At 51.8% G+C, this 120,655-nt stretch overlaps 1 protein-coding gene across 1 annotated transcript; it reads right to left on the bottom strand.

Moving 5' to 3' along the window:
- Window positions 1-5,304: 5,304 nt before the first annotated feature.
- BMPR1B (bone morphogenetic protein receptor type 1B) lies at window positions 5,305-100,375 on the bottom strand. Its single transcript, XM_061571135.1, has 12 exons — window positions 99,994-100,375; window positions 45,772-46,277; window positions 30,729-30,873; window positions 28,640-28,742; window positions 24,195-24,300; window positions 23,181-23,271; window positions 20,621-20,759; window positions 19,777-19,969; window positions 12,430-12,727; window positions 11,500-11,675; window positions 9,936-10,066; window positions 5,305-8,036 (listed from the first exon to the last, which is right to left on the bottom strand). The coding sequence occupies exons 2-12, from the start codon at window positions 45,842-45,844 to the stop codon at window positions 7,911-7,913; spliced, it is 1,581 nt and encodes a 526-aa protein (XP_061427119.1). The 5' UTR covers window positions 45,845-46,277; window positions 99,994-100,375; the 3' UTR covers window positions 5,305-7,910.
- Between the last annotated feature and the right edge of the window lie 20,280 nt (window positions 100,376-120,655).

Raw genomic sequence — 120,655 nt, 5'->3', positions numbered from 1 at the left:
TCCACTCTGGGATTCCCCTGTGCTACGAAGAAGGGCCATCACCCGAAACGTCACCTATTATATTTACAATTTTAAAGCCATCCAGTGTTATTAACGAATGTGTTGAGTGTTGTGTTGTTGTTTGTACTTTGTGCACCACTGCCAACGCAGAAGCAGCATTAAATCTAAGGTCGGTTAGTGACTGCCCTCTGCTGTCTGCAAGTAGTGTCGGGAGCCGTAGTGCAGTTGGGAGCCGTAGTGCAGTGGGGGAGCCGTAGTGTAGTGATGAGTCGTCGTGTAGTGGGGAGCCGTAGTGTAGTGGTCCGTAGTGTAGTGGTGAGCCGTAGTGCAGTGGGGAGCGCAATGCGCCACGAACACTGTGTTACCAAAGTTTGATTCCCGCTCACGACCAATAACAGACCCTGAACCTCACCTAGGTCGACTCAGCCTCAAATGAGTACCTGGTGCGGTGCGCAAACATTGACACTAGGGCGACAAAGGCAGCCGGGCGTGATGCTGGCCACCCACCCCCTCGTGTGCCGTGTCAGCCTTCACAGGTGCTCCTCGCTAACAGCACTTGCCCCAGCAGTCTGTTAAAGGCTACACGGGGGATCTTTAGCTTTGCTGCCTGCGGTGTAAACGCGCAGCCTCGTATCTGTTAACCCGTGGTGATCACCGCATATATTCGACGAGTCGAGAAGATGCCAGTAAAATAACATTTAAAACCACCCGACTACAAACATCTGTGGACAATGACATGGGCTCAGCACACGTGGAATGGGAATGAAACCGATAAACGTTGTTAAGGGGCAACGCGACTGAATTTGAATGTTTTTTTAAATCCTTTATATTAAGTTCGCTTGCTTGCTTACGACCGTGCAAACCTTTCGGTCGTTTTTTAACCCACTTCCCGTGATCCAATCGAGCTGACATTTTGCACACAGGCTCGTTGTGCGAGACAATTAATGTTCGTGAAATTTTTTTTCCAAAATTTTACACTGTTTAGGGAAAACAAATTAAATATTTAATTACCAATTGTTTAATACTGGCAGACAATCATCTGACCCATAGGTGGCAGCCATCTCAAGCCAGAGGCCGAGAGGACTCTAGCCGCCACGCATATAAAGGATTTAGAGTGAAAAACTTTGTTTTTACGGGTTATACTTATTTTCCGATTGAAACACTCAGACTCTGCCTTCTCGACAGACCTGTTCTCCACCTGAAGACGGCTGCTTGCGTTGTGGCCGAAACGTGAGAATTATTTTATTATGTTTTATTTTTATTATTTTATTATTTTTCTTCTACGTGACTTTACCAAAAGAACCAAGAAGATGAATCCCTGCAGTCACGAAAGCTTTAAATCGAAACTTTAAATCGAAACTCGACGGGGTCTTTACGATGGGAGACCGCATGTCTACGTCACTTCAGGGTCAACCAAGCGTCGGGTCACGTGTTCAGAGAACACGTCTGCACCCGCAGACAACGTAGGCCCTGTTCTCACGTGCATATAATAATAAAAAAACACGAGAAATTCCAGCACTCCCTTTTGCAATACGGTATATTTACACAAAAACGTGTTTTTAATAATATATAGGCACGCAATCTTCTCTGCATTAATACAAAAACAACACGATGCATGTACATTCATTACAGGCGACAGATGTACTATTTTACACAGTGACATATAAACACGTTAACACGTTCAACACAATAATTATAATAATAATGATATCCTGGTAATCTACTGCCCGATCGTATTGTTTATAATACAAGATGACGCGCGTCGGTTAATGATGAATTGGCCCTGTGCAAATGTTTAGTTTACTCTCCACGATGAATGCACATTTACTTCGAGGTGTAATACATCCTTATGAAATAAATTACGACGCAATTGACAAGGTTACCATCCGAAAAGCCAGAAACCCGCGTGGCGTATGCAATTAGTCACCTACAAATGTTTTGACGTTTAAATTCGGAGTGATACAGACCGTTGGCCACATTATTTACGACGCCACCTATCGGCTGATTCTGTGCCGAGTGGCCACCCGGCTTGGAGGTTACAGAGACATCTCGCTCAAACCGAGGTTCGAATCCCAGTTTCGAGTGCTCAAACTGCGATTGAAACGGGTAACATTCCTAAGCCAGCAGCGCTCAGATCCTGAATTCAAATCCTCGTTTCAGGTGCTCAAATTGCGATGTAACCGGCTTCTTAAATGAAGAAAGTCCATCGTCTCAGTCTGTTCACCAGTGGCGACATCTCAACAACCTCGCCTGGTATGCAGGAGGTCGTGGGTTTGATCCCGACGCTGACGCCTGCTGCTGTAAATTTGGAGTTTGCGTGATCTCCCCGTGGTCGCTTGGGTTTTTCCCCTCCACATTTAGAATAAACGCCACGCGTTTAGAGCGTTTGGGCTGTACATTTCCACGCGATAAGCCACTTCGCGTTGAGCTATCATTTGTGATAGCAAAAGAGCTGTAGAGCTCAGTGGGTTTTACCTGGTAAAATAGAAGAAAAAAATGGTTTAGTTTTAGAAAAGTTAAAACTTCATGTTAAATTCGAGGTTTAACTTAATTCAGCCAAACACCAGCTATGAGAATTGTTCAACATTTATAGGTTATACTGCCATGCAGTGCATGTGAGGATGCAATTTCCCTTGTGGTTTTCAACTCGTTCACGGAAGTTCAGCCAGCTTAAAAAAAAAACTGCAATAGGCATTTAATTTGTAACACATGCATCGTAACAACTATACAAACTGAACGTGTAATTGAAAAACATTTTTTATATATAAGCAGCATATAAAAAGGATTTTTTTAAAAGTACATCAGAAGAGGAAAGGAATAAATAATTTAAAAACTAACGGTCAGGGGATATTGGGGAAAACGGTCCTGTTTGGGAGTGACCGTGCCAAAACATGCTTGCAGACTCCAAACGTTGCATACACGTTTGCATAACTGCGCTCTGCATTGTTGTAGATTCACAAAAACATCACCTGAACTGCTTCTTGTGTTCAGTTTGTTGTCCTTCCCCGGCACCTCCGATTAGCACGGTTGGCTACGTACGGTGCGAAAGAAGTTCAACGTACTGCACGTGCAATGGTATGACAAGTGGCATAGCTGTTGAGTGTACAGGTGGTGCAACTGCGTTTGGGCCCAAGGGCCAGAGGTGGTGGTGGGGGGCGGCTGCAAGCTGTGGGCTACAATTAGAGGGGGTGGGGGGGTGGGGGGGGGCCCATACGGACCAAACTACACCACTAGGCTATGCCACTTGGGGGTTCAAGTGTACTTTACTTTCCTTTCCTTCACCAAGCTGAGAACTCAAAGGGGCAGCATCAGCCTGCCAGTAAGGAGACGATCACGACGATGATAATCCCCAACGGATTACATTTCACGGCGTCAATTTCGAATTTGGCAAAGTTTGGTAAAGGAGTGCGTATGGAAAAGATAAAAAAAACCCAAACCCGCTTCGTTCAACGACGATCCTGCATTTGCGTGCCAGGTAAGAAAACAGGAACTAGCCCGACAATTCGGGCAACGGTCCCTTTGAAGGCGTCGTCAACGACTGAACGTGGGCGAGTTCGTCGACTGACGATCATCCGGAGCGTGCGGTGTGTGGGAGAGCGGCGAGGGCTGACCCCGGACAACGTATAACATCACGGATGATGCCGAACGCACGCTCGAAAATAATTCGGCAACGGAACGAGCCGTCTCGCCGCGTGGGAGGAGGGCCACGATGCGGCCAGCTGCCTTGCGCCCAAATCGTTTTCTTCAGCGCGCCGACATCGGCCGACTTGCCCACGTGTTTTGCGTTCCCCGTCGGCATGGAGTTGCTGACCCCCTGGACGAGTGCGGAGCGGCGAACGATACGGAGAGAGAGGGCGCTCATGCGCAGAGATAGTCAACATTCATAATTCTAGATTTGAAGCTTTCGTGACTGCAAGGATTCATATTGTTGGGTTTTTTTGGTAAAGTCACGTAGGTAAAAAAATTAAATTAAAATTAATAAAAGTAAAATAAAATAAAAATCACGACGTTTCGGAGGCAACACAAGCTTCCGTCTTCAGGTGGAACCGTCACAGCACGCTTGCTGTATCAAGTAAATGTTATTTTATTTTACTTGAATGAATTTAAATTAAAACATTTTACCTACGTGACTTTACCGAATAAACCCAAGAATAATAACATTCATAATAGAGTTGTTTTGGGTTAGATCGCGTAAATACATAAAACCTGTCTCCACCCGACACAGCCAACTAGTAAGGTTTGGCACGTGAACAGAGCGTGGCCAATTCGTCACTAGTACAGCACACCGGTGTGTTGGAGAGCCATGCCACAACATTTACAATCCGAGTACGACGTTTCGCCAGCAATTACAACTAGCTTCATCAGGCAACAGCCAGATTTGTGGAGAAATCCTCCCGTTTCATTTTAACGGCACATTTATATATTTAAGCGATCTAACCCCCCCAAAAAAACCCTGCATTATGGATGATATTGGTCGCGACAGCCTTCTACGCGTTAAACTGAAAGTCAACTTTTGGGTTACCTGTAATTGTTATTTTGGTGATTGCATGCCACTGTCAATGCAGTCCTCCCCCTTCCTCCACTTCGTGTCATGATTTACTTGTGGCAGACAGAGAGGGCACTGCTCGTATTTTAGTTACGAGCAGACCACAATTCCTGGGAAGCGTCGGGGTTTCTGCATGGACGTTGGGACCCATTCTCAGCCTAGGCTGGTGGTGTAAGCGATGTGTCGGGACACGAGTGCACCTAGCCTGGCACAGGTGCCGTTGTGACGTCACCGCCACTTAGTGGCGAACGGTTGTTGTTGTTTGTTGTTTGTAGGGATACGTGTACAATCATTACCCGTATGCGCGACGCGTGCATAATCAACTGGCTCATGTACAGGACGCAACACCACGGACAGAGAGAGAGAGAGAGAGGCAGAGAGGGCGCAAGACTCACGACCGTGACAAAATGAGAAAGTAAAACGCGTATGAAGACGTAAAAGTATATAAAAGTAGTTTTTTTTACAAACACTGACGTTGCAAAAATAGTAAAAAAACAAACGGTACTGAAACAACAACAATGACATTATTAATAATAATAAATTGCAACTTAAGGCTACATATTGTGAAATAAATATTGCAACACAAGGTCAAAACATTTTTTTTTCTTTGTGAGCAGTGGCACCACCAACCTCGTAAGGAGGGAGGGGAGCGGGGCGGGGGAGCGGGGGGGGCGGGAGAGGGGGTACAAGCGGGGGGGTGAGCGGGGGAGGTGAGTGGGGGGGTGAGCGGGGGAGGGGGGAGGTGAGCGGGGGGGGGGGGTGAGCGGGGGGTTTAATGCTCCAAGATCCATCGCGCAGCAACACATTTACACTTCTTGTTGAATTTATGTTTTCGTGTGGTGGACGAGAGACGCTCCTCAATGCCCTGGAAGGGAGGAGGAGGACTGGGAGACTGGGGGATTCGTTGTGGTGGGGGTGGTGATCGTTGTGGTGGGGGTGGTGATCGTTGTGGTGGTGGGGGTGGTGATCGCTGCACAACAACAATGACTCTGTCTGGGCTTGGATATGAGACAACAGCTCTCGGTCCAAATCAGCGCAGCTCCCGCTCAGGGGGCGATCGTCGTTGGCAAGCTGAGACGACGGGCCAAAGCAAGTAGCGTCGGCATCAACGAGAGGTTGAGTGGTTGTTGGCACGTGTGGCCTGATTAGCACGGTTGGCCACGTACGGTGTGAAAGAAGTTCAACATGCGCACGTGGGAAGGCAACGCTAAAGAGAAAGGGGGGGGGGGGGGGGGGGAGGACTGCAGGAGATGACGCGGCTGGTGGCGGTGTTACTCCGGAGATGACGATGGGTCAAAGGCGGTGGGGGGAGAGAAGAGCGTGGAGATGGAACCCGACTCGGCGAGGAAACTTGGGAAAAAAGTACAAAATTGTTTGTTTATTTATTTATATATATATTTTTTTTAAAAATAACCATTTCCTAATTGTAGTGCTCCGTGCAGCGTTTTCTCGCTCTCGTAGCGAGAGGGAACGACTCGATATGCGCCAGGAGGACCCGCGGACGAGCGGGAAGGCAGCCACCCTGTTGAGCCGGCGCCAACGACCTGCCAAAGCTCTGCGTTCCTCTGCATATGAAGGTGCTATTGGCCAACTAGCGAGTGTTTGCATTTGAAAGGAAACTCGAGCACCCGGGGAAAACATCGCGCGTGTGCGAAGCGCAAACCCTCGACCCCTGACAGACGGAACAGGTCGGGTCTGCATCTCCCGCACCGCCTTCTCCCGGCAAGTCACGGCGTGCAGCGTGGTGGACGCCCGCGGGAAGGGTGTCTCGCAACAGGTGCGTTATCCACCAAACCCTCCCTGCCTCCACAGGGCCGGGCGACGAGCGTGTGCCGCCGCCGCCACCGCCGGGCTAAATAATTGCTAAAACTATTATTGATTGTTAAACATATTTAGTTGCACAAATCTGGGCAAATCTGATCGTTGAACTCGCGAATGGGTGGCTGGGATGAATCGGAACACTGAGGGTCACGTGAGTGCCCAAGAAGTTGTGTGCTGTGTCGACCAATCGTTGTCCATAGGACGCACTTTTATACAAACTCTGACTCTCCGCTGGCTGGACACAAAGTCCGTCGCTCACTGCCAATGTCGCGCCGAGTTGACGAGAGTTGCTCGGAGCAAAACGAGTCGCTGGTGCCGGCCGCGATTGCCCTCGACGATTGTCCTGGCGCGTTGTCACGGCCACAGACGGACCCCCACGTCCGACTGTAGAGTTGTAACATCACGACAGGTTGTTTTTGGGGGGGGCTCGGCCACGATAACAGGCCAAGTAAATGTTATGCTTTGAAAACCAAAAAAACGGAGGTCAAAAAGTCTTCAAGGGAATTACATTTTTGGGCAAAAAAAAAATCAAGGGAAGATTGCTATAACCGTAACCGAACTGACTTTTGAGATGTATACCAAATGACGTGGAATAACAGTGAGAAAGTCAGAGATGGAGAGAGAGAGAGCTTGGAAGAGTTTGGCTAAAGGAAGCCATCGCTGGGCAAAGGGGGAAGCAGGGAGGTGGATCCTGCGACGGGGCCGTTACTGCAACAGCTTTCGTTACCCACAACCGAGAAATATTCACAACCCTCGCGATCCACCGCAAGCGCTTTACACGAAACATTTCTGCGCACGCGAATGTTGGCGAAAGGCCCCGGCGATGTACAACATCGTGCGTCTTTTGTCCGTGTTGGAAACTTCTCGGCGTGGACTCACTTCACGCGAAAACAAATCCCGCGGCAGACCGAGCGGGCTGCTTCAGCCGCCCGTTTGAGCTTTTTCTTCTTCTTCTCTTCCGCAGTTTTAATCCACCAGGAACTCTCCCACTCGCCACCAACCATCGCTCGTCCCTCCGTGCACCCGCCCCCCCGCAGGCGCAGAGCCACAAAGTTCTACCCCACATCCCCCGCCACCCGCGGCGCACGTGACGACGGCCGCTAGCGCCGGCTCGCTCCGTCTGGAAGCCGCGACCCACCTGCCCCATCCCTCTTGAACGGCGGCATTGGCTTTTCGCGGGGCCGCTCCAAAAACAAAAGAACGGCGGAGCCCAATTGTCAGGGCCCGGATCGCGATGTCACCGGGGACGAGGGGGATTAGGTTCATGGGGGGGGTCGTTCGAGGTCGTCGGGGAGAGGAGGGGGGGGGGGTCGACTGCTATTTTTTTCCAGGTTCGTGGTTCAAAAACACCGAACTCACCCCCCTCCCCTTCTCCTTCCGTCCATCGTCGTTCCGCCGGCGGACTTGCGAGGCCGCGCACCACTCGCTTTGTGAATCGTTCGTTGGTGCCGCGGGGCCTCGTCTGTCTCAGTGGGAGCGGCCGCGGGGGGGGGGGGGGCTTTGTGCCCCCCGCGTCGTCCCACCGCCCTCGGCCGGGCTCCGTTCAGATCTTGATGTCCTGCGACTCGGACATTTTGTAGAGCGTCTTTTTGACGCGCAGCGCGGTGAGACGCGACGCCGGGTTGTGCGCCCAGCACTCGGACATCAGCTTGGCCATTGAGCGCAGGCACTGGAGGGCACGTGCACACAGAGACACACACAGAGACACACACACACACGCGTGCGTGAGCAGGAATGCGTGCGCACGCACACACATGCATCCACACGCGCACACAAGCACTAAGAGGCACGTATCCACGCGTATTCGCAGACACACGAACGTACACACACCACACACGTAACAGGAGTCTGCCGACCCCCCCCCCCCCCCACTGGTTCTAACCCCCCCCCCACCACTGGTTCTAGCCCACCCCCCCCGTGTCTTCCAACCGTAACCACCGACTCGGTTTAATTGGAGGTTCCCGTAATTTGGCCACTCGCTGTGCGCTCTGCACCACATCAGCCGTGCTTGTTTTGGAATGCCATTTGTACATAATTGAGCCGTTTCACAGCGCCCGCTTTAGAAAGGCTCGGGCGATGTCTTGGATCTAGAGTAAACACAAATTTAAAACACTGTTCCAATTGACCAGATAAACACACAGCGGGCAGGCATGTGTGGCACATTTTTTGGTCGGAAGGCTGATCGTGTGTGTGTGGCTGTCTGTGTGTGTGTGCGTATGGCTGTCTGTGTGTGTGTGCGTGTGGCTGTCTGCGTGTGTGCGTGTGGCTGTCTGTGTGCGTGTGGCTGTCTGTGTGCATGTGGCTGTCTGTGTGTGTGCGTGGGGCCGTCTGTGTGTGTGTGCGTGTGGCTGTCTGTGTGTGTGCGTGTGGCCGTCTGTGTGTGTGGCTGTCTGTGTGTGTGCGTGTGGCCGTCTGTGTGTGTGGCTGTCTGTGTGTGTGCGTGGGGCCGTCTGTGTGTGTGCGTGTGGCCGTCTGTGTGCGTGCGTTTGGAGCTGTCTGTGTGTGTGTGCGTGTGGCTGTCTGTGTGTGTGCGTGTGGCCGTCTGTGTGTGTGTGCGTGTGGCCGTCTGTGTGGCTGTCTGTGTGTGTGCGTGGGGCCGTCTGTGTGTGTGCGTTTGGAGCTGTCTGTGTGTGTGCGTGTGGCTGTCTGTGTGTGTGCGTGTGGCCGTCTGTGTGTGTGTGCGTGTGGCTGTCTGTGTGTGTGCGTGTGGCCGTCTGTGTGTGGGTGCGTGTGGCCGTCTGTGTGTGTGCGTGTGGCTGTCTGTGTGTGTGCGTGTGGCTGTCTGTGTGTGTGCGTGGGGCCGTCTGTGTGTGTGGCTGTCTGTGTGTGTGCGTGTGGCCGTCTGTGTGTGTGCGTGTGGCCGTCTGTGTGTGTGCGTGTGGCCGTCTGTGTGTGTGTGTGCGTGTGGATGTCTGTGTGTGTGTGCGTGTGGACGTCTGTGTGTGTGTGTGGCTGTCTGTATGTGTGTGCGTATGGCCGTCTGTGTGCGTGTGGCTGTCTGTGTGTGTGCGTGTGGCTGTCTGTGTGTGTGCGTGTGGCTGTCTGTGTGTGTATGGCTGTCTGTGTGTGTGTGTGTGGCTGTGTGTGTGTGTATGGCTGTCTGTGTGTGTGTGTGGCTGTCTGTGTGTGTGCGTGTGGCCGTCTGTGTGTGTGATTGTCTGTGTGTGTGTGTGTGTGGCTGTCTGTGTGTGTGTGCGTGGGGCCATCTGTGTGTGTGTTTGGAGCTGTGTGTGTGTGTAGAGGAGGGATAGTGTAGCTGTTAATGCGCTGCGCTATGAACCCGGCGACCGAAGTTCGATTCCCGCTCACGGTCAACACCCGTGACAATTATCGGAATCGATCCTGGGCCTCCCCGAGGTTGACTCAGTCTCAAAGGAGTATATGGTGTGATGCGTAAGTGAGCGCATTAACAGCCGGGTAAGCGAGATAACAGGCGGGCGGGCGAGCGAGCGAGCGAGTCGGCGGGCGGGCGAGCGAGTCGACGGGCGAACGAGTCGATGGGCGAGCGAAGTCGACGGGCGAGCGAGTCGACGGGCGAGCGAGTCGGCGGGCGGGCGAGGTTGCTCACCTCGTCGGAGCTCCACCGGTTGGGGAAGGACGGCCGCAGGCGCTTGAGGCAGACGACCTCGCGCATGTCCTCGTACGAGGGGTCTGAGGGCACCGTGTCGTGGTACGGCACCTGGTACTCCTCCACGATGCCTGCGCACGCCGTGGCACCCTGGGCTCGTCAACAACGCGGGCGTAACGCGAGCGTGTTCACACGTGTGTGTGCGTGTGTGTGTGGAGCGATAGTGTAGCGGTTAGCGCGCTGCACTATGAACCTGGCGACCCGGGTTCGATTCCCGCTCATGGCTAACACCAGTGACGATTATCTGAACCGGTGCTGGGCCTCCCCTAGGTCGACTCAGCCTTAAATGAGTACCTGGTGCGGTGTGTAAACATCGCCACTGGGGAGACAAAGGCGGTCGGGCGTGGTGCTGGCCACCTACCCCCTCGTTCGTGTACCGTTCCGGCCTTCATAGGCGCTCGCTAACAGCACTTGCCCCTCCAGTCTGTTAAGGCTATACGGGGGATCTTTATCTTTGTATGTGTGCGTGCATGTGTGTGCGTGCATGAACCCTGGTGTTGGCTCACGGCCAACACCAGTGGCCATTATCTGAACCGGTCATGGGCGTTCCCTAGGTCGACTCAGCCTCAAATGAGTGCCTGGTGCGGTGTGTAAAAACATCGCCACTAGGGAGACAAAGGTGGTCAGGCATGGTGCTGGCCACCCACCCCCTCGTGTACTGTGCCGGCCTTCACAGGTGCTCACTAACAGCACTTGCCCCAACAGTCTATTGATGCTATACAGGGGATTGTTGTTTTTCTTTGTCTTTGTGCATGTACCCTATGCATACATGCATGCGTATGTGTGTGTGTAGAACCTAGCCACTCGAGTTCTATTCCCACTAATGGCCAACACCGGTGATGATTATCTGAAACGATTCTAGGCCTCCCATAGGTCGACTCAGCCTCAAATAAGTACTCGGGAGACAAAGGCGGCTGGGCATGGTGTTGGCCACCTACCCCCTCGTGTGCTGTGCCGGCCTTCGTAGGTGCTGCCCGTTATGAACACTTGCCCCAACAGTCTGTTCAGGCTATGGGGTGTGTGTGTGTACACGCGTGTGTGACGTCACCGCCACTTAGTGGCGAATGGCGGTTGTTGTTGTGTGTCTACATGCGTGTATGTGTACACCTGGGGAGCAGTAGAGTAGTGGTTAGTGCGCAGCGCTACGAACCCGGCAACCGAGTTCGATTCCCGCTCACGGCCAGCACCAGTGACGATCATCTGAACCGGTCCTGGACCTCCCCTAGGTCGACTCAGCCTCAAATGAGTACCCGGTGTGATGTATAAACATCGCCACTGGGGAGACAAAGGCGGTCGAGCGTGGTGCTGGCCACCCACCCCCTCGTGTACCGTTCCGGCCTTCATAGGTGCTCACTAACAGCACTTGCCCCTACAGTCTGTTACAGGCTATACGGGGGAACGTTGTTGTGTGTGTACACGCGTGTGTGTGTGCACGCGTGTGTGTGCAAGCATGTGTGTGTACACGCGCGTGTGTGTGTACACACGTGTGCGCGCTCGTACGCACCCCCCGAGATGCACCGGCGTGCGATCTCCCACAGGATGAGTCCGAAGCTGTACATGTCGGCCATGATGTACGACTGGAAGTGCTTGCGGTTAATGGTCTCGTCCAGGAGCTCGGGCGGCATGTAGCGCTTGGTGCCCACGCGCCCGCTCAGCGGGATGTCCACCTCGTTCGTGTCGCTGCGGGGGACGGACAGAAAGACGCGCCGTTACAGACGCGTGCGTTGGCGCCTCGCGATGCGATGGGGACGCGACGCGAACGGCGCTGGAGCGGAGAGGCCGTGCGGCTGTCGGGCACTCGCCCCGTCCAAACACGGATACGTCGAGCGAAAGGGGGCTTCGCTGAAAGTTTGGTTGGATCTCGTGCCGTACGCGAAGGCCGCTATGCCCCGCGTCGCGTGTGATGTCATCGCATCGTGCGATGACATCACACGCGACGCGACACGGCCAACAACAACAACAGCCGCCGTTCCCTACTAAGTGGCGGTGATGTCACCGCTGCGCTTGTGCCAACACCACACACTTACACGCACCAATCCGCCCCACACACACTGCACACACCACACACACACAGACCACACACATACACACAGGCCCCACACACACACACACTGCACACTCCACTCACACACCACACACACACAACACACACACACACGCCACACACACAGTACGTCCCACACACACACCACACACAACCCACACACAGGCCACACACACACACACACACTGCACACTCCACTCACACACCACACACACGCCACACACACGCCACACACACACACACCCCCCACACAGACCACACACACACACACAGGCCCCACACACACACACGGCCCACACGTACGCACCTCTAGCACACACATACACATGCCCCACATACACACACACCCCATACACGCACACACACACGCCACACACACAGACCCCACACCTGTTGAACTTGACCGCGAGGCCGAGGTCGGCGATGCAGCAGGTGCCGTTGCGCTTGACCAGCACGTTCTTGCTCTTGAGGTCTCGGTGGGCGATCGCCGGCTTGCCCTGCGTGCCGTGGATCTCTGTGTGCAGGTGGCACAGGCCGGCGGCCGCCGAGTAGGCGAGCCGGAGTACGGCGCGCGGGTCCAGCGTGGTGCACTTGAGGTAGTCGTAGAGGGAGCCGTTCTCGTGGTAGTCGGTGATGAGGAACAGCTGCGTCCACGAGCCCGTGCCCTTGATGTCGGCCGCGATGAAGCCTGCGGGAGCGAGACGTCAGCTCCGTCCGCCACGGTGTGCGCGGAGATGAACGCGGAAAACCGTAGTAGAGTTTTTCGCGCGCGCGAGAGGTCGCTTGACCCCCCCCCTCCTTACGCGTTCAGGGGATGTTCGCGAATCGGGCTGCGGTGTTCACGGGGATGCGTGTGCGAAGTGACGCAAAAGGGGAAGACGTAAATCGTTGGGCTCGCTGTGACGGTCGGTAATGAATGCCGATTGAGATTGTGAGCAGATTTCTGAATTATGGATTTATAATCGAAACAATTTTTTGTTTTACCAGGTAATGGCCCACTGACTTACGCAGCTCTTTTTCTGAAGCGACCTGGCCATCGCGAATAAAGGCTCAACAAAGTGGCTCGTGATCACGTGGCAATGTAAAGCAGCCACACACTCTGAACACGTTGATTCTAAACGTGGAGGGAAAATTCCACGCGAACAACGGGAGAGAGACAGAGACACTCCAAATGTACAGCAGGCGTCAACGTGGGCACGGGTGCAAGGAATTCAATGGTTGCCCCCTGTCCGGCCACTCTCCCCCCCCCTCTTAGCCTGGCGCCTGGGGGCCCTCCGTGTCCCTGGGCCCCGGTGCAGTTGCACCGCCTGCACACTCAAGACGGCGCACCGTCGCGGAACGCGGTGGGCCCGCCGATGCGTTTTGCTTTTGGTTACAAACACGCCCGGCGTGAGCCGTCGCACGCGCGCAGGTGCGCGTCACGCCCTCGGGCACGCGCACCGACACACGCGCGGGCAAAGCCAAAGGTCCCCCGAGTAGCCCCTAACGGGCGGTCGGGGCAAGCGCCGTTAAGCCTAGCGGTGACCGTGAGAGCCCCGACCGCGGCGCTCGCACGAGGGGGGTGGATTGGCCGTCGCCACCGTGCCCGGCCGCCTTCGTCTGATGCTCGTTTGAGGCCGAGTCGACCCCGGGAAGGCCCCAAGACCGGCTCAGATAATCGTCAGTGGCGTTGGTGGCTGTGAGCGGCACTCGATCCCGGGTGGCCGGGTTCGTAGCGCAGTGTAGCGCTAACCACTACGCCACCGCTCCCCCATGCACGCGCTTCATTCGCAGGTTATGTTTAATAGGATTGGATTGTGTTGACGGATCCCCTTGAGCTACATTGGAAGGTGGGAGGGGGGGGGGTGGTCCCTCTGTGAGTCTGTGAGTCTCTGTGTGAGTCTATGTGTCTCTCTGTGAGTCTGTGTCTCTGTGTGAGTCTATGTGTCTCTGTGTGAGTCTATGGGTCTCTGCGAGTCTGTGAGTCTCTGTGTGAGTCTATGCGTCTCTCTGTGAGTCTGTGTCTCTGTGTGAGTCTGTGTCTCTGTGTGAGTCTATGTGTGAGTCTGTGTGTCTCTGTGTGAGTCTATGGGTCTCTGTGCGAGTCTGTGAGTCTCTGTGTGAGTCTATGTGTCTCTGTGTGAGTCTGTTGGTCTCTGTGTGAGTCTATGAGTCTCTGTGTGAGTCTATGGGTCTCTGTGTGAGTCTATGGGTCTCTGTGTGAGTCTATGGGTCTCTGTGTGAGTCTATGGGTCTCTGTGTGAGTCTATGGGTCTCTGTGTGAGTCTATGGGTCTCTGTGTGAGTCTATGGGTCTCTGTGTGAGTCTATGGGTCTCTGTGTGAGTCTATGAGTCTTTGCCTTGTGCCCGGCGCAGCCAACTGCCGCGTGCCCCAACGCTCCCTCGGGATGACTGGGCCTGCCTCTCGCGAACTGCAACAACAAAAAACCGTCGCCACCGCCGCCGCCGCCGCCAGCGCCGCCAGCGAACTTGAGCCCGCTCCAAACACCTGCACGCCCCGCAGGCCCCGCGGGCCGCGCTGTCACCGAGTCGCCATCGCTCACTGTGCCACCTCCACTCGCTGCTGCTGCTGCTGCTCGCGGCTCTTTTAATAAAACGCTTCCTCAACACCCCCCCCCCCCCCCCACGCGTGTTCATTCCCATCGTCTCCAGCCCGCACACTCCCAAAGTCTCTCCTACACACACGCACACACGCACCCACGCACAGACACGCACGCACGCACTCCCACGCACACACTCCCACGCACACACGCACGTACACATGCACGCACACACGCGCACGCACGCAGTCGCACGCACGCACGAACTCCCACACACGCACTTCCACGCACGCACGAACTCCCACACACGCACGCACTCCCACACACGCACGCACTCCCACACACGCACACACACGCACACACGCACTCCCACACACGCACGCACTCCCACACGCACGCACTCCCACACACGCACTCCCACGCACGCACGCATTCTCACACACGCACGCACTCCCACGCACGCACGCATTCTCACACACGCACTCCCACACACGCACGCACTCCCACACACTCCCAAAGACTCTCCCACACTCCGACACACACTCCCACACACACACCTGCATACTCCCACAGTCTCTCCCACACACAAATACTTCCACAGTCTCTCCTACACACACACGCACACTCCCACACACACAAAGATCCCCCGTATAGCTTTAACAGACTGTCGGGGCAAGTGCTGTTAGCGAGCACCTGTGAAGGCCGGCACGGCACACGAGGGGGTGGGTGACCAACACTGTGCCCAGCCACCTTTGTCTCCTTAGTGGCCATGTTTGCACGTCGCACCAGATAATTATTTGTGGCTGAGTCGACCTAGGAGAGGCCCAGGACCGCTTCAGATAATCGTCACTGGGTGTTGGTGGCCGTGAGCGAGAATCGAGCTCGCCTCGTCGGGTTGGTAGCGCAGCGTAGCGCGAACCGCTACAATACCGCTCCCCACACACACACACAGACACACACCCCAACACGCGACTCCCCCGCACGTAAACCCATACTAGCGGAGTAAAAACTCCTCGACATCCAAGAAGCGCCGATTTATTCGATTCCCTCTGTTCTCTGTTCCCTTCACAATTGACCTGCGCAAAGTCGTATCATCCGCGCGGGGATGCTTCCTGTCATCCGAGAGCTCGTCGGCGGATAAGAGACACCGCAAGTGATTTCGACGGTGGAGGCACCGGGATTCTCTCTTCCGCGACGAGCGTGGGCCACGCTGAACCGCGCTCGAACACGACACGGCGGATGCGCCGTGCACGTTCCGTCAATGGAAGATCGAAGAATCGCCCGAATTACTCTTTGGTTATTTCAGTAAAGTCACGTATAAAGATAAAATAATAAATTAAATACTAGCATACGACGTTTCGATTGCAACACAAGAAATCATCATCAGGTATAAATGAAATAGAAACACAAATCTAGTATACTTAGAAATGTAATGTAATACAACAGAAAGTCGGATAACATAACAGTCAACACCCTACCTGGTTGATTACGTTCTTCCTGAGAATGCTAAATTTGAGATAGAGATAAAACACAAAACCAGAGACATATAGACAGACATATAAGTAGCATTCTCAGGAAGAACGTAATCAACCAGGTAGGGTGTTGACTGTTATGTTATCCGACTCTCTGTTGTATTACATTACATTTCTAAGTATACTAGATTTGTGTTTCTATTTCATTTATACCTGATGATGATTGCTTGTGTTGCAATCGAAACGTCGTATGCTAGTATTTAATTTATTATTTTCTCTTTATACGTGACTTTACCGAAAGAACCAAAGAGTAATTCCTGCAGTCACGAAAGCTCCAAATTAAGTAATCGCCAGAATGCGACTGTGGAGAAGTACAAAGCATCATCGCCGACGAATGCTCCATCATCCATGCACATCCTGGCGGTATTGCTGAAATCCACACTGCGTCAACCGCCTCGTTGGACTGGATGAGGAACCTTTGCATTCGTTCGTGACGATCGTTAAGAAAAATAAATCTCGATGTAAAGCTTTCGTGACTGCAGGGATTCATCTTCTTGGTTCTTTCGGTAAAGTCACGTAGAAGGGAAATAATAAAGTAATAAAAATAAAACATAATACAAACAAATTTAGTATTTTATTATTTCCCTTCTACGTGACCTTACCGAAAGAACCAAGAAGAAAAATAAATCTGTTGCTTTTCACAATGCCATGCCAAAGAAGAAGAGGAATAAGAAGACGAAGTGATTTCAGCGAGCTGATAAATATTCCTCCCATTGTTCACACTTAGCCGTGGATACAGGGCACCGAAGCGTCATCCCCTCCCGTAAGAGCTCATCACTTTCTCATATTTTATTCCCAACATTTCGTTGCCGATTAGGAGGAGAGTTCCAGAAGTGGCGAAAAATTAATGCACGCATCATCACGCTGATAAAAAAAAGAAAGCAAAAATCTGCTGGGTGAATGCAGATAACAAACGGATTTGCCCTTCCAACTTCTCACAGTCAAATCGGATTTGAGGAATCTTTACCGTAGAACATAATTTCCCTATAAAATTGGGGGAATTTTTACCGTGTAAAATAATAATGTCCTAAATCTGGAAAACAACAATGTTTGCTTTTGAGCCCCACAAAATATACTTATGCTGCATATAGTTTTTATCATTTGAAGTTAATGTTGTCAAAACATTTATAAATCATTATTACTTTCTGCCATAACTAATTATAATTATTACACAAAAACACGTTAACAATAAGCAATTGGTTGCAACAATAAAAAATGTGCTTATTATTCATCGCACTTAATTATATTACCATAACCGCTAATTAATAAATTCGTTCATATTTCCCACGCACAAATACCACGGGCGCTCTGTGTGCCCGGCAGACAGACGCACGTGTTGTGTCCGCACGGCAAAACCCGCGCCAACGCCAACCACAGCCTCCACCGCTAAAAATAATAATAATAAATCCCAAACCGTATCAAAACAAGTGCTGACCTACAACGCGGAACCCACATCACAGCTCACACCTGCACTCCATTAATAAACACGTTCCATTTCTTATTTTCTTCCCACCACCACCCCCACCACCACCGATCCTGCAGACACGCAGTGCTGTCCCCCCACTCCCCACACGCCCGCCACCACCACCACCGCCGTGATGGATGGATTTTTGCCGCACGTGTGCTAAGACACGCACGCACCGCACGCACGCAGAGACAGCATTCCTGCCATGCTTCTCCCTGCCTCAATTCATCACCTGTTGAATTATTCATAATTACGGCCACGCGATTCCGTTCGCTTTATGATCACGCGAAAGCTCCGTACGTCCGTACGCCTGCTGTATGAGAACGCTCATGTGCGGCGTGGCGAAATGTTCATGTACACGGTCCGATGTACGAGCAGGACCGCAAGGGTAACACATTGCGTTACTGTTGCAGACTCTCCCGAAAGAGAAACCCAAAGCGTGACGCACAAACCAGAGCTCAAGGCGGACGATGCTAATTGCAAATGTGAAAATGCGTTTTGCCCCGACAGCTTCCGAACTGCTAATAAAATCCTTCGGAGGGCAAAAACGCGCGTTTAAAAGCGTTACATAATATCCCAGCGCGTGCGTATTTCTTATTTTGTTCATATTTTTGTTGTTGTTGCGGTTGCCATCATCGATCGGAGCTTTCTATTTCATCGCCAGTTCGCTCGCTCACTCGCTCGCTCGTTTATTTACTTTCTCAGCGCAAAAGGATTAAATTGGGCCCTTTGGCTCCTTTAAATGAAAACAAACTGCTCGCGATTTAAACATTTACATGAATTATTCAGGGCGACCTCCGAGAGAATTGAACCGCCCGCGAACGCGCCGCGTGTTTATCGTTATTTATCGCGCGGGGGAAGCCATCGATCATCGCGCGGCGCTTATCATCGAGCCGCGGTGAAGTGTGCTCACATTTCGGCTCTCCGTCTGACGCGGGGGTGGGGGTGGAGGGGGGGCTCGGCAACCGACATAACAAGAAGGGACATTTTTGGTTTCTAATTCGGTAGAAAAAAAGCTCAATATTCCGAGAGCCGCACCGCATGGTGAATACGAGATGGTGGTAAAGGACGTCACGAAGCAGTCCGTAAAAAGCGCCGCGGGTTGCCAACCCCTGCCCATGGTAAAACTGGACTTCCATGGTAAAACTGGACTGCTGTAGTAAAACTGGACTTCCATGGTAAAACTGGACTCCCATGGTAAAACTGGACTCCCATGGTAAAACTGGACTCCCATGGTAAAACTGGACTTCTATGGTAAAACTGGACTTCTATGGTAAAACTGGACTCCCATGGTATAACTGGACTCCCATGGTAAAACTGGACTCCCATGGTAAAACTGGACTTCTATGGTAAAACTGGACTTCCATGGTAAAACTGGACTCCCATGGTAAAACTGGACTTCTATGGTAAAACTGGACTCCCATCGTAAAACTGGACTTCCATGGTAAAACTGGACTTCTATGGTAAAACTGGACTTCCATGGTAAAACTGGACTCCCATCGTAAAACTGGCCTTCCATGGTAAAACTGGACTCCCATGGTAAAACTGGACTCCCATGGTTAAACTGGACTTCTATGGTAAAACTGGACTTCCATGGTAAAACTGGACTCCCATGGTAAAACTGGACTCCCATGGTAAAACTGGACTTCTATGGTAAAACTGGACTTCCATGGTAAAACTGGACTCCCATCGTAAAACTGGACTCCCATGGTATAACTGGACTTCCATGGTAAAACTGAACTTCTGTGGTAAACTGGACTTCTGTGGTAAACTGGACTCCCATGGTAAAACTGGACTCCCATGGCAAATTGGACTTCGTTGGAAAACTGGACTTCAAGAGTAAACTGGACTTACAAGGGGTCAGAGGTGCACCGAGCCTGGCACAACCGAGACTACCAAGTTCGAATCTGTGGCTGTAGCTGTAACTTTCTTACCCGCCCCTGCCGGACATGACGGCCACCGCATCGCGAGCTTTCAAATGCGCTTCCGCGGCCGTCTGGAACGCCCTTCCGTCTGATATTAGGAATCCACTGAAGCTACGCACTTTTTTAAATAATCTAGATCGAAAAAACTAATTTCTGTAGAACAAATTTTTATGTTTATTTTGTTGTCCATGGGGCGCAAGCGACACCAGCGCCTTGCGCCGCGCCCGGCAACGCTTTTCTCAGCCGCCGTCACCACCCCTGCCGTGGCCTCTCACCCAGGATGTTGTCGTGCCGCATGAGCACCGTCTGATAGATCTCCGTCTCGCGGAACCAGCTGGCCTCCTCGGTCGTGAAGAACACCTTGACGGCCACCTTCTCCCCGCGCCAGCGCCCCATCCACACGTCGCCGTAGCGGCCCTTGCCAATCTGCCGCACCATCTGGATCTGCTTTGCGATCGTGCGCTGCACCTGCGGGCGGGGGGGGGGGGGGGTGGCGTACGACAGCGTCGGTACGTGCACGTGCGTAACGTCGCGTGCACTGTGTGTACGTTGGTTTATCTGAATAAATAAGAGTACCGTACACATCTTCACATATCCCGTCTATCCACGTGAAAATGTTGCATTGGAAAAAATACGCAACCAATCAGCCCCGCGGCCTTCTGGGAGTTCTCTGCCCCTGCAGCATTGTTTCAAGACAAGCAAACTGTGGACCAGTTTCGACACGCGGCGTCTCATCAGCAGAGTCAATCTTGCTCCGGCAAGTCCACATCAATTAGGTGCTGGTGTGGCCGTCACCACACCCGGCCTCAACATCTCACGTTTGCACACACATCATTATCAAGGCTCAGTCGACCTACAGGACGGGGGGAGGCCCAGGACCGGCTCAGATCATTGCCACCGATGTTGGCCCGTGGGCGAGAATCGAACTCTGGTTACCAGGTTCGTCCCGCGGCGCGCTAACCGCTACGTTACCGCTCCCCACGTACACACAACACGTACACACACACATACACACGTACACACACACGTACACACACGTACATACACACATACGCGCTTATACACATACACACTTACACACACACACACACGTACACACACACATGCCCACGTACGTACCAGCAGTGGGAGCCCCGAGCCGCTGCCCGAGCTCTGGCACTGATCGAAGAGGTCGCGGAGCGTCTCGCCGGGTGCGATGAACGTCTCGTGCTGCTCGGGGTCGAGCGCGTACGGCCGCAGCTCCGTCTGCTTCCTGTGCCTGCAGCCACGGCGGGGACACGGGGAGAGTGCGAGGTCGAGGGTGAGAGAGCGAGGGTGAGAGAGCGAGGGTGAGAGAGTGAGGTGTGAGAGAGTGAGGTGTGAGAGAGTGCGAGAGAGGGAGAGAGAAAGAAAGAGCGGTGGAGAGAAGCGAAGGCCGTAACTGGGGGGCGTATGGCACAGTTTGTCGCCGTCTATCACAGAGTGCGGTCGTGTCACTACAGTTCTCTGCGGTGAGTACACGGTCTTTAACAACAGCGGCGCGACTATGCCTCTCTAAATAAAATTGACACCGAACCGCTTGGGCACGTACCGAGAATCAGCGGTGAATGGGACACCCGCCCTGTAACTAGCAGATGTCTCGGAATGGCAACGGGTTTAATGAGTGTTGATACACGTGGGAGGAAACCAGAGCATGAGCAAAGGGAAATAGTTCATCCCATAAGTTGAACATCTTTCGCACCGTACGGAGCCAACCGTGCTAACCGGAGGTGCGGAGGAAGGTCAACAAACTAAACACAAACAGCAGTTGTAAACACGTGAGTTGGAATCGCGTGAGTTGTAAACACATGAGTTGTAAACACATGAGTTTTCAATCTAGATTGAAAAGTGCATCGCTCAAGTGGGATTCCTGGCAAGGCAGTTCGTGGGCACATCCACAGCCTTCGTGTGAGGAGGTGCACAACTCGTGTGTGGAGTGGTCCGCCAACCCTCACTGCTGCTGCAATAGTGCTGGATTCCAGGACACGTGCGGAGAGACAGTGCCCACCACTCACCACTCACCACCACCCACCACCCACCACCACCCACCACTTACCGCCCACCACCACTCACCGCCCAACACCCACCGCCCACCACCCACCACCACTCACCACCCACCACCCACCACCACCCACGACTTACCGCCCACCACCACTCACCGCCCACCACCCACCGCCCACCACCCATCACCACTCACCACCCACCACCCACCACCACTCACCACCCACCACCACCACTCACCACCCACCACCACTCACCACCCACCACCACTCACCACCCACCACCACTGACCACCCACCATCACTCACCACTCCCCACCACTCACCACTCGCCACCACCCACTACCCATCACCCACCACCACTCACCACCCACCACCCACCACCCCTGACCACCCACCACTCACCACCACCACCCACTCACCACCACCACCCACCACTCACCACCCACCACCCCTGACCACCCACCACCACCACCACTCACCACCCACCACCCCTCACCACCCACTACTCCTCACCACCCACCCCTCACCACCCACCACCACTCACCCCTCACCACCCACTCATCACCCACCACCACTCACCACCCACCACCCACCACCCCTGACCACCCCCACCACCACCACCACCACTCACCACCACCACCCACCACTCACCTCCCACCACCCACCACTCACCACCCACCACCCCTGACCACCCACCACCACCACCACTCACCACCCACCACCCCTCACCACCCACTACTCCTCACCACCCACCCCTCACCACCCACCACCAATCACCACCCAACCACCACCCACCACTCACCACCACTCACCACCCACCACCACTCACCACCCACCACCACTCACCACCCACTCACCACCCACCCGACTAGGAGATACGTTGGTAAACGGAGGTATATATATATACTTATCCATCACGTCGATTATCCAAACAACCTTTATTCGGCCAAAAATGTGAACTGGAAACCCAATCATGCAGGTCCCCCCCCCGCTCTTCCGTGTGCGCGAGAGGGAGGCCGAATGAATGATGCACACAGACGGATTAGCCAAGAGGCGGCTCATTCAGCGATTTTTAATTTAAGAGTCAGTCAAGCGGCGACAATGTCCACACACAATGACAAGGATCCCTCCGCCCCCGGATAGCCTCAACAGACTTGGGGCAAGTGCTGTTAGCGAGGGGTGCCTGTGACGGCTGGCACGGCACACGAGGGGCTGGGTGGCCAGCCACCACGCTAGGCCGCCTTTGTCTCCCCAATGGCGATGTTTACCGCACGCCGCACCGGGTACTCGTTTACGGCCGAGTCGATCTAGGGGAGGCTCAGGACCGGTTCAGATAGTCGTCACTGGCGCTGGTGACCAGGAGGGGGAATTAAGCTCGGGTCACCGGGTTGGTAAGTGCAGCGTGCTAACCGCTGCACCACCGCTCCCCTAGACATGTACACGCACGCGTGTGTGTGTGTGCGTGTGTGCGTGCACCACACAACAAAACAAAGACCTCCCTCTGAGCGGTACGGATTGGTCGAGCACCGAGGAAGGCCGCTGCACGGTGCACGCCGTGGGGGTGGCCGAGACCCATCGGCAACATTGCCCAGCCACCTTTGTCTCCCCCCCCACCCCACCCCCCCACCGTGCTCCCCCAGCACCCCACCGTCTCTCACCTGAAGTAGAGGAAGAGGAAGAGTGAAAGTAGTCCCAGGACGCAGAGGCAGACGGTGAACAGCATCACCATGTGAGTCATGCTCAGGCCCACTGCAACACCGTGACGCACACACACATAGAGACAAAGATCACCTGTGTAGCCTTAACCAGACCTGTTGGGGCAAGTGATGTGAAGGCCGGCACGGTACACATACCGTGTCAACCCATACGGTTTACCCCGGATTCTCGCGCAGGGAAATTGAGTTTTTCAGGTCTGTACGGCGTGCAGCCGTTTCAATGCGGGCAAGTAAAAATGTCTATTTGTTTTTGTTTCTCCCTTGTGATGGGTCTTTGTAGGATGAACGTTGAGATTTATAATGGCCAATAAGGTCTGAATTGGTCTGTGATAAGGTAGGGCACTGATAAGGGGTTGACAGGTGTGGGTACACAAGGTGGTGGAGTGACCAACACCACACCCGGCCGCCTTTGTCTCCCCAAGTGGCAATGTTTACACACTGCGCTGGGCACTCAGTTGAGGCTGAGTCGACCTAGCGGAGGCCCAGGACCGGTTCAGATAATCGTCACCGATGTTGGTGGTCGTGACCGGGACTTGAACTCGGGTGGCCTGGCTCGTAGCGCTAACTGCTACGCTACCACACACACACGCAACATGCGCACGCGAGCACGCACACCCACACACACACACCACTGTAAGAGAGCGCCTGTGGAGGTCGGCATGCCGGGGGCGAGGGGGTACAGGTCGTTGGGGCCGGTGCAGGACACACACACACACACGTGCTCAGGGACACACACACACGTGCAGGGACACACACACACACACGTGCAGACATACACACACACACACGTGCAGGGACACACACACGTGCAGGGACACACACACACACACGTGCAGGACGCACACACACACACGTGCAGACACACACACATACGTGCAGACACACACACACACGTGCAGACACACACACACACACGTGCAGGGACACACACACGTGCTCAGGGACACACACCCTCACCTGGCTGGGGGGGTGGCGGTGGCAGCGTGGGTACGAGGTCCAGGTTGCAGTAGTTGTAGTCGGAGCAACACTCGATGGCTCGGCGAACTCGAGCCATCTTCGTGTCCTGCAGCGGCAGCGGCCTCACGGGTTAGCGACATGCGCTTGCTCTCGCCGGCGACGTGCGATAATCGAGAGAGAATTTGTACAACGTTCTCGAAGCGAAATTCATAAGATAAGGCGATGGTACATATCTACAGCGAAGTACGGACGGATAAACTCAAACTTACTCTTTGGTTCTTTCGGTAAAGTCACGTAGGTGAAAAGAAAAACTAATTCCTGCTGTGGTTGTCACGCCTGATGATGATTGCTTGTGTTGCAATCGAAACGTCGTGATTTAATTTACTTTTTTTTCTCACCTACGTGACTTTACCGAAAGAACCGAAGAGTATGGATTCTAGCATTCACGAAAACTTCAAATCTAGAATAAATTCAAACTTGACTTGAAGCTTTCGTGACTGCAGGGATTACTCTTTGGTTCTTTCGGTTAACGTCACGTAGAAATAAAATAAAATAAATAATAGAATACGACGTTTCGTTTGCAACCCTTACTAGTGGGCTGTGTCGGGTGGTGGCGGGTTTAAACGACAAATTTATATATTTACGCGATCTAACCCAAAAACCTCTGTGATGAATAAACTCAAACTAAACTCAACTTTTTATTTTCCCAGGTAAGGCCCACTGAGCTACATAGTTCTTTTTCAGAAGCGACCTGGCCACAAATGATACCTCAATGAAGTGGCTTATCGCGTGGAAAATGTATAGCAGCCAAACACTTCAAAATACATGTTGATTCTATAATGTGAAGCGAAAAACCGGAGAACCCTGAGAAAAATCCACGCAAACACAGGGAGAGAGACACGCAAACTCCAAATATACAGCAACAGGCGTCAGGGGTCGGGATTGAACCCACGACCCCCTGTATACCAAGCGAGATAGTTAACATCTCTTAGCCACCGTGATGATGATGATGAGAAAGACACGCAAACTCCAAATATACAGCAGCAGGCGTCAGGGTCTGGTTCGAACCCACGACCTCCTGTATACCAGGCGAGGTAGTTAACATCTCGCCACCGTACTGCCCATATCATCCGTCCCTTTTGCAACGGGACAGAGCGTTACTCCCTGCCACATGTGGGGTTTCTCCCGGTTCTCCCCCTTTTCCGCCCACACGTATGAACTAATCTATTGGCTGAAAACATCTTGATATATGGAGGACTGCAGAGCTCACCGTCTCGCAGCCTTCCAGCTCGTCTACGATCGCTCGGCGATGGTGAGATGCCACTCGCATGAACGACGCCACGTATACATATAAACATAAAACTAAACTAAACAATGAAACGTTTCATCATTTCAGCAACACTAACAGTGCAGCTGTTGATCGAAGGTCACGCGAAATAAAAACGTCACGCGTTTACGTTCGTAAACACGGAAGAGAAAGTCGTGGATGCGCGTGGATTCTGGAAGGCTGTTCCATCGCGCGTTTTGTCCCGGAGAGCGTGAAATTAGCGACGACAACACCACGCGTCGAGCCGGGCGATGAGACGACGTCACGGCAACGTCATAGCGACGTCAGAGTGACGTCACAGCGACGTCACAGGGAGGGGAGAGCTGACGTGAGCGCTGCTTTTCCCGCACCTTCCGATTGGCGCGGCTGGCTACGCAACGGTGCGAAAGACGTTCAATGCAGAGTACGTAACGTCGTCGTACGAGTCCTTTCGGCGCCGGCGTGTGACGTCACCACATTGGCCGAGAAGGCTTTTCTAATCAGCGACGGTATTTTAAATCGCCGAGTTTCGGATCACCCTTCGATAAATTCAGCCGGGTTCATTGTTGGATGAGTCGCGAATTAGCAGTGCAACTTTACACTGAAGAATTCATTTTATATTTTTTTTCGCCAAATTTTGGACGACCCTTCGATAAATCCGGCCGAGTTTATTATGATTATTATAGGGCAAGCCGCCAATTCTAAGTGCAAGTTTACACTTAAGATTTCACTTTACGTCGGATAACCTTTGACGGACAGGGGCCTCGTGCATTATCGGTTTCAACTCTGGCCGGAAAGCATTATATATTTTTCCAAGAAACAACTAAAAACAAAATTTCGATTTAAAGCTTTCGTGACTGCAGGGATTCATCTTCTTGGTTCTTTCGGTAAAGTCACGTAGAAGGGAAATAATACAATAATAAAACATAATACATTTATAAAGTATAAAGAAAATAATATATTTATTTTATTATGTTATTTATTTTTGTATTTTATTATTTCGGTAAAGTCACGTAGAAGGGAAATAATAAAATAATAAAAATAAAACATAAAATAATATAGTATATTTTTTTATTATGTTTTATTTTTATTATTTTATTATTTTGGTAAAGTCACGTAGAAGGGAAATAATAAAATAATAAAAATTCAACGTAATAAAATAAATATATATTATTTTAAAATAATAAACATAAAACATAATAAAATAAATATATTATAATATTTCTTCTTTTATTATGTTTTATTTTTATTATTTTATTATTTCCCTTCTACGTGACTTTACCGAAAGAACCAAGAAGAACTCAAAACAAAGAGCCACGATCCTGCAAGAAGCGCGCCGCGCCAAACGATCGGCAGGACAGCGTGGGTCGGCGTTCGAGTGGACAGGCGGCCGGGCGAGAGCGAGCGGAGCGATTCCACCGTTGGAAGAGTGGCGTCAGCGTCCGCGCGGACAAACGAATCCGATTGACGGCCGCAGGAATTTACGACGACGGCCGCTGACGTCACTTGGCTCGCCCGGTTGCAGAAATCCGGGGGCAAGCATGGAGGAGGAGGAGGGGGGGGGGGGCAAGTGGGGATGGGAGGGGGGGCCCTCCTCGCTTTACAGGTGCTGCGTGACTCTCGCTATCCGGAGCCCATCGCTAATGCAAATGTTTGTGTGGTGGGCTGCTGTGATTAACCACCGTACCCCCCACGACCTCCCCCTCCCCACCCCCCGTGTGTTTGCAGTGAGATTTTTTTTTACAGCAGGCCACGTGCAAATAAACCCCGGTGAACGTACGAAGGGGAGAGTGGGACGACAAACGTAGAAATAAATAAATGCATTCATCACAAGGCGCCATATCTGATATCTCGATTGCCTCTATCCCGAGAAGCAGGTGCGTCTCAGTGAACTGTCGCGATATCCTGTTCGGACAAATGTCAGCGTTGTTATGGTGGCTGCCGAATGATTTTTTTCGTCTTGAAAGTTTTTCCCCCCTGGGTTCTTGAAACTGGCGAAAAGGAGCGGCTTTAGCAGTCAGTTGGGAGGTTCTTAAGTAAACAGCAGTGTGGATTAAAACTAATATAATTATCGACTTGGGAAGTATGAAAGTGGTGGAACAGTTTTTTTATGGCATGGAAACAGTGACGCACCGTGCTTTAAACCAAGCGACCCGAGTTCAATCCCAGGACATGGCTAACATCTGTGGCGAGCGAAACGTGAACCGGCCGTGGGCGGCATTGCCAACTAAAAGTAAACTATAAACTATTTTTATTTTACCAGGCAAGGCCCACTGAGCTAGAAAGCTTTTTGTCAGAAGCCACCTGGCCACAAACGATAGCTCAACGGAAGTGACTCATCACGTTGAAATGTACAGCAGCCAAACACTCTGAACGCGTGATGTCGATTCTAAATGTGGAGGGAAAAACCGGAGGACCCGGAGAAAAATCCACACAACCACCTGGAACAGGCACATGCAAACCTCCTGCATACCAGGTGAGGTAGTTAACATCTTATTCATAGTCAACGTTTTTGGGTTTAGATCGCGTTATTTATAAATGTGTCGTAACCCTCCACCACCCGACACGGTCCAATCAGTAAAAAAGTGTCACGTTGACAAAAGACAAAATAGTTCACTGCTTTAGCCCACCAGTGTGTTGAAGCTTGAAACCACAACATTTACAATTTATGAGTACGACGTTTCGCTGGTAATTGCATCCAGCATCATCGGGCAATTCGCCAGAATGGTGAGGCTCTGCTCTGGCTCCCGGTCTTAAATAGAGCATCTTGCCAACGTGCCGCCCACATCATCGGTCCCTTTTGTCCGGGACAGAGGCGGCAGCAAGCTCGACCAGTGACCGACACAGTTCTGCGACGCGCCTCCTGACGTCCGGCGGCGTCGACGGGGTCGGCACGGACGGCGGGTGAAGCCGTTGCCGAGCGATGTCGCGCGTCTCGAGCTCACGCGTTGACGACGGCCGGCGGGAAACGTTCATCGCCCGCACGCGACGATGTTCTCGACGGGATCATTCAAAGGCTTTGACGTCGCTATATCCGTACGACGGAAGAAGACGGAGGAGGAAGAGGAGGAGGAAGAGAAGCAGGAGGGGAATAGATCGTGGCGAGCGGGCGGCAGTGTGGGTGGGCGGTTGCTCTCACCCGGCACTGGAAGTCGGAGCCTTCCTTCTGCACGCAGCCCGAAGTCACCACCACGTCGCCCGACTCATCCTCCTCGATGATCGTGAAGCACTGCCCGTTGGTCCTGTTTCAGTTTTGTTCCAACGAACGAGAAGAACGAGAAGAACGAGCGGATTTCACTTTCGGGCGCCAAAGTGCTGCCCTCCCATCTGCCCCCTACGGTGTGGAACCGAGTCGACTCCAACGGATCTGGGAGATAGCTCCGTGGTATCCGGATTCCGCGCACCGTTCCCTAACACGACGTCGCCCAGCACTGCTTCCGCGCTGGGCAGCGCACGCAAGGAGACAAATCGGCGGGGGGTCGGGGGGGAAATTATTTTGAGAAAATCCATTGCAGGATTTCCGTGTGATGGACGCCCCTCTATGCAGCAGGGCGTGTGTGGGGTAGCGCTCCGATTGGCACGGTGGTTGGCTACGTACGGTGCGAAAGAAGTTCGACGCACGTGCGCATGTACACTCGCTGCCCCTGGCGGTCCCCCTTGGGAGAGGCGGCAGCGAGGGCATTGGATTGGTGGAGATGCGATGCGATGCGCGTGAAGGCTCCGAGTTGTGATGACGTGCGTGTACGGAACCGGGAGAAAAAGTACAAATAAAAGAACTTCATCGGTACCGAGGCTCACACCAGGGCACGCGGGAGGGCGTGTGGCACAGTTTGGCGCCAGCTACCGTAGGTGTGCGGTGGTCGTGTAGCGACGGTTCTCTGCGGTGAGCGATGTCTTTAAAAACAACGGCGCTACTACGCCTCCCTAAATACAATGAACGCCGAGCCGATTGCCCTTTCCGAGATTCCCCTTCAGTTCTTCGTCTCGCCATGGGATGGACTGCTCGATTGTTTATCGTGCTTAAGCGATTCGGTAAGAGCGATTCCTCAACCGAAGTGCGTTTTTCGCTGAGCGCGGAACTTACTCCCCAGCGACGCACATCCTGCCTCGTCAAACGAGGAACTCCGAACCCCGTAAATTCCCTCCTTGTGACGCGCACGAGTGGTGCGGTCGCTCACAAACGCGGCCTCCTCCGTGCCGTACGGGCGAGCGGGTGGACCAATAGCCGGGCTTTAGGGGCGGGGGTGGGGGGGTGGGGGAGTAACGTAATAAAGTTCACCTTTCGCAATGTTTAGAGCGTGTTGGCAGGTGCTCGCTGTGTGCGCCGATATCGGCCGCTGTGTTTGGCGAGTGCGTGCCGTGGCTGCTGCCTGCGGTTTGTGCTGCGAGGTGTCAGCCAAAGCGTTTGTAAATAGACGCATGTGTGTGCGTGTGTGAGTGCGCGACTGTGTGACTGTGTGTACGCGCGGGGTGAGTGGTGGTGCAGCGGTTAGCACGTTGCACTATGAACCTGGCGGCCCGAGTCTGATTCCTGAACTCGGGTCACCAAGTTAGGTGCTGCTCGCTAACAGCACTTGCCTCACAACAGGCTGTTACAGGATAAACGGGGCATCTTTCTGTTTGCGAGTGTGGTGATGCCGATGGTGGCGTTTGTTTTCCAGGTAGGCATGCGAGTGTGCGGTTTGGGTAGCAGTGGTGGTGGTGGCAGTCCGACGAGTGAGTGTGGGGTGGGGAAGAAGGCGAGCCCGTGGTGAGCGTGGTGAGCACGTGGTGAGCACGTGGTGAGCGCGTGGTGAGCGTGGCGAGCGCGTGGTGAGCGTGGCGAGCGCGTGGTGAGCACGTGGTGAGCACGTGGTGAGCACGTGGTGAGCACGTGGTAAGCGTGGCGAGCACGTGGTGAGCGTGTGGTGAGCACGTGGTGAGCGTGTGGTGAGCACGTGGTGAGCGATGGCGAGCACGTGGTGAGCGTGTGGTGAGCACGTGGTGAGCACGTGGTGAGCACGTGGTAAGCGTGGCGAGCACGTGGTGAGCGATGGTGAGCACGTGGTGAGCGCGTGGTGAGCGTGGCGAGCACGTGGTGAGCGTGGCGAGCGCGTGGTGAGCGTGGCGAGCGCGTGGTGAGCGTGGCGAGCGCGTGGTGAGCGTGGCGAGCGCGTGGTGAGCGTGGCGAGCGCGTGGTGAGCGTGGCGAGCGCGTGGTGAGCGTGTGCCAAGCGAGGCTCTGCGTACCGGCAGGTGCCGTTGACGTTGCTCTCGGGGCAATGGTGCGAGCAGAGGCACCACAGGGAGCCCAGGACGTGGTCCGGCGCTGGCGTGGGGGCGTCCTGCTGTGCCCTCACCGCTCCCCCACGCAGCACTCCGTCCAGGCCCTCGCCTGCTCGCGCAAACACAAACACAAAGATCACCCGCGTAGCCTTCAGCAGGCCGTCGGGGCAAGGGCTGTTCGCGGGCGCCTTGCGAAGGGCGCTACGGTGCACCGATTCGAGGGGGCGGCCGGAAATCGTCTCTGGCCGCCTTCGTTTCCCCGGTGGCGATGTTTACGCATCACAGCCAGGTGCTGTGCTCGCTCGAGGCCGAGTCGACCCAGGGGAGGTCCAGGACCGGTTCGGATATTCGTCACCGGTGTGGGCTGTGAGCGGGACTCGAACTCGGGCGGCTGCACCACGCGGCAATGTTCATTTAGTCGACACGTTCTACTTCGCCCAAGTCTGCCGTGGGGTGACGTGGGGTGAGCTGGCTCAATGTCCTGGCAAGGCAGCTGAAAGAATAGTGCCAATGGTAGTGATGAATGTACTTATGGTGATGGTGGTGGTGATGATGGTGGTAGTGAGTGATAGTGGTGGTGATAGTGGTGGTGGTGGTGATGAAAGTGGTAGTGGTGGTGGTGATGGTGGTGGTGATGATGGTCGTGATTGGTATTGGTGGTCGTGATGATGGTGGTAGTGGTGGGGATGGTGGTGGTGATGACGGTGGTCGTGGTGGACGTTGGTGGTGATGATGGTGAAAGCGGTGGAGCTGATGATGATGGTGGTAGTGAGTGGTATTGGCGGGCAGCAGTGGTATCTCACCCACTCATCGTTATCGCTGAATAAGAGGAGAGACATTTAATTTCCTCACGACGCAATCACAACTTACTAACGATCCATTTCTGCACTTGGACGGCTGCGGGGAACGGAAAAAGACCCCCACCCCACACACACTGGATGAAAGGAATGAGGAAGAGGGAAGCTTTCACAAACACAAAATTACCAACCCCCACTCCCCCACATCCAACTCCCCTCTCACCATAAAAAAAACAAAAACTGGCTGTCCATTCGCCTCGACTTCTGATCAGCGCAAAAACACACAAAGACAATTCTCGTCACGAACGTGGAACGGGTCACAGATGCCGCAGGTCCGCAGGTCCCACGGCAAAACTCCCAAAATACACTGCAGGGCAAGCTGGGCAAACCGGTCACGTAAGCGAGCCTCCTCCTCACTTGAATTCACCAGGGCCAGTAGTAAAAAGTTGTACTTAACGCGTTCGTGTAAAAAGGTTTACTGTGATAAGGTTTTGTGAGCTGCTCCTGTGCGGGTACCGTGTCTTTCACAAGGTCACCGAGAGGAATCTACGTTCTCATATTTGTCCTGTTGTTTTTTTACACCAATCTTTAGCGTTTGTTTATGTGTCTTTTGTTTTGTTAGGGCCTTGGTCGATCCACTGCTGGATGTAGCGCATCACCACGGTAAGAGGGGGCGAGGAACTGGTTCAGAATTGACTAACAAAACGGCCATGATGCACTTCTCAGAGGCAGAGTTTTTATTTTCTGTAAGTTCTTGGAAAGATGCTGAATGTGCCCGAGGTGCCAATAAAGTGATTGAAATGTGATCACACGTGCGGTGAGATGTTAACTACCTCGCCTGTTACGCAGGAATATTTGGAGTTTGCGTGTCCCTCTCCCCGTGGTCGCGTGGATATTTTTTGTTCTTTCCGGGCCCTCCGTTTTTTCCCCGTCCACATTTAGAATCAACATCGCGAGTGTTTGGCTACGACAAACTCCCACGTGATGATGATGACAAGCCACTCCGTGGAGCTATTATTTGTGGCCACGTCGCTTCCGAAAAATATCTCCTACGGCGCCAGTGTGCATTACCTTGTAAAATAAAAACAGTTTAGTTTTTTAGTTTGTTGATTGTGTGGTGGGGAGTGGGGGTGGTGGGAGGTGTGTGGGGGGAGGGAGAGCGCAGAGCTTTGGGGACCGACCCAAGTGACCCGTGACCTCTCCATCCCCTGGGGTGTGAAATATCAGAGCTCCACGTAAATCTGTCTCCCTTTTGTTTGCTCAGGCGGGAGGAGAGGAGGAGGAGGGTGGTTGGTAGTGATGGTGGTAGTGGTGGTGGTAGTGGTGGTGGTGGCCACTAGGAAGAGCACGGAGGAGAATAAAAGCGGTGCAGGGGGTGGCGAGCGGCATAAAGGAACACATCACGGGCAGGACGCGACAAACGCGTGGGGGTTGCGTGGGGGTGGGAGAGCAACGTCGAAGCCGACTCTTGGCAACAATCACGGTGGCGGTTGCCCAGCGTCTCTCTCCCCATCTCTCCGTCTCTCTCTCATCCGTGCGGTGTGTGCCGCTTTGCCCGTCGAACTTCTTTCGCGTCCTACGCAGCCCACCGCGCTAAGCGGGAGGTGCGGACACGGCGTTGTCGAGTCTCACGTGGCCTGGTTGGAGGGTTGACTCAGCCCATCGTTCCGTACGGGGGGGGGGGTCGATAAAATGGGCACCACAATGTGTGGGGACGTGGAGGATGGGGGGGGGGGTGAGTCAACAGCGGGTGTCTTGTGGAGAGACTCGTCCCCGCCATGGCAATGCCGAGTGTCCACCCCTGGTTCAGGGCACTTTCGAGCAGGTCATCGCTTCACGCGACTTTCGCTGCACACTGACGGAATGAACAACTGGCCTGCCTGCCTGCCCTGGAGATCGTGTTTGTGGTCAGCACCTGTCTCTTGTTTAACTTGGGGGTGGGGGTTGGGGGGTTACGATTTGGTTTTCCCCCCTCCTACATTCCCCTCCCCCCTCCCTCCTTTATGTCACCCTCCACCCCACCCCCCTCATCCTCCCCCCCAACCCCCTGAGCTTTTTGTTTTATAACTCATCGCTGTGTGCGCCCTTTGGCCCTGAAGTCACACACACAGTCTGTGGTGGTGAAACACTCACAGTGGTGGTGAAACACTCCCAGTCTGTGGTTGTGAAACACTCACAGTCTGAAGTCACACACTGTGGTGGTGAAACACTCACAGTCTGTGGTTGTGAAACACTCATAGTGGTGGTGAAACACTCACAGTCTGAAGTCACACACTGTGGTGGTGAAACACTCCCAGTCTGTGGTTGTGAAACACTCACAGTGGGTGGTGAAGCACTCACAGTCTGAGGCCACACTCACACACTTTGTGGTGGCCGAAGGAATGCATAACCTGCAGCAAATAAAAAAATGAAGTGTAAACAAATATGTAAACGCCAGTCACGAAGGTGGGGAAGTTTTTGTTTGTTACGTACGCATCTTCACGGGGCGTGCGTGTGCATGCGTGTATGTGCACATGCGTATACACAATCACACGCAGTGCTGTTAGCGAGCGCCTATGAAGGCCGACACGACACTCGAGGTGGTGGGGTGAGTAATTCCACGCCGGGCCGCCTTTGTCTCCCTAATGCTGATGTTTACACACCGCGCCGGGTACTCATTTGAGGCCGAGTCGACCTAGCGGAAGCCCAAGACCGGTGTTGTGTTTTAGTTTTCTTTTAGAGCTATTTCATTTTTTTTACTACAGTACTGGCAAAATCAGCATCACCACCTACCACCACCACAGAATGAATTCCCTTACGAAGGAAAAGAGTCGGGGTCCCCCTTTGTCATGTGCAGGAGGGCGAGAGCCTTGCTCCTGCCCTGGCACGCGGTGAAAAGACGCCGAGATCGAGGGACACACAGAAGGCGGCGAGGGGGGGGCACGAGAGAGGCGGCAGAGGGTTTGAAAACGCTTAATGAAGCGACGTTAATCCCCCGGAGTGTGAGGCCGGAGTGTTCTGACGAAGGGGGTGGTGGTGGTGGTGGTGTGGGGTGCGTGATGAGAAGTTTGGCACAACAGGGGGGAGGGTCACGATGGGTCATGGGGGAGGCGGTAGCAGGGGGTGGCCATGTGGTGGGTGAGGAGGTTTGTCTCCTTCTAACAACCAATCGCACTGTGCCCCTGTAGCCCTCACAGAACCATGAGAATCTTGATTGAGACTGGAGAAATCCGATGATCTGTGGAGCTCTTTTTAACAGACGCCCAGCAGGGGCGGGTCAGAAAGTTACAACAAACGATACAAAAAGAACCATCCATCATCATCATCATCTTCATCGCCATCAGTAACCGGGCCGCCGCCTGTGCCTGTCACCACCACTGAAGCGCTGTTGCTGTGCACACGTGGATGCGTCGAATCCATCTGTGCGGGGAGCTCGTGGCGTGTGATCGCCCTCGTTTAGCGATCGCGATGTACTGCTCTACAGCGCCGCGTGGCGCGGCCCACTTAGCTGAGGGCTCTGGTGGTGTACGAACGTCTGTTGAACTTCTTTCGCACCGTACGTAGCCAACCATTGCTTATCGGAGGTGTGGCGTAAACTCTCGCCATGGTGACCTCCTGCGGACGGCGGCACCGACGATGAAACACGACGGTGCCGAGCTCGCATCGATAGTCGTGGCCGAACATCCCAATGTAGCGTGACCCTCCTGAGAGTCCCGACGTCCATCGAGGCGTCGTAGGCGAGGATAAAGGCGCAGCCCTGCAACGTCTTACCCACGCCCACTGTTGGCGGATCGGCCCCACCAACAGGCGGTGGCTTTAGAGAGTGCCTCTCGAGGAAACTTGGCCTACTCTTCCACGCTGGCCCAGGTGGATAGGGGATTTAATCAACTTGCACCATTGCTTCAAGTGCCGTGCCGGGAGATTGAACCAGTTGACCTCTGGATTGCAGGTCCAGTGTGGTCATTCATTGTGCCACGGCACCACGGACTTACCAATTTCTTGATTTTATTTTATTTTACAAGGTAGGGCCCCCACTGAGCTATGTGGCTCTTTTTCAGAAGCGACCTGGCCACAAATGATAGCTCAACGAAGTGGCTGACCATCGTGTGGAAATTTATAGTGGCCAAATACTTTCAACGCATTTTCTAAATGTGGAGGAAAATACCAGATGACCCGGAAAAAGTGATCACGGGGAGAGACACGCAAACTCCAAATATACCGGCATCATGGCCGGGATCGAACCCACCACCTCCTGTATACCAGGCAAGATAGTTAACATCTCATACCATGGCACCCTTCATGGATAAACCAAAGACAACATGATGATGATCATGATCATCATAACGAAACGTGAAATAAACATTCAGAATGAATTATATTAATATTCCAACTCTTTTGAAAGCGTGGAAAAACAAGCAAAATGTGGTTGGATTTTTAGTTTTTCTTTTATGTTTCTCTCTCCTTCGTGGCCTCTCTCTGTGTTTGTTTGTTTATTTTCATGAAACCGAGGGAGCGCTTTTATCTTTTTTCTGTTTCTGGAGCTACCACCAAACTTTGTAGATGAAGACTGAAGCATCTCGGAGGCCAGGGTGAATTTTTTTTTAAAAAGGGGACAACCCCACCCCCCGCTTTCGAATAGGAGGTCGTGGGTTCGATCCAGACCCTGACGCCTGCTCTGTATTTGGAGTTTGCGGTGTCTCTCTCCCCGCGATTGCATGGATCTTTCTCCGGGTGCTCTGGTTTTCCCCTCCACATTTAGATTCAACATCACGCGTTTTGCGTATTTGGCTGCTCTACATTTCCCCGTGATGATGAAGCCACTTCGTTGAGCTATCATTTGTAACCAGGTCGCTTCTAAAAAAAGATCTATATAGGTCAGTAGGGCCTTACTTGGTAAAATAAAAAGATGAGTTTTAGTTTAGTTTCACAAACCAGGTCGCTTCACAAAGAGAGCGATATATCTAGCTCAGTAGGCCTTACCTGGTCAATTTAAAACAAGTTTAGTTTAAATCGTTTAAAAGTAAACAGACAGACGGAAAAGACAACTCACCGCGAGGGGCAATGGAGCTGACAACGAAAAAAAATTAAAATCACGACGTTTCGGAGGCAACACAAGTCTACTTCTTCAGGTGGGACAGTCACAGCCAGATTTGCCTCACTTGATACAGCAAATCTGGCTGTGACGGTCCCACCTGATGACGGAGACTTGTGTTGCCTCCGAAACGTCGTGATTTTTATTATTTTATTTTTATTAATTTTAATTTAATTTTTTACCTACGTGACTTTACCGAAAAAACTAAGAGTATGAATCCTTGCAGTCACGAAAGCTTCAAATCTAGAACTAAAAAAAACCCACGTGTGGTGCGGACACGAAGCATTACAGGAAATAATAAACGGCCACACCGAGAGCCAGCGGGAATTTGCCGGCAATTAAAGCACTCAAGGCGGAGTTCCACAGCACTCGCTGGGCACCACGGCCGTCACTCCACCGATCCGGCCTGCGGTTTGGTTGAACCCACCATCCTCATCCTCATCCCTGCCTGCCGAGAGAAGCAATTATTTGCAACAATTATCTGCACCAAACAAACTGAATGGAGCGAGGCTCCCCATGTGCATGACAAAGGGCCCCGCTCTCTTTCTTCGCAAGGTAATGAATTATTTGTTGATGCTACTGCTGCTGCTGCTAATTTGGCAGTATAAATGCACGTGTGTTGTACTTCAATCGGAGGTGCCGGTGGAAGAACAAACTTAACACAAAAAGCAGTTCCAAAGAAATTAGTTTTAAATCTCGATTTGAAAGTGCATAGCTCCAGTGTACTGTTCAGTGGAACTCCCCTTACCCCAACGATCATAAAGAACCAGACTAAGCGAGGTGCCCTTCATGATCCTTGCGACAAGTTAAAGGCGCAGCCCTGCAATTACTTCCGTAGGTCACTGCTGCCGGAAAAAAGCCTTCGCTCTAGCGCCAGCGATGGGTGACCTAGCCGAGTTGATGGGCCACAAGAGCGACCCTCCATCGCCTCGGCAGACCGCAAGCTCGACATCGTGCGTGGACACTCATCGTGACCCTCACGCGCCGCCCTTAGAGCGACCTTGGTCATTGCAAGGCCCCACAGGCCACTGGCAGCCCCAGGTGGCCTTTAGTGCGGCCCCTGACACGCGGCTCTCACCAGTACACAAATGTGAGAACACCCCCCCCCCCCCCCCCCCCCCCCATCGTGCTGTCAAACCCCCATCATTTTCAAAGACACCGACGTCTTATCGGCCAAAGTGTCCCCTCTCTCTGTAAATGAGTGAAGACCACAGGGCGAGGTACACCGAGACCAGGCCACCACGAGGAGCGCCACCGGACACACGCGCTGGCCCACCACTACTCGAGAGGAAGCTGCAGAGTTCACTCTAATCAAGAGTCTATCTCATTGGGACGCTGACTTTCCGACAGACTTGTTCTTCACCTGAGGACGGCTGCTTGCGTTGTGGCCGAAACGTCGTGAGAATTGTATTTTATTGTGTTTTATTTTTATTATTTTATTATTTCCCTTCTACGTGACTTTACCGAAAGAACCAAGAAGAAGAGTCTATGCCAATTCTTCCACACCGACTCGAGACGTTTTTTTTTTGGTGTGAAAGGTGACCGGGGTGCATGCGTAACGTTTCCCCTGCATCCACGCGCGTTCCCCCACTTCATCGCTCGATGCGGCATCCGAGAGCCCGCAGGCAGATCTCCACGCTGCTTTGCGCGATTTTACGATTTCGAGTCACGTGATCGTTCTGAGCCGCGTGTGTCGTCACAACTGGGTCAGCCGGCATGCCATGGCAAGCGCCGGGCAGCACTTGAAAACTAAGAAGTTACCAATAGACACTGAGCCCGGGCCACTGTAAACCTGTCTGAGAGTCACTTTAGTTCAGTACGCAGGCGGCATCACACGACGTGCGTGTGTTGAACTTCTTACGCACCGTACGTAGCCAACCGTGCAAATCGGAGGTGCGATTAGCACGGTTGGCCGCTCAGGTTTCTCGGCTCTTTATCAGCCCGCGTGCTTTGATTTTGCGAACTGTGGAGCACGCGGGCGGGGGAAGGCCTTTCTTTATCGTGATCATCGTTATCGCCGTCGTCATCATCACCACCATCACAGGCACGCGTCCGTGTAAGGTGAGAACAAGTGTGAAACAAACCCATCGCTTTATCTATTTTATTTTAAGGCGTGTACGTTGATGGTCCCCTTTCAAGACGTATGGCGAGCGAGGAAAAGTAGGCCAAATACCCCCTTAATGGAGCGCCACGTCCGCCAGCAGTGGTGTGAGCAAGCAATTTCAGGGCTGCACTTTCACATTGATGTGGAGAGGCTTAGCAATAGAGAGTGTTTGCTTGAAGTAATAACCCGAGTTAGGATGGTGCAAAAAAGAAAAGCAAATGCCTTTGTTTGTTAATTAAGTTGCTCATCGACCACGGATCGCGACAATTGCTTGAATTTCCACGAGGAAAAAAAAAACATCGCAAGGGGCTGCCTCACACACGGACCACAAGGACACAAGGCCCACAATGTATTGTGGGACTCGGCAACTGAGCGACTCCGGTTGACTACCGCGCTGGTTAACCCAGAAAGACATCACCGAGTCTCACGGCTTTTTGTCAGAAGGGTCTTGCCAAGTTTTCACAGGAGGGGCGGGGGGGGATGTGTAACGTCATCAGTTTCTCTTCCGATTGCTTACGGAATCCTTATGGAATCGGAAGTAAAAGGCCACGCGGGAGGGCTTGTGGCACACTTTGGCGCCAGCTATTCAAAAAGTGGCGGTCGTGTCGCTATGGTTCTCTGCGACGAGTACAATGTCTTGAAAAACAGCGGCGCTACTACGCCTCTCAAAATGAAAAATAACGCTTAGCCACTAGAGCGCTCCGAGATTGAGCGGTGAACGGGACAACCAAACCCTGCGACCTTGCAGACGCCTCGCAATGGGAAAGAGTGAAGAAACTTTTCAGGAAAGTTCAGAAATTTCGACCCTGACGCCGGCACACAATGGCCCGACTCTTGCGAACGACATCACGGGGATCTTTAACGTCCCTCGTGAATGGATGTTGAACTTCTGCGGGACGTGCTGCGCATCGCATCATTACGATTACCACACCTGCAGTATTAACCAGGGCGGCCACTCGGTTCGAACTGGGCCCAGCGGCGAGGGCACTACCCCGCTCGGCCCTGTCGTCACCCAAGGTGACGATTCCGAAGTAGAGTGAAACCAGTCCGACATACAGAGGCGAAGGTTAGCCTTGCTGTCCATGCCACAAACACATGCCAGTATCCAAGATGTTAACTACTTCGCCTGGTATACAGGAGGTCGTGGGTTCGATCCCGACCCTGACGCCTGCTGCTGTATGTTTGGAGTTTACGTGTCTTTCTCTGCCCATGGTCACGTGGATTTTTCTTTGGGTCCTCCGGTTTTTCTCTCCACATTTAGGATGAACATCACGCGTTTAGAGTATTAGGCTGCTATACATTTCCACGAGATGATGAGCCACTTTGTTGAGCTATCATTTGTGACCAGGTCGCTTCTAAAAAAAGATCTATATAGGTCAGTGGGCCTTACCTGGTAAAATAAAAAGATGAGTTTTAGTTTAGCTTTACAAACCAGAGTTGATATCTCACATAAAAGTTCCCCCGTGAAACAATTTCGCGTTTGGCTTTGATGCTCACAATCCTTTTGTACCCTCTCCGGCGTCTATTGTGTTACGGCACAAAGGCCGAATTTAAATGAAAGTCACGCGTACACTGGGGCAAGCGTCGTGAGCGAGCGCCTATTAGGGCGAGCGCGAGGCATAAAGGAGCGGCGTGGCACGGGAACGTCCCTTAAACACGCCGGCACAATGTCCATACATTTCTGGCCGAGAAAAGGAGGACCCCGCTTGAATGTACCTCGTCACGAGAGGTGATGGGAGACGCGTGGAACCATTGCACTGTTGTTTGGATAACTGTGATGGTAATCCACCCATCGTACATATGTACGTATGTTGAACTCTTTTCACACCGTACATAGTCAACCGTGCTAATCGTAGGTCACGGGAGAAGGACAACAACAAGCAGTTCTAAAGAAATTAGTTTTCAATCTAGATGATTTAAAAGTGCGTAGCTCCTAATGTCAGATGGAAGAGCGTTCCAGACGGCGCGGGAAGCGCTTTTGGAAGCACGTGATGCGGTGACCACCATGAGCATCATCATCAGCCATGATGAAAGCCTCGCCCAAGCTATCGCTGTCTCTCACGATACGACGATGTTAAATAACAACAATAACATTGTAGCAGCGCTACGACGAAAACTAATGTCTTTAGAGCTGCTTTTGTGTTTAGTTTGTTGTCCTTCCCCCGCACCTCCGATTAGCACGGTTGGCTACGTACGGCGCAAAGGAAGTTCAACATGCATAAAAAACAACATACATACAACATACATAATCCTCCGCCTAGCAACCGCACGCAAGATGATTTCATCGCTCCATATCCTCGGTGGACATCGGCGAATCGCAAATGCCCACAGAGGAGTGAACGCGCGACGCGACCGCAGAGTGCGGAGTTCGGCACGGTGCCCGACGGACGATTCGAACCACAATAGCTCGCCGGTCTCGCCATGGAGCACAAAGCATCACGCGAACCTCTGGTCAGCCTCGCAACAGCAGCGGCCGCTGTTGGCTGGCCAACGAACAAAGACGTCAGCGGGATCGCGCTCGTTCAAATGCGCTTCTGCGGCCGTCTGGAACGCTCTTTCCTATCCGATATTAGGAGCTATGCATTTCTCAATCGTCGTCTAGATTGAAAACTCAATTATTTATGAGAACTGCTTTTTGTGTTGAGTTTGTTGTCCTTCCCCCGCACCTCCGGTTGGCACGGTTGGCTACATAATAAATAAGTTCAACATACGTACTTACAGCTCTCCTCTGGAGTTCGTTAACAGGGCATCTGCAGGAGGGCCACTCTAGGAAGATCCCAGCACAGGGAGAGAAAGGTCGGACTTCATGCCAAACATCACAAAACTAAACTCTTTTTATTTTACACCATTGGTACCTCAATTGCCAGTAAAAAGTATGTTAATTGGTTTTTTTACCCTTTTATCTGGCAACAAAACTGACACAGAGTTATGTTTTTTTGTTTGCATTACGACTGCAGGTATTGTGGTCTATGCAAACATGACTCCTCGTAAAAAAGGTGTCAGTTTTGTTGCCAGATAAAAGGGTAAAAAACCAATTATCATATTTTTTACTGGCAAATGAGGTACCAATGGTGTAAATGCTTACCCCGAGCTCTCAAACTCTGATGGTGCATTGTCTTTGCGTTGTGCGCCTTTTGGCGTCGTCTGGTCCAACCCATGTGAGACTAGGCTCTAAGGAAAGCTGTCTCGGGTGTGGACCAATCAACTTCAAGGACAGTGCATACATTATCAGAGTTATGTTTTTTGTTTGCATTATGACTGCAGGTATTGTGGTCTATGCAAACATGACTCCTCGTAAAAAAAAGGTGTCAGTTTTGTTGCCAGATAAAAGGGTAAAAAAACAATTATTTTTTTATTTTACCAGGTAAGGTCCACTGAGCTACGTAGCTCTTTTTCAGAAGTGACCTGGCATCCCAAATGATAGCCCAAGGAGCTGGCTTATCACGTGAACATTTTAAGCAACCAAATCGCTCTAAACGCCTGATGCCGATTCTAAATGTCGAGGAAAAAGCTGGTGGTCCCGGAGAAAAATCCACACGACCACGGGGAGAGAGAGAGAGAGAACACGCAAACTCCAAATACACAATAGGCATCAAGGGTCGGGATCGAAACGACGACCTCCTGTAAACCAGGCGACGGAGTTCACATCTCCTAGCCACCGTGGCGCCCAACACTGCAGCCGTCCAATCCGCCGGCACACGGGAGATTTGCAAACTCGCGCTGCGCCATGCAGAGCCACGACCCCCAAGCCCTCCCCTCTCGTTGACCGCACGTCACCACACTCCATTCCATCGGTGCAATGAAAATTCCCAAACCCCACACCAGCACTCCTCCAAGATGCCCCCCCCCACCACCCACCATCACCACAACCCACCCACCCCCACCTCCTCCACATCGACCCCCCCCCCCCACCACAAACCCCTTCAAGGACAACACCCACACCCCCCTCGACTGCAACCCCCCCCCCTCAAGCTTCACCCTGGCCTGGGCAAGCAGATTCGGAAGTCTTCCGCTCTCCGACAATCCTCCATTCAGGCCTGAGGAGCGGTGGGACAAAAGGGGGCCGTGTGGGGAGTGGGGGAGAGCCTGAAAAAGTCTGCGTCGTTTTACCAGCTCTCTTCGAGACGCCTTGACCCTTTCCGTCTGTCTGTGTGTCTCTGTCTGCCGGTCATTGTCCCCCTGTCTGCCGATGTCTCTTTGTCTCAATCTTTATTTGAAGCTTTTGTGACTGCAGGAATCCATGCTCTGCAGTTCTTTCGGTAAAGTCACGTAAAATGAATAGATCACGACGTTTCGATCGCAACACAAGCGACCGTCTTCAGGCGAGAGAGAGAGAGAGTTGCCGAAACGAGGTCTTACATAGGCCTGCGATGGGTCGCTTGTGTTGTGATCGCAACGTCGTGATCTATTAATTTTCTATCTGCGTTTCTTCGTCTGTCTGCCCGGGGTTTCTCTGCGTTAATGTCTACGGGACCCGTTTTGCCACTATCCAAAATTATGAAACATATAGGAATAGGCTTTAACCCTTCTGGCAGTAAAAAAAACAAAGTGTTAAGATGTTCACACACCAAATGGATGCCTTTTGCAAGGCACACGTGTGGTTATAATGCGGACTTGATGAAAGCTAGGGTTAAGCCTCTTACATTTCTCATCGTTCCTTTGCATCTCTGTGCGTCTATCGGAGTGTTTCTGTCGCTCTAGACATTTCCCCGTCACGGTGTGTGCTATCATTGTCTCTCCGTCCCTCTCCGAATCGCTGATTCTTTTCCCGAGCTTGCCTCGCCGAATGGTCTTGTATCTCTCTCGCGAGTCACCTTGTCTCCATGTCTACCGGACATCAGTGAAAAAGAGCTTCACAGCAGCTCATTGGATTCCTCCAGTACGAGTCAATACTCTCACTCTGTAATTGTCTGCATTGCTCATTCTGTCCCACACATCCAGTCTCTCCGCGTTTCAGAGTCGCCCGTCTCCCTGTGGTTTGGCATTCCCCGTCAAAGTCATTCTGTGACGTTACGTCCACGTGCATTTCCGTGACGCGGACAGCGACAGAGACACTCAGGAAATAGACAGACAGAGAAACTAAGTGTCTTTCTCCGTGTCACTCTTACCGTGTACCGCTAAGCGTCTCTCTCTAGACATCAGGAAGCCACTGCAGCTATGCACTTTTAAATCATCTAGCTTGAACACTCATTTTTCTTTCTAACTGCTCGTTGTGTTTAGTTTGTTGACCTTCCCCCGCACCCTTCAATTATCACTGTTGGCTACGTCCGGTGCGAAAGAACTTCAACGTACAGACACACTCTCTTACGATCTGTGTGTCGATCAATAAAAAAAAGTGTCTCTCTATTGCCCTCATCCTTCAGCGTTACTCTCTCACTGTCTGTTTCACTAACCACCAACCCCCCACTCCCCCCTCTCCCTCCTCTCCCAGTCACTCTCCCGCTGTCTCGGTCGCAAGCCGCTTCTCTCTCCCTGCCGCTTCCATTCTCCGCTCCGCTCTCTCTCCCTTGCGGGGAGACCGAGAGCGCCGAGACACATCGTCGTCGTGCTAATTAAAATCCCCAAGGCCTTCACTCCCCCCCACCCACCCCCATCGCCAGCATTCCTTCTCAGCAACAAAAGCTTCGTGGTGGTGGCGGTGGTTTGTATGTCTGTCTGTCTGTATGCCAGTGTCCTTCACTAATTTTCAGAGGGGGGGGGCAACTTTCGCCGGTAAGACATCGTCATTGAGAGCGAGGGCCGCCACACCATTTGAAACCACTGTTGGCTTTCACAGCAACACGATGATGATGATGGGGGTGGTGTTCTCAACATTTGTGAATTATCAGGGGTCGCACGAAAGGCCACCAAGGGAGCGCCAGCGGCCCGCGAGCCAAGCAACAAAGAACACCGATGTTTGTTGAACTTCTTTCGCACCCTACGTAGCCAAGCGTGCTAAATCGGATGTGCGGGTTGCGAATAATATGGGGGGGGGGCCTCTCTCTGCACCGTGCCCCCCCCCCATCTCCACCCACCACGAGGGCTCCCCCCCCCCCCCCCCACATTGTTGAGACACCTGCAGCATAGACGTCTTTATGTCCGGGAGGAAACTCGGTTTGCCTGATGTAACATTCAACGATCAAACTAAACTATCATTTCATTTTACCAGGCAAGGGGCCCACTGAGCTACATAACTGTCTTTTTCAGAAGCGACCTGGCGATCACACAAGCGGTGGCTCAACGAAGTGGCTTACCACGTGGAAGTGCACAGCGGTCAAACAACTCCCTGTTCACGAGCATGTCCGGTGCTCGAGGTAGGCCGATTCACAATCCGCCACTCGCACCGAGCGACGATGCCCCACGCGTGTCGTGTACACTACAAGCCAACGGACTGTCAGATTAGATGGATTGGAGACCAACTTGCTGTACTGCCTCGACACTGACGCCACCTCTGTACACGACGCCTCCGTTGATTCCATCCATGGGGTTTGATTCTATTTATCTTTAGCGGCTTGTTTACCCTTTCTCTGCTTTGCACTGCTGTCGTGTTTTTGCATCGTTTGTTGAAGAGCTTCACATTCTGCTTCTGCATCTGAAACACAGGTCGCAACCGGGTACCCGATACCCGTACCATACCCGATACCCGGCTACCCATACCCGGCCGGGTACGGGTACCCGTTTGCGACCCTGGTGCAGCCGGGTACGGGTAGACCGTGAGTCACTGGTGAGTAACTGTTTGTCACTCATTTCCCAACGTCTTGTCTCTTCTCACAATTCAAGTTCCTATAATCAACCCACCCGCGCCTGCAACATGGCTTCATCCCAGAGGTCGCAATCGGGAACCAGTACCCGTACCCTACCCGATACACGGCCGGGTACGGGTAGCCGGGTATCGGGTAGGGTACGGGTACCCGTTTGCGACCCTGGTGCGGCCAGGTACGGGTACGGGTACGGAATCAAAACCCGTTTGCGACCTCTGTTCTGAAGCAATCTCACACACACACAAAAATCCCTCTGCGATCCACCAACCACATCCTCCCACCCGTCGCGGCTCACCGTCGGCCTGCGTGGCGACGAGCAGCAGCAGGACCCACAGAGCGAGCCTTCTTGGCCCCTGGAGCTGCCACATGGCACCTGCGGCCCCCACAACCTCCTCCTCCACCTCCTCTTCCACCTCCTCCACGTCAACCGTCCCAGGCTTGACGCTCTTCGCCCTCCGACCTCCTCGCCGCCTTCCCACTCGTCGCACGTGCGCGCGCGCGGTCCTCGTTTTTGCGCGCGCGTCACGTGGCCTCGGAAGTGCACCTAGCCTGGCGCAAGAAGACGCTGCGGCGACGTCGCGGCCACTTGGCGACGTCGCGTGCGTGTCAGGATGGGCCTCCGAGACGAGATTGGCGAGGGTTTCCGCGAGGGTTGTGGGTCATGGGTCGTGGGCAGGAGCGTTAGGCCCGGAGTCGTGGCTGCGACGAGCTCTGTGTGATGGGAGGTCGTGGCTGACCCAGCGAGAGATTTTGATCGTGTCTCCGCTTCTCTGTTGATTGTTGGTCACTCTCCCTTGCACCCTGCAGGCACAAACAAAACAATAAACACGGAGATGTTACACCGTTGTTCACCGTACAATGTGTCGTATCAACGATAATCATTTATGGTTGAAGGCAGACCCACAGTGTTCCGGTGGGTGGGCGCTGTTCGACCAAACTGTGCTTCCACCGCGCGGCTCTGCCACCGCCGCTCAGCGGGGTCACGTCCACCGCCGAGATGGAGCGAAGGAATCAGATGGATTATCGCATCGTGAGACAGTGAGAGATGGGGACAGCTCCGGTAGGCCTTCATTCAGCAGTGGATAGGTCATGGCTGAGTGTGATCGCTGGAAAATGTCTGTTTAATTTGATTACAAATCAGCCGTTATATGAATGCTCAAGTGATACGTCATATTTGGCTCGGGTGCCAGGCTGGGTCCAGGGCCTCTTTCTTCATTTATAATGACCGCACAGAATTGGCCTGAGGTGAAATTTTTATAAAAATATACATTTGTTATGGCCCATTATATATGCCATAACCCCACAAACAAACACACACACACACACACAGACAAAGTTCCCCTTGTTGAGCCATACTGGCTGTTGGGGAAAAACGCTGTTAGCGAGCACCTATTAAGGCTGGTATGGTGCATGAAGGGGCAGTGTGGCCAGCTCCATGCATGGCCATCTTTGTATCCCCAGTGCCGATCTGTACACAAATGTATTAGCTAAATTATTTCAGTCTGAGTCAATCTAGGTGAGGTTTAGATATCGCACCGCCAACCCATCTAATCCGCGGCTGGGAATCAAAACTCATCTTGCCAGTTTCTTGGCTCAGCGCTCTCATCACTAAACTACAAAGACAAAGAGCCGCCCCCTCGTATAGCCTTTAACAGACTGTTGGGGCAAGTGCTGTTAGCGAGCAGCACCTGTGAAGGCCGGAACGACACACGTGGGTGTGGATGCACAGCACCACGCCCGGCCGGCTTTGTCTCCCCAGCGCTGATGTATACACACACGACAAGGCCCTCATTTAGTGCCGAGACGACCTAGGGGAGGCTTGGGACCGGTTCATATATTCGTCACTGTTATTGGCCGTGAGCGCCAATCGAACTTGGGGTTGCCGGGTTCGCAGCGCAGCGGCGCGCCGACCGCTACAACCGCCGCGCTCCCCGCCGCGTGCGCCGACTCACACGGTCCCCATCGTGGCGGAACCTCCACTAAGCCAATGGTGCCACGAGTCGGATTAAAATCGCTGCGCAGGCACGCGAGGCACGCACGCGTATGTCCTCATCGTCAGCAGCAGCGGCAGCAGCATCACGGTCATCAGTTCTCACAGTGTGCCACCACCACCCCCCCCCCTCCCGACGGCTTCAAACTAAACCGGGGGTATTGCATCACGTGACACCGTGACGTCGATGCACGGTGGGGCCCCCCTACAGCGCGGGGCCCGGGGCACTCGCCCTGATTCGCCGTTAGTCTTCGGAACGGCTCTGCGGGCGATTACCATTACCCCACGCCTCGCTCAGAGGTGGCACCAAACCCAACACTGGAAGATCCTCCACGGCAGTGTCATTTCTGACTGTAATTTTCGACGGTGTTAATTCTGCGAAGGAAATGTTTCGTCAGTGAAGTAACTTCTTTTTACTTCCAGTCACGTGCAACCAACCCTCTGGTCTCGCCGAATTACCTCGTGTGAGCGTGAGGCCTATAGGCTATTCGTACGAGTGGTACGGCCGGCGGTATGGGGGGGGGGGGGAAATCACGTTCTAGGCAGTGCCGGATTATCCTCGTACAAAAGTAGCCACATATGATACGGTCCCCACACTTTCAAGGGCCCCGCGCTAAACGCTTTCAAGCTGTCAATTCCGGTTCAGCGATTCTGCACTTGCTCTATTACTATAGTACTATACCGCCTTCAAATTATACGAACGACTGCGTGTTTAAGGTTAGCGATTTGTCGTATTATCTGGCTGTATAGCAAATGAAAAAATAGAATTACTTTACAATGCAAGTAAAAAAAAATTTACTTTTTTATTTAGGGCCCCTTTATAACATATGCTACAGGCCCCGTACTAGCTGGATCGGGCACTGGTTCCAGGGTGAGTATTAGTGTTCGGGGGGGGGGGGGGGGTGTGAGTGTTAAAGTGTGAGGCCTTAACTTTGTAAGCCGACACACCACGCCCCCCAGTGCACCTCTCGCGGCGGCTGTGGGCCGCTACCAGCGGACGTGGAAGATGTTCCCTTGGGTGTCGCGTTGGTGAGACGTTAACTACCTCGCCTGGTATGCAGGAGGTCGTGGGTTCCATCCCGACCCTACAACTGCTGTAAATGTGTAGTGTGCGTGTTCTCCAGGTCCTCTGGTTTTCTCCACATTTATAAATCAACATCACGCTGCTATACATGTCCACGTGATGACAAGTCACTTTGTTGAGCTATCATTTGCGGCCAGGTCGCTTCTAAAACAAGAGCTCTCTATAGCCCAGGTGGGCCCTACCTGGTCAAAGAAAAAGTTTAGTATCGTAAGAAACAAAGCTCTGGCCGTGTCGTTTCTTACTCCACAGCTGTAATCCAAGCGTCAACGCCTGGCTCTCGCACGCGGTGGGTGGGTGAGTAGGTGGGCGAGTTGTGGATCGCGAGGTATGCAAAACAACACGGGCGAGTATCGGGTTTGTAACTCGCGAAGATCTGGAGTCTTTTTTTCGTGTGTTTAGCGAGGAGAGACAGCGCAGGTGTGCAGAATGAGGGCGAGCCTTAGGTGCCGGTGTGTTTGTGTGTGGTGGGAGGTGGGGTCGTGGTTAGGTGTGCGGGACAGGACGAGGAAGGGACACGCAGGCGCATTCCTGCTGGGCCTTGTTTGCGTTGCTCCGACACGATGAGGATAAACAAGCAGGCAAGGAATCCTGTCGCATCACGAGGTGTAGGGGGGCCGGAGGGGGTAACCGACAGGGTGTGAACAGAAGGATTTACTAAACAAGCAGAGGGCGGAAAAAATAACGCTCGGATTTCAACGCCGCAGCATTTCCGAATTCGGGGGAGGAAGGCAGCAGAGACACAAAGCGACCGTACAATGCACGCTTTGTTTTCTTTCTGGTTAGCTACCAACACAAAGTCTTCGCACAAAGCGCGAGCCACTCCGCAGAGGTAACAAGGATGAAAAACAATGCATACGCATGCAATTATTGTAACGTTTTCCAAGAAACACATTTTTTTGTATGACTTCCGTTTCTGCAATGGGTTTTTCTCAGCATTTTACAGATTTATCGCCGAGGACGATCGAAAAATCGTCGCTCTATTGCATGGCGGACAATGGTCAACAACGCCGTAAATAAATGTGATGACAAGGAAAGTCTGACATGCCTGAAAAAAAAACACATCCGCTGCAGAGATGGAACGATGAAATCGGCTCGTGTGCAGGTGCCAGAGGTCGATTACTACAGCCGTCGGATTTCAACGGACATGGCGACGCCTTTGAGAGGCCTTCATCCGTTGACAGGCCTGATGCTGCTGACGATACCTCTCAGGTGAAAATCCAGTCCAGTGTTTTGCTTGCGCCGCCGGATGGTATTGGTCTGGAAAGCCGATAAAGCTGACGGGACTGAAACGCAATTGTATCTATATGCGGAGACGCAGATTGGAGGTCTTATTTAGATTTTTTATTTTTTATTTTACCAGGCAAGGCTCACTGAGCTGTATAGCTCTTTTTCAGAAGCGACCTGGCAATCACAAACGATAGCTGAACGAAGTGGCTTATCATCATCATCATCATTTGGAAATGTATAATAGCAGCCAAATACTCTAAACGCGTGATGTTGATTCTAAATGTGGAGGGGAAAACCGGAGAACCCAGAGAAAAATCCACGCTACCTCGGGGAGAGAGACACGCAAACTCCAAATATACAGCAGGTGTCTGTGTCGGCATTGATCCCCCATGACCTCCTGCATACCAGGCGAGGGAGTTAACATCTCGCCACCACGGCGCCCTATAACAAGTAAACCCGTAAAAACAAAGTTTTTCACTATAAATCCTTTATATGCGTGGCGGCTAGAGTCCTCTCGTCCTCTGGCTTGAGATGGCTGCCACCTATGGGTCAGATGATTGTCTGCCACCATTAAGCAATTGGTAATTAAATATTTAATTTGTTTTCCCTAAACAGTGTAAAATTTTGGATTTTTTTCACGAAAATTAATTGTCACACACAACGAGTCTGTGTGGAAAATGTCAGCTCGATTGGATCACGGGAAGTGGGTTAAAAAACGACCGAAAGATTTGCACGGTCCTAAGCAAGCAAGCACGCAAGCAAGCAAGCACGCGAACTTAATATAAAGGATTTAAAAATGAGGGATATCTGCTCATTATTGTTTTTTAAATACAAAGAAAACAAGATGGGTCAGGGGGGTTCCTCCGATCGCCCAGAGGTTTCTGGAGATCAGAATGCTGGAAATCTCTGAAGAAGAGCCTCATAAGCTCACCGGATTCCTCTAGTCTAAAAAATAAGATTCTAAATATAAAATAAGTAATATTTAATCAAACTTTATTTTAAACACGCTTTTATGAAATGTACTAGTAATGGAAGAACTCCACGACTCCAGGAAGTGGCCCCGAAGCTTGCCATAACGTAAGTTTACCGTGGACAATTAGACCCAAGCCAAAACATAACATATAAAAAAAGATTGTTTAAAAATATTTTTTTTTATGATAGAATATAGCATTGTCATCAGTATGACATGAGTATACCGAGTTTGCAGTCGATACCACATTGGGAAGTGGGTTAAAATTGAGTTACAAGATTTGAGGATACGACAACAACAGACAGAGTGAGTTAAATGAAAGCGTGTAGTAAAGAATCCACCAAAGACAGACATGTACAGGCCCTGTTGTGAGCTCCCCTCTTGTCTGCGAGACCTGGGCAAAGTGCCCATTTAGTCCCCACCATACCCCTCCACCCCACCACCCACCCCCGGGGGCTTTCCAAGCCTACAAGGAGTTCGGGACCAACTGCACTCCGAACCTGCTAACCCCCCGGCACCGATTCCACGTGGGCCAGAGGTCGCAACCGGGTACCCGATACCCGTACCCTACCCGATACCCGGCTACCCGTACCCGGCCCGTTTGCGACCCTGGTGCGGCCGGGTACGGGTACGGGTAGGCCGTGAGTCACTGGTGAGTAACCGTTTGTCACTCATTTCGGGTAGGGTACGGGTAGGGAACGGGTACCTGTACCCGGCCGGGTACGGGTACCCGTTTGCGACCCTGGTGCGGCCGGGTACAGGTACGGGTAGGCCGTGAGTCACTGGTGAGTAACCGTTTGTCACTCATTTCGGGTAGGGTACGGGTAGGGAACGGGTACCTGTACCCGGCCGGGTACGAGTACGAGTACCCGTTTGCGACCCTGGTGCGGCCGGGTACAGGTACGGGTAGGCCGTGAGTCACTGGTGAGTAACCGTTTGTCACTCATTTCGGGTAGGGTACGGGTAGGGAACGGGTACTCGTTCCCGGCCGGGTACGAGTACGAGTACCCGTTTGCGACCCTGGTGCGGCCGGGTTACGGGTAAGGAATCAAAACCCGTTTGCGACTTCTGCCGTGGGCTAAACAACGAACCAACTCGGCTCACGCCGTCGGCTGCAGCCGCGCCACACACGCGCCACACAACACGCTGGTCAGGGAATGTCTCCCCGCAGTCTCCCTCCTCCTCCGAATGTTTAATGAAATTCCCTTGAATGCCTCGTGTGTCTGTACAAGAGTGACTGACGGGCGTCTGGGGTTGTTGTTTTTCTTCTGGAAAACGAAATTAAACTTTTAATGAGAACAGAGGGGGTGGAGGAGCAGGGGGAGGGTTGAGACGTAGGGTGTGTTTCGCCAATTTGCGCGCGATGCACTCCCGATTAATTGGCACTAACGAGCACACGAAGGGCCCCCCCCCAGGGCCCCCCCCCACCCCCGCCAGGCGTTCATCACCGCAGCAGCCGGGAAGAATCGCGGTAACGAGCAGGGAGCGGTGGCGGTGGAGTTGGGGTTTGCGGGGGTGGAGAAGTCGGGGTAGGGGAGCGGAACGAGATGGGGGGGGGGGGTGATGGAGTGGGGGAGGAGGTGAGATCTGGGGGGGGGGGGGGCAGTGTAACCGTGGGTGTGGGTAGGAAAGGGGGGCGGGGGGGGGGCGGGGAGGGGGCGGGGGGGGGGGTCATGACCCCCAGCAGAGTGTTCACACGTCTCTTGACGAGGCAACAAAACTCGGCGTGGGGGAGAGGGCGGCGAGGCGCGACTAACCACAATGGAGAGGCGCAGAAGGGAAGCGACTCTCTGCAGGCACACGGAGAGAGGGGAGGGGGAGAGTGTGGGGGAGAGAGTGGGGGGAGTGTGGGGAGAGAGTGTGGGGAGAGAGAGGAGGGAGTGTGGGGAGAGAGGGGAGGGAGAGAGTGGGGGGAGTGTGGGGAGAGAGTGTGGGGAGTGTGGGGAGAGAGAGGATGGAGTGTGGGGAGAGAGGGGAGAGACAGGAGGGAGAGAGTGTGGGGAGAGTGTGTGAGAGAGGGAGAGAGTGTGGGGAGAGTGTGTGAGGATAGTGTGGGGAGAGAGAGGAGGGAGTGTGGGGAGAGAGGGGAGAGACAGGAGGGAGAGAGTGTGGGGAGAGAGTGTGGGGAGTGTGGGGAGAGAGAGGATGGAGTGTGGGGAGAGAGGGGAGAGACAGGAGAGAGAGAGTGTGGGGAGAGTGTGTGAGAGAGGGAGAGAGTGTGGGGAGAGTGTGTGAGGATAGTGTGGGGAGAGAGAGGAGGGAGAGAGTGTGGAGAGAGAGTTGAGAGAGAGAAAGCACAGAGAGAAAAAAGAGAGAGCGACTGCCATTGCACAAGCGGCATTTCTAACGCTTTCGTCCAAATTTTACAAAACAATGTCTCTCGCAAACTTTGAAACGTGTTTCAAATAAAAAAAACAAAGTATATTAACAATAAAAACAACCAAAAATAACCCTCGCCCCCATCCCCGCTTCCCCCTAAAGGCCTCACTGAATTTCAAGATTGTCTCCGTTTTTCAAGAGGGCCCCCTCTGCTGCTGCTGAGTGTTATTTGGCTGCAAAAAATATATCCCAGCGATGATAATAAAGCCGCTTCGTTGGGCTATCACTCGTGGCCAGGTCGCGTCTAACAAATAGCTCAGTGGGCCTTACCTGATAAAAAAAAATGTAAAAAAAAATAGTTTCAGTGTTGGGTCAATTCCATAAACGGGAGTTTGGCTTCAAGCGCCATGAGTCTGGAGAGCCCGCAGAGTACTCACCACCCAGGGTGGGGGGTGGGTGTGGGGGGGGGTGGGTGGTGGGGGGGGTGGTGAACCCTCAATCAGGCGCCACGGTGGCAAGATGTTAACTCCCTCGCCTGGCATGCAGGAGGTCGTGGGTTCGATCGTGACCATGACGCCTGTTTTTGTGATTGGAGCGTGCGTGTTCTTTTTTCCCCGTGGACGCGTGGATTTTTATTCGGGTCCTCCGGTTTTTTTACCCCTCCACAATTTTGAAACAAGCGTTCAGAGTATTTGTCAGCTGTACTTTTCAACACTATTATAAGCCATTCCTCGTTGAGTTATCATTTGTGGCCAGGTCGTTTCTGAAAAAGAGCTATACGTAGCTGGAGGCTTTACCTGCGAACATAAAAAATATAGTTCAGTTTCGTAGTTTAGAGTTTATAAATCCATATTTCGGAAATTGCTCACAATCTAAATCAGCATCCATGACCATCCGATGCAGCGATATCCCGACGTACGCCTTTCCCTTCTTCGTCGTTTCGTCAATACGTCCTCGCTTGATGAAAGCGCCCTGGAAAGTGATCTACGTAAATCCGAAAGAGAATAGAATTTAATTAACACCGCCACCCGTTATACGTCGCCTCGACCCCCCACCCCACACTCACGTCGCCGACGGCATCGTCCGCCACGCACCACGACTACTACCGTGCAAGTCGCTTCTTTGATCGACGTCGTTTCGACGTTCGTCGTCACACCTCTCGGTGACGCATCCCCTGACGTAAAACCGGGGTGTGACTCCACCCGAGATTCATTTCCAGTTTCTAAATTGTGCCCTTCCTTGCCGACATACTTTGAATGAAATCGACAATGCGACCACGTGCACCTTGACACGCAAATGACGTGCTGACGTCACATTTCGGGAAACAGCGGAGATGAAAACGTGAACAGAGCAACGATACAAATACGGCGATAAAAAAGCGATTCCTGAATGTCATCGCGAAGCCGAATCGCTGCGGACGAACGGCCGCGCGCCGAGTTGGGTGTTGGGGTTCATCGTGGGGGAGTGGTGGCGCAGCGGTTAGCGCTGCAATGCCCTACGACACCCGGCGGACCGCCGATTCCACTCCCGCTGGGAGCCAACTTCGGTGGCGAATCCCTGAACCTGGTCCTGGGCCTCCCCTAGGTCGAGTCAGCCTTGATCGAGTGCCCGCGTGTTGCGGTGTGTGCACATCGCCTGCTCGGGAGACGGTGGCGGCTGGACGTGCCGGCCTTAATAGGTGCTCGCGAACAACATTTACCCCTACAAGTCTGCTAATGGCTATGTGGGGGGTGTTTTTTTGCGGGGATTGGGGGGAGGGTAAAATGGGGGGGTGGGGAAGTGGGGGGAGTTAATTGATACATTCGTAATCATTCTGCGGTACAATCTGGTTCCAATGGAAACGTTTTAGACCCCCGATGAACACAGGAACGCCTTTGAATGGCTTCCACATCCCATCACGGCTTTTTTTAAAATCGTCCCCGCCGCAATCTGAATGTCAAACTAACGTCCTTCAACATGGGAAGTCTGGGGGTGGGGGAGAGGGAGATGCGGTCAGACACAGAGGGCTTGACAGGGCTGGCGGGGAGGGAGGGAGGAAATCGCACGTGTAATTCCACATTACTCCGCCGAGCACCACCGCGAAAACGGAACGGCGTTGACGACGGCGATATGAATAATAAAAAAGCAGAAGTTGCCGCAATTTGCGAATAAATTGCTGAATGATGCAAAGTCTCGGCGAGAAAAGCGCTGAACAGCGGCCGTGAGTGCGCACTTAACCTCGCAACCTCGCCAAGGTCTGACGCATGAATGTTTCATCGAGAATTGACAGCTGCGAAACCAAGAGGCGCGCAACGTGCAAATTGGGAAGCATCGCCGCGTAAATGTTTAATGCCCCGCAGACGCTTTTGCCGCAGATGGGGGTCACATTCGAGGCCATTAGGAGACAAACAAAAAAACATTAACGGGTGTGCGCGCGTGTGTAATAGGTTCGAACTGCCAGTCATCTCGGTCGGTCAACTCACGGCACCTGGGTCTGTCCCGTGACCTCCTGTCAGCGAGCCCCGGACACTTTGACACGCGGCCTCGAGGTGCACCTAGCCTGGCACAAGCGCCGTGGTTACGTCACCGCCACTTAGCGGAGAATGGCGGACGTGGTTGTAATAGGTGGGGAGCGGTAGTGTAGCCAATGCGAACCCGAGTTCGATTCCAGCTCACGGCCACTAACACCAGCGACGATTATCAGAACCAGTCCTGGGCCTCCCCGAGGTCGAACTCGGCTTCAAATGAGTACCGATGTGTAGACATCGCCACCGGGGAGACAAAGGCAGCCGAGCGTGGTGCTGACCATCCACCCCCTCGTGTGCCGTGCCGGCCTTCCCAGGCGCTCGCTAACAGCACTTGCCCTGACAGTCTGTTCAAGGCTATACGGGGGATCTTTGTCTTTGTTGAGAATCGCGGCTGTATCGGTTCAATGCTGCCCGCTCGGGCGATCCGATCAAATTCACGAATGGATTCTTGCCATCTCGTTTGTATTGTTGTTGTATTGTTGTTGTATTGTTGTAGTATTGTTGTAGTATTGTTGTTGTATTGTTGCTGTAAATAGGGGTATCCACAGCGCGTCGCGACCCATTAACCGAACGTCGATTCTTGCCCCTACGGCTCGGTGCGTGGATTGGCGAGCGCAGAGTTGTTACATTCTGCGATGAATCAAAGCATCATTACACGTCTAGTGTGTGTGTGTTTATATTTAAGCACACACTTCGGGTGAATTATTGTAACAAATGTTTCCTTTGTTTATATCCTGCACTGGGCGACGGCGGCGGTGGCTCCACCGCACGCGGCCTGCGAGTCACAAGGCACATTTATAAAAGCGCAACTCCTAGAACTGCAATCTAGCACCGACTTGGCGGGGGGTTGGTGAATCACACAAATGTAGTGGAACTCCCTTCCCGTGGGCGTCGAGGAGGTGGCCGCGCGGATTAACGTCGCCCTCCCCCCTTCTGTATGGAATCGAGTGTTGCCCCCTCGCACGCGCCTGGCCTTTCTCCGGGTTCTGCGGGTACTGCGGGTTTCTCCTCCCACTTATTTAAAGACTCGTTCATTGGCTAAAAACATCTCTCTCTCTCTCTCTGAGAGTGAGCAAACTGTGTGGCGTGTTATAAGTCTAAATTATTATTATTATTATTGTTGTTATTCAGAACTAACAGAGCAAGACATTGTCACAGACGGCACTACACATGACGGGGTTGTGTGGCCAACCCAACCCCAGGCATTCCCACATTCCCGGCCACCTTTGTCTCCCCAGTGGTGATGTTGACTGCACCTCACCAGGTATATATATTTAGATGTGTGTATATTTAGTCTCTGTCGATGTCATTGGGATACCGAAGCCAGGTGTCATGTCCAGATGCAACGTACCAATTGTTGTTCTATGTATATTGTATTACGTATGTCGAACTTATTTTGCACCGTACGTAGCCAAACGTGCTAATCGGAGGTGCGGGGGGAAGGACAATAAACTAAACACAAAAAGCAGTTCTAACGAAATGCGTTTTCAATCTAGATGATTTAAAAGTCCATAGCTCCAGTGGCTTCCTAATATCGGAAGGAAGAGCGTTCCAGACGGCCGCAGAAGCGCATCTGAATGCGCAGCTCGATGATGATGACGCGGTGACCGCCATCTGTGCTGCGAGGATGACGAGCGGAGTGTCACGTGGTGATGGTTTACGCGAACGACGCGAGAGGCAGGCAGCACAATGCTTGGAATCACATCGGGAGACAGAAAGAGGAGCGCGTGGATAAGCGAAACTGACGGATGTTTAAAGCTGCAATGCAAACTGTTAAGAAAGTGGTGGGTTTGGACAGGACACCTCGTTAGATAGGGTGTCAGCTGATGGTCAATATTAGTGACAGGGAGCGGGCAGCCAATGATCACGTCCACCGAGGAAGATGGAGCGATGAAATCTGCCCGTGTGCCGAGGTGCCAGGTGGATTGTTGCATCGCAGAACCGTGGAAGATGGCGACATCTTAGCGAGAACCCTCATCCAGCAGTGGATTGATCAAGGCTACTGCTGCTGCTGATGGAGGTTGTGGACTATTGTCAGGAATTGGACTCGGGTGGCGTGGGATCGTGGCGTGGCATCGGGGCAACTGAAGCACACCGCACGCATTCACACAAAGACACAGATCCCCTCGTGGAGGCTGAACACAATTTAGGGGCAAGTGCTGTTCGCGAGCACCTATGAAAGCCGCCATACCACGTGATGCGGTGGGTGGCCAGCACCACCGCCCGGCCGCCTTCGTCTCCCTAGCGGCGATGTTCGCACACCGCACCAGGTACTCATTTGAGGCCGAGTCGACCTAGGGGGTAGGCCCAGGACCAGTTCAGATAATCGTCACTGGTGTTGGTGGCCGTGAGCGGTTCGTAGTGCATGCAGCACGCTAACCGCTGCGCCACCGCTCCCCATAAATACACACAAAAATCACCATCCCCCCTCCCATAGCCTGAACAGACTGTTGGGGCGAGTGCCGTTATTAAATAAAAACACGCAAACACATGCACGGGGACACAGCCAAGCAAGTTTAGACCTAAACACAACACACACACACACGTACACACGCACACACACGTACACACACGCACACACGCGCGTGTACGTGTGTGTGAGCGTTGCGTCTGGGCCGTGGTATTTTCCGTAGTGAAATACCCTTCGGGTCCCAAGGTAAGAGAAACAGCCTCGGGCAAACAAAGCACGCTTGTGCTGGGAGTGTGGCGCGCATGTTGACGGGCACGCCGTGGGAGTCACATAAATTATATATATATGCACAAAGACAGAGATCCCCCGTATAGCCTGTACAGACTTCTGGGGGCAAGTGCTGTTTGTTAGCGAGCATATCGTCACTGCTCCACACTATAACAAAGACAAAGATCCACCGTATAGCCTGAACAGACCTTCGGTGGCAAGTGCTGTTAGCGAGTGCCAACCCGCTCCGATACACACACACACTACGCAGTGCAGATGTGTGGTTTGCATGCGCCGTGCTACGAATTCCAGCCACCCGAGTTCGATTCCCGTCCAAGGCTCACATCTATCAGCGGCGAGCGATGTCTGAAAGAGTCATGGATTCCCCCTCCCCGCTGCTTCACCGACCATCGTGGTGAAGTATGGTCAAATAACCTCCTCCCCCATTACCGATGATGTGTGGTTAGAGGCCTTCATCCAGCAGTGGATTTTAAAACGCATGTATAATTATTCCTTTCTGTCTCTCCATGTATACTCCTTTGGTTCTTTCGGCAAAGTCACGTCGGTGAAATAAATAAATAACAAATTATGCCCTCCACTTTTGGACAACATATTTTCAAATTTTTGGGTTCAAAAGAAAATGCGAATCGTGATGTGCAGATTTGTTTCTGCACCCGCTGGTTTATATATTTATATATAGCCTGCATTGCAACAACAAATACCAGCGCAGCCGTCATTATTTTATTAAACTTTTCATTACGCTTGTTTACCCAGTAAAAGCCTCACCAAAGTCTCGAGACTCCTTCTCAAGAGGGTCCTGCCCAGCTTTGCTGAGCCGCCCCTTACTGGACGTGTGTGAAAAAGAGCTTCATAGCTCATCGGATTCCTCCTGAAGTCTAAAAAAAATTCTGAGTTTTTCCCGTAGTCGGGAGCGCAATGTTGCCAGTGCGCAGAATCCCGCTTGAGTACAACCTGAAGGTAGATAATGTGTGTTGTTGGAAGTTTGGGCCAATATCAGTTCCGTTGTTTAAAACAAAAACTCTTCAGTAGCGTGCGACTGTGGTCATCCAGAACCAAGACCGTGCAACTGATAAACGACGCAATGCCCCGATCCACAAATACGGAGGAGACATCATCACAGCGATACACTCCCAATACTCCTGACGCGGTCATCTGGCTTGACCATCCGAATGTGAAATTGTTGTTGTTGCTCTTAATCGACATTCGCCGTACGGGAGAAGAAGAAGAAAAGGTTACGTTGTACGGGTTTCACTTTCAGATTTTTCAATCGCTGCCGCGTCGCTCAAAATAACGACGGACGCCACGGGACAAAGCTCGCCGGAGCCACGGACATTCAGTGGGCACGTGACTCGAGTCTGCATCCAGGGATTTGGGGGGTTACTCAAGAACAACGGAGTCGCTCTGTTCACACAGCGAGCATGCCTGTGCACGTGTGCACGTGTGGGGAGCGGTGGCGCAACGGTTTTAGCGCACTGCGTTACGAACTTGGCCAACGTCGGTGAGGATTATCTGAACCGGTCCTGGGCCTACCCCTAGATCGACTCGGCCTCAAATGAGTACCTGGTGCGATGTGTAAACATCGTCACTGGGGAGACAAAGGCGGCCGGGCGTGGTGTTGGCCACCCACCGCTTCGTGTGCCGTGCTGGCCTTCACAGGTGCTCGCTAACAGCACTTGCCCAACAGCCTGCTGAAGGCTATGATGGGGGGGGGGGTGGGGTCTTTGTGCGAGTTTCTGTATTCATTGGAGGAACAAATAAAAGTGTGAAGCACTTAACATTCCTGTCTAAATATTTACAAGCATATTGTGCACACAATACACACCTTGTGTAGATACGCGTACACATTCAGCGTACAATAAATCCCCGTTGAACACGCGTTCACATGCCGTTTGGTGATGCGGAGTTCAGCTAAACTATTTTTTTTATTTTGCCAGGTAAGGGCCCACTAAGTTCTGTAGCTCTTTTCCAGAAGCGACCTGGCCACGCAAATGACAGCTCAACGAAGTGGCCCACCACGTGAAAATGTAGAGCAGCCAAACACTCTGAACGCAAGATGTTGATTCTAAATGTGGAGGGGGGAAAAATCGTAGGGCCCGGAGAAAAATCCACGCAAACCACGGGGGAAGAGAGAGAGAGAGACACCGCAAACTCTAAATATACAGCAGCAGGCGTCAGGGTCCGGATCGAACTCACGACCTCCTGTATACCAGGCGAGGTAGTTAACATCTCCTAGCCACTGTGATGATGCTGAGAGAGAGACACCGCAAACTCCAAATATACAGCAGCAGGCGTCAGGGTCGGGGTTGAACTCACGACCTCCTGTATACCAGGCAAGATAGTTAACATCTCCTAGCCACCGTGATGATGCTGAGAGACAATCACCGCAAACTCCAAATATACAGCAGCAGGCGTCAGGGTCGGGGTCGAACTCACGACCTCCTGTATACCAGGCGAGGTAGTTAACATCTCCTAGCCACCGTGATGATGCTCAGAGACAGACACCGCAAACTCCAAATATACAGCAGCAGGCGTCAGGGTCGGGATCGAACTCACGACCGGGATCGAACTCACGACCTTCTGTATACCAGGCGAGGTAGTTAACATCTCGCTGGCACTGTGTAGTAGTTCCACGTTGTGATACACAGCGTGCACACATCTTCCTCCTCAATCTTCGTTCCAGCGTCTCTCTATGCGTGGCATCGTCTCATCATCAACTATCATGCTGTCACTCGCCATGTCGCTCTCTCTCCCTCTCTCTCTCTCGCTTCTCTGTCACACACTTTATATTGCAATAAATGACTCTCACACAGAGCATACGCACAGAAATCATAATATAAACACAAGACGTTTCAAAAAGAGACGTGTAAAACACGATTACTGTTATACCACGCGAGTTTGCTGTACACGGCAAGCTTCAGGAACGCTTTCCCCCGCGTTAAGCGGCGATTTGCAATGTGTACTTGCACAGGTACTTGTATTTGCATGCCTGGGTCATGTAGCCCGCATCCCCAGTCACCGCGTGCCCAAGCAGCTTCTGTTTGGCCGCATAGACAGGGCTAAGCGGGCACGACACGGGCTGAGAGAAGAGATGGAGCTGATGCGGTACGTGAGGATGTGGAGCTGAGTGGACTTGCTGGTACCAGCGGTGTCAAGATCGGCCTCTGTGGAGGAGGCTCGTGAAGGACGCTGCTACTGGGCAGTTGGATGCAGTCGCCCTCCAGCAACAACGGAGTAATGCTCACAACAACGAGCGGAGTACCGGGTAGCTAAAGTACAGCAATTTGGCACTGTGGTGGGGGGGGGGGGGCACAGCCCAGTCAGCCAACCCATAGCACCTGCTGGTTCTGTCCCAAGACCTCCTCCTGCCAGCAAGGCCTTCGACACTTCACTCGGCCTCATATTCCACCTGGCCTGGCACAGGCAGCCGTGGCGATGAACCAAGGCGGTGGTCACCGCATCGCGCGTCGCTTTCAGACACGCTTCTGCGGCCGTCTGGAACGCTCTCCCTGCCGACATTAGGAAGCCAATGGAGCTATGCGCTTTTAAATCTAAATTGAAAACTCGTTTATTCAGAACCGCATGCTGTGTTTAGTGTGTTGTCCTTCCGCCGTACCGACGATTAGCGCGGTTGGCTACGTGCGGTGCGAAAGAACTTCGAAATACGTGCGTACCGGCGGACCCACTCCATCATTGGACTCGACCACCGGTCATCATCGTCCTGCCGAGGCCCCCAACTGAACTTCAGTCGTACGTCGCGCCAAACTACAAAGATACCTGTGTAGAGGTAACGAGGACGTGAATAGTAGCCGTTGTTTGGAGCGGCGAGTTGGTCGTTATGGGTCGGAGTTGTGCATATAAATATTTTGAAACCGGTTTTTTTTTGCTCGGCAGGATAGAGTTTACACGCATTGGCAGCGAGTTAATTTAACACAAACACAAGTGTTATTTTAGCACTCACAATAAAAGGAATAACACGTAATGTGAACAATAATGCCCTTCATTTACGCGAGGAATGTCTCGCCGAGTCTCAAGCATCTTTTTCAGGAGGGTCCTGCCACATTCCACTTCGGGATACACGGCACGTTGAACTTCTTTCGCGCCGTACGTAGCCGACCGTGCTCATCGTAGGTGCGGAATGTTTGGCCGATCCCATCATCGAGTGGTTTTGCCTTCACGTGGCAATAAACCAGGACCCCCTGGGAAAACATTCCATGCATGTAACACTTCATAAACGCCGCACAGATAGTTTCAGGAATCCATGGCAATGTCAGGCAGTCTCGCATGCGAGCAACTAACCAGGCCCAACCATGCTGAGCTTCTGAGATCTGTCGAGACTGTGCACATTTAATAAACAAAGATTAAGACAAAGATCCCCCAACATGGCCTATGAAGACTGTTGGGGCAAGTGCTGTTAGCGAGCACCTATTAAGGCCGGCACAGTGCACGAAGGGGTGGGGTGGCCAACACCACGCCCGGGCAGCCTTTGTCCCCATATCAGAACCAGGCATGGGCCTCCCCTAGGTCGACTCAGCCTCAAATGGGTACCCGGTGCGATGTGTAAACCCCCCGCGCACACACACACACACTTTGTACATGCACAGCCGATGAGTGAGTGTACCACGCATGTCTGTCCATTCGCATGTTTATCTTGAATCAGCGGAGCGGTGCCAAGGTAAGGAGACACCTGAACCGTGCACCGTTCAAGTGAAGCGTGCACATACAGCCATAATTAACTGTGCCGCGAGTATTCCGTATCGAGGCGGCCTGCCCACCGTGGGGCATGCACAGACACACGAGCTGGTAGGGGGGGAGGGGGGGGGCAATCACCGGGGGATGAATTCTGCGTCCGTCTTGAGCCAGGCTCCAAACCCAAGCGATCCACGTGGCGGGTGACGTGTCGATTTTTTCTTTTTTACATTGCAGAGGCCTCCATCCAGCAGTGGAATGACCATGGCGGACGACGATGATGAGGATTTAATTTTCGATTTAAAGCTTTCGTGACTGCAGGGATTCATCTTCTTGGTTCTTTTCGGTAAAGTCACGTAGAAGGGAAATAATAAAATAATAAAATAAAACATAATAAAATAAAAAACGTCGTGAGATTTATCTTTTATTATGTTTTATTTTTATTATTTTATTATTTCCCTTCTAAGTGACTTTACCGAAAGAACCAAGAAGATGATGATGATGATGATGGTGAATCGAATTATACCGTGTTACACATTTTTTCGCGACGGCATGCGGAGGCCTTAATCCAGCAGCGGAGAGAGAGAAAGTTCTAGTTTTTTAGTTCGCACGTTTTCGAGTAATTGTTTTTGTTGTTGCAAAGACGTCTATATCGCTCGATGTTTTACTGCGTAACGTCGCATCGTGACAATGTTATTTTCTTTCCCCATGATTTTGGTTTGCATTCACTCCCACTACGTTATGTTGTTCCTGTGCACAAGATTTTTTTTCCCTTAAAAAAAAATGTCTCTACCTCTCAACGCGGACCTCCCTTGTGAAATAGATCCCATTGTCTGCAAGGGCTTCCGCCTGGTTTAAATAAAGGGAACATACATCCAGTACCTGCCTGCCTGCCTGCATACTTGCCTACAACAACTTCCGAAACATTTGCATACCTACGTACCTATCCAGCTATCGATCTACCGACTTACTCACGTATCTGCCTAATTGTCTGCCTGCCGAATGTCATCCCTACCTATTCAACTTCCGACGGATCTACCTACCTACCTCCATTCCTACTCACCTATATACCATCTACCTACTTGATCGCCTGCCTGTCCGTCTACTCACTTGATTGCAAAACATAACTTCTATGTAGAGTTTTGGGGTTGTGCCTACCCACCTATGCATTTATCTACCTTACTCATAAACTGAATCTCACAATCCACTAACACCCACTCACCCACTCACCTTCCCATTTACTCACCCATCCATCAATTTCGATTTCTCGCGGATCGAAGTAATGCTCTGATTAATATTTGCTTCATTGCCGTAGTTTTGCAGACTCACCCCACTCTCTTCGAGACTTCTTACCTGGTTGAACAAATAAAAACTAAAAACGGCTCACCTGCCCGAACTCACCTCCACACCACCCCAGTTGCTTTTGTTTAGCATTGTAGATTCATATTATTATTATTGCTGCTAACCACACATCAGCATCTCGATACAAAATCATTATTCATGCCATTTCGATTTTGTCCGCCAAAATCTTAGCCGCAAAATCCGCCGAGAGAGAGAGAGGCGTTCTGGATCATAGGCACAGCTGTAGGCAATTAGCGTGGCACACAATCCATCAATGCTACTATTTTTTTCTTCATATATATAATTCTTTGTGTATGCGTGCATATATATTTTTTTTATTACTTTTACTATTACGTTGTAAAAATTTCAAACGGCGTTCGAAACCCTAGCAACCGGCAATAACGAGAGGGAGTGGGAGCTTCAGACAGGGCATGCTTGTTCACTCGTTTCTTGCAATTGCCTTTCACACTATGCCGGTAAACAGGCAGAGCATGCTACTCCGTGGATTCTGTGGATGGACGTTAAAGAATCAACAACATGCCTGTTCTCTCTCTCTGATACAGGAGGTGCCTTTAGCAGCGATGGATGATTCTGGGAGCAAATCAGGATTTCAACCGACCACGGTGAGTCTAAGCCCGGTCAACAAATGACCGCAACAGATGAAATATCGCGATAAGCGCGGTTTTAATGAAGACACTTTAGGAGTGGGTGCGCAATAAGCAGCACCTTGGGGGCCGTCCATAAATGACGTCACGCGATTTTGGACGATTTTTGACACCCCCCCCCCCATTCGTCACACGGCGTCACAAAAAGTCAGACCCCCCCTCAAATATGACGTCACAAAGCTCTGCCCCCCCCCCCAAAATAAAATATGCTTCAAATCGCTTTAAACTATTGTCATTGTAGTGCGTATTTAATGTGTTGTAGGAGAAAACATTTATTAAAAGTCTATTTAATTAAGTAGAACGTGTTGTCTATATTTATTTAAAGTTGCGCATTTTGATGTCACGTCACATTTCTCAACACCCCCCCCCCCCTCGTCGCACATCGTCACAAATGTCTGACCCCCCCCCCCTAGGTGCGTGACGTCATTTATGGACGACCCTTTGCGATTTTCATCTGTTGGCTGTGCAACGGTGCGAAAGCAGTTCAACGCACGCACATGCAACACAGCATCACGCCCTGGCCACGGCGAGATGTATCCTGGATGATGCGTGACAGACGTGGGGAACACACGTTCCAAACGCTGACAGACCCCGGGATGAACTCAATCCCTAATCATTGCCGTTATTAATCTTCGACGACCAAACGCTAATTTTATTTTTTTGGCGGGGGGCAGAGGAGGGGGGGCTAAACAAAGAATTTCGCACGATTATGGAGCCACGTTTACAAGACGGGCGGACACAGCACCCAGAGAGAGAGAGCCCTCCAAGCCCGGTGCACTGTACGCTAATTTAACGTTGGACACCGCACAACGAGAGAATTGTGCTCGAGCCAAGACGCTTGATTTAATAAATAAATAAAGAGCTCCACCCCGCCGCCCCCCTCCGCACCGCCCCCCCTTCCCCTGCACGCGCTCGCGCACAAAGACAAAGGTCCCCCGTGTAGCTCCCACGCCGCCGCCAACACCACGGGACTTTGCTGAGCGTTGCCGTCAGCGGGGAGAGCCTACCAAGTCGGTTATGGCAAAAATCGTCACGCGGGGCTCAGCTTTGTCCCCACCCCCACGCCCCCCCCCCCGATTCAAATGTTTATGGCGCTTGCACACCCAGGGGGGCCTTGCTCGTGAATGTGTTGATCTCGGGGAGGCCCAGGAACCGATGCTCGCCCACTCACCACTCACGCTAGCCGCGGTGTCGGGAATTAAACTCTGGCACGCGAGGGTTCGTGGTGCAGCCGTAAGGGACCGTCCATAAATGACGTCACGCAATTTTGGACGATTTTTTAACTCCTCCCCCCCCCCCTTTGTCACACGGCGTCACAAAAAGTCAGCCCCCCCGCTACTCAAATATGACGTCACAAAGCTCTGCCCCCCCCCCTGAAAAACCATATTTCCATTTTGAAAATAAAACATGCTTCAAATCGCTTTAAACTATTGTCATTGTAGTGCGTATTTAATGAGGCGCTGATGCACTTTGATGTTGTAGGAGAAACATTTATTAAAAACATTTATTAATTAAGTAGAACGTGTTGTCTATATTTATTTATAAAGTTGCGCATTTTGATGTGACGTCACATTTCTCACACATCGTCACAAATGTCTGACCCCCCCCCTAAGTGCGTGACGTCATTTATGGACGGCCCCTAACAAAGGCAATGATTTGGCGTGTAGCCTTCAACGCACTGTTTGGGGCAAGTGCTGTTGGCGAGCTACTCGTACACTTACGAACGAACGTCGACAAAAACTCAGGTTTTTATTTGACCAGGTAAGGCTCACTGAGCTATCCAGCTCTCTTTAAAGAAGATACCTGGCCACAAATGATAGCTCAACGAAGCGGCTTATCATAATTATCATCACGTGGAAATGTACGGCGGCCAAACACTCTAAACGCGTTGATGTTGGTTCGAAACGTGAAGGAAAAAAACCCGGAGGACCCGGAGAAAAATCCACGCGACCACGTGGAGAGAGAGAGACACGCAAACTCCAAATATACAGCAGCAGGCGTCAGGGTCGGGATCGAACCCACGACATCCCGCGTACCAGGCGAAGGAGTTAACATCTCCTAGCCACCGTGATGATGAGAGAGAGACACGCAAACTCCAAATATACAGCAGCAGCAGCAGTCGTTAGGATCCGGATCGAACCCACGACCTCCTGTATACCAGGCGAGGTTGTTAACATCTCCTAGCCACCGTGATGATGATGAGAGAGACACGCAAACTCCAAATATACAGCAGCAGCAGGCATCAGGCTCCGGATCAAACCCACGACCTCGTGTATACCAGGCGAGGTTGTTAACATCTCCTAGCCACCGTAATGATTATGAGAGAGAGAGACACGCAAACTCCAAATCTACAGCAGCAGCAGGCGTCAGGGTCGGGATCGAACCCACGACCTCCTGTGTACCAGGCGAGGTTGTTAACATCCCCTAGCCACCACGGCGCATTGCCGTGACACGGCCTAGTGCTCGCCGCTTGATAGTTCGGATCCAGCGGTCGCCCGCATCAATGAAGATTGCGGTGTGCAACTGCCACAAAGATGCGCGAAATCTGCTTCGCAGTGGATGTTAAAGATCCCGTGACGTCATTCGCAAGAGTGGTTTCATTGTGTGCCGGTGTCACGGTCCAAATTAGCCAATGGAAATAGAAAAAAAAATCATCACAACCGCAAAGTGGAATATACATCGACAGCCCCCCCCCCCCCCCGGGCCACTTGCTGTAAAAAAACCTGGCAAGAAAACCTCTTTAAAACGAGTGCTGAGACTCCGTGAGGATTTCCAAGCGGAGTAATGATAATAATTATAATAAACACGTCCACTTCCTGTAATTGCTGGTGCGCGAGTGAGCGGATTTGCACAATGGTCAGTGAAGCAGACTTTGGAACTTTCAGATGTGGTGGGGGTGGGGCAAGGGGAATGTGGTGGGGGGGAATGTGGGGGGAGGGGGAGCGGTGGTGCAGCGGTTAGCGCTGTGCTGCGCTACGATCCTGAGCGACCAGAGTTCGATTCCCGCTCACGGCCAACATTAGTGACGATTATCTGAACCGGTCGTGTGCCTCCCTTAGGTCGACTCAGCCTCAAATGAGTACCTGGTGCGCTGTGTAAACATCGCCACTGGGGAGACAAAGGCAGCCGGGCGTGGTGCTGGCCACCCACCCCCTCGTGTGTCGTCATAGGTGCTCGCTAATAGCGCTTGTCCCCAACAGTCTGTTTCGGCTATACGGGGGGGGGGGGGGATCTTTGTATTTGGGTGGGAGGTGTAATCAGATTAACCGAATGAACGGGACAAGCGTGCTGAGTGGCAGTGCACAGATTTCCCAGCGTCATGTTTGCTTTGGGTGATTGACACTCCGGCATACACTACCATACCACAGAGTACACACACACCTCTCTCTTTCTCACTCTCCCACACCCCAATCCGCACATACACACACACACACACGCAAATATCCCACCGTTTAGTCATACAGACCGTCTGGGCAAGTGCTGTTAGCGAGCACCTATTAAGGCCAGCCGTGTCACACGAGGGAGTGTCAAAGCCAGCACCACTATAATTTAACCACCTTTATATGGATCCTTGTTAGATGGAGCGGTGGTGCAGTGGTTAGCGCACTGTTATAAACCAGATGACCCGAGTTCGATTCCCATCCGTGGCTAACATCGGTGATAGCTGAACGAGTCTCTGCCCCCTTCCCCAGCTAATTCACCCACCTGCACTGACCGGCGTGGTGAAGTATGGTCAAATAGCTCCCAAAGGCCCGGCACGGAGTGGGATGCAGCCCCTCATCCAGCAGTGGACAAACAAAGGGCGGCGACGGAAGATATTTAGACAACGTGAAAACGGTCCTCTCTCTCATAATCAGCGTTTTTGGGTTTAGATCGCGTTATTTATAAATGTGTCGTAACCCTCCACCACCCGACACGGCCAATCAGTTAAAAAAGAACAGGAGACAGAGCAGAGCCCCTCACCATTCTGGCGAATTGCCCGATGATGCTGGATGCAATTACCAGCGAAACGTCGTACTACTCAAATTGTAAATGTTGTGGTTTCACGCTTCAACACACCGGTGGGCTAAAGCAGTGAACTATTTTGTCTTTTGTCAACGTGACACTTTTTTGCTGATTGGCCGTGTCGGGTGGTGGAGGGTTACGACACATTAATAAATAACGCAATCTAAACCCAAAAACGTTGATTATGAATAATATTGGTCGCGAAAGCCTACGGGTCCTCTCTATTATATTTCGCCAGGTAAGGCCCACTGAGCTACGAAGCTTTTTCTAGAAGCGAGCTGGCCACAAACGACAGCCCACGTGCCAATGTACAGCAGTCAAATTCCCTCAACGCGAGGTGATGTTCATTCTAAATGTGGAGGGGAAACAGCGGAGGACCCGGAGAAAAATCCACGCCACCACGGGGAGAGAGAGACACGCAAACTCCAAATATGCAGCAACAGGCGTCAGGGTCGGGATCGAATCCACGACCTCCTGCGTACTCGGCGAGGGAGTTAACATCTCATAGCCACCGTGGTGCCCTTCTCTGCTCTGCAAAGTCCCTTCGTGCCAACCACCCTTTGAGGATGCGAGCTGGAGATGCTGGTGAGTATGGGGTGGGTTTGGCGGTGAGGGTGGGGTGAGCGTGGGGCGAGTTTAACGGTGAGTTTGGCGGTGAGGGTGGAGCGAGTTTGGGGGGGGGTGTGACGGTGTGGACAACGTTGGAGCGCTCTACCCTGCTGCAGGAGATGTAGCCACAATGGGGGCCCACGGGGTGGAAGCGGTGGGGGGGGGGCATTGAGGAGGTGGGGGGAGGGGGGGAATGGGCAGGCAGGAGGCCCCATTGAATTCAATTCCTTGCACCAAGGTCCATGGCAAGCATGTCTGGCCACTGCCTGGCCACTGCCTGGGCCTGCGTGGACGTAAAGAAGCCACTGCACTCGCCGGGAGCTCCTGCGATAGTTCCCGAGGAAGCGCGCTGGTACGTGAAGCGAAACGTCGGACATCGTGCCGTACCCCCACACTGTACCCCCCCTAACGCCATCGTACACGCCCCCACCCCGTGCCCCCCCCTCCCCACCCCAACACCCACCCCTCCGTGATCCACACAAAGAAATGTGGGCATCATCCCAAGAAACTCTCTATGCCTCCGTCTGTGTTGTGGCCAGGGCAACACACAAACAAGCACAACAACAATAACAACTTTATGTGAGATGCAAAAATGAATTGTGACACCAGAAATTAAGAAAGTTGGGACTTTCGCAGCAGATTTTCCCGAAATGCTCCACCATCAATCTCCTTTATTTAACCGCTGACAGTCACTGTTGTTTTTTTTTATCAGCTTTTGCCAAGTGAGACTTTAGTCGCCGTGAGACTGGGCCACGAAACGAGCACACGACGGTCCACTCTGACGAAGTGACATTTTCACGGCCAAGTGGGGAAGCCCACTGAGAGTGGGGGGGATAAAAAATTAACCCGTAAAAACAAAGTTTTTCACTATAAATCCTTTATATGCGTGGCGGCTAGAGTCCTCTCGTCCTCTGGCCTGAGATGGCTGCCACCTATGGGTCAGATGATTGCCTGGCAGCATTAAGCAATTGGTAATTAAATATAAAAAAAAATTCCTAAAAAGTGTACAATTTTGGAAGAAAAAAATCACGAAAATTAATTGTCACGCACAACGAGTCTGTGTGCAAAATGTCAACTCGATTGGATCACGGGAAGTGGGTTAAAAAACGACCTGAAAGATTTGCACGGTCGTAAGCGCGCAAGCAAGCAAGCAAGTGAACTTAATATAAAGGATTTAAAAAGAGTCACTTTCTTCCCCCAAAAATGTCCGCAAAGAATAAAATAAAATAAAAGTCCACAGATCACTAGCGGCTACCGCAACGCAGCAATTGTCAAAAAGCCACAAACTTGATCAACACCTTGACTCGACCGTTTTCATTGGTCAACTCTCAACTCTGACAAACATGCGTGTCAAGCGTCCCAAGTTGAACCTTTACACGTGCTGCAATTTTCAGTGACATCATGCAGACAACTTGTCAATCAAGAACGTAGAGTCTTGTGAATTGTGTCTCAAAAGGGGGCCAAAAAGGCAAACTTGCCGATGGATTTTTAACTAAAATTAAACAATAATTTTTTTACCAGGTAAGGCCCACTGAGCTATGTAGCCCATTTTCATGAGTAACTTGGCCACAAATCAAAGCTCAACAAAAGTGGTTTATCACGTGGGAATACTTTTTTTAGCAGCCAAATAACACGTGATGTTGATTCTAAAATTGTAGGGAAAAACCGGAGGACCCGGAGAAAAATCCACGCGACCACGAGGAGAGAGACACCGCAAACTCCAAATATACAGCAGGCGTCAGGGTCGGGATTGAACCCGCGACCTCCCGTGTACCAGTTGAGGTAGCTAACATCTCGCTCACCGCGGCACCCGTTTAAAAAAGCGACGGCCGAGACGGATGGCAAATCGAGGTCTGGATCAGAGGTCACAACCGGGTACCCGATACCTGTACCCTACCCGATACCCGGCTACCTGTACCCGGCCGGGTACGGGTAGCCGTTTGCGACCCTGGTGCGGCCGGGTGCGGGTACGGGTAGGCCGTGAATCACTGGTGAGTAACCGTTTGTCACTCATTTCGGGTAGGGTACGTGTATGGGTAGGGAACGGGTACCCGTACCCGGCCGGGTACTGGTACGGGTACCCATTTGCGACCCTGGTGCGGCCGGGTACGGGTACGGGTAAGGAATCAAAACCCGTTTGCGACCTCTGGTCTGGATCGCGGGTATTGGACAATCGCATTCACGTGCTGGCACCAGCAACACAGCGGTCGTCACTGAAAGAGCTGCCCTTTGCACAGAAAAAAAAAACTCCGCTCCCGATCGAACAACGCCAATCTAAACAATCGACCGCTTCTTGTCGGCAACTCTCGCGTGCTTCGTGTGTCGGTCGGAAGCCACTGGGGCTAATGGCGCTTTGAAATCTCGATTTGAGAACTATTTTTTTTAGAACTGCTTGTTGTCGTGTTAAGTTTGTTGTCCTTCCGCCGCTGCGCGCCGATTAGCGCGGCTGGATACGTACGGTGCGAAAGAAGTTCAACACACATACGTGCTGAACTATTCATTTGTCATGTGCGTCAAATTGAAACGTTCCAGTTTTTTCGAGAGGTTCCGCAGTGCAAAGTAACGATCTCCCAGCTGCAAATTGCTCAATCTCTCTGCCCACCCTCTCTCTCTCTGCTCTGAAGAAGGGCCATGGCCTGAAACATCAGGTGACCAACGTGCACTGACTAGCGTGGTGAAGTATAGGTCAATAACCCCCACAACACCTGGACGGCAGCAGATTGACAAAGTGCAGCCGATTATTATGTTGTTATTATGTATATTAGATGCTTATAAGTCAGTGTTAATGATGTATGCTGTGATTATCCTATTTGATCGAAACGAGATCGGACAATTGGTTTATTTTCTTGGTTCTTCCAGTAAAGTCACGTAGAAGGGAAATAAATAAACATTAAACATAATAAAATTCAGCGCTGTCTTTCCGACAAACCTGTTCTTCACCTGAGGACGGCTGCTTGCGTTGTGGCCGAAACGTCGTGAGAATTGTATTTTATTATGTTTTCTTTTTATTATTTTATTATTTCCCTTCTACATGACTTTACCGAAAGAACCAAGAAGATGAATCCCTGCAGTCACGAAAGCTTTAAATCGAAAAATTGGTTTATTGGTGACGCAGATGACGCGAGTGTTGCTCAAACACCCATTTGCTGGCGAAAACAATGACAACAGCAGCAACAGCGTCAACAAGGTAAGAAAAGGACATTTGCATTGGGGTGAGATGGCGGGGGAGGAGGGCGGCAAGAGGTCGGTGGGAATGTTTATTAGCCCAGAAGCCTGCTGCGGGCAAATGTGGAAAATTTTACAAATTTCGCTGGTACGGCGATAATAATTTCAATAGACGCTGGAGATGAAATTCATTTTCCGCGTTGCTCTGGAAGGAATCACCGAGCGTGGCGAACAGCCAGCTCTCTCCTTCCCTCCCTCCCTCTCTCTTGCGAGACGGCCAGATGGTGCTCCAGAGAAAGAGGACCCCCTCCCACCGCCGCCCCCACCATGGAATTGAACAGAACGAAAAAACCCCGAGACCACCCCCCCCCCCTCCTTTGTTTCCACTACACAACCGAGCCATTCCGAGTCAGCCCGGCTCAGCCCGGCAAGCCGCAGAAGCCTATAGCCGTGCCGCTGACGTCGTTACGGGCGCCACGGTGGCGAGATGTTAACTACCTCGCCTGGTATGCAGGAGGTCGTGGGTTTGATCCCGACCCCTGACGCCTGCTGCTGTATATTTGGAGTTTGCGGTGTCTCTCTCCCCGTGGTCACGTGGATTTTTCTCTGGGTCCTCAGGTTTTTCCCTCCACATTTAGAATCAACATCATGCATTAAGAGTATTTGGCTGCTATACATTTCCACATAAGCCACTTTATTCGTGGGCAGATCGCTTCTGAAAAAAAGATCTACGAAGCTCAGTGGGCCGTACCTGGTAAAAGGAAATAAAACCGTTTATAGTTTAACGGTGACCGTGCCTCGGTGATGGATGGGGAAGAACACGGAGTAATCAGAGCATCCCTCCGATATAAGTTGCCCACTCTGCCAGCCGAGCCAAAGAATAAAGAAATAAATACCAAAAACACACGTTGTGACTTTCAACGTAACGTGATTACGGGGCGACCGGCACGGCGAGAGCGCTCTGGCTCCTTATCGGTTCCGCCTCTAAGTGGGCAACAACAGAAAATAAAAACCATCGCAAGTAATAGAATGACACTTTTGGCCGCCGCGTATGCCACATTCTGATTCAATTTCACCGAGTGCCTCCCTCCCACGCACAGCCCAACATCGCTTTACCTTTTTACAAAACAACAAAGTGTAAAGAGGGCGGCGCGGCCCCTGCAATTGCTCGCTCACGACACCGTTGGCGGATGGGAGGCCCTTCTCTAGAGGCAGCTGTAAGAGAGCCCCCACCCCACTCCCCTCTAGTGCAGGGTATTCGGTCTACTCTTCCACACTGGTCACGTGTCTCAGAAGAGGTGGTGGCACCCACACTTTGCCCCACCATGCGCGACCTGCCGATGAACCGCACTTGGGATAACTCATTTATGCTTCTGGCTGGACAGAGGGTGGTGGTGGTGGTGGGGATTTAATAAAATTGCATCATCATTTTCACTGCCACGCTGTGAGAAATTATCATCTTAATGCCCGTGATTTTCTTTTTGTTCGCTTTACCAAGTAAGGCCCACTGAGATATACAGTTCAGTTTCAGAAGCGACCTGACCACAAATGATAGCTCAACGGAGTGGCTTATCCGGTGGAAATGTATAGCCGCCAAACACTTTTAAGTGCGCGACGTTGATGCTAAATGTCGAGGGAAAAACCGGAGGACCTGGAGAAACACGCAAACTCAAAGTATACAGCAGCAGGCGTCAGGGGTCGGGATTCAAACCCACGGCCTCCCGCATACCAGGCGAGGGAGTTAACATCTCGCCTTACGGAGTCTCACGACTCGTTTACAGGAGGGCTCCAACGACATGAGCGACTGTTTGCATCCACGTGGGATACGTCTCACACAAAGATCCCCCGTGTAGCCTTAACAGACTGTTGGGGCAAGTGCTGTTAGCGACCACCTATGAAGGCCGGCACGGCACACGAGGAGGTAGGTGGCCAGCACCACGCCCGACCGCCTTTGACTTCCTAGTGGCGATGTTTACACACCGCACCAGGTACTCATTTGAGGCCGAGTCGACCTAGGGGAGGCCTGGGACCGGTTCAGATAACCGTCACCGGTGTTGGCCGTGAGCGGGAATCGAACTCGGGTCGCCGGGTTCAAAGCGCAGCGCGCTAACCGCTACACCACCGCTCCCCACACCCACAGACAGACAGGTACACGATGGTGGAGTCATCAAACAAAGGCGGTGGTCACTGCAATGCGCTGCGCTTTCAGATGCGCTTCTGCGGCCGTCTGGAACGCTCTTCCTGCCGAGGAAGCCACTGGAGATTCGCACTTTTAAATCGTCTACATTGACAAACTTTTTGTTGTTGAGTTTGTTGTCCTTTCCCCGCACCTCCGATTTAGCACAGTTGGCCACATACGGTGCGAAAGAAGTTCAACGTACATGCATACGAACCAGCGCCCTCGGGATTGCGAGTCCCGTGCGTTGAACCCCCATTACACCCCACCCAACGTTTACTAAATGAGCCAAGACAGAACGGTTTGAGAGTGTTACTGCGTTGGTGGTTATACGAGTGTGCCTTTTCAAACACACACACACACACTCCCCAAAAGGCTGCCCATATAGGCCTTCAATTTGTATCACAATGTGGGCCTCGCAAGCGTCAACTGAAGTGCGCGATGTTATGGCGATCCCGGCGTCTGTTTACGTTTGAGATGACTTCGCTAAGAGCACGGCGGTTCTGATGTAATATATCGTTACAGCCAGGGTGCCCGCACAACAATCGCCTTCTCCAAAGTCTGAACGCCAGCTTCGAAAAGAGAGAGAGAGAGGGAGGAGAGGAGAGAATGCACAACGCGAAAGTGGGAAACAACAAAAAACGACAGACGACACGTTGGTGTCATTCTTTCTTCTTCTTGGTTCTTTCGGTAAAGTCACGTAGAAGGGAAGTAATAAGATAATAAAAATAAAACATAATAAAATAATTCTCACGACGTTTCGGCCACAACACAAGTAGCCGTCCTCAGGTGAAGACAGGTCTGTCGAGGCTACTTGTGTTGTGGCCGAAACGTCGTGAGAATTATTTTATTATGTTTTATTTTTATTATTTTATTACTTCCCTTCTACGTGACTTTACCGAAAGAACCAAGAAGATGAATCCCTGCAGTCACGAAAGCTTTAAATAGAAATTCATTCTTTCTTCTTTTTTAACCCACTTTCCTCCGTTCATTCGCTTCACCGGCCCTTCCGCTTCACCCTCGCATCGTACCCTTTCATCTGATGCTGCTGCTGCTGCCCAGCCGGCCATCATGCACGGCAAACAGTGCAGAAGAGTGAACATTAAATATACACACACAAACACATTTGTAACATTTATTTAAAATGGGAGGAATCCGATGAGCTGTAAAGCTCTTGTTCGCGAACGTCCAAAGAACGGGGAGCAAGCGAATCGCAGGACACGACAATGGCACAACAGACGCACCACGTGCCGGTCACGTGACTCACAAAAGCAAACGTCGATGTCCGAAAAATATCTGCTCGATTTGTTGAGACATTCGATGCGGGGGGCGTGGGGGGCAGATGAAAATACTCTCACTGTGGTATCGCGCGCCTGCGAACCCACGTGCCCCCCCCCCCCCGAGGCTGAAAGCCCCCCCCGGCCCATCAGCCCCCCCACAAAGTTCCGTGGTTGAGACGCACGACGCCTGTAATCACTCAGCCTCAGCGCGTATGACTCTTACTTAGGATGATCGCTGTGAAGGTTTTGTTGTGCGTACTGGCGCGTTTGGTTGATGTCACCCTCATGGGGTCACTTTGCCCCTTGTACCCCCCCCCCCACCCCCTTTGGTACAAACCCAACGATGATGACTTCAAGTCGAAACCCGTTTGGAAATTGCCAACGAGTTTCTCTTTCATTTCCCCCCGTAAGATAGCGGATTATTTTTGTTTGGACTCCCTACATTTGCCAGAGGTAACGACGCTGATAATCGTTACCAAATGTTTGGAATTTTTTCTTCTTCTTATTCTTCAAAACAACGATCTGTGTTTAGATAGCCGGGGTTGTGGGTAGTGGGCACTCCCCAACCGCACATCCTACGAACCTGGCCACTCACCTGAGTTTGATTCCCAGTCATGGTTCACGTCATTTGCCGAGTCACCTCTGCACGTGACTCTCCGTTTCCATTCGCCCAACCCCGGCATTGACAGTTGTGGCGAAGTATGGTCAAACGACTCCCTTGAACGACGTGATAGACCATGACCTCGCGGCTGTAAGTTGTTGTTGTTGTTATGATGATTAAATAAAGTTGGTGAGACGGCGCAAAAATGCATTGCATCTTTTGCGAAATAGGCCTCGGCAAATGTCATAGAGGCAGTTATTTTTAAGTTAAGAACAACTTTCAAATGTGCAATTTGACCTCCTATTACACTGGCACGCAATGGACTAATCTTGCAAACTATGTCACGGGTTCTTTAATATCTTCCACACGGAATGAAAGTTAAATGGTGCTTCACTATGACATTATAGTTATGGAATAAAAACTCACTGCTGGAATAAAGCAGCAGCAGCAGCGGGCACACTAAAAAATCGCTGGAGAGGGCGAGCCGTTAACATAATTTCCTGAAGAAGCTCTCGGCACGAACCATCGGACATCATGTCGAACAACACGTGGGTGGGTACAACCGAAAGCGCATCGGTGAAGAGCTGGTGCAGCACGGAGAGAAAAAAAAACGATTTGATCTTTTCAATGACATCAGACAGTCACACGGAAGAACTCTCCGGTTTGATGCAATGTTATTTATTTATCTGTAATCTTCGCGTCGTTTCTCATTTCCGCCGGTCGCGCCGGCTCGAATGGCACGGTGAGCGGCAGTGGACCCATCACACGTTCCCCATCGACTGTAGCGGTGCCAGGGCTGTTCGAGGAAACTGTGGGCCAGGAACTGCAAACCCCATGGGGGGCTCCAATCAGTATTGGGATGCCACGGTGGTGAGGTGTCAACTCCCTCACCTGGTTTACAGGAGGTCGTGGGTTCAATCCCGACCCCTGACGATGCCTGCTGTATATTTGGTGTTTGCGTCTCTATCTCTCTCCGTGGTGAGATGTTAACTCCCTCGCCTGGTATACAGGAGGTCGTGGGTCCAATCCCGACCCCTGACGCCTGCTGCTGCATATTTGGAGTTTTCATCTCTATCTTTCATCATCATCACGGTGGCTAGGAGATGTTAACTCTCTCGCCTGGTATACAGGAGGTCGTGGGTTCGATCCCGACCCTGACGCCTGCTGCTGTATATTTTGAGTTTGCGTCTCTCTCTCTCTCTCCAGTGGTCTCGTGGATTTTTCTCCGGGTCCTCCGTTTGTTTTCCCCCCTCCACATTTACCGTAAACATCGCGCGTTTAGAGTATTTCGCTCCTGCTATAAATGTCCACGTGACGATAAGCCACTTCTCGTTAGGATGTCATTTGTGGGCAGGTCGCTTCTCAAAAAGAGCTGTGTAGTTCAGTGGGCCTTGACTTGGTGAATTATAAAAAAAAACTTAGATTACAGTTAAATAGTTTGGTATCGATTCACCGCTACAGGTGCAGATATGCGGGCGAGAGAGCAAGGGGAGAGCGAGGGGAGAGCGCGGGGAGAGCGTGGGGAGAGCGAAGGGAGAGCGAAGGGAAAGCGAGGGGAGAGCGTGGGGAGAGCGCGGGGAGAGCGAGAGCGAGAGGAGAGCGCGGGGAGAGCGAAGGGAGAGCGAGGAGAGAGCGAGGGGAGAGCGTGGGGAGAGCGCGGGGAGAGCGAGCGATTGGTGCGTGTCACTTCCCGCGTCACGATTCCAGGGCCCTCCGGCGTCTGTGATGCCTCTCAATCAGACCACCCGCAAATACGGGGCAGCTGTCACTGCTCTCCGCCCACGCACGCTCCCCCCCCGCCTACCCACCCATAACCCCACCTCGATCCACGTCTAGCAATTGAGCGTTAATTAAAAAATCATTTCGCCGCATCCTGCTGGTGCAAACGGACAAAAGTAAAGGCGGTCTCTCCGTTGTTGAACTTTGCGCGCCGCGCTCAAACTGGAGCGGATGTGTGCACAGCTTGCAGACTTGTTCAGCCGCTTCACGAAGACTTTTCTTGTTGTTGTTACAAATCAATCCACTGTTGGATGAAGCCACCCCCCACCCCACTCCGCCCCCCCTCCACCCCCACCCGCTCACCTCCACCACGCCGTGTGGGTCGTGATGGGGTTGTCAGGCCGCGCTGGTTTGAGGCGGTGTTGAGGGTCAGTTCAGACATCACTCGCCATCGATGTCTCTCCGCTGCGCTTTTCCTGTTGCACCCCAGCGATGTTCGGCAATGCCGTCTGACGTTTCGCTCCACGGCCTCTCTTTCGTATTCCTGAAGAAGCTGCCTGTGAGTGTCTTCACTTGCACCTCTGCCATAATTTTGCTGCATTCTCTCTCTCTCTGCCCTGTTGCTGCCTACTCTTAATGTCGGTGAATTACTCCCAGTAAAATACCTCTCTCTCTCTCTCTCGCTCTCTCATTGTGCACGGCTTAAATTCTCGACGGTAATTTTCTGGGTGGCTGATAAGACTGGAGTCGGTGGCACGTGACTATGCAGTAAGTAGCCACCGCCGTCACGACTGGTATACTGGATGTGGTGCGTCGGGAATGCGGAGATATTGTGCGGTTCGCTGTCCCTGGACGTTCCCCGGCTGAAGTGAAGCCCTGGACCCCACGTCGCCATCGCGCGATCACGTTTTAGTCGCCGGACGATGGAGGGGAGGGGAGGGAGGGAGGGCGTGGGTGTTAAATGAACTTTTTTCCCCCTAGGAAATCATGTGGGGGGGGGGGGGGTGCAACAAGAATTGTTTTTCCATGAAACCGCAGAGCAGCCAGCAGCAGCCCCAAGATTGCAGGGGAAATGCCATTAGCACATTTGTCCAGTGTCACAATCACACCTGCCAATTAGGGCCTTTGTGAGCGAGGAAGTCTGTCTGTCTCGTGACCCACGTACGAAACACGTGTGAGCACGTACACGCTCGCTCTCTCTCTCCGCGTACACGTACACGCTCTCTCTCTCCGCGTACACGTACACGCTCTCTCTCTCTCTCCGCGTACACGTACACGCTCTCTCTCTCTCTCTCCGCGTACACGTACACGCTCTCTCTCTCTCTCTCCGCGTACACGTACACGCTCTCTCTCTCTCTCTCCGCGTACACGTACACGCTCTCTCTCTCTCTCCGCGTACACGTACACGCTCTCTCGCTCTCTCTCTCCGCGTACACGTACACGCTCTCTCTCTCTCTCCGCGTACACGTACACGCTCTCTCTCTCTCCGCGTACACGTACACGCATCAAGCCGCAACAGCCGCTCTTCGCCATAAAACAGTGGCGTGCACTCCGCCGCCCTCGCCGCCGCAGCGTCCTGTGCCAGCCTAGGTGCACTGCGAGCCACACCACGTGGAGGCCGCGGCGGGACAGACCCCGGGGCCTCTCCGCGCGAGACGACCCCGGGAGACGCGCGCGACGCACGAGCAGGGGACCGGGTGCCTAACATGGGTAGGCGTTGTGAGCGAGCGGTGGGCATGGAGAGAGAGAGAGGCGGGAGAGGCGATGGGTGGGGAACGTCAGCGCGCAATTACGCGCGGATGAAAGATGCGGCCTGGAGGCACCCGGGAATGATTACACGAGCGATGCCCGGCAACCGGGGCCACGGCGTTGACCCTCGTCGTCCTCGTCTTCCCCTTCCACCACGGTGGCTAGGAGACGTTAACTCCCTCGCCTGGCTTACAGGAGGTTCGTGGGTTCGATCCCGACCCTGACGCCTGCTGCTGTATATTTGGAGTCTGCGTGTCTGCCTCTCCCCTCCCCCCTTCACCCCCGCTGGTCGCGTGGGGTTTTCTCCGGGTCCGCCGGTTTTCCCCTCCACATTTAGAATCAACATCACGCGTTTAGAGCGTTTGGGCTGCTACAACTTTCCACGTGATAAGCCACTTCCGTTGAGCGATCATTCGTGATAGCCAGGTCGCTTCTGAAAAAGAGCTATACAGCTCAGTGAGCCTTATTCGGTACAATAAAATTAGTTTATAGCTTTAGGAGTACTCAATGCCTCACTCCAAAGACAAAGATTCCCGCCCGTATAGAGACTTTCACAGACTGCTGGGGCAATGCTGTGAGCGAGTAGCACCTATGCGTCCAGGCACGGTACACAAGGGGATGAGTGCGTGGGTGGTCCAGCACCCTGTCCGGGTCCCCCTTTGTCTCCCCAGTGGCGATGTTTACACGTCGCACCAGGTACTCATTTAAGGCTGAGTTGACCTAGGGGAGGCCCAGGGGCAGTTCGGATTAACGTCACTGGCGTTAGTGGCCGTGAGCGGGAATCGGAACGCGGGCCGGCTGGGGTTCGTAGCGATCACCGCTGCGACGCCGCTCCCACCCACAATGTCTCCTCCTCCTACACGCACACCTCATCCACGCACTCCTCATCCACACTCCTCTATGCACTCCTCCTCCTCCACACACTCCTCCTCCTCCACGCACTCCTCCTCCTCCACGCACTCCTCCTCCTGCACACTCATCCACGCACTCCTTCTCATCCACACACTCATCCACACACTCCTCCACACACACCTCCTCCTCCACACTCCTCCACACACTCCTCCTCATCCACGCACTCCTCCTCCTCCACACTCCTCCACGCACTCCTCCTCCTGCACACTCATCCACGCACTCCTCCTCCTCCACACTCCTCCACACACTCCTCCTCCTGCACACTCATCCACGCACTCCTCCTCCTCCACACTCCTCCACACACTCCTCCACACCCTCCTCCACCTCCACACACTCCTCTTCTAGCACTCACTCCTCCTCCACCCACTCCTCCACACACTCCATCTCCCCACCGCCACCACCATGACCTGGCTAACCTCCCCCCCCCACCGTACATTAAACACCAAGGGGGCTAAAGCAAGTAAATAAATAAATAACCTCGCCCCCGCCTGCTCCGTGACCCCACAATGCGAACTCGCTCAGAGGCCCCCGTCTCTCACCGTCTCTCACCGAAAACTGAATCCAGGGGCTTGGCCCGAGGGTCCTCGCGAGAACCGTTCCACATGGTGCGAGACCACAGACAAATCAATCATTGCCTGGCATTAGGGTGATTTATTTATATATCCACTCGCACAACTTTGTGTGGTTGTTGTTGTATTGTTCCTTTGTGCTGTGCGTGTATGCACAAGTGTGTGTGTGTACACACAAGTGTGTGTGTGTGTACACACTTGTGTGTGTGTGTATGCACACACACATACACTTGTGTGTACACACACACACACTTGTGTGTACACACATACACTTGTGTGTACACACACAAGTGTCTGTGTGTGTGTACACACAAGTGTATGTGTGTGTGTGCATATACACGTGTGTGTGTGCATGCACGCGTGTGTGTGTGTGTATGCACACGTGTGTGTGTATGCACACGTGTGTGTGTATGCATACAAGTGTGTGTGTGTGCATACACAAGTGTGTGTGTGCATACATAAGTGTGTGTGTGTGCATACACAAATGTGTGTGTCTGTGTGTGTGCATACACAAGTGTGGGGGAGCGGTAGTGTGGCGGTTTGTGCGCTGCGCTACAAAACCCGGCGGTCCGAATTCGATTCCGGCTCACGGCCAACATCGGTGACGAATGTCTGAACCGGTCCTGGGCCTCCCCTAGGTCGACTCAGCTTCAAACGGCTAGCTAGTGCGGTGTGTAAACATCGACCCTGGAGAGACAAAGGCGGCCGGGTGTGGCGCTGGCCACCCACTCCCTCGTGTGCCGTGCCGGCCTTCACAGGTTCTCGCTCACAGCACTTGCCCCAACAGCCTGCTGAGGCTATACGGGGGTTCTTTGTCGGTGTCTTTGTATGCGCAAGTGAGCGCAGTGGCTTGCCAGGTGCTGTAGGCTGGGTGCTGCGAGCTGTGTGCAAAGGGGTGGCGTCGCTGAGGGTCACCACCTCGCTCCCAGCGTGTGGTGGGGGTTTCTATCATCGGGGTTGTAGCAGGACCCTCTTGAACATGAATCTTGAGATTCACTTGAGGTGTGCCCCGGTTAAAGAATTGCCATTATTAGTTTGGTTTGTAGATTTAAGCAAAGAAAAAGTCCACTTCCTGTACCACGGACTGCACACACCGGTCCCTCTCATCACAGCATGGAATTGTCACCGCCACCACCACTCGTGCCGGCGGAATGAAACACAAGATCAGTGGGGAGGAAGACAGAAAAAAACCCACGACTTTTTTGAAAACGCGTCCTGAATTAACCACCGCGATTAATAATTACCCACCTTCGTTCGCGTGTCGCTGGTTGCAGCACCGTTTTCTAAGCCCTCCCTGCCTTGTTTACACTTTTAATCCCTTTGTGTCACCTGGGCTGTTTGCATCTACCACCCCCTCCTCCCCTGCTCGACGGTGCGTCTGTTTAGTCTGAACCGTGCCTGCAGGCGAACTGTACGCGCCTGCGTGGCAAGTTGCTCGACAGATGGATTCGGAGCGAATGATACGCGCTCGAGGGCACAGGGTAAAACGAGTTCGATCACCAGCGACAACACTGAGGCTTGACATCTTTATATTTGGGAGGCTCAAACCGGGCACCCGGTCACGTGGCCAGCCCCGTCCGCTGCTCAGCTTTACCCCACCCACGACTCTGGTATCACGAGATTAGTGCGATCCCAGGCATATTTAAACTTGGACAAAACATCACTTGGGACTGTCCCGGCCCCATCGAGGAGGAAGGGGGGTTGTTGTTAGCGTTCATCTCCGGTGTGAACACTTTGGGCTCAATGTGGAGTGATCCTGTCCCAGCTCAGGGTCCGATTATTTTCATCGGTCAAATGAGGCCACGCGGTTGTTCCCACCTTGAGCCAACACGGCAGGGGCACACTCTCGCGAGCTGCTCAAAGTCCTGAGGCCCGGTGGCCGATATTCATCCTTTTATTCTTTCTAGATTTGAAGCTTTCGTGACTGCAAGGATTCATACTCTGAGGCTTTTTCGGTAAAGTCACGTTAGTAAAAATTAAAATTAATAAAAGTAAAATAAGATACAGCAATCGTGCTGTGACGCTTCCATCTGAAGACGGGAGATTGTGTTGCCTCCGAAACGTCGTGATTTTTATTTTACTTTTAATAATTTTATATTTTTACCTACGTGACTTTACCGAAAAAACTTAAGAGTACGATATTCATCCTGCCTATGGGGGCCAGAGCCGCGTTCTGAAGCCTGTAGTTCCATTTCCATTCCAAGCCACCGTAGGCACCGCGGTGGCCATGAGATGTTAACTACCTCGCCTGGTATACAGGAGGTCTTGGGTTCGATCCCGATCCTGACGCCTGCTGCTGTATATTTGTAGTTTGCGTGTCTCTCTCTCTCATCATCATCACGGTGGCCATGAGATGTTAACTACCTCGCCTGGTATACAGGAGGTCGTGGGTTCGATCCCGACCCTGACGCCTGCTGCTGTATATTTGTAGTTTGCGTGTCTCTCTCTCTCATCATCATCACGGTGGCCATGAGATGTTAACTACCTCGCCTGGTATACAGGAGGTCGTGGGTTCGATCCCGACCCTGACGCCTGCTGCTGTATATTTGTAGTTTGCGTGTCTCTCTCTCATCATCATCACGGTGGCCATGAGATGTTAACTACCTCGCCTGGTATACAGGAGGTCGTGGGTTCGATCCCGACCCTGACGCCTGCTGCTGTATATTTGTAGTTTGCGTGTCTCTCTCTCTCATCATCATCACGGTGGCCATGAGATGTTAACTACCTCGCCTGGTGTGCAGGAGGTCGTGGGTTCGATCCCGACCCTGACGCCTGCTGCTGTATATTTGTAGTTTGCGTGTCTCTCTCTCTCATCATCATCACGGTGGCCATGAGATGTTAACTACCTCGCCTGGTATACAGGAGGTCGTGGGTTCGATCCCGACCCTGACGCCTGCTGCTGTATATTTGTAGTTTGCGTGTCTCTCTCTCTCATCATCATCACGGTGGCCATGATATGTTAACTACCTCGCCTGGGGTGCAGGAGGTCGTGGGTTCGATCCCGACCCTGACGCCTGCTGCTGATGTATATTTGGAGTTTGCGTGTCTCTCCCCGTGGTCGTGTGGATTTTCTCCGGATCCTCCGGTTTCCATCTCCACATTTAGGAACATGCGTTTATACTATTTGACTGCTATAAATGTCCACATACGCCACTTTTTTCGCTATCATTTGTGGCCAGGTCGCTTCTGAAAGAGGGCTATGTCCCTCCGTGGGCCTTACCTGGTAAAACAAAGAGTTGAGTTTAGTTTGTAACTTCGGCCATGGCTAACATCAGTGGCGTGGCGAGCGAAGAACTCTCACGCCCCAACTCACCCTCCCCACATCCACTTCACCAATTTGTACCAATTGTGGTGCAAGTATGGTCAGACGACCACTAAGCCTGCAACCCGAGTTTTATTCCAAGACCACAGCTAACATCGGTGGCGAGCGAGAGCCGATTCGATGCACTCTCAAATCCTCTGGCTCCCACTTCACCAAGTTGCACCGAACCTAGCACGGCGAAGTATGGATAAACCAACCCCCGATGAGCGAATGCCGAGGTATCATCCAGCAGTGGAATGACAAAAGCTCAAAGTCATTTACTAGCGTTATTCTAGGAGGTGGTAAGCCAGGCTATAAAACAAACACTGATGACTTCCCCGCAAAGTGAAACTCATCATATATCATTATTATTGTAGGAAGCACGCGTTATGCCGAGTATGAAATATGGGTGCAGGGAATGCGTCTGTTGAAGTGGATATAGCAAGGAGTTCCCGCCCTTTTGTTTTCTTCTTCCGACAATGTTTTGCTAACACGCTGCAATTACTTAATATCGTCATCCAAGTTGCTTAATTGTTTTCGCATCGTTGCATTCACCAGAGGGTGATGCTGATCGTAATGCTGGTGATGATGATGGGAATGGCTAAGATGAAGATGATGGTGATCGTAATTATGGTGATAATGATGAGTGATGATTAAGATGAAGATGATCGGATAATGATGATGATGACGGTGATTATTAAGATGCATTCACCAGAGGGTGATGCTGATCGTAATGCTGGTGATGATGATGGGAATGGCTAAGATGAAGATGATGGTGATCGTAATTATGGTGATGATGATGAGTGATGATTAAGATGAAGATGATCGGATAATGATGATGATGACGGTGATTATTAAGATGCATTCACCAGAGGGTGATGCTGATCGTAATGCTGGTGATGATGATGGGAATGGCTAAGATGAAGATGATGGTGATCGTAATTATGGTGATGATGATGAGTGATGATTAAGATGATGGTAATCGGATAATGATGATGATGACGGTGATTATTAAGATGACGACGACGATGATGGTGAAACAGCTCTTTAGATGTGCTATCGGGATGTTACCGCTTGTTGAACAAATCGTTGAAAATGTTAGTTCCTGAAGTAGCTCCCTGCACTTGAGAGCGAAACGTCGGACATCACGCCGATCAACACGCGGCACGGCACGACCAAGAGACGCCTCCGCAGACGACGATGAAGACGTTCAACACTTCGAAGAAGTCGACGATGACAACGATGATGATGATGGTGATGATGGTGGTGGTGGTGATGATGATGGTGGTGAGGTTCAATCGGCCAAGCGGACAGATGGACCGCTCACTTCTCCATGCCAACGTTATGACTCCAAATCGGAGCAGGAAGTCATCAGTGCGCGTCACGAGCGAAGACGACCACGAAACATCGCCCTGCGTAACTTCAGCCAGCATCACCCCCCCTCCCTCCTCGCCCACAACACCCGTACCAGCCAAAGGCAAAGATCCCCCGTATAGCCTTCACAGACTGTTGGGGCAAGTGCTGTTAGCGAGCACTTATAGAAGACACACGAGGGGGGTGGGTGGCCAGCACCACGCCCGGCCGCCTTTGTCTCCCCGGTGGCGATGTTTACACACCACGTCGGGAACTCATTTGAGGCCGAGTCGGCCTAGGGGAGGTCCAGGACCGGTTCAGATAATCGTCACTGGTGTTGGCCGCGAGCGGGAATCGCAGCGCGCCAACCGCTAAACTACCGCTCCCCATATATCGCACTACCACAATCATCATCATCACCATTATCATCACCACCACCACCATCATCATCATCACCACCACTGCCACACTTTCACCCGCTCCTCGCTCTCAAACTCAGACTCGACCTCCCCAGCCAGCCAGCCAGCCCTCTTAGTCGCCCCACTTCCTGGCCCCTGTTAGACAAACAATTAAGAAATAATGAGAGTGGGAGGAGTGGGGAGAGATGCGGTGTGGGGGGGGGCACTCGAACGGGGCACTGGGTGGACGTGCGGTGTAGTCGTCGACAGCACTGCAAAGTCACGTCGACCGATAGTGCCGGGTTTGAAAAATCAATGCCTCGCTCGCTCTCTCTGGTTGTTGCCAAACGACCGCGAGCAACGCGGCGTTTATCTGCCCACCGATACAGGTCGCTCGGTACCACGTCGCACATCCACCTCGGCACCCCCCCCAAATCGTGCATCTTGCCGATCAAGTTCAGACGCGCTTCTGCGGCCGTCTGGAACGCTTCTTCCTTCCGACGTCAGGAATCCGCTGGAGCCATGTGTGCTCTTAAATCGTCATCCAGGCTGACAAACTCACTCCTTTAGAACCGCTTTTTTTTCCGCGTCTAGTTTCACGCGGGTTTCCCCCCGCGCACTCCTCCGATGAGCGCGGTTGGCTACGTGCGGTGCGAAAGAAGTTCAACGTCCACGCGAGTCGAGACTCGTTGTCTGCCAGAAACAAGCCACCGGAGGACGATGGCTCGTTGAGCTCCCACCACCCCTCCCTCATCCTGATAAATCTTCACAATAAGTATTTATATACACGAGGGGGGGGGAGCGGTGCGAGATAGCTAAAGTGTCATTGCAGACACGGGCCGATTGTATCGTCACTCATTCTGTTTTTTTGCGTTTCAAATGTCAGTGTAGTTTGTTTAACATTGATTGTGTCGTACACCCCCCCCCCCCGCCACCATCGTATAAGCTACAGGGGTTGAAGAGTGAGAGTTAAGAGTTGGTTTGTCGCACTTATTTTTATTATTGTATTATTTCCCTTCTACGTGACTTTACCGAAAGAACCAAGAAGATGAATCCGTGCAGTCACGAAAGCTTTAAATCGAAATTGTAATTGCTTGTTGTTGTTGTTGAAATGATGTTTAGTAACGCATTTGCAGCTTGAACAATGTTTAAGCAGGTCCGTCTGTGTATTGTAGAGACAGCGTGGTGATGGCAAGCGACGTGCAATTGCATGAAGGAGGGAGACCGACCTCACCTACACAACTACACATTGTACTGGCTAGAGGATCACCTGTTGAGCTCATCGCGACTCTCACAGTCGGCCCATTGTTATTTACGCCTCTGCCGCATCCTCCATCACCTCCTTCACCACTTCCCCTCTCTCCATCCTTTACGAGCCACTTACAACAATTTACTGCTATGTTTATGTTATACCCTGTTAAAACACACCCTTGTATTGTTATCATCATCATTATGTTGCGCGCGTGCGTGGGGTAATGCAGGGTTGTAAAAACGGCCGCTTGGACGAAGGGTAGGTGGATCACGGAGAGATGGACTTGCACCGTCCTTAATCGCTATTCAATTTGAGCGAAACAAATGTAATGCTTTTTATTTAATTTACAAATGTTAATCCTGGCTGCCGCCTGATGATGCTGGATGGAATTACAGACAGAACGTCGTTCTCGAATTGTAAATATCGTGGGTTTACCCTCCAACACATCGTTGTGTGCTGCACTGGTAACGAATTGCCACGTTTTGTTTACGTGACAAACCTGACTTATTGGCTGTGTCGGGTGGTGGCGGGTTTAACGACGCAATTATAAAAATATATTTTATGGATAATATCGGTTGCGGAAGCCTGCTAAGTATTATACTTTTATTATTATTACAACAACGCAGGAACGACCCGGTACAGGATTCCAAGTCCAGTACAGTGATAGAGTGAGATGTACCCAAAGTAAAAACAAAACTCTACTTTTAATTTGTTTTACTATTTTTACTTTACCAGGAAAGCCCCCACTGAGCTATGCATCTCTTTTTCAGAAGCGACCTGGCCACAAACGATAGCTCGACGAAGTGGCTTATCATCATCACGTGGAAACGTATAGCTGTCAAATTACTCTAAACGCACGTTTCTAATTGCGTAGAGAAAGAAAAACAACTGGAGGACCCGGAGAGAAATCCACACAATCACACGGAGAGATACGTAAACTCCAAATATACAGCGGAGTAGACCATGGCAGTTTTAAAGCGGCCCACTCCATTCAGTGAGAAATCACGACTCTTGTCAATCCGGCGACCGAACATCGATCAACGATCTCCCGGTATTCAGAACAACAACTCAATTCCACTACAACCAGCGATTTAAAACCTCGATGGTGTCAGATTGATGTGGTGGGGCCTTCACAGTGGCGATGTCTTACCGGCGAAAGTGCCACCCCCCCCCCCTCTGGAAATGTGTGAAGAACGCCAGAAGAGCAACTACCACCGGAATTATGGCCTGGACACGTACGTGAAGTAAGAATAGTATCACAAGTTTAAGGTAAGGCACACTCAAGTCCTCGCTCACCACCACCACCACCACGCTTTGTCTTTCCGCGTTTACCAATTGACTCTTCCCCGCACTCAAATACAAATCAACTCGTTCCACGCTGAACGCGCCTGATGATTGTTTTAAACACGTCCAAGTGACGCGCTTCGCAAACGAACCCTATAATAAAGGTTTTTTTTTTGTTAGATCTAACAGAAAAAAAAAAACCCTTTGAGTACGAATAGTATTTATTCTAGATTTGAAGCTTTCGTGACTGCAAGGATTCATACTCTTAGGTTTTTTTTCCGGTAAAGTCACGTAGGTGAAAATAGATAATGAAAATAAAATGATAGAAATAATAACAGAAAAGAATTATTTAATTTCTATTATTATTTCTATCATTTTATTATTTATTTTCATTATTTATCTTTACCTACGTGACTTTACCGAAAAAACCTAAGAGTATGAATAGTATTGGTCGCGAAAGCCGACGTGTTTAACAAATAAAGGCTGTCTGGGTCACGCGAAACGCGTGTACACACACGCGTGTACACACACGCGTGTACACACACGCGTGTACACCGAGATCTCAATCTTAATTCGAATCGGCTCTATTGACGCAGACAGCGTTCATTGCTTAGCGCGTCACTTGGGACGGTGTTTAACAATCATCGCGGAACGAGTTGATTTGTATTTGAATGGGTGGAGGAAGGGTAAATTAACGAACGTGGAAAAACGCGGGGGGTAGGGGCGGGGTGTTTACTGTAGAAGGTGAGGAGGTAAGATGACGTTCATCGCCTTACGTGGTGGGAAGTGGGGAAATGGGCCAGACTCGTCGTGAGAACAGCGGACGAGAGGCACAGAATTAACCACGGAGCGGAGAGCGGAGGGTCAGGGAAGAGAAGAATCAGAAGTAGCGACGATGCAAGCAGCAGCAGCAGCGAGACCAAATGACGGAGATGAGAGGCCACACAAACATGTTTCACTATCAACACTATTTGTCTTCTACCAGGTAAAGGGCCCACTGAGCGATATTCTCTTTATATTCTTGGTTCTTTCGGTAAAGTCACATAGAAGGGAAATAATAAAATAATATAAAACAATAAACATTCTCACGACGTTTCGACTGCAGCACAAGCAATCATCATCAGGTGTGAAATCCACAGAAATAACGTCGTGAGAATTTTTATTGTTAATATTTTTATTATTTTATTATTTCCCTTCTACGTGACTTTACCGAAAGAACCGAGAATATGAATCCCTGCAGTCACGAAAGCTTTAAATCAAGATATTCTCTTTGTTTCAGAAGCGACTTGGCCACAAATGATGACTCAACGAAGTGGCTTTTCTCGTGGCAATTTTCAGCAGCCAGATACTCTAAAGCCGGATAAAATCCACAGGGAGGGAGGGAGGGAGAGACGTGTAAAAACGCCGGGATCGAACCCACGACCTCCTGTATTCCAAGCGAGGGAGTTAACAACTCGCAACCGATTTCCTGCACGGAAGCGGCTGGGGAGAGGAAGGAATGGAGGGGTTGATGGGGGACGCCTTTGCCCAGCGGTGGAAAGTTACCGGCTGATAACGTCAGCATCATCACCGTTCGCAGGAGCAAGAGAGATGGCAGTAGCTTGGGGGAGACCCTCATCCAGCAGCAGATCGACCATGGCTGGCGATGATGATGGATAAGATCAATTGTAGCATGTGTAAGCGTCTGAGCTAAGGCACTCGTCACACGATCTTTGTGTGACGAGCGGGTACAAGACCCCCCCCCCCCCCCGTAGTGTGTGAGCGTGTTTGGGTGAGAATGTGGAGCGGTGGCGCAGCAGTTAGCGCGCCGCGCTACGAATCGAACCAGAGTTCGTTTCCCCTCTCGCGGCCACCAACACCCCGTGACGATGATCTAAACCGGTCCCTGGGCCCCTGACGTGCCGGCCTTCATCGGTAGCTACTCGCTCACAGCCCTTGCCCCAACGGTCAGCGTATTTGTCTTTGTTTGGGTAATATTGCCCGTGTGTGCATTACACAGGCGTGCAAATGTGTGTCACTGTGTGGATGTGTATTGTGTCTGAGTGACTGTGTGTGCGTGTGAGTGAATTAATGAATGGGCCCAGCGTTTAGATTGTGGTGAGTGATTGCTGTTGCACCTAATCCTCCCATTACAAAATAAACAGCCAGTGGCTGGCGCTCTGTAAGGCTGACCGGGTGGGGTGGGTGCATGGGCACAAATGGAAGATGCATAAGATAGCCAAATAAATATATAAACAAACGCGCGCACACTACATACATTCTCACAAACATATCTACAGCCCCTTTTTTAAAAATCCTTTATATTAAGTTCGCTTGCTTGCTTGCTTACGACCGTGCAAATCTTTCGGTCGTTTTTTAACCCACTTCCCGTGATCCAATCGAGCTGACATTTTTCACACAGACTCGTTGTGCGTGAACAATTAATTTTCGTGAAATTTTTTTCCAAAATTTTACACTGTTTAGGGAAATTTTTTAAATATTTATTTACCAATTGCTTAATGGTGGCAGACAATCATCTGACCCATAGGTGGCAGCCATCTCAAGCCAGAGGACGAGAGGACTCTAGCCGCCACGCATATAAAGGATTTATAGTGAAAAACGGGTTAATTTTTTTGCTAACCCACTGCAGCGTTCCGTAAATCTCAACACGACGACGCGTACACGTCTGAATGGAGGCTCGCTTCGTTTATGATTACGCGGCTGTAGTAGGCGGAGGAGGAGAGAGGGGGGGGGGGAGAGGCGCGGTATGGTTTAAACATTGCCACCTTAGCACCATAAACCCCCTCGGTCCTCCGATACCCGGCTGTTTATTCGGCGCGTTATCTCCATCTCGCAATTGCTGCCTTGCGCACACACACGCACGCCACACACACCTGTACCCATAGCTGCGACGCTGAGCAATGTCCCGGAGAATATTGCGCGCCCACCTGCATGTCGTAGAAAAAAAAATCCATCGGGCGTTCAGTTTACAGAGGTGCGCTCACACTCATAAACACCCCGCCCCCCCACATCCCCACACAGATTTTCTTCCCACACTGATTTCACGACAAGCCGGCTAGACTTGTATAAAATAAAACTATAAACTATTTTTTTTTAACCAGGTAAGCCACACCGATTTGTGTAGGTTATTTTTTTGTTTGAGAAGCGACATGGCCACAAATGATAGTTCAACGAAGAGGCTTATCGTCACGTGGACATTTACGGCAACAAAATGCTCTAGCACGCACGTGGAGGGAAACAATCGGAGAGAAATCCACGCGACCACGGGGAGAGAGAGAGCTACAAACTCCAAATATACAGCAGGTGTCATGGTCCGGATCGAACTCGTGCACGAGCAGGCAAGAGAGTGAACATTTCGCGACCGGAGAGTGAACATCTCGCTACGTCGGGTGGTTCGGCACAAATATCCCGACGTCTCGCCCCACGTGCTGGAAGCTTCTTCAGGAACCGAATTGAGATGCTGGGCTCTCTGCCTCTCCCACACGAGCATCAGGTGGCCGGGTTAGGTGCACACCAAAGTTGCATCTCACGCCGTCAGCAACAGCAGCCGCCGCCGGCAATTCTGCATAAGCTGAAACGATTTGTGTGACGCGGCTCCTGCTGCTGGTGCGTTGGTTGTGCTGCTGCCAGGCACAAACAGCAAACAACTCAACGTATTAAAAAAAATTTACTTCTAATTTGCTATTTATAAATTTAATTTAAATTAAAATTTTTTTATTTTTTCCATGTTTTTTTTCTATCTACGTGACTTTACCATAAGAACCAAGAATGTGAACTCAACGTATTTGTCAATAACACTGTGTGTGTGTGTGGCCTTAAAAGGATGAATACAATCGTACATATATAAACAGGCGACGTTTCGGGCAACGACCCTCCTCTGTGCTATGAAGAATGACCATTGTCCCAAATCTCACCTATTATAGATTATTATTTTAAAGCCGCAGTGTTAATGACGAAGCGATGTTTACCAGTAGATTCGGCTTTTTCCAGCTGGCAAACTCGAGACTTGGTTTCACTCGCATAAGCCTCATCAGCAGTCCGTGTCCATGACTCCAAAGCCGCCGGGCAAGCCCCATGGTTATCGGCGAGGGACACTTGATGAAGCTACGTGCCGAGTATTTTCACTTCACACGAAGCATCAAACGGGTTCACGTCGTACCCTTTTACGTGGTAGGTGCAGACCGCACACGTGGAGTTTCAGAACCTCGCAAACTTATGGATGCTATGCATCTGAGAAAATAATAAATACATAAAGAACGAATTCAGATCAGAGGTCGCAAACGGGTTTTGATTCCTTACTCGTACCCGGCCGCACCAGGGTCGAAAACGGGTACCCGTACCCTACCCGATACCCGGCTACCCGTAACCGGCCGGGTATCGGGTAGGGTACGGGTACCCGATTGCGACCTCTGAGATGAAGCCATGTTGCAGGCGCGGGTGGGTTGATTCTAGGAACTTGAATTGTGAGAAGAGACAAGACGTTAGGAAATGAGTGACAAACGGTGACTCACCAGGGACTCGCGGCCTACCTGTACCCGTACCCGGCCGCACCAGGGTCACAAATGGGTACTCGTACCCGGCCGGGTACGGGTAGCCGGGCATCGAGTAGGGTACGGGTATCGGGTACCCGGTTGCGACCTCCGATTCAGATACTGTAAAGTCTAGCACAGCTCCAGTGTATAACTTACATGATGTCGGTTTACTTTGGGGGGGGGTGGGGGGGGTGGGGGGGGAGATGTGGTACATGAAGTTGATTTTAGTGTACAGAGGCCGAGTATCGGTTCGTGTCAGTTTGATCAAAGGGGCATGCCACAGCCAGAATTTGCATAGCACACTGTATGATTGATAGACGTGTGATGCGAGTTATGTAATGGTGCACAATCCTAGCTCATATATTTAGATGCTAGTAATGTGCTGGAATCGTTACCAAACTATCCGTAAAAGTGCCCAATTTCATCAGGGTCCTCACGCTGAACAGGCTGGAGCCTGGGTATTGGTTGTTGGTCGAGTGACCACTATGCATGATGATGTAGCTCTTGATAATTGTTTTTTTTACCCTTTTATCTGGCAACAAAACTGACACCTTTTTTTTACAAGGAGTCATGTTTGCATTGATCACAATACCAACCCATGTGAGACTAGGCTCTAAGGAAAGCTGTCTCGGGTGTGGACCAATCAACTTCAAGGACAGTGCATACATTATCAGAGTTGTGTTTTTTGTTTGCATTATGAATACAGGTATTGTGGTCTATGCAAACATGACTCCTCGTAAAAAAGATGTCAGTTTTATTGCCAGATAAAAGGGTAAAAAAACAATTATCATATTTTTTACTGGCAAATGAGGTACCAATGGTGATGTAGCTCTTGTAGGCTTGTTTATAGAGGCCTGCTGATGATACCGATAAAAGTGAAACCAGTGCAGGGCTTAAGTTATAAGCAGAGGTTAACACGACAAAATAAATCAACGGCTGTGTCGTACTGTGCACCGTGCCTTTCACGAACTCGACACTGACCAGAGTGGTGAAGTATGGTCAAATAGCTCCCTGCCAAATCAAGTTGCGTTGGACAGGTTCTCATCCAGCAGTGGATTGACATAAGGTCTGGTTTCACCTGAGGACGGCTGCTTGCGTTGTGGTCGAAACGTCGTGAGAATTATTTTATTATGTTTTATTTTTATTATTTTATTACTTCCCTTCTACGTGACTTTACCGAAAGAACCAAGAAGATGAATCCCTGCAGTCACGAAACCTTTAAATCGAAATTTAAGGTCTGTACTGTGCACCTACGTGTACTGTAGGATGTGGGTGATTTTTTTTCTCTCCATTACAAGTTATGACAAACTGAACTTCCCAATCAAACCTACACTGGCTGTCATAATGACGGGCTTAATGAACTCTTATTAAAAGTGCGACAATCCTTCGGCGAATCAGTCTGACGAAACGCATGCTCGGTGATACGTCACGCTCTCTGGCTCATCCCAGAAACCATTGGACCGCTCGTTCATTTGACTTCGCCAACTCTATATATTTTTTTATAACTTTTAAAAGAAATACCAACACTTCACTCCGCATGAGCATCAAAGTGCGAGCGTGAAATCGCTCCCAACAAAGGTTTCTTACACACGACTTAAAAACCCTGCGAAAGAAAAGATAATTGTTCACAATTGCACGCTTAAGACTCTTTGAATTATTTACGGTCTTTCGTCAATCCACTGCTGGATTAAGGCCTCCCCCCCTCCCCACCTCCGCTACATAAGGTGAGATCTGCGGAACGTTTGACAATTTTTCGCCAGTGCGAGTTTGGAAAAGGTTTGCGACCTGGGACTAGTTTAGTTCAGATATCACTTGCCACTGATATGATCAAACTCATACGACGCGCGCACATCAACCAAAAATCGCAACACTGCACGACGAAATATCCGAACGCCAAAATAAATAAATAACCCCACACAAAAACACCATCGCAGACGCTGCCCTCAAACTTCCAACGAAGTTTGTTTCCCTTAGTCTGCGCGGTTTGCCACATTCGTTCAGACACGGGCAGGGCTGAACCTCCCCACCGGCACACCACATCCAGTATCCGCCTCGCTATGGCTGTGGCTACTTCGATCACGTGCCGCCCTGCTCCCAGACCATCAGCCATACCCCGAAACAAATATTTTCTCCGCAAGAAGTGAAGCCCCGGTTACTCTTCTTTATTTTCTTTAAAACACTATTAAGATCTCGCTTGAGCGTACAAAGCGGCCGAGTGATCTGTTCCATCTGTGGTCGCAAGTTAACCAGAACGGAGGCTCCCTCCATCACAGTCTTCGAAAACATAAGAAAAAATTCCCACATCTCTCCTCCTCCTCGTCTCACCAGTCAGTCTGGCACGACACAGGGCCCCAGGATGAGTCGTGCCAGGCGCTGAAATTATCCGACATCACCACGGTTAGGCGCTGGGCGAGCGATGCCTTACATCTTTCAAGTGATGTCCTTTCAAATTGAGCCGCTCGGAATAATATCACCCCCCACCTCCATCTCCCCCCCCCCCCCCGCAATTCCTGTGGTGCGAGGGAGAGAGTGTCCTCAAGTGATCTCCGGTTAGGTGGTCGTCGCTGCTGTGAGAGGCAGGAGTCTGATCTTCAGGCGACTGGAGAGCACATCTGATATCGATTTAATGATTTAATGCCGACAATTTATTTTCAAAAGCCAGACAAAAGCAGGGGGGGGAGGGGAGGGGGGGTTGTCGGCTGGGGTAAGAGAGAAGTTCGCAACAGGTAGCGTGCGCGAGCACCACCACCCACCCACTCCGTGAACGTGAATGTTTAGACGTTTATAAAACGTTAGCGTACCTGTGAAACACTAAACCAGAATCTGGAAAATTCACTTCGCTGATGTTGTTGTTGTTGTGGAGGACATTAATGCGTACATTAATAATAATTGACACATTTTTTTGTATCAATCCACTTCCAGATCAGAATCAGAATATTTATTTATTCCGGAGGAATCCGACGAGCTATGAAGCTCATTTTCCCCAGATGCGAATGAGAGTTTTTTCACGGCTTCCTCCCCACGCCGTGTTGGTGGTCATGGAGGATGTTTTGACCATACTTCACCAAACTGTGACGATTGGTGAATGGGGGACAAGCCCAGCACTGGTTCAGATGCCACTCGCCACGGGATAGTGGCCGTGACCCGAGTATAGGACTTATCGTGCCGGGTTGATTGCTCTTTACGTCAACCACTGCCATCACCGCTTCCCAAACCCCGATAGACAGGGCATAGCTTTAGGTCCCGTCTACTTTTCGATTGAAAGCTTTCGTGACTGCAGGGATTCATCTTCTTGGTTCTTTCGGTAAAGTCACATAGAAGGGAGATAATAAAATAATAATAAAACATAATAAAATAATACAATTCTCACGACGTTTCGGCCACAACGCAAGCAGCCGTCCTCAGGTGAAGAACAGGTCTGTTATCTCCCTTCTACATGACTTTACCGAAAGAACCAAGAAGATGAGTCCCCTCTACTAATAACGAGTTTATTTTCTATTGAGCCCCAGCAGTTTTTTTTCCCCCCAAAGGTTGTGTAATGGGTTTAAGATGAGTGCGTATGAAAAAGTTACAAATGTCAAACTTGTAACCCAAAGTGGACTCGGTGAAGGTGAAAATAATCGACGGGGGAAGCGTCGTGGGGGTTGACGACAGTCGTCAACGATGATGGACCAACACGGATTTTGTACGAATGATACCGTGATTATGAAACTGAAAATGACATTTCAACTGTCATTCGACACTCGTACAGAGTGTGATTTGGCAAGACGGGCAGACGTGACCTGGATTACAAAAACAACGACGAAATGGTAGAAACCAGGGGCTGTTTTTCAGGCGGGTTTTGCTCGGCTTTGTTTTTGCTCGTTGCAATGGAATACCTTAATTGTATTGTAACCATCACGTTCATCTTGAATCAAGACGCATGGCGTCTTGTTACCCACTCCCCCCCCCCCCCCCCCCCGGTTTCTCATGGCAAACACTCGTCCATTGCATCGGCCAAACATTCAAATAGATGGACGCTCATTGGAAGCGAGTCTCAAGCCTGAATGGGACTTAGCTGGATAAATAACCACTTAAAGCTTTCGTGACAGCAGGAATTCATCATACTCGTTGGGTATGCCGGTAAAGTCGCGTAGATAGAAAAACAATAATACAAAATCACGACGTTTCGATCGCGACGCGAGCCAATCGTCTTCGGGTGAAACAATTCAGCAAGCGGTTTGCTGAAGACGATTGCTTTTGTTGCGATCGAAACGTCGTGATTTTTGTATTATTTTATTATGTTTCTATCTACGTAACTTTACCAAAATGTATGGATACATAACGGCGACTACTCAAGCGATTAACAGGTGAAAGAGACGCGACTTGCGTGGAGAAATCCAGACGGCGCACACGAAAGGAGACGACACTCGAATAGTTTCGAACCTACTTGCTGTACTACCTCTGACAGCACGACAACCAATGCTTAGTCGGTGGACAATCACACTCACACATGCTCCACCTCCACCCACCCACAAGGCTGCTACTGTTTAACACGCGGTAGGGCTTTCGCGACCAATATCATCCATAAGAGTTTGTTTTGGGTTAGATCGAGTGAATATATAAATGTGTCGTTAAACCCGCCACCACCCGACACACTCTCCAACACACCGGTGTGCTGTACTAGTGACGAATTGGCCACGTTCTGTTTACGTGACAACCCTTACTAGTTGGCTGTGTCGGGTGGTGGCGGGTTTTGACGACACATTTATACATTGACGCGATCTCACCCCAAAAAGCCTCTATTACGGCTGCTACTGGTTCATCGCCATCACTAACTGCGGCCCGTCAAAAGCGCAGTGCACTACATCATCTTTACATCGCTGCCGCCTGCAGGAACCCGAAGGAGCTCCCGGCACGTGTGACGAAACGTCGAACATCACGCCGAACAAGACAACCCGAGAGCATCATTGGAGAGAGCTGTGCAGCGTGAATCGTCGTCGTCATCGTCGTCAATGACCACCACCACCACCACCACGACCGTCATCATCACACCACGACCATCATCATCACCACCACCACGACCGTCATCATCACACCACGACCATCATCATCACACCATGACCATCATCATCATCACACCGTGACCGTCATCATCATCATCACACCACGACCGTCATCATCACACCACGATCATCATCATCACACCACGATCATCATCACACCACGACCGTCATCATCACACCACGACCATCATCATCATCATCACACCACGACCATCATCATCACACCACGACCATCATCATCATCACACCACGACCATCATCATCATCACACCACGACCATCATCATCACACCACGACCATCATCATCATCATCACACCACGACCATCATCATCACACCACGACCATCATCATCACACCACGACCATCATCATCATCATCACACTACGACCATCATCATCATCACACCACGACCATCATCATCACACCACGACCATCATCATCACACCACGACCATCATAATCATCACACCACGACCATCATCATCATCACACCACGACCAGCATCATCATCATCACACCACGACCAGCATCATCATCACACCACGACCATCATCATCATCACAGCACGACCATCATCATCACACCACGACCATCATCATCACACCACGACCATCATCACACCACGACCATCATCATCACACCACGACCATCATCATACGCACGGATTCACTGACGGACGCACGTCTGTCACAGGACAAACAAAGGACAAAGATCTCCCGTATAGTCTCAACAAACTGTTGGGGCAAGTGCGTTTAGCGAGCACCTATGAAGGCCGCCACTGCACACGAGCGGGTGGGTGGCCATCACCACGCCGGGCCGCCTTTGTCTCCCCAGTGCTAATGTTTACACACCGCACCAGCTACTCATTTGAGGCCGAGTCGACCTAGGAGAGGCCAGGCACAGGCACGGCCGAGCCGCTCGAGCAAGCGGCTTAGCCCTGCCGCAGTCGATCGCGCCCCGAGACAGCCTTGTCCGTCATCGCAACACCACCAACAACACCACCAACACCACCACCAACACCAACACCCCACGCACCACGCAGCACGCCAGGAACACACTCAAGCTCTGCCGGCCACTCACCTGGCACGGGAAGCGTGGAGCTCCTCTCTCGCCTCTGCGCTCGGAGACTCGAATCTCTCTCCTTCTCGAGAACGCGCTTGGGATGCCCCCCCTCCTCCCCTTCCTCCAGACGGCGGTGAAAAGTTACGTCCAATAAAAGTTCTGCGGGCGTGGTGGTGGCGGCGGTGTGTGGAGGTTATGGCTCTGGTTGATTCCAAGAGGGGGCAGTCGTCCTAGCGGCTCGGCTCGCGTTCGACCCACTCACTGCGACGTCGACGCTGTCACGGCGAGGCGGATTTGGAAGTCGCCTCTCGGTGCGGGAGCCACGGGGCCGCTGCGTTGGTGCCTCCTTGTCCCGCTCTGCCAGCGAGCACTGCGTGTGGGGGGAGACTGGCTACCCACCCCCCTTCTCTCTCTCTCTCTCACCCACCCCCACCTCTCTCTCCTCTCTCGCTTACTCGCTCGTTCGTTTGCTCTCCCCTCCTCCTCCTCCTACCTCCCTTAAGTCCCTCCTTCCCTCCCCCCCATCATCATCACCACCACCAACCTCCTCCCTCCTCATCCTCTCTCTCTCGCTTTTGGGTTGCAGCTGGGAATGCCTCCCCCCATCCTCCCCTCCTACCTCCTCCAGGCACTGACTATGACACTGCCTGATTGATGTGCCAGGGGGCGGGTGGTGTGTGTCGGTAGGCATTCGGCACACAAATGCGGTCCTTTAGGCTTGCAATTGCTCTCACCTACCCCCCTTCTCACCCCCACAGCCTCGCCTCAACCCAACCCCCACACACGCTCAACTCACTCACACAAAGATCCCCCGGAGAGCCTTAACAGACTGTTGGGGCAAGTGCTGTTTGTTTGCGAGCACCTATGAAGTCCGGAATGGCACGTGAGGTGGTGGGTGGCCAACACCACGCCCGGCCGCCTTTGTCTCCCCCGTGGCGATGTTTTTACACACCGCACCAGGTCCCCATTTGAGGCTGAGTCGACCTAGAGGAGGCCCAGGACCGGTTCAGATAAGCGTCAATGGTGTTGGCCGTGAGCGGGAATCGAACTCGGGTTACCGGGTTCGGAAGGCTGCAATAGCTCACCGCTACACCACCACTCCAAAACAAAGACAAGGGTCCCAGTATAGCCTTAACAATCTGTTGGGGCAAGTGCTGTTAGCGAGCAGCACACTCCTCACAAACCCCCCATTGCACACCCCACACACCAACTCTCCCTCGCTGTTAGCCCATCGCACGCTCCACCCCACCAGTCACCCACCACCCCACACTCCACCCCACCAGACACACCCCACGCTCCACCCCACCAGTCACCCACCACCCCACAATCCACCCCACCAGACACCCACCACCCCACGCTCCACTCAACCAGTCACCCACTACCCCACGCTCCTACCCCACCAGACACTCACCACCCCACGCTCCACCCCACCAGTCATCCACCACCCCACGCTCCACCCCACCAGACACCCACCACCCCACGCTCCACCCCAACAGTCACCCACCACCCCACGCTCCACCCCACCAGACACCCACCACCCCACGGTCCACCCCACCAGACACTCACCCCCCACGCTCCACCCACCAGACACTCACCACCCCACGCTCCACCCCACCAGACACTCACCCCCCACGCTCTACCCCACCACACACCCACCACCCCATGCTCCACCCCACCAGACACTCACAACCCCACGCTCCACCCCACCAGACACTCACCACCCCACGCTCCACCCCACCAGACACTCACCACCCCACGCTCCACCCCACCAGTCACCCACCACCCCACGCTCCACCCCACCAGACACTCACCACCCCACGCTCCACCCCACCAGACACCCACCATCCCACGCTCCACCCCACCAGACACTCACCCACCACGCTCCACCCCACCAGACACTCACCCACCACGCTCCACCCCACCAGACACCAACCACCCCACGCTCCACCCCACCAGACACTCACCGCCCACGCTCCACCCCACCAGACACTCACCCACCACGCTCCACCCCACCAGACACTCACCACCCCACGCTCCACCCCACCAGACACCCACCACCCCACGCTCCACCCCACCAGACACCCACCACCCCACGCTCCACCCCACCAGACCCTCACCGCCCACGCTCCACCCCACCAGACACTCACCCACCACGCTCCACCGCACCAGACACCCACCACCCCACGCTCCGCCCCACCAGACACTCACCGCCCACGCTCCACCCCACCAGACACTCACCCACCACGCTCCACCCCACCAGACACTCACCACCCCACGCTCCACCCCACCAGACACCCACCACCCCACGCTCCACCCCACCAGACACTCACCGCCCACGCTCCACCCCACCAGACACTCACCCACCATGCTCCACCCCACCAGACACCCACCGCCCACGCTCCACCCAACCAGACACCCACCACCCCACGCTCCACCCCACTAGACACCCACCACCCCACGCTCCACCCCACCAGACACTCACCCACCACGCTCCACCCCACCAGACACCCACCGCCCACGCTCCACCCCACCAGACACCCACCACCCCACGCTCCACCCCACTAGACACCCACCACCCCACGCTCCACCCCACCAGACACTCACCCACCACGCTCCACCCCACCAGACACCCACCGCCCACGCTTCCACCCAACCAGACACCCACCACCCCACGCTCCACCCTACCAGACACTCACCGCCCACGCTCCACCCCACCAGACACTCACCCACCACGCTCCACCCCACCAGACACCCACCGCCCACACTCCACCCCACCAGATACTCACCACCCCACGCTCCACCCCACCAGACACCCACCGCCCACACTCCACCCCACCAGACACCCACCACCCCACGCTCCACCACACCAGACACTCACCACCCACGCTCCACCCCACCAGACACCCACCGCCCACACTCCACCCCACCAGACACTCACCACCCCACGCTCCACCCCACCAGACACCCACCACCCCACGCTCCACCACCCCACGCTCCACCACACCAGACACTCACCACCCACGCTCCACCCCACCAGACACCCACCACCCCACACTCCACCCCACCAGACACTCACCACCCCACACTCCACCCTACCAGACACACACCACCCACGCTCCACCCCACCAGACACTCACCACCCCACGCTCCACCCCACCAGACACCCACCACCCCACACTCCACCCCACCAGACACTCACCACCCCTCGCTCCACCCCACCGGGCACCCACCACCCCACGATCCACCCCACCAGACATCCACCACCCACGCTCCACCCCACCAGACACTCACCACCCCACGTTCCACCCCACCAGACACTCACCACCCCACGCTCCACCCCACCAGACACTCACCACCCACGCTCCACCCCACCAGACACCCACCAGTCCACGCTCCACCTCACCAGACACACACCTCCTCACACTCCACCCCACCAGACACCCACCACCCCATGCTCCACCCCACCAGACACTCACCACCCACGCTCCACCCCACCAGACACTCACCACCCACGCTCCACCCCACCAGACACCCACCACCCCATGCTCCACCCCACCAGACACTCACCCCCCACGCTCCACCCCACCAGACACCCACCACCCCACGCTCCACCCCACCAGACACTCACCACCCCACGCTCCACCCCACCAGACACCCACCACCCCACGCTCCACTCCACCAGACACTCACCACCCACGCTCCACTCCACCAGACACTCACCACCCACGCTCCACCCCACCAGACACTCACCGCCCACGCTCCACTCCACCAGACACCCACCACCCCACACTCCACCCCACCAGACACTCATCACCCCACGCTCCACCCCACCAGACACCCACCCCCCCACCCTCCACCCCACCAGACACTCACCACCCCACGCTCCACCCCACCAGACACTCATCACCCCACGCTCCACCCCACCAGACACCCACCACCCCACACTCAACCCCACCAGACACCCACCACCCCACGCTCCACCCCACCAGACACTCATCACCCCACGCTCCACCCCACCAGACACCCACCACCCCACACTCAACCCCACCAGACACCCACCACCCCACGCTCCACCCCACCAGACACCCACCACCCCACGCTCCACCCCACCAGACACTCACCACCCCACACTCAACCCCACCAGACACTCACCACCCCACGCTCCACCCCACCAGACACCCACCACCCCACGCTCCACCCCACCAGACACCCACCACCCCACGCTCCACCCCACCAGACACTCACCACCCCACGCTCCACTCCACCAGACACCCACCACCCCACGCTCCACCCCACCAGACACTCACCACCCCACGCTCCACTCCACCAGACACCCACCACCCCACGCTCCACCCCACCAGACACCCACCACCCCACGCTCCACCCCACCAGACACTCACCACCCCACGCTCCACCCCACCAGACACTCACCACCCCACGCTCCACCCCACCAGACACTCACCACCCCACGCTCCACCCCACCAGACACTCACCACCCACGCTCCACCCCACCAGACACCCACCACCCCACGCTCCACTCAACCAGTCACCCACTACCCACGCTCTACCCACCAGACACTCACCACCCCACGCTCCACCCACCAGACACTCACCACCCCACGCTCCACCCCACCAGACACTCACCCCCTACGCTCTACCCCACCACACACCCACCACCCCATGTTCCACCCCACCAGACACTCACCACCCCACGCTCCACCCCACCAGACACCCACCCCCCCACGCTCCACCCCACCAGACACTCACCACCCCACGCTCCACCCCACCAGACACCCACCACCCCACGCTCCACCCCACCAGACACTCACCACCCCACACTCCACCCCACCAGACACCCACCACCCCCCGTTCCACCCCACCAGACACTCACCACCCACGCTCCACCCCACCAGACACTCACCACCCCACGCTCCACCCCACCAGTCACCCACCACCCCACGATCCACCCCACCAGACACCCACCACCCACGCTCCACCCCACCAGACACTCACCACCCCACGCTCCACCCCACCAGACACCCACCACCCACCGTTCCACCCCACCAGACACCCACCACCCCCCGTTCCACCCCACCAGACACCCACCACCCACGCTCCACCCCACCAGACACCCACCACCCCCCGTTCCACCCCACCAGACACCCACCACCCACGCTCCACCCCAGCAGACACTCACCACCCCACGCTCCACCCCACCAGACACTCACCACCCCACGCTCCACCCCACCAGACACCCACCACCCACCGTTCCACCCCACCAGACACCCACCACCCCCCGTTCCACCCCACCAGACACCCACCACCCCACACTCCACTCCACCAGACACTCACCACCCCATGCTCCACCCACCAGACATTCACCACCTCACACTCCACTCCACCAGATACCCACCACCCCACGTTCCACCCCACCAGACACTCACCACCTCACACTCCACCCAACCATCCACTCGCTCGTGTGCTCCGGTAGAGTTTCCAGCCACCATTCTCCGGTCATTCTCACAGCAGCAGCAATTTTTTTGTTTTCTTAGCGGATGTTTCGCGTTTTAAGTCTAAATTTCTGGCGAGCCAACCAGCCGCCAGTGAAAAGTGCAAAAAAAAAAAGAATTCATCGCCAAGATGACACAAGCCACGTACATCAGATGCTTCGTGAATGTGCCACAAATGAACCACAGTACCTCGCTGATCATGGAGCACTTGATCTACGGTCATCGCAGCAGCAGCAGCGGTTTTGGCTAACCATCGAACAAAGATGGCCGCTGTATCGTGGGCTTTCTGATGCCACTGTAGCTGTGCACCTATTACTCTCGATTGAAAACTCATTTCTTGAAAACCGTTTCGTGTGGTTAGTTTGTTGTCTTTCCCGCACACCTCCGATGAGCATGGTTGACTACGTACGGTGTGAAATAAGGACAACATACACACATACGTACGAATGCGTGCGTGCGTTTTAACTGAATCTCTGCGATGGGCTGGCTGTTCAAGCCAAATCCGTGGACTTTGAGGAGCGATTCTTTTGAAGAAGAAAAATACTAAAGTGGCATAGACCGGCGACTTGTGTGCACTGATACTTCAAACCCAGCCTTGGTTCTGAGCGGTTGTACGAATGTCAGGGAGTTTGAGTCCTGACTTGTGACTATTGTATCGGTGGTGATTTCGCAACCGCTCCAGGGTCCTTTTTATTTACTTATTTATTTTTTACGATCAGTGGAAACAAGAAGATGCTAGGTGTATTCGGCACTTTGTTTCGTTCATCATTTCGTAAAAAAAATTGCTCGCTCTCTCGCTCGCTTTCTCTTGTTCTGCACGCAGCCCTTCTCGCAGTCCGACGGCCTCCGACGGGTAGCTCATATCAGCATGCAGAGCTCCCTGTCATCTGCCACCGAGCACACGGCCTCCTCCATCGCCCACTGCTCCTTGAAGGCCGGCACGGCGTGGGTCAGCCGCGCATGGCGGAACTCCAGCCACACCCTGGCTTCTCATCTCTTCACCAACCCACGCAACTCACATCGCTTGGTGAGTATGGTCATAAATCCTCTTGCCGTGACGCAGTAGTTATGGGTAGGTATTGTTTCTACTTACCAGTAAATCGATCTGCTATGAGTTTTACATTATTTATTTTTAATATCATATTATGACGTGCCACTGAATATGAAATGCGTTGCACATCATTGGGGCTTATCACCAAGGTGCATTGGTGCAAGGTGAATAATTAAACATTTCCATATCAAACACCTCACACAAAGTTAAATAGGATTTTCCAAACAAGCATCAGTCAACCAAAAATGCTGCAAAATTAAGTCGCACTTATAAATTATATCGTTTTAAACGATACTTTGTGTTTATAGTGGATAATTATTCATTGATTTACCCTGCTATAGCTTACACAGGATTGGTTTCAATTTCTAGAATGCATTATTAGAGTTGAAGAGAGTTTTTAAGTGGAGTGTATTGCGTAACAATTCAATACATATGCATTTGGTTTTATTCCGAGAGAGACTAATGCGTAGAGTTCAGTAATTGCTTAATCATCAAGACATTTGAGCTTTTTGTCAATACTCGACATCTGTGAAAAAGAGCTTCATAGCTCATCGGATTCCCCCAATCTAATTAAAGATTATAATTCTGAAAATAAAGATTCAGAGGATGCTACGAAGATCCACCGCTGGATGAAGGCCTCTTTGCATCAGGTCGGTCATGGACATTGTTTGACCATACTTCACCACGCTGGTCAGTGCGGGTTGGATAAAGCGGAGGCCCAGGACTGCCTTGTACATCGCTCACCGATGATGTTCGTCGTGGCCGGGAATCAAACTCAGATCTCTGGGTAAACAGCACAGTCCATAAATCAGGTTGGAGCAATGATGCAAGGGTTATCGCACAGCCCCTCTGAACTTGCTGTCCCGCGTTCAACTCGCAGCTACGGATAAGATCGGTTGTGAATAAAATTGACGAACCGGTCAAGGAGTACCGCACCTCGATCCATCAGTAGCCCACACTCACCAGCCCCGGTGAGGGATGGTCAAACCTTCTCGCCACCGTGGGGGCGCCACAGTGGTTCGATGTTAACTACCTCGCCTGGTATGCAGGAGGTCGTGGCTTCGATCCTGACCCTGACGCCTGGTGTATATTTGGAGTTTGCGTGTCTCTCTCTCATCATCATCACGGTGGCTAGGAGATGTTAACTACCTCGCCTGGTATGCAGGAGGTCGTGGGTTCGATCCTGACCCTGACGCCTGGGTGTATATTTGGAGTTTGCGGTGTCTCTCTCCCCGTGGTCGTGTAGATTTTTCTCCTCCTCCCCGTTTAGAAACAACGGGCGTTTAGAGTGTCTGGCTGCTATACATTTACACGTGAAAAGCCACTTCGTTGAGCTATCATTTGTGGGCACGTCGCTTCTGAAACAATTAGCTACATAACTCGGTCTGCTTTTACCTGGTAAAATACAAATACTTTGTTTTAGTTTCAACAACCACGATGACCGACGCGGTGTGGGAGGCCATCATCCAGCAGTGGATTGAGAATGGGCTGTAGTTTATGGTGATAGAGTTCATAAAAGCCAAAAATGGAAAACAGCAGAACAAAAGCTGTAATTGTGCACACACCACACACACACAACACACACGAGACATTGCCTAATGATACAGGCACCTAATAAAATCAAGACCCAGTCGCAGTATTCACTGGGGTGGATCATTTGAAAAGTCCCCATTGGAACGAAAAGCAGCAAAACAACGTTACAATATGACCCAGTTCACCCTGGCACTCAGGTGGCTCGAGTGTAAGCTTTTAACAATCTCACGAATGTTTGTGCACACGAGGATTTATGACCAGCGTCCACGCCTAACAGAAGTTAAGTTCAAGTGAGGTGGCCAGGTGGCGACGGGGGAAACAGGCTCCACTGGCACGGCTGAGGTCATGTGTTTGTTGCGTGAGTCCAGGGTTTCAGCCACCCGTGGTGATTCAGCCGGGGTCTAACGTTTTGGCGAGTTGATGGTCTCAGTCTGGTCACCAATAACTGCACAACAACTATTTTTTGCCATTCAAAATTGAATGGCAAAATTGTTTCATCTGCAGTGTGGAGGGAGGGCCCTTGGCCCATCCGAGTCCTCCTGAGTCCTGAGACCACATGAGGCCACCTGAGTCCACCTGAGACCACCTGAGTCCCCCTGAGACCACCTGAGTCCCCCTGAGACCACCTGACCCCACCTGAGACCACCTGACCTCACCTGAGACCACCTGACCCCAACTGAGACCACCTGAGGCCCCCTGAGACCACCTGACCTCACCTGAGACCACCTGAACCCCCCTGAGACCACCTGACCCCACCTGAGACCACCTGAGGCCACCTGACCCCACCTGAGACCACCTGAGGCCACCTGACCCCACCTGAGACCACCTGAGTCCCCCTGAGACCACCTGAGCCCACCTGAGACCACCTGAGGCCACCTGACCCCACCTGAGACCACCTGAGTCCCCCTGAGACCACCTGAGCCCACCTGAGACCACCTGAGGCCACCTGACCCCACCTGAGACCATCTGAGTCCACCTGACCCCACCTGTGACCACCTGAGCCCACCGTCGAGGCCATTGAGTGGCCGCTCGCCGACAATCTCAGCGGGCCTTACCTGGCAAAATAAAATCAATTCAACAATGACGCGCGGTGTGTCCCTGAGCACGTGCACAGAGCGGGCTGCGGTGGTCACGTTGGCCCCGCCGGGTGTCGAGGGAGAGGAGGGTGGCTACACACGGTCCTGGCCGGGCACGGAAGCTGTTGAGCAGCAGCAGCAGCAGCAGGGCCCGTGACTGGCGCGGAACCTCGAAGCCAGGAAGACGAACGGAGCGGGGTCGGCGACGAGGAAGTGGTTCTTGGACGTCTTTGCCCGACCGTTCCTCGCGCCACCTCGATACCGCAGACGAGTCTCAGTGTGGCCACGCTGTGCCGCGCCTCCGATTAGCAGGGTTGGTTACGTGCGGTGCGAAGGAAGTTCAACGTACACACAACATACATACACAGACACACACGAGGTTTGTTGATGATGGTGTCGCATTGAGTGCGCGTGTCACCGGTGGAGGAGGGAGGGAACAGCCTCCCAATATCTCCCCAGACGTAAACAGTGCACTTGACAGCTGTATTTCGTTTCACGCTTATTAGGGGATCATCAGCAATATAGGGCCACTTACCCACTGCTGCTGGCCGCTATGCGCCTCTGGGGAAATGATTCGGAGAACAAAGAGGGTACTCGGGGGGGGCCCTTAGTGTGGCCCTCGGGGGGGCCCTGGGGGGGCCCTGGGGGGGGGGGGGCCTGGGGGGGGCCTAGGGTCAGAGGCACCGAGCTTGGCAGGCCCAGCTCACATTCTATTCTATGTAGAATGAATATTATCGTGGGTTTCAAGGCCGGCTCCAACCGCCCGTGATTAACACCGAACATTCTATACCAAGAACGTGTTTGCAATTAATGATTACAAACACGTTAACGCTTGTTTAGCCGGGAAAGCCTCGCCGAGTCTCGCGTTCAAGCAGAGTCCTGCGAAGCGTCTGCAGAAGGGAGCGGCGATTGCGTTCCAGACGGCCGCATGACCGCATCTGAAAGCGCGCGATGCCGTGCCCATCTTAGTCCGACGGCTGAGCCAAAATCCGCCGCTGTGAGGATAAAAAGGCTCAGTCCCTTTTACACGCACCTTTACATCATCCGTACCTAGTTTACACAACAAAGGCCCATTCCTAACAGCGTGCTTCAGCCGCACCGAACCTCACAATAATAATATTCAGGGTCTACCTTGGCTCCTCCCACCCTCAACCAGTATATATACAAATACTGTTTTCTTGGTATTTCTCTCACTTGATACAGCTATCCTGCTGTGACGGTTCCACCTGAAGACGGAAGCTTGTGTTGCCTCCGAAACGTCGTGATTTTTATTTTATTTTTATTTTACTTTTATTAATCTAAATTTTTTTTACCTACGTGACTTTACCGAAAAAAACCTACGAATATGACGACAGGAGTTCACGTGATGATGGTCCACGCTCATTGACGAGGTCAGCGTGGGCATTGTGGTCCGTTTGTTGCAAGCAGGCGCGTCCTGCGATGGGGATGTTCGTCCGGTTCCAACAACGTCAACGAGTGGCTCACAGCAACAACAACAGCAACAACAGCGACACTGTGAGGTGATGAATACACTCATCACCTGACATGGGCATTCTCGTTCTTTTCTATCATGTGCATCAACAGGTGCTTGTGCACAGGCATGTCCACGTACACGTGCACCCCGTGCTCTCTTTAAGCCCCGCCCCCCCTCCCGATACGTTCCATTCATTGGCTACCACATTCTGATAAGCTCCTCCCCCCTCTCCTCCCCCTTAACTTGTATTTAAAAGCTTGCATCTTGGAATCCCTGCCTCACTTGATGCAGCAAATCTGGCTGTGACGGTCCCAGCTGATGACGGAGACTTGTGTTGCCTCCGAAACGTCGTGATTTTTATTATTTTATTTTTTATTAATTTTAATTTTATTTTTTTACCTACGTGACTTTACCCAAAAAACTAAGAGTATGAATACACTCGCCAGAAGATTGATCTCTTGGATTGGCTGAGAGGTGGGGGGTCGTTTTAATTCCCATGGGCTCCAACCATGAGAGGGCAGGGGAGCTCATCCCTCTGCCGTGACAGCTGCTGCAACACCAAGGGGCAGCCCCCCCCCCCGCTGCCCAGGCCCCCGCCACTGCGTCCCGTCCCAGCGCTGTGCTGCCCTCTGCCCCCCGCCCACCCCCTCGTGTTTACTTCATTCACACTGGTCAACAAAAACAAAACTTTTTTTCTGGCCTGGACTTTTGCAGCTGTTTAAGACTAATTTCAGGGTGCTGATTCCAAATGTGATCTCAGATTTGCTCTATCACATCTCATTTTGATGCTATCGGCATACCCAATTTTCATTGATTTTACCCGAAATTAACTCTGTCACTGATGATTGCAAGTTGTTGCGAGTCAGTGACTGCTTTAGTGTTAAAATATGGTGCTGTATTTTTAGGAAAGTGTGTTTATAATATCATTTTATCTAGATATCCACATTTATTTAATATTTTTATTCTGCAGTTTTTATTGAAAATGCAATATTTGATATCTCAAAAACCTGATGTGCTAGACAAAAACTGATGCCATATTTGGAATCAGCACCCCAAAATCACCTTAAAACCGTTGGAATACCTTATGCCAGAAAAAGTGTGTTGACCAGTGTTATTTTGTTTGTTTTCAAAGTGGGGGAGGTTTGGGGGGGAGGTTGGGGGTGTTTGTATTTAGCGACTGCTTTAACACGTGACTTGTACAGTTAGAACACCAGATGCACAAGGGAAATACATAATTAAACGCGTACATATGTAAGTCGATGCTATGCGAGTGTGCGACGGGGGGAGGGGGGAGGTGTGGGGTATTCGAGTTAGTTATCTAAGTAGTTCATTAATTAAGAGGCGCTGTGCAATGGGAGAGGCAGGAGGGACCGACTCTGCATGCCCCTGAGCCTCGTGCTCTCATCTGCCACGCGTGGTGTCGCAGCTGAACCGCGGCTGTTCCACCTGTTCTCGTTTTCGCAGGATGATGCTGTTCCTTTCGTTGCGAGCGAGGCCGCTCCTCCTGCGGGAGCTGGGAATCACTTGGAAGTCCCGGGATTGTTGTTTGTCGGTGGCGCAGTCGAAAGGTGCAGCGCCGGATAATCCGAGTAGCAAAAGTAGCTACATATGTAGTAGCTACTACATGTGTAGTACATGTGTAGTAGCTGCTACATAAGTAGCTGCTACATAAGTAGCTGCTACATAAGTAGCAGCTACATGTGATGTAGCTGCTACATGTGATGTAGCTGCTACATGTATAGTAGCTGCTACATGTGATGTAGCTGCTACATGTGTAGTAGCTGCTACATGTGATGTAGCTGCTACATGTGTAGTAGCTGCTACATAAGAAGTTGCTACATGTGTAGTAGCTGCTACATGTGTAATAGCTGCTACATGTGTAGTAGCTGCTACATAAGTAGTTGCTACATGTGTAGTAGCTGCTACATGTGTAGTAGCTGCTACATGTGTAGTAGCTGCTACATAAGTAGTTGCTACATGTGATGTAGCTGCTACATGTGTAGTAGTTGCTACATGTGTAGTAGCTGCTACATGTGTAGTAGCTGCTACATGTGTAGTAGTTGCTACATGTGTAGTAGCTGCTACATGTGTAGTAGCTGCTACATGTGTAGTAGCTACGGGCCCCGCACTTTCAAGGGCCCCGCGTTAAATGCTTTCAAGCTATCAATTCCGCTTCAGTGATTCTGCACTTGCTCTATTACTATAGTACTATACCGCCTTCAACTTTTATGACCGACTGGGTGTTTAAGGTTAGCGATTTCTCGTATTATCCGGCTGTATAGCAAATGGAAAAAATACAATTAATTTACAATTTTAGTAAAAAAAAAATGTTTTAATATTTACATGTAGATTTTTATATATATATATATTTAGGGCCCCTTCATAACATCATCGCTTCATCCGGCACTGCTAAGGTGGCTGCTGCCGCGAGAGCGCGCGCCGCGTCTCTCCGCCACGTGCTCCAGGTGACCGTCACTGAGAGCGGGTGGAACAACGCGCGCTCCTCGCTCTCACATCCACGTGGTTTTCTTTTTTTACGGACACTGCATCCACGTTTCAACCTCGCTTTTAATGTGCTCGGAAGCACTCGGGGGTGGGGTGGCAAGCCTCCAGGGCAAGGCAGGGTGGAATTTTTTTGAATTTTTCCATCGCGAGGATTGCGGAATACCGGAATCAGAATCTTTATTTATCCTGAAGAAATACTTCGTGGGCAACCACGTGGGAGGTGATGCGAAACGTCTATCCTGATAACTCGACATTAACGCATGTACATATACTGTCGATATAAACTGTATTTGTCCTTTATGAACATCGACAGTTCAGGAATGTAACATCGATACATTCCTTACTCTAATCAATCAAGTGTGACTCGACTGCCATGATTCGTGACAGACGTGATCTGTCCATGTGTAGTGACATATAATGGGTCACTACGGCGCCTAGCGCCATCTACCGACGGAGAGAGAGAGGAGTTGCGTGTGTAGTAGCCCTCTGTGCCAGCAGAGTACACGATGTCATGGAAGAGGCCCCGAGGGGGGCATGGTTCTGGTGGCTGGCAGAGAGGGAGCATCTGAGGACGTAGCAGCCCGGTTGGCTGGAAAGAGCACGTGACAGGACAGGGTAAGGATGTGGGCCAAAGGTGACAGAAGAGACACGTGGCGTATGGCCCAGAATCTTCTGGGAAGTTCCAGAAGGAGGCGTGGCCGAGGGCGGAGCCAGGCCACGCTGGGGGGGGGGGGGGGGCATAAAAGGGAGGTCCCGGGGTCACGTCGGGGCTGTCTGATGAAATGGAACCCTCCCTGCTGCGTCTTCTCCTCGGTCTCCGCTCTTCGTGTTCGGCATCGTGGGTCAGGCAGTGTGCCGACTGACATGACCCGTTTATGTAGTTACCCCGTGGTGGTTACCGGTTATTTAGTTACCCCGTTGTGATTACTGGTTATGTAGTTACCCCGGTGTGGTTACCGGTTATGTAGTTACCCCGTTGTGGCCATAGAATAAATGTGTTGCCTCGTGAATTTGTGTGTCTCTCAGGTGAATCCGCTACACAAGTATAAGCAAGACAATTGCGGGGGTCGGGGGAATGAGGGTAACAGAGATGGGGTGGGGGGGTAATAGAATGTTAACTTCGCATACTTATATCATAGAGTAGGGTGCAATTGGATTGTGGTTGATTGCACCCAATGGATTGCAAGCAATCTTCCAAGATGAAACGTCAAGCAACTGAGTTGCAATGCAATCGAGGGCAATACTGCTGCACAAAAATGTACAAAACAACTCCATACATTTGTCAATGAAACCGCCTTGAAATAAAATAAACGTACATGCAATAGACGTGTTGGTAAATGGCTCATAAAACACACATACGTGGCAGTAGTCCTTCGTACCACAATCAATGTGCTATTCCATATTTATTAGAACACACAGATATGCACTGTGAAGAAGTACCATTGCCCGAAACGTCACCTATGACTTATTTTTCTTTTAAGGGCACACAGCGTTTCTCAGCAATGTGTTGAGTTGTGTTTTGCTGCATTGTTCATTGTTGTTGTAGACCACTGCCAAATCAGCAGAAGCGGTGGCAGCCTCACCAACATCTTTGAATTTTGCTGCAAAAGATGGTGTGAGCTGGCAAAAGAAGAAACATCCACAGAGACGTGCATACAAAGACGAATACAGTACAATTCTCCTTCGTGTAGCCTTAACATACTGTAGGGGCAAGTGCTGTTAGCGAGCACCTATGAAGGCCGGCACAGCACACGAGGGGGTGGGTGGCCAGCACCACGCCCGACCGCCTTTGTCTCCCCCGGTGGCGATGTTTACACACCGCACCAGGTACTCATTTGAGGCTGAGTCGACCGAGGGGAGGCCCAGGAACGGTTCAGATAATCATCACTGGTATTGGCCATGAGCGGAAATCGAACTAGGGTCGCCAGGTTCGTAGCGCAGCGCGCTAACCGCTACACCACCGCTCCCCATACACACATACACACATACACACACACCCCAGCATAATTCAGCTACAGGTTCAAGTCAGAGAGTTCCATTTGAGACTCGGGATAACATCCAGACCTTCACACGAAAACAACCTTGGCGGGCTGTCCATGCGGGGGTTTGAAAGGGGGACCGAGCGAATGGGTTGCGGCAAGAACACCGGGACACCTTTACTGAAACCAGCTGGAATGCCTGGCCACGCGAGTGGACCTTCTGGTGAGCACTGCGGAACCACCATCACTGGCTTCCACAGCTCGGCGGCTCCTGCTAGCTCTGGTTTTTGGATGAGTAGGTCTGGACAGGATACGGGGGGGGGGAGGAGGAGGAGGGAGGGAGGGAGGGAGGGAGGGAGGGAGATCTATCCCTTATCCCCTACCCCTTCCCCGTGCTGTGGCCCCATGGCTCCCGGATACCTGACTGGAGCCGTCACAGTGAAACGGAGGGCAATTGAGCGGTGAAGCCAGCCGTAATTGGGAAATTGCTGGCGTCTGGATGGCTAGTGTAAAAAAAAAACTACGGTGGGGGGGGGGGGGGCTGGTGGGGGACGGCGGGGGGCAGTGATGGGTGGGGGTGGGGTACAAAAATAAAAGCTCAGCTGTGAACGGATGCGTGCGATTGTGCACAGCTTCGTTTTCTTATCACGGTCACGTACGCGCCGGGGTCTCCGTGAGCTGCTCTCGCTGCGGGGAATGACGAGGCAGGAAGGGTGGGCCCCTCGTGGGCTAATGGGCGCCGCGGTGGCTAGGAGATGTTAACTCCCTCGCCTGGTATACAGGAGGTCCGTGGGTTTGATCCCGACCCCCTGACGCCTGCTGTTGTATATTTGGAGTTTGCGGTGTATCTATCTCTCTCTCTATCTCCGTGGTCGCGTGGATTTTTCTTCGGGTCCTCCGGGTTTTCCCTCCACACTTAGTAACAACATCAACTCGTTTCGAGTATTTGGCTGCTGTACATTTCCACGCGATAAGCCCCTTTGTTGAGCTGTCATTTGTGGCCACGTCGCTTCTGAATAAGAACTATACAGCTCAGTGGGCCTTAACTGGTAATATTAAAATAGTTTAAATTTCGATTTAAAGCTTTGGTGACTGCAGGGATTCATCTTCTTGGTTCTTTCGGTAAAGTCACGTAGAAGGGAAATAATAAAAAAAAATTCCCTTCTACGTGACTTTACCGAAAGAACCAAGAAGATAAAATAGTTTAGTTTTAATTGTAGAATCCAGGTTCAAATAATATCGGATTATTTATCACAATTATCACTGCGTCTTAATGTGTGCATTATGTATGTTGCATTTCTTTCGCGCCGCACATAGACAGCCGTGCTAATCGTCGCCTATCGTATATATTTTCCCAAGGCCACACACACACACAGGGTGCTGTTTTTGACGAATGTTTTGATGTTTTTTTTTATTTTATCCTTAAATTGTGCACCACTGCCTACGCAGCAGCAGCAGCAGCAGCGTCACGATATAATTTGTTAGACTTGTCGAGGAATCTTAATTTTGGAGCTTTCGTGACTGCAGGAATTATTCTTTGGCTCTTTCGGTAAAGTCACGTATAAAGATAAACTAATAAATTAAATAATAGCATACTACGACGTTTCGATTGCAACACAAGCAATCATCATCAGGCATAAAAGAAATAGCAACAAAAATCTAACCAGAAAACTATAGGACAGACATATAAGCAGACAGACATCATAAAGGTACACAGAGAGAGAACACGTATCGGCACAAAGAGAGATCGCCTCTGTGACGGAGCCTTAATGTCTCAAAGGTTCTGGAGGCTTTTTTATTATTATTTAAGACTCTTGTATTTGGACGTTGAGGAGCAATTAACCCGCGGCTGCGGAGCCGCATGCGCCTCTTTACAGACTGCCCCGTGACGCGATTTGTTCATGACCACCGTGTCGTTATCGCGTTCATTGCGGCTCTTGAAATGTAGAGTTTTTTTTCAAGATTTGAAGCTTTCGTGACTGCAAGGATTCATACTATTAGTTCTTTCGGTAAAGTCACGTAGGTAAAAAATGAAACTAAAATTAATTAAAAATTTTAATAATAAAATCACGACGTTTCGGAGGCAACACAAGTCTCCGTCATCAGGTGGGACCGTCACAGCCAGATTTGCTGCATCACGTGAGGCAGAGATTCCATCTTGAGGCAGAGATTCCATCTTGATGCTGCAAATCTGGCGGTTTTACCTACGTGACTTTACCGAAAGAACTAAGAGTATGTAGAGTTTTTGTTTACAGAATTCGCATTTTTTTCTTTATCTTGTTATTTTGGTTGCCATCCCCTGCGCAAGTGGGATGAAAATCGAGTGCCTGGAGAGAACGATCGCCTAATGACACGCTGAGCGCCACACAGATAGATTAAATAGTCAAATTAATGCAACAACAAACGTCACGGGTAAATGATGGTGAGATGTACAATTAGTAAATAGGCCAAATAACTTACGCAGTACCTTCTGGAAAACCAGTCTTGAGACTCAGTGAGGCATCGTTTTTACACGCTTTCTATTAACTCTGTCTGTTGTTGTTGTCGTATCCTCAAATATTGTAACTCAATTTTAACCCACTTCCCAATGTGGTATCGACTGCAAACTTGGTATACTTATGTCATATTGATGACAATACTACATTCTATCATAAAATATATATTTTTAAACATTATTTTTATATGTTATGTTTTGCCTTGGGTCTAATTGTCCACGCTCAACTGACGTTGGCTTGAATCACTACGGTCCCCTTACGTTATGGCAAGCTTCGGGGCCACTTCCTGGAGTCGTGGAGTTCTTCCATTACTAGTAGGGTACGTTTCATTAAAGCGTGTTTTAATAAAAGTTTTATTTTATATTACTTATTTTTAATCATCATCACAAACATGTATACTTATTCAAAATTTTACATACTTTAGCCCCTGAGTATTAGTTATACTTTGTAAATTTAGTATAGTTAGACTGTATACCACTTATTTAAGTTTTTAAGATTCTTACATGTTGAATGTATGCACCTTCCTGCCATAGTAAATTCCTTGTTTGTGCAAACTTTCATGGCGAATAAAACCCTTTCTGATTCTGATGCGTTTAGATTATTGAGATCATTCGGCTGCTATGATTTCCACATGATAAGCTACTTCGTTAAGCTTATCATTTGTGGTCAGGTTGCTTCTGAAAAATGGTTTGCTAGCTCAGTGGACCTTACCTGGTAAATTAAAACAGTAGTTTAGTTGTATTTGTATATTTGTTTTAATTGCTTTGTTTACCTTCCCTATACTTTGCACTCCGATTGTGTTTTAGTGATGTTTGTTGTTTCAACGTTTTGACCCACCCCTACTGGACATCTGTGAAGAGCTTTATAGCTCATGGGATTCCTCCATATTCTGATTCTGATCATCGTACGTGGAATTCCACCATCCTCTCAAATCAGTCGAGTCACCATCTGTTATTTAAGGTCAAATAAACACCATTTAGACTCGCTAACCAACATGCCCTCTCGTGACATGAGTGATATCAAGGGAGTGTCAGTATAAACAAAAATATATTTAACATAAATCTGTCATCATAATTTTAATACAAAGACAACGAATAAGACTAATCAAAGAAGGTGAATTGCGAGTAATAAAAACACACACATGGTGTCATTTCTGGAAAGTAAAGTGACTGCCGGATTAGGCAACAGTTTTAGGATTCGTTTGGGAATATTTTCGCTCGCATTCAAAATTAAAGTTATAATTTAATAACGGCCACTGCCATCTAATTACGCGTTGCCATTGGCCAGACCGCCTGCCCCCTTACTCGTGCGCGAGTGTGTAATAAATGTTTGTGTGTGAGTGTGTAAGTGCGTAATTAATGTGTGTGTGTGAGCGTGAGTGTGTAATTGCTCCAGTCGACTATCCAATTTCGACATTCGGCCCTTCCCCCGCCCCCTCCACTCCCTCCCGCCCCCTCCTCTGCCCCCCTCCACCCCACCCCACCCGCTCCGCCAAAGAAAGACCCAACTGAGTAAAATCCTGAACTACGACCTTTGAACCACGACCTCCGGTCTAAATCCTCACCACAGCCGAGGGGTAAAAAGCATTCCTCACGTACAGACAAATGAACTGACCCCCCCCTCAATCACCCCCCACGCACTCCCCCCACGAACACCCCCCCACGCACTCCTTGCCCCCCACTACCTCCTACACCCCAACCCACGTCTCGACACGCACCTTCGATTCGCGCAGTTGGCTACGTACGGTGCGAAAGAAGTCCAACATACAGACACTGCCAACGCCGTTTTACTATGAATGCATGACTCATTGATAATTAATACAATGGAATTGGCCGTACATCCCAACGCAGGACCCGCCTGCAGAAGAGTCTTGAGACTCGGTGAGGAATTCTCTCGTGAATGCGGCTATCGTTGTGAAGACGAAGACCCATCGGATAGCCTGGGCAGACTATTGGGGCAAGTGCTGTTAGCGAGCACCTATGAAGGCCGGCACGGCACACGGGGGGCTGGGTGGGCAACACCACACCCAGCCGCCTTCGTCTCTGCCTTCGTCTCCGCACCGGGCACTTATTTGAGGCTGAGTCGACCTAGGGGAGGCCCACGAGCGGTTCAGATACTCGTCACCGGTGTTGGCCGTGAGCGGGAATCGAACTCGGGTCGCCGGGTTCGTAGCGCAACGCGCTGACCTGCTGCCCTACCGCTCTCCATGTATGTATGTGTATACATGTATACACAAAAAGACAAAGATCCCCCGTCTAGCCTTAATAGATTGTAGGGGCAAGTGCTGTTAGCGAGCACCTACGAAGGCCGGCACGGCACACGAGGGGGTGGGTGGCCAACACCACGCCCGGCCGCCTTTGTCTCCCCAGTGGCGATGTTTACTACATACCGCACCAGGTACTCATTTGAAGCTGAGTCGACCTAGGGGAGGCCCAGGACCGGTTCATATAATCGTCACTGATTTCGATTTAAAGCTTTCGTGACTGCAGGGATTCATCTTCTTGGTTCTTTCGGTAAAGTCACGTAGAAGGGAAATAATAAAATAATAAAAATAAAACATAATGAAATAATTCTCACGACGTTTCGGCCACAACGCAAGCAGCCGTCCTCAGGTGAAGACCAGGTCTGTCGGGGAGACAGCGTCTCATTCAGACGTCGTCTCATTCAGACGTCGTCTCATTCAGACGTCGTCTCATTCAGACGTCACTGATGTTGGCCGTGAGCGAGAATCGAACCCGGGTCGCCAGGTTTAGTAGTGCAGCGCGCTAACCACTACACTACCGCTCCCCATATACATGTACACACATACACATACTTAGGTTTCTTAGGTAATTTCACGTAGGTAAAAAATTAAAATTAATAAAAGTAAAATAAAATAAAAAATCACGACGTTTCGGAGGCAACACAAGCTTCCATCTCCACCTGAAGACGGAAGCTTGTGTTGCCTCCGAAACGTCGTGATTTTGACTTTATTTGTATTTTACTTCTATTAATTTAAATGTTTTACCTACGTGACTTTACCGAAAAAAACTAAGAATATGAATCCTTGCAGTCACG

This window comes from Lethenteron reissneri, chromosome 47, assembly GCF_015708825.2.
Source record: "Lethenteron reissneri isolate LAM-NWPU_2019-01 chromosome 47, ASM1570882v1, whole genome shotgun sequence".
In the NCBI taxonomy this organism is placed as follows: domain Eukaryota; kingdom Metazoa; phylum Chordata; class Hyperoartia; order Petromyzontiformes; family Petromyzontidae; genus Lethenteron; species Lethenteron reissneri.
The sequence above is the reverse complement of the archived record's forward strand: the minus strand, read 5'-3'. Positions and strand labels throughout refer to the sequence as shown.

Bases quoted from the DNA above. Each gene is read 5' to 3' on its own strand.
- BMPR1B (XM_061571135.1), bottom strand. From the start codon at position 45,844: ATGTGGCAGCTCCAGGGGCCAAGAAGGCTCGCTCTGTGGGTCCTGCTG. The intron at 23,272-24,194 runs GTGAGGGTGTGT...ACGGTGTTGCAG, and splicing joins ACCGCCACCCCCCCAGCCAG to TGGGCCTGAGCATGACTCAC. The intron at 12,728-19,776 runs GTGAGAGGCCAC...TCGCTCCCGCAG, and splicing joins GCGGCACGACAACATCCTGG to GCTTCATCGCGGCCGACATC.